Below are 144,179 nucleotides of genomic sequence, written 5' to 3'. Positions count from 1 at the left end.
TGTTTATATTTTGACAAACTTGAAACTGATCATAGCAATCCTAGGTCTTAATTAATACCTTGTTTCACTATATGGTTTTATAAGGTTTTCTGAGATTGGAATTCTACGATTCCAAATGTCTGAGTTTTTGGATTTAAAGTATGAAACTTTCGGGCTCTACACAAGCTAAGACCATAAGAGCTCATTTTTTTTAATATACTTGTGGGTGGTGATTCTAGGTTATGAATTTGGGAGATTCTGAATTCTTGAATTCTGAAATTTTCAAAATTCCCGATAGATAACGGCTCATATTTTCAGTTACTGAAAATTATAGCAGACACTGATCGGTCCAGGGACCGATCAGGATGATGCCTGATCGGTCTCCACGACCGGATCAGGAGATTTGACGATACCTGATCGGTCTCCACGACCGATCAGGACATTCCTGACCACGGTTCACTGATCGATCCAGGGATCGATCAGGAGACAGATCGACCCTATTGATCCACATCTGATCGGTCCAGGGACCGATCAGGAAGATCCCTGATCGGTCCCCACGACCGATCAGGACGATCGCTGACCGATCAGGACGTTCCCTGATCGGTCAGGATTTCTCTGTTCGGACAGCCGTCCGATCAGATCACACTGTGCACTATCCCCTCATTAAATCCTCCCGACCTCCTCTCTTCCCGATCTTCTTCCTTCTCAAAACCCTAGCCGACCGACTCATAACCTAGCCGACGCCCCTCTTTTCCTCCCGTCTTCTCGACCCATCATCTTCTAAAAGCCGAAGGTCACAATGGCACCCAGGTAACTCTTCTTCCTCCCGAGATTTGTTCATTCTTAGCATTTTAGCTTCTTTTCACATTTTCTCTATGTGTGTTGTCTCGGTTCTCTCTGTGTGGCTCCCGTGGACTCCCATTTGCCCCGACCGTGTCCACATCTTTATCTATTTAGGAAGAAAGCAGCCGGTGAGGGTTCTTCTAAGTCCCCAGCTGAGAAAACCAAGTCTCCTGCTCCCTCTCGACCCCAACCAGCTAGTTCCAGTAGATTCCCAAACCGCCAGTTTGAGCAAGCATTTCAACAGAGGACATTCAAGCTGCTTCCATGTCGATCTGTGGATCGAAAGTGGATGGATGAATTTTGTCCCTCTGTCTTTGAAACCCTAGCCTATTATAAACTTGATTCGGTAGTCTACCTAGAAAGGGACATCAATCTTGACCTAATATCTGAATTCTATAACAACCTTCATCAAAACCATGATGGTGTTTATAACACTCGAGTCGCTAAAAGAAGTATCGATTTCTCCATCAGAGAATTCTTTGGGTATCTAGGTTGCCGTATGTGTTCAGGTAATCCTTTTCCCTTGTATCCTGATTTACCAGAGTCACTACCTCCTCCACTTGATGTATCACCTGACGATATTTATGAGTACTTCTTCAGGCAGCCTAGACCGGATGGACTAGATGAGCTAGATGTTGACTTCCCTACTTTTGTAGCCTTGAGATTATCTCCTCAAGACTACATTCTTTTTAAGATTATCACGAACTGCCTTCTACCTATCACATCTAAACCATTATCTGAGATCCGATCATATCATTGCCTTATGCTTTATGGTTTGCGTCGGCGTCTCGATTTTGAAATCATGTCGAGCATCTACTCCTCGATCATATCATATTCTAAGCCTAGCGGCTCCACTATTTATATGCCTTATGGGCATATAATTACTGATTGGCTTGAGACCCTTCAGGTTGATGTCTCTAAGGGTAGAATAGTCAAAATGGTCAGGCAAGATTGCCGACTTGGGAAACGGGCATTTTCTAAGTCTGGCATCATAGGGCAAAATGGGGATGTTCGGTGGAAGGATGGGCGAGCACTGGGTGAGTTACCACGGGGACCTCCACGACAGGCTGCTCCTGTTGCTGCTCCTCCTGTTGCTGACGATGGAGAGGCCGATCCAGATCTGCGCTGGCAGATCGCCGAGCTGGAGAGCTGCTTTGATCAGCACGATGAGATGATATCTGCTGAGCTGGATGGCCTGTGTATTCGGATAGACCAGCGCTACGATGACCTGCGCGGGCAGATTGACCAGCGCTTCGATGATATGCGCAGTCATCAGGTGGTGACACAGCAGTTGCTACTCGGATGGATGGCACGCTACCCGCCTCCGCAGTCTTACCCAGGCTATCCTTCCTCCAGCGTGCCGCCTCAGGATTTCACCCCTCCTGCCGATGATGGTGATGTTCCTCAGTGTGAGGATGTTGATTGATACAGTTTGTTTGTTGACTGTCTGTATTTTGGATGTTATTTGTTAGTCTTTATGACTGACCTGGATGTTTGCACTTCTGATGCTACTCCTGTATTTATGCTACTCAGTTTTATATTTGCTTGCTCTTTATTATGCTTCATTTTCTATCGGTTATTAATATGTTGTTCACTTGCATGTCTTGTTTGTCTTTTATTTCCTTATTACTGTCTTAGAATACACTTAGAGGGAATTCTAAGTGCTTTAAGAACCAGACAGTAAGGGTTAAGGGGGAGTTCTTTAAGTTATCTTACCTTATTCGCACCTTTTCGGTGTTTGACAAAGGGGGAGAAGATAACTAAGTTTAGATGAATGCAAATTTGATTTTAGAAATTTGATTTTAGAAGATCCTCACATAGTGTTGTATCCGTCTTAGGGGGAGGATCTTGATTCCCCTAAAATTATGAAAATTTGAACAATTCTGATCTAAACTTAAATCGTGTTGTCAAACAACAAAAAGGGGGAGATTGTTGATACAGTCTGACCTGGCTGTTGTTTTGATGTTGACACTGATTTAAGTTTGTATCAGATATTGATTAAACTCAGAATGACTACTGATCGAGGTTGATCAGTTGGGAGGGAAAGTCCTGATGAGTAAAGCCAGGCAAGGGAAATCCAGATGGGTCAAGACATCTGGTGAAAAGTCCAAGCAGGGAGCTTGGCACGGGAAAAGTCCAAGTATGGTGACTTGGCACGGAATGGTCAGAGAGGGCTCGGTAGCTCGTTCTCTGGACCGGACGAAGTCGGAGAGGGCTCGGTAGCTCGTTCTCCGGATTAGGTCAGAGAGAGCTCGGTAGCTCGTTCTCTGGACCGGACGAAGTCGGAGAGGGCTCAGTAGCTCGTTCTCCGGATTAAGTCAGATAGAGACTTAAGTGGACATTCCATGGCACATTGGATCGGTCGATAGACCGATCCAGTGACACATGAATCAGTGGATCGGTCGGCAGATCTGATCCCATGGATCGGTCCGATGACCGATCGGATGACACTCAATGGCACATTGAGTGAAATCGGTCTGCGGATCGATCGAGAACACTCGAGCACATCGAGTAATCGATCGGCCGTGAGACCGATCGGAGAAGACTGCAGAAGAAAGAAGAGGTGGATCGGTGCGTGGACCGATCCACTCAATCGATCGATGCGGATCGATCGAGAACACTCGCAGCACAGCGGGTGCAATCGTCGTGAGACCGATCGGAGAAGAGCTCGCAGAAGAAAGAAGAGGTGGATCGGTGCGTGGACCGATCCACACTCAATCTGATCGGTCACTACGATCGATCGAGATAACCTCGATCGCATCGTGTTGCCGATCGGTCCAGCATGATCGGTCCGTGACCGATCCACACACTCGATTTGTTATTTGTATCGATTCCTTCACCGCTTTTGATATATCTCATTCATTTATGTGATGTAATCCTCTGTGTTTGTTAGCTTTTGAGTTTGCAGGTTTAGAGGTATCATTCCAAGCCTAATTTCAAATTAAGTTCATAAGAGGAATCGACAAATGGTCTTCTCTTTGGTTTCAGCAAGATGGTGCATTTCGGGCATCAACGGACATCTTCGTGATCCGTTGCGATCCGCTTGACTCACGGGATTGGTTCGAGCTCAAGACGCCAAGGTTGATTGTGATATCATTGGTGTGAGTTCGGGGAACCAGTGAGGAGGAGAGCGCTGATTTGCGCAATTTGGACCAGATCTGTGACAGAGATCAGGTTTTGAGAAGCAAAAAAGCAAGAGGAGAACAAGAACAACAACAAGAAAGCTTGAAAGAAAAGTCTGTTGTGCGAAGTTCTTGAGCTCTCGGGTGAACTGCGATCTCTGTTTCTGCTACTGATCCTCGCGTGGTTGTAAGCATTTCTATTCTCCTTTGCCACCGAGCTTCTGTAAGTCTCGTGCTTTAACTTAGATCTTTCTTGAGACGTTGTGGGGAGGTTACTCCACCGAGAAGGAGGATTTGTAGCCGGAAGTTATCCGGGGTGCGATCTACCGAAGATCAAGGAGTCGTCCACCTTACGGACACGCCGAGGAGTAGGGGCAAGTTATCCCCGAACCTCGTAAATCCTAGTGTTAGTGTGCTTGTGTTTTTCCTTTCTTTAGTTGTCTAATTCCGCTGTGCTAACAATTATCTGTGTAGAAGTTTTGGTTTAAGTTTTTCAAGGGGCTATTCACCCCCCCTCTAGCCATCTAAGATCCCAACAATAAAGACTACTAAGATGAACGAGAGGATTATTCATGCAAGTATGTAAAGACATGTATATCTACGAAGACAAAAAATAATGAGAAATAACAAGACTCCCCTTTCACATTGAATAAATGGCCTTGGTACTATTCATTTCTTGCATCACCATCCCATTTGCTCCTTCATGAAATATCTTTAGCCGATGTCCATTCACTTTGAATTTTCAATCAGTAGACTCCTCCTTTATTTCCAAGACTCCATCGGGGAAAATGTCAGTTACCCTAAAGGGTCCTTCCCAACGAGATTTCAATGTGCCTTTCATCAATTTAAGCCGGAACTTATACAAAAGCACTTTGTCACCAATTTTGAACTCCTTCCCTATAATGTGCTTGTCATGAAAATTCTTGGTCTTTTCTTTGTAGATCCGTGAGTTCTCAAATGCCTCTAGTCTAATCTCTTCAAGTTCTTGGAGTTGTAATTTCCTCTCTTCTCCAGCTGTGCTAGCATCAAAATTACAAGCTTTTACCGCCCAAAATGCTCTATGTTCAATCTCCACTGGAAGATGACAAGTTTTACCATACACCATCCTATATGGAGACATCCCTATAGGAGTTTTGAAAGATGTCATGTAAGTCCAAAGTGCATCATCTAATCTTTTACTCCAATCTTTCCTGTCAGGCCTCACTGTTTTCTCTAAAATTGACTTCACTTCTCTATTTGATACCTCGGCTTGTCCATTTGTTTGGGAATAATAGGGAGTAGAAATTCTATGTGAAACCCTATATCTGCTCAACATAGCCTTCATATGTCTGTTACAAAAATGTGACCCTTGATCACTGATTATTGCCTTGGGCACACCAAACCTGCAGAAATTATATGACCTGACAAAACAAACAACAATTGAAGAGTCATCAGTCCTAGTGGGAATGACCTCCACTCATTTGGAAACATAATCAACTGCCAACAAAATATATGAAAATCCAAAAGAGACAGAAAATGGACCCATGAAATCAATACCCTATACATCAAAGACCTCACAAAATAGCATGAAATGTTGATACATTTCATTCCTAGGTCCTATGTTCCCAGTTCGTTGACACCTGTCACATGATCTACAAAAGACATAAGCATCACGGAAAAGGGTAGACCAATATAAACCACACTCCAAAACTTTCCTAACAGTCCTCTGTGGTCCAAAATGCCCCCACTCTCAAATGAATGACAAAATGCAAGTACAGACTGAAACTCTACATCGGGTATGCATCTCCTAATGATCTAATCACTACAAAATTTCCACAAATAAGGATCATCCCACACATAATATTTTGAGTCACTTTTCAATTTATTCTTTTTAATTTTTAAAAATTGTGCAAGAAAAACATGTCCTACCAAAAAATTTACCAGATCTGCATACCATGGTAACTCACCATGCATCCGAAAGAGCTGCTCATCTCTAAAGTCATCATCAATAGTCGTATGGTCCATGTCTCCTTCAATTCTGCTCAAGTGATCTGCAACCAAGTTCTCCTTCTCACTCCTATCTCGTATCTCCAAATCAAACTCCTGGAAGAGAAGCATCCATCTAATCAATCTGGGCTTGACATTTGGCTTCTTGAGGAGAAACTTCAAAGCTGCATGATCAGAAAATACAACCACGTGAGAACAAAGTAAATATGATCTAAATTTATCTAAAGCAAAAATAATAGCAAGAAGCTCCTTTTCTGTCGTGGTGTAATTTGCTTGAGCCGAATCCAAGGTCTTCGATGCATAACAGATCACATGCGGTGCTCCCTCTACTCTCTGTGCAAGTACTGCCTCTATAGCAAAATTTGAAGCATCACACATCAGCTCAAATGGTAAAGTCCAATCTAGTGGCAGAATAATAGGTGCAGAAACCAAAGTCTTCTTCAATCTCTAAAAGGCTTCCTTACACCTCTGATCAAAATGAAACTCCACATCTTTCTGAAGCAACTGAGACAATGGAAGAGCAATCTGACTGAAGTCCCTAATAAATCTCCTGTAAAATCCTGCATGACCAAGAAAGGCTCGAACATCCCGCATGCATGCGGGGTAAGATAAAGAAGATATAGCACTAACTTTAGCAGGATCTACCTCAATACCTCTCCTAGAGACTATATGCCCTAAAACAATACCATGCTCAATCATAAAATGACATTTTTCAAAATTAAGTACCAAGTCAATTTCAATGCATCTATCTAAAACCCTAGACAAATTTTCTAGACATGTATCAAATGATGAACCATATACAGAAAAATCATCCATGAATATTTCCATGCAATGCTATAATAAATCACCAAAAATACTTACCATGCATCATTGAAAGGTTCCTGGAGCGTTGCATAGTCCAAATGGCATCCGTCTATACGCAAACGTACAGAAGGGACAAGTGAAGGTGGTCTTCTCCTGATCCTCTGGGTCGATGTAAATCTGAAAATATCCAGTGTAGCCATCAAGGAAGCAATAATGTGACTTCCCCGCCAGCCTCTCCAACATCTGATCAATAAAAGGCAGGGGGTAGTGGTCCTTTCTACTTGCTTGGTTCAGCTTCCTATAGTCCACACAAACTCTCCAAGAATTCTTCACTCTGGTGGGCACTAACTCATTCTCTTCATTAGCCACAACTGTTACCCTTGATTTTGGAACCACATGGATGAGACTTACCCACTTACTGTCATAAATAAGGTAAATGATACCTGCCTGTAGAAGTCTAGTCACCTCTTTCTTTACTACATCAAGGATAGTGGGTTAAGTCTCCTCTGGGGCTGTCTCACTGGTTCCACATCCTCCTCCAAGTAAATCCTGTGCATGCAAATAGAAGGACTGATATCAGGAATATCTGCTAAAGTCCATCCAATGGTCTTCCTGTGCTGCCTCAGAATCTCTAATAATCTACTTTCTTGTTCTGGTTCTAGATTCTATGCTATGATGATAGGCAACTGTTGATTCTTTCCTAAATAAGCATACTTCAAATGTGGAGGCAACGACTTCAACTCATCCTGTATCTGATCAGTAAAAGGCGATCTTAGGGGTAGTGCTTCTCCTAAGCAATCCCCTACGCATACTTCTTCTTCTCTGAGCGATCCTAGGGATAGAACTTCTCCTAAGCAATCCCCTACGCATACTTCTTCTCTTTCACTCGGAAATACTCCACAAGACACATCATTCATTACCAAGTCTAAAACATCCTCCAAAGCTGTAGACGGTACATAATCTTTTTCAACTTCTGCCAAATCTAAATCTGAATCAAATTCTGAGAAGAATTCCATACTATCCAGTTCCTCTGAGATATCCAAACTAAGAATATAATGATCCTCTCTAGGATGCTTCATAGCATCAAAAATACTGAATTTGACCACTGTGTCTCCTATCTCCATAGAAAGTGTGCCCTTATGAACATCAATCTTTATCCTTGCAGTCTTCAAAAATGGTCGTTCTAGAATGAGTGGAGATCTATTGGCCAGATAGTCTCCCTCCATGTCAAGGATATAAAAATCTGTAGGAAAGATAAGTTCTCTCACCTTCACCAATACATCTTCAATAACTCCAGCTGGGTGAGTCTGACTGCGGTCAGCTAACTGAATGACTACTCCTGTAGGTTGTAATGGTCCAATCCCTAATGTCTGAAAAACTGATTTTGGCATCACATTAATTGAAGCTCCCAAATCCAGCATGGCATCCTTAAAAAGACTACTCCCAATCTGGAAAGGAACTGTAAACACTCCAGGATCTTCGCATTTTTGAGGAACCGTTTGAAGAAGTGCAGACACATTCTTGCCCATGTTAATCAGCTCATTCCCCTTCAACTTCTTCTTGTGCACACAAAGATCCTTCAAAAATTTTGCATATTTTGGAATTTGCTTGATCATTGTGAGTAAAGGAACAGTTACCTCCACCTTGCTAAATAGGTTCACAAGCTCTTGAAATTCCTTAGCTTTTTCCTCTTCTGCATCCCTCCTTGGTTGAGTTTTTCGTTGAGGAAAAGGCAATGGGATACATGACTCGGCATCTTTCTGAACTGAACTTTGATTTCCTAAATTTCCAAATTTGCTGGAATCTAGAATTGCCAAAATTTGGGCAAGTTCGAATTGGTTGTCACAAATGAACTCCAAATTAATTAATCTTGAAAACTCTCAACTACTCTAGATTGTTGCAGTATAAAGCCAAGGTCGAGTCTCTCAAGGAAACTAGTAGATGAATATTCGTTTAAGACTTAGGATTATTTTTGGAGTTTTCTTAATAGGAATGGGTGTTACAGTATTTATTTATTTTTATACTAGATTTGCTGAATTAGATTACACACTAGTAAATAAAAGCTCAATTAGAGAAAGAACAGAGTAACTATTGAATTTTTCAACACTCAAAAGTGAAACGATTCAAGTAAATCTAAGCAAGCAAGATCAAATCTACCGAAATTATTGAATAGAAACTAACTGAAATTACTGAAATTAAAGAACAATAACGAAATCTGCAACAATTAAAAGATCAGAACCGAATTACACTAAACGAAACTACTACAATTGTTGCATCAAGATCAAGGGTTGTAAACTAATTACATTAAAAGAAGCTTGCTGAATTACTGCATCAAAAACAAGGGTTGTGCTGAAATTACTGGAAAGAAACTAAACTATGTGCTAAAATCTACAATTAATGAATTCTAACTCTATCCGAAAATCAGTAATGAAATGCAAAATTAAAGCTAAACCAATTCCAATCACAACCAATTCTTGAATCACAACTCTTGTCGTCACACAAGAGTTCTCATTTGAAACCTCAAATTTGAAACCCAGTAAGGCAGAAAAGGAACGCAGCCGATCTGAGTTCAGATCTGAAACTCACTGATCTTGACCAAAGAAACCTCCCTGGCAAAGCACAAGTTCAGATCTAAGCTGAATCGTTGAAACCTGGATCTACGATTCAAATATGTGCTCAGCAATTGCTTGCTGATGGGGCGCTGATGGCGACTAGATTAAAGTCGAGAACTACCAGAGAGACTTCTCTAATGCTTCCCGATGATGGCTAATGATCTCCTGCTATCAACATCATTCAAACAGAGGTGGAAATGAAGATCTGAATCCTAGCAAAGCTCGTCGTCGAGACCTCTCCGGCGAACCTCCAGCATCAGGAAATTAAGTCAGCAGCTTCCTTACTCTTCCTCCATGGATCTGGAATTCAAGATGAGATCATTCACTGGAATCGGGGGCATACGCGCACAGAAATCGTCGTTGGCACGATGAATAGTAGGCGCAACCACTGTTCAACCGCGATTTTTTTGGGTTTTATTGCCGTGGTTTGAACCGGGATTTGCATTTGGTTTAGGTTTGGTTTAAGGGAAAAATTAGGGATTTGATGAGAAGGTTTGACATGGGTTAGCTCAAGAGGAAAGCTCCATTTGATGGATCGGGCCCAATCCAAATTCTTGTAGTCCAATGAATCCATTCCTTACAAAATAAATAAAATACCATTGTTAGATAGGATTCCACAAGAAATATATAGAAAATGCAACAAAGCTCTAAATAATTCTCAACTCATAAGATAAAATAAGAATTCATCATATGAGGAGATGCAAAATACTCAATTCAAGAGCCAAATTTATGCACAAAAAATACTAAGTATCAATGGCCTATCGGCAGAGAATAAAGTAGATCTACATTCGAAGGGTGATCCCAAGGTCATTCCAGGTCGATGACTTTGTGTGGAAGAAGGTGAAGCCGGTCGGTAACGTCACCAAGCTGGAAGCTCCGTCGGCCGGACCCTTCAAGATCGTGGAAAAGTTTCGCTCGAGCGCCTATTACTTGGAGGATGAAGACAGGCGACGACTAGAACGTCCATGGAACGCGAACTACCTCCAACCATATCGAGCCGGATGAGAGGTACATCAATGTAATCAATGTATTTTAAATATCTCTACACCCTGTGAATGCAGGACTGAAATCAAAAGATTCCTAAAATTCATGCCGAATGGCAAGTCTTCATCAAATCGTCGAGCGTCGACGTTAAACCCAGGTCTCCATTGACGGTCGAGCGGCGACCTTAAACCCGAGTCTTCATCAAATCGTCTAGCGGCAACGTTAAACCCAGGTCTCCATTGACGGTCAAGCGACGACCTTAAACCCGAGTCTTCATCAAATCGTCGAGCGGCGACGTTAAACCTAGGTCTCCATCGACGGTCGAGCATCGACCTTAACCCGAGTCTTTATCAAATTGTCGAGCAGCGACGTTAAACTCAGGTCTCCACCGACGGTCGAACGACGACCTTAAACTCGAGTCTTCATCAAATCGTCGAGCGACGATGTTAAACCCAGGTCTCCACCGATGGTCGAGCGGCGACCTTAAACCCGAGTCTCCATCAAATCGTTGAGTGACGACGTTAAACCCAGGACTCCACCGACGGTCGAGCGGCGACCTTAAACCCGAGTCTCAGGTCCCCATCGACGGTCGAGCGGCGACCTTAAACCCGAATCTTCATCAAATCGTCGAGCGACAATGTTAAACCCAGGTCTCCACCTACGGTCGAGTGACAATCCTAAGCCCAAGAGGTGAACAACCTAATTTGCCCTTAAGGGTCGAATGATGAACCGGGTTGCACATGTATTACTGGTCGTTCGTGGCCCATAGCCAAATCGTTTCATTGGAAGAGAAATGGGACCGGGCAAATAGACAATCATCGTCGATCAGGAAGGTCACAAGCCGACTAAAGAAAAGGAGTGGCATGAATAGGAAAATTTTGCCAAACGGGTAAAGTTTCATTGCACAAAAGGATAGCCACGTCGAATGGCGGGCATACATGCATACTTCAAAATAATTTTTTACAGAGCCCTCCTCACTCAAGATAGTCAAAAACCTCATCGGGCATCAAGTCGTTTAGCTGCTATTGGTTAATGACGCCATCCATCACAACCTCGGGGAGATGCCTGCTCGCCTTCAACTGGTTGAACGTCCCAGTGACAGCTAGTTCGAAAGATCGAACGACACGATGGGCAACTTTGTCCGTGAATTTTTCTGAGCGGAGATACTCCTGCTTCATTATCTCGAAGCGGCTCGGCTCTTCCTCCTGGTACTTCTTTAAGGCAGCGCGGGAGGCGTCTAAAGCTTCTTCAAGGGATTTCAGTTGCCCCTAAGAGAAGTCACCTCAGCCGAGTGGCTGTCTCGTTCGGTGACCATGCAGTCCTCGAGATTCTTGAGCTTCTGGGCCAGATTTTGAGCCTCTTGATTGTTCAACTCCAGGTCAGCTATGACTCGGTTCTTCCTTGTTGAGGCCAGCTCGATCTTTTGGTCGTAGGACTTCACCTGTGTCTCGAGCCGGATCAACATAATTGCCCGATCGACGGATGTTTTTCGCTCAGCCTCCAGAAGTTTATTGGTTTTGGTTAGGTCAGCTTACAGTTCGGTAATTGAGGGCCCTTGGGATGAGGATGCTCCACCAGAAATCTTGAGCTCATCCTCCACAAGCGCCAGGCGCCGACACATCACCACGCTCTCCACCCAGTACTGCCGCCGAACTGAAGAATGTTAATGTCGAACGGAGGTAAAACCATGAGTTAATCATTGCATACATACCCCGGTGGACATCTGCAGGTGGTTGTTGGCGAGCAGCCCTGGCTGCAGCATTATTACGGCACGTGCTCTGGCCTCCTCCCAAACCGTGGCGAGTGGCCCGCGGATGAGTATCTGATGTTCTGGAGTTTGCAGTTGATCACCGGCCGCTAGACACTCCTCCATTGGGAGGTGGAGAATGGCCGTCACAGATCGGCGACCACTCGGGGCTGATTAAGCCGACGCCGCGGGACCAGAGGACTGACCGGCTGAAGCCGGGAGGATGCCGGATCGTAGAATCTTCCAACGAGGAGGCAGGGACGCGATCGGCTCTACCGCAATAGGCTCGGGTAGTAGATCGGAAAGTGATGGAGTCCGTTCGGAGGAAATGGCTTCTATTGCTTCACGGACGTCCGCGGTACATGAGGTGCCCCCCTCCCTGGGACCAGCACCGCTGAAGTGGCAAAATGGGACGGTGTGGCTGTTCGGTGTCGCTTACGCTTATTGAGCGAAAGGCTATCACCCTCAAAATCCGAGCCTTCGGTCCGAGCGGTGGGCGGCATGGCAGGAGGTAGGTCACTCGCCCCTTCTAGGCAGGTTGTCCGATCGACAGCGCCTTCATCTATAGTTGGCGCGCCCTCGCTCTCAAGTGTGCCTTCGTGCGAGCCGACCGGCATCAGGCCGAGGCTCGCCATTTCCTTCGTAGTGACTGCCTCGATCTCGGTGCCCAAGCTTCATCATACTGGCAGCTCATGCCCTCATCATGATGTCAACTGTAAAAGAAAAATAGAAATCAGTTAAACAAAAAGGAAAAGAGCTGAGGAATTCCATACCTAAGCTGCTCGGGAGCCTCGTGCGGATCAGATTGAGCCCAAAGATATACAAAAAGCCCTCCAACAGCAGCTTGTAGATTTCATATTTTTGGTCGGCTAGCATGTTCGCGGTGTGAAGATAATCTGGTCGATTCTTGTATCTTTTCAGATCTGGCTGAGGAGGCAGTATGACCTGTCATTTGGTCCGGAAGCTTGGTCGCTCGAGAAGTCTCATATAGAAGAAATACTCCTTCCAATGTTTATTTGAAGTGGGCATCTTATCAAAAAATACCAGACTAATCTGAGACTGAAAGAGATAGGTTCCCAGCTCGGATTGCTTGGGATAGTAGAAGTAATGAAAGACTTGAGGAGTTAAGGGGATGTCGTGCAGTCGACACTGCATAAAAGGCGAAAGGAGTTAGAGACGAGCTGTGGGAGGGGGACACGGAAGTAATTGCAAACTTCGAGTATAAACGGGTGGATGGGAAACTGGAGGTCGGCCACAAACTGGTCTCTGAATAGACAGAATTATTTCGTGGTCGGAAGGAATGTCAAAGGTGCTTATGAGGTTCGCAGCACCACCTGCATCGAATCTGGTCTCCATTGTGGTATACCAGAGTCCGAGAGTAGGATCTGCCGACGGTGAATTGGCCATTGCCGAAAAATAGAGAAGGACAGAGAGATCGAGGAAAAAAGAGTTGGGATGGAAAAACACAACAGACGCCGGATTGAGGCGTGGGACAAGAAGGGCAAGACTACGAAAGACCAATGACGGGAGTTCGAGGAGGCTTACAGAACAGAGGAGTCACCGCGGGAGAGGATGGGGAGTCGCCGGAGCGCTGGTCACAGGGTCGTCGGCAGCTCTTGAGGAAGAAGAAGACGCAAGGTGAAAAAAGGAGGCGGTGCCGCGACTTTATAAAGATAGGACTTGGTCGACCGGAGCCGTCGGATCTAGGTCTCGACGATCGAAGCACAAATCCGGCAGTTGAATTCAAACCGTCAAGCATCACATCAGCAGTTGTCACCTCGGACGTGCGACGATTGTGACGGCGACACGTGGCACGCTCCCATAGGGCGACATTTAAGGGTGTCATTATCAGGCGTGAGCGCGTGCTTGGCTTTAATGAGGTGATTTACATGAATTCCGAGGAGATTCGGATGACGCCAGCTTTGACTACTCTCGGCCCAGGGGCGCGGATGAAGAATTCTCCAAGTACGAACATGTGGGGAGCCGATCGACCTTAAGAGTCAGCCCTCGGGTCAGTCGACATTCAGAGCTAATTAATATTACGGCCGATCGGCTTGTCGATCCCCAGACCGAACTGTCTAGTCAATCAGACTTGCGGCCTCTTTCGACTAGACTTGAGGGGAAGACACATGATCCGGTAGTAAGGTGGGGGCCTCGCCCCACAGGGGGTCATGGCCACATGGAAGGTCAAAGTCAAGGCAGTAAATGCTCTCATACCATCGTCCACTCGGGGGGCAAATCACTTGCCTGATCGGAAGACTTGACCTGATAGTATCATAGCTCGGCCACCGAACCGAGCTTCAGACGTTCAGAAAACCTATGTATCAGTAGAGCATAGGCCAAGCGGACAACCCGCTCGGCGTGAACAGTGGATGTGGGCCGAGTGGATACACCGCTCGACCGAAGGGCAAAATGGCAAGTAGCCTGCAGAAGGCTGGCCGAGCGGCCATCTCGCTAGGCCTAGTAACCGGCAAAACAAGGATTGACCGCTATCCTCTTAGGGACTCGTGCCACCAACAGACAGCATGGTGGACGACATGGTTAGGCAGAGAATCGTACGATAGAAGCTTCCACTGTCTTGTCAGGATATACTCGGGTTATTGAGGTATGGTGTCAGAGACACTTATTTGACACGTCTTATCAGGGAAATCTTTGAGATACGTGTACACCTCAAGAAGCGTGCACACACGTTCCCGGGAGCCCTATATAAGGGACCCCAAGCTTCGACGGAGGTATGTTCGATTCTACTGGAGCTACTGTTATTCTGCCACTTTTGTTTCCCTTCGCTTCCTTATTGCTTCCGCCGGAGATCTAACTTAAGCGTCGGAGGGCCAACGCCGGGGAACCCCTCCCTGGCTCGGCACTGACGTTTTGTGATTGTAGGTCTCAGTCGTTCGAAGTCTACACCTAGTCAGCGTGAGTGCCACACCCCCAGCGTCCACCCCCTCGACTCTCAGACATGATCAAAAACTTTATTGAAAACTTACAAATATAATCATGGTTAATTAAGTCAAATGAAATTTTAGGATCTAAAGTTGTGCTAAGAGAAAAAGTTCTACTGATGACTCATTGAATCGAGTATTTAACTCCGTTAAGATAAAATCTATAGTCGCATTAAAAATATCAAATTGGTAATGATGCTTAATTGTAGCTTGTTGACGGTAATGATTGATCTTATATAGGCAATCAAGGTTATACACATCAATTTCATTTCTCAAATAAAAAATTTTCACTTCATGAAAAAAAATCTTCTTATTTGCAATCTCTAATTCTTTAAGGATAATTTTGATAGTAGAGATAGTAGATATACATTTAATAACAATCAAAATGTCTTCAGATTTTCAACATAGAATATATGTTGTCCTCATAATTTTATTCATTAAGTGCAAAATTAAATGAACACAAATTCAAAACTTGACATGTTTCTATAAATCCCTCTAACTTCAACCTTATCTCTTTCATTAGAAGAATGATCACTAAGAACTTCAAAATTTTTACAAATTGCAGTGTATATACCTAACAAACTTTTTTATTGAATCATAATTAGAAACCCTAAACTCCAACAAGTAGCTCTTATTTATTGTAAATTACCAATCTGATTTGCTCTACTTCCAGAATCACATTCTCCAATTACCAACATATATTCAATTTCATTTCTCTATGCAGTATGTAATTCAACAATGCACTTATATAAAAAGTGACAATATTGTATAAATGAGAAAAAAAATCTTAAATAACATTTTTGGCTGAGAACCTAATGCCAATTATAATTGATGGGCAAAACAATGTACATAATATGCATAGGGATAATCTTTGAGTGTCCCCGGGGTATGGTGCCGCGGTAGGACATCCAGGTTGTCACTCAGGCACCCGCGATTCGATCCCCAGCTACGGCATATTTGCAGAAATTTTCCTCGAAATGGGGAGCACAATCAAAGGATGTTGGGCGTCTGGGTTGGCTACCGCGTGCGCTTCCCGATTTATCCTGGTGGCTAGTGGGAAACTTCCGTGGGGCCGGGCCAATCACCCCTAGAGATAGTTAATGAGGCTAACTGGATTATCATAGGGATAATCTTTGAGAAATAATGTCTGAAGTTTATTCCATGTGCCACATATATTACTAATATCATCATATCCTTGGGCTCTTATTTTCTTAACTCGGAGGTCGAGATTAATAAGAATATTTTATATCTTTTTTTTCAAATTTAATGAGGTAATGTCACTAGCACTTTTAATGGTAAAAAAAATTCTGTTAAAATCTCATAATTGCTCACAAACCTCAAGATAATAGTTATTTGGCTCCCGTTTAGATATATCTTGTGCTTCATCAATAAGAATACATAAGCATTGACCTCTAACTTCTTCACAAACTATCAATTGTATTCTATTGGTCATAATATGTAAAATATCTTTTTAAATTTCTAGAGCAATATATTAAAATTTTTTTAGAGCATTCTCAAGTACAACTTCATCAATTTCTGTACTCATTTTTGTAAAAGTCTTTGCCAATTTAAGAAAATTCCCATGATTAGATGAAGATAGAAATTCATTGTTACCTTTAAAAGCATAACCTTAAAATGTTAGTCAGTAAACAGTACAATTGAGGATCTCAAATGCAAATGATTTTTCTTCTTTTCCTCTTTAGATTGGGCATGCATCACATTATGAATACATTATGAGGGCCTCATCAAATTTTCAGTCCTTCTCTCATATATAGTATAAGGCGAAGAAGCTGCAGAATCAATATGAGTAAGAAATGCACATGTTTCCAATTGTTGAGATATTAGATGAATTAACATCATTCAGAAAAAGAAAAAAATAAAAACAAAATACCTTATTTGTTGAAGGTGAATATTACAACCAATGAAATTTCTAAAACTATTTTTTTCTGAAATCGACGATTTTGACTTCCAAATTTTGTACCTGGATACTCAAATATATTTGGTTGATAAATCCTTATCTTTAGATATGAACATCTTATTATTGGTGCAATTTTCCTAGGTCAAAGTTGACCAGGTTAACTAAGTTTGAATTGACTCGAGGTTAAGTCGTAATGTGCGAGTTTCGATGTTTGACGATATATAAAGATTATTTTGATAATGTATAGAGATTGTAAGAGTAATCGTTCATTTGGGGAGATTGATTAAAGTTGATCAACTTAATGTGAAGAAGAGTCAAGTAGATCAAGATTGATCGGATACTTGATTGGGAAGTCCAATGGGAAGGTTGACAGAAGATGAAAATCCAAGTGGATTAATCTTGACCGGACACTTGGTGGGAAAGTTCTAGTGAGTAAAGCCAGGTAGAAGGAAAATCTTGGTGAGTGAAGCCAGGTGAAAGACTTAGTAAGTGAAGATAGGCAGATGGAAAATCCTAGTGAATGAAGTCAGGTAAAAGCCTTAGTGAGTGAAACTAGGCAGATGAAATTTCTGGTGAGTGAAACCAGGTGAAAGCCTAGTGAGTGAGGCTAGGAAGTAAGAAAGTCCTGGTGAGTGAAGCCAGACACGTGGAAATCCAGGTAGGTCTAGGAGGATTGGACATTTGCCACGGAGAGAAAAGTCCAAATGGGTCAAAGGATTGACCGGAACTTAGTGAAGAAATCCCAACAGGTCAAGATTGACTAGATGTTGGGTTTGAGAGCCCTAAACTTGAGTTAGGCAAGTTAGGGTTGGTCAAGTTGATCATGAGATCAATTGAGCCAGAGCCCAATCGATCAACCGATCAATTGAGAGAGTGCTGCGAGAAAAAGGGGCTCAATCGATCAGGTGATCTATTGAGAGACATTCTCGCGAGCACAGAAAGCTTCCCAATCGATCAGCTGATCGATTGGGCACCGTCAATCGATCAACTGATCGATTGGGGTTGGATTTCTCACAAGGTTGTGAGGAAGCCTGAATCGATCGGTCAATCGATTCCGAGTATTTCAGTGAAGAGCATAGAGGCTCTCTGAATCGATCGGTCGATCGATTCAAGCCTCCCCAATCGATCAACCGATCGATTGGGATATGACTGTTGCGTAGGTAGTGAGCTTTGGACGGCTAGGATTGTGTTGATCTGACGTGATAATCAATTGGGAGTATACCCACTCAATTGGGAGCCCTAGGAGCACAGAGTATAAAGTCGTTGGCGAGCTTTCTTCTCCGCAAACTTCTCCCGATACTCTTCACCGAGCTCACATCTCTTCATGTCAGTTCCTGGAGGCTCTTGGGGACATGTGCTGCACTTTCAGGGTTCAAGAGGTAATCTACATCAATAAGATCAAGCAAGAAGAAGGTTTTATTTGTATCCTTGTGCATTTTCTTTTTGCGCGTGTTGTATCTTGTTGTAAGAGTCTTGTACGAGATTTTTTCCACCTCCGATTGTATCCAAGAAGGATTTTTTTTTCTTAGTGGAGAGTGCTCGTGTGTGTATATCATTGGATTAGTCACATCTTCTTGAGGTGGATACCAAGTAAATCTACTTGTTAGCATTGAAGAGCTTGACTTCAAGTTTATTCTGCTACACATCATCATATACGAAGCAAGCGAATGAGCACGATGAGCTTTTCACCCCTCTCTAGCTCTGGAGTGACCGAACACTTATCTCATCTCATACATTAATATGCTATTCGCATATCTATTTTCTTTTTCTTGGATCTTGTCAATATAAATAGAGGATGACCAATGATTATTGCTAAGAAAGGAAATTGAAGGGATTTAGACACTTATAATTGGATGACTTTTACTAAATTGATGTTGCATTGTAGAGACTATAGGATTGAAGTGCTTTCACTAGTTTGATGATTTCTCTTCTTAAAGAAAGAGGATATCAATACCTTTCTGTTCTTTACAGTATATAGATGTTCTATTTTGAAATAATTCAAATTATATTCCTAAACAAGTAAAAAAATAACAATCAAATAAATATATAATAGTCAATTAATTTGGGTCAACTACACAGATGAAAGGAAAAAAGAATAAAAGACTTACTTTTTTTTTTTGACGATCTCGATTAGCTCCAACAACAAGAAAAGGCAACACAATGGCTGCTCTTGTTGGAGAGAGGAAGAAGACTTAGGTTGCTATCCGTAAGTTAGAAAACAATAAAAAGGAAGGGAAAAAAGAGGGTTGCTACTCTTGAGAGGCGGAAGAAGAAAAGAGAGTTGCTATTGGAAAAGAAGGAAAAAAAAACAACTAAACTACGGTTGGGAAGAAAAAACAAAGAGAAGGAAGGAGAACAAGAAGAAGTCAACATGTGGTGACCTGCTTGTGAGGTGATGGGAGCGAGGCTGTGTACGTGGAAGAGTGGTTCATGCGTTTTCCATTTTTAATTTTTGAAAAACGAGTGTTTCTGAATGATATGGGTTAGGTTTTGTGGGTCTTCAGAGGAGGAAAGAAAAAGAAGAAAGAGTCAAAGGAGGAAGGCCAAGGACGGCCGAAACATGTCTGCCGAACGAAGGTAAGCTAATATCGGTCGATACATGCCTGCCGAACGAAGGTAGGCCAATATCGGTCGATACATGCTTGCCGAGTGAAAGTAGGCCAATATCGATCGATACATGCTTGCCGAACGAAGGTAGGCCAATATTGATCGATACATGATTGCCGAACGAAGGTAGGCCAATATCGATCGATACATGCTTGTCGTATGAAGGTAAGTCAATAACGACCGATGCACACTCCAAAAGCAAAGATAGACCAATATCGATCGATACATGCCTGTCGAGCAAAGGTAGGCCAATATCGGTCGATACATGCCTGCCGAACGAAGGTAGGCCAATATCGGTCGATAAATGATTGCCGAACGAAGGTAGGTCAATATCGATCGATACACGCTTGCCGTATGAAGGTAAGTCAATAACGACCGCTACATACTCCGAGGCAAAGATAGGCCAATATCGGTCGATACATGCCTGCCGAACGAAGATAGGTCAATATCGGTCGATACATGCTTGTCGTATGAAGGTAAGCCAATAACGACCGTTACATATTCCGAAGCAAAGATAGACCAATATCGGTCAAGAGGGTTCTTTCGAGCAAAGAACCCGCATAGCTCCTTCAATGAATACCTTAGAAACATGTTGAACAAAATGTTTTTTTTTAAACATAACAGGGATACAAATAGAAGTCACATGAAGAAGAATCATACATGAATATACCGAATAAAATAATTCATGATAGAGAATATATATTCTGGCGGGAAATATGCTTTTAGCTTGTCTTGCAGGCACTAAACGACAAAGAAGGTACATCTGGGGTACAAAAAAGATTCCTTAAAAATCATCTTCCCCAAGTACGCAGCTGATGTCATAACGAACTCTAACAAACTGGGGTCCACTTCATGACTACGGAGGTTATATGAAGTGGTATAAAAGGGGGAATCCTCTCCGTTGGCGAGGCAAGTTGAGATCCCTAATTTTCTAGCTACTGGTCATCTTCTTTCTTCTTCCTTCCTCGACATCAAGGGAGATCACTAACTTGAGCGTCGGAGGGCCTAGCCAGGGATTCCCACCCCGGTCTTAGGTCATTGACGATAGTGTTGGTTGGTCTCTTGTGCGCAGGGAGCTTCAGGAGCTTGAAAGTTCGGTTTTCTCCTATTTGTACGGGGATTTCTTCCTACTTAGCAGATTTCCTCCGGTGATTCTGGTTTTCTTCCGACCCGCTTTGGGTTTCTCGGGTCGAGGTTTCACCGGCCTTATTCCTCGTCATTGCAGTGGGTTTCCTTCTTCCGGATCTCCTTTACGGTCAGCTTCTCAGACAGGATCACTAAAGAATAGTGTTTGGTTTATATTTTCTATGTATATTTTCTAAAAAAATTAGATAGTATTTACTGGAAAAATAGAAAATATCTAAAAGTCATTTTCTATTTTCTAGAAAATATGCGTTTTTTAGAAAATAAAAATGGAAAATACACAAACCAAATGCATCATAAGTTTTCTCAAAAATTTCCTAACTCGTTTTAAATTGATTGAACCAATTTAACCTAATTAAACTTAATTCGATCATATCTTGGCCAAATCAAGTCCAAATCAGTCTCAGTTTAGACTAGCATACTATTTATCTTCGCATCTACTCGATGGATTTTGTTCTACCCCCATTCGATTTTAATCCATCTCCTTCATTTTGAGTCAGCTTGTTTATTTATTTATTTTATTAAAAAATTCAATATTTAACTAAAACTTATATAGATAATGATAAAAAAGGATTGAGCTATAACCTAGCCTTTACGTGCATCCATCTCTGACAGCTATGATCTTGCAGTTGCTATGATATAATGTTAACCAGTATTGACTATAAATAAATTATCTACATTGTAACAACTATGATTCATAACTGCTTATGTTGTCTAATATTAACTAGAGATGAAGTATTCATATTGTAGCAACTATGAACTGTAGTTGTTACAACATAATGTTATTAGTATTGACTAAAGTTGAAGTGTCCATATTATAGCAACTATGATCCCGCAACTATTACAACAACACCTAATAAGGGTATTTTTGGAAATAAAAAAGCACTAAAGCAAGATGAGAAGTTTTTTTATAATAGATAAAAAAGATGCACCCTTTTGGTAATTCTAATAAAAGGTGTGCTCTTTTAATTGTTGACCATATTTGTTTGTGTAATATATAATTGGAGTTTAACAAATATTAAATTTAAATAATCACCTATATACAGACCCATCTATAAGCATCCTATCCTATGAGCACCTACCTAGTGTTTTTTTTTTTTTTTAAATTTTCACTTCCTTTAACTTAAATATTATAGCTTAAACCCTAAGTCTTTAAAAAATGACATTAGGTGCTCATGGATAAGTGTGTAGGATAACATTTCACACATATATATGTTGTGTACAAGGTAACATTTCACACACACACACATATAGGGATTTGATATATCACACCATGACGCTGCACACCTCGCGAATACCTAAATTATTTTTTTTATTTTGAATTTTTTTGTACTTAATACTATAATCCAACCTCCAAACTCTAAAAACAAAATCTGATTCACATAATCGGGAGAGCTAAAAAAAATAAAAAATAATAAAAATATATATAAAGATATGTTGGGCGCGCCTAACACCGACGCCTAGCGTGTGTATATATATATATATAGGCGACATCCTACATGGGCATCTGACGCGGCTTTGAGCGAAATTTTTTAATCTCTCTCATTTGCATGTAAAAACTTTTCTCTCTTTCCTATTAAATTAAAATAAAATTATCTCTCAATTGATAAACCAACTACTGCTATGGTGTTATTTTTTAAAAACTAGCACTACCTTGGTGCGGTCTTTAACCATGGTGTTGGTCTTTAGGTGATATTGGTCTTTAAAGATGCACACCAAGGTGGTGCTAGTTTTTAAAAAATAGCACCACAGCGGTGGTACTGGTTTTTAAAAATCGACACCACAACTTAAATACATCAGCCACTGCTGTGGTGTTTCTTTTTAAAATCAACATCACAGTGCCTGTTGCATGCAATCAAAAGAGAGAGAATTTTATTTTAATTTAAGAGGAAAGAGAAAAAAGTTATATGTAGATGAGAGAGATTATAAAATTTCACTCAAAGCAGAGTCAGGTGCCCACATAGAATGTTGCCCACGGTAGTTTATATAAAAGTGTGCAGGATATCATTTTTGTATATATATACACTTTTGTTTTGTTGCAGACATTGTGCTGCAGTCTTTGTCCACAACAGCATTCATAGCTCTTTTTTTTTTCTTGATGATATTTTAAGCTCCCGATTATATCAATGAGACTTTATTTTTAGGGTTTAGAGGTTAAGTTATAGTGTTAAGTAAAAAAAAAATTTAACTGATTTTTTTTAGGTTAATACGAGGTGTACGACATAAGGTATGTAAGGTAACATTGCTCTATACACCCTCTGCACACTTCAAAAAAAATTCATAAAAAAAGGCTATGCACATTATCGCGGACAAAGTCCATAGTACAATGTCCGCAGCACAACAAGTGTGTGTGTATATATATAGGGTTTTGCTATCTTAAAGACCTTATGTCGTACACCTCGTGAACACCAAAAAAAATTTCGATTTAAAATTTTTTGTATACTTAATAAGATAACCCAACTCCTAAACCTTAAAGATAATATCTATCTATCTATCTATCTCTCTCGCTCTATATATATATATATTTATATATATAACATAAAAAAGTTGTTCCATGACGGGCAAATAATTTAACACTTATAATGTGAAATCTTATTAACTGATCAATGTAACAAAACAATTAAATCCAACAAAACAATCAAGTCCAAAGGCTTATAAAAGGAAAGCACTGATTAGGGGTACAAATAAATTGAGTCAGTTTATGAATTTTTTGAGCCGGTTAGAAAGATATTCTGTTCATATTTCAAATTATCGAATTTAAGTCAAACTCGAATACGTTTGATAATTTTTATAGCCAAATTCAAATTCATAATATTTTATTCAAATGTTCACGAAATACTCGTAAGCGGAACTTAAATCAAATTCTAATATTTGACATAATTTTAACTTAAATATATTCAAATTAAAGTTTAAATAACTGAAACTGAATTCGAATTAACTTCAAACCATAAATTTTAAATTTTGAATTTCCATTTGTTTGTATCCTGTCAATGGTGAAATCTAGTTCTCTGATTGATAAAAACACATTAGAACAATTCAGTGAAGGTGATGAAGGCTTATAAAAAGGGAGCAATTGGAATGTTTTGAAGCCAATACTTCAACTATATTTTTGTAATATTTAGAGCTCAATTCTAATACTTCTCTCCCTCATTATACGCTTAATCGTACAACTTGAGAAAGCTGGTAAGTTTTCTTTAGTTTAAAAAAAAATAAGAAAGAAAACATTAAAAAAACTACATAGTGGTAATCAATTGAAGGATCTTAGGCCTAGAAGTGTGTAAAATAACAATGCTCTAAAGATGTTGATTAAGATTTACCCGGGTTGCGTATTTTGGTAATAATTTAAAAATAGAAGGATAAAGTAATAACAATCCATAAATTGTAGAGATGAGATTCTTTGTCCTGAAAATATCATGTCCCGCGCCGATCAGACGAACTAAATCACATCTTAAAGATATAGTACAACTTGAAAATATCATAGCCGTCCGTGATGATATTAGTTTGCAGTGTCATTAGTGTCATTTTGACCCATAACAATCTGCTATTTTTTCTCAAATTATACGACGTGCATTTTACTCGCCTCCGACCTCGGAGAAGAAATCACGGCGCGACAATGTCGACTCGATGCAGCATCCGCGCCATTTGGATCGTCAACTCCCAGGACGCCATCGTCTTTTCCAGGTAAATCGGCGTTCCTTCCGATTTCACCTTTTCCTCGCCACTCAATCTTAGGGTTTTCTTATTGATCTTTGTGACTTGAGTATTCCTACTTACTTCAAAATCGTCTTCCTTCTTTCTTTTTTTTCACCATTTTGAAGGAGATTCCCGACGGTGGAGAAGAAATGGCGTTCGGCTTGTGCTAGAGAGGCTGATAGTTTGCAGAATAATGGATACAACTTGCAGCATATGCTTCCGTCAGATCTTGAATTTGCTTCCGCCTTTTCAGATAGGAAGAGGAGGTAAAATCTTTGGCGATTAACTTTTTCTTTAATTGTATACGAATACTAAAATTCGTTGATGCTCATCAAATAATTTTAGTCGTCCATCTATGTGCAATTCGGGAGACATTTGGTCATTTCAATATCATTCCATTCATCATGATAATTCCAAAATTTTGTTTGCTTTCATCCTAGATTGTTCTTTTCTTTTTAGATCTGCAGTAGTTAATGATATATGTGAGTCTATAGACTATTTGAGTGGATTTTCTTGCTCAGGGAAGGTTCTGCTCAAGGTTTTGGCATCCGACTGCCACAGTCAACTCGAGGATCTGATTCTTGGGTTGATGATCCAATCACTCGTCACATAATATCACTTTCTATCACTGGAAAAGATGGCGAGACTGAGTCTTTGGCGTGGCCATTAATTCTGCATGTAAAGGGAGGGTACTATATTATCATTTTACCTCTGGTTTTGCCTCAACAACTTAAATTATATGAGAAATTGCATGGAAGAGCTGATTGTGGAAGTTCGGGATTGGAGGAGAACAACCTTTCTGCCCTTCTATTCAATCTTCCATGTATTACAGGGTAATGTAAGTTTTATGGTAAATAATAATTTCTTCTTTCCATGTTCAAAACTTCTGTCTATTGCAATACTTGAATTGGTGATGTTTTTTCTTTCACATGTAGTACTTCTTAATCGATATGGTAGAATTGGGATCTTATCTTTCATACCACTGTGATGAGAGATTGTTTTTGTCATTTAATATTTAATACTATTATATTCAGAACATCTCAAACCTCAGATGAACAATCATTTGTGCCGGGGAAATTAGCTTGTGTTGATGTAAAGTTGCTCCATTGTAGGAGTGATTTTAAACAAGTTTTAGATACATAGTGTAGCAGAGAGAAGTATTGTTAAATGGCGAAATATGAATCTGCTATGAAAGATGTTCTTGAGGTAGATAGGTGTTATTTGAACCAAATATGATTTTGTAATTTGGTAAATTGTTAAAAGGTTATCCTACATCAGAAATTAGATGGGTTAAAGATGGATCAGCTTAAAATTGATAAATTCAATTCCATGAAATTCATTTGGTAGATCCCCTTTCAGTGTTCATTCTTTTCTTCCAACATGCTTGGAAATTAGTTAAATTTCATTGGATCCCATCAATTGGAATGAATGTTTGGCATGCTCACAAATTCTTGTTTTTGCAGGGCAGTTATGGTTGCACACACTATAGGGGACATAATTACTGGCGACTCTTTAGATACTGAAGTCATTAGTTCATCTTCCTCCGTAGGAGGTTTGTTGGACTCAATTACAGGTAGTATAGGCATATCAGGGATTTCAGCTAGGGCAAAACCTATTGCAGCACCTGCTACTGCTTCAAGTACTTTAGGTGCTTCTGCTGTTAGTGTAGCAACAGATGGCTCCAGAAACACTTCCAGACCAATAGACAAAGATGCACTGTACACTTTTATCAGTAGTTCGATACCCTTTGGTTGGTACTTTTAGTTATGGTATTTCTCATCTCAAAATTTTCTGTATCATAATTCCCTAGTTTGAAAATTTGGATGGTTTTCATGACAAAAATATATGTTTTCCTGTGGTCACATATGATGTCAGGTACACCTCTTGACCTAAACTTCTCAAATGTTTCTGCAATCAAAACCCAAGGTTTTTCTTCTTCCGAACTACCACCTATAGAACTCAAGCAACCTGCCTGGAAGCCATATTTATACAAAGGAAAACAGCGAATATTGTTCACAATTCATGAGACTATAAATGCAGCAATGTATGATCGTGAAGAAATATCAGATTCTATTTCAATTTCAGGGCAAGTAAACTGCAGAGCAGACTTAGAAGGACTGCCTGATGTCTCATTGCCTCTAAGTGGACTGAAGAATGCTAGGGTTGAAATATTATCATTTCACCATTGTGTTCAGGCATCAGGGCATGGAGATGATAAGCAATCTATAATGTTTTCTCCACCAGTTGGGAATTTTGCTTTGATGTATTATCAGGGTTTATGTGTTTCTGATCCACCAGTGAAAGGTTTCTATCAGTTATCAATGGTTTCAGAAGATGAAGGTGCATTTTTGTTCAAGTTGCGTTTGATGGAGGGCTACAGAGCTCCCTTCTCTATGGAGTTTTGTACTGTTCTCATGCCTTTTCCTCATAGGAGGGTAGCATCATTTGATGGAAACCCTTCTACTGGAACAGTTTCAATGACTGAGCATTTCATGGAATGGAAAATTGTTACAACTGGGCGTGGTATAACTGGTAGAAGCATTGAGGTGACATTTTCTGGAACGATCAAATTTCATCCAAGGACAACGCAAAGAGGCTTTTCGCTTCCTAGGTTTTCTAGGGATATAATTGAGGAAGATAGTGACATTGAGGAAGACGCCTACAACAATGCTCTAAATATGGAGGAAAATTTAATGGAAAAAATGAGTAAGGAACTTGAGTCAGTTGATCTGGAAGAACCTTTTTGTTGGGAAGCATACAATTATGCAAAAGTGAGTCTTCACTTTCCAAATGCATATGTTGATTATATTATCTTTTGTTTGTTTGGTTTTTCTTTTTATGTGATGACACTTGGACAGTTAAAATATTGCTCAATATACTTGCACTAATGTCTTATTGCATGGCATCAAAATTTATAATTGTTAAAGATATATGAATTACATGCCCTTTTGCTCTAAGAGTTTTCACCATTTAATTTTGATATTACTTAGCTTTTGAAATGAATTTTTATGTTGGGGTTGTCTGGTGCATATCTTAATGCAAAGCAAGGTTTAAATCTTGATTAGTGTTAGAGTTTTATACTTTGATTTTCAGAACCATATCAATGTTTCGATATATAATGCCGGTGAACAATTAAAAGAGAGCCGTATTGATCAATGGATGATAAGTACTCTAGTTCCCTTATATAAGAACAAGAGAGCCGTACAAAATTGTATAAACTATAGAGGTATTAAACTAATGAGTCATATCATGAAATTTTCGAAAAAAGTAATAGAAAAAAGACTAAGGAAAAAGACCACAATGACTGAAAATCAATTTGGGTTAATGCTTGGAAGGTCGACAATAGAAGCTATACATCTTAGATAATTCATTGAAAAATATTGGGAGCAAAAACAAGATTTACACGTGATATTTATTGAGTTAGAAAAAGTTATAATAAGAGTCTAAGAGAAACTATATGGAAAGAATTTTAGAAAAGAGAGATGTTAGCGTAACATATATTGAACTAATTAAGGATATGTACGAGAATGCAACAACTAGAGCAAAGACTTTAAGAGAAGTAACTGAGGTATTTCCAATAAAGATAGGGTTACATCAAGGATCAACTCTAAGTCCTTATTTTTTTACACTAATTATGGACGAACTCACACATTCAAGACACAATACCGTGGTGCATGTTATTTGCAGATGATATTGTTTTGGTAGATGAAACACGTGAAGGAGCAAATGATAAATTAGAATCTTTGCGGGAAACACTAGAAGGAAAAAGTTTTAGACTTAGTAGAATAACGATAGAATATATGGAATGTAAGTTTAGCAATATTGGACATAATGAGACAATTTTAAGATAGGAGATAACGAGTGACCTGGAACTGAGAGTTTTAGATATTTTGGATCATTTTTGTAAAATGATGGAGGGATTGAGAGAGATGTCTTACATAAAATATAAGAAGGATGGTTGAAATGGAGAATGTCGGCTGTTTTATGTGATAGTAAAGTATCTCTAAAACTTAAAGGAAAATTTTATAAAATCGCAGTTAGACCTGCTATGTTATATGAAGCTGAATGTTGCGCTATGACTCGAGCACATGAGCAAAAGATGAGAGTTGTAGAAATGAGGATGTTAAGGTGGATATGTGGGCATACGAGAATGAACAGAATAAGAAATAAGAGCATTAGAAAGAAAGTCGGAGTTGCATCTATTGAGGGAAAACTCTGAGAGACACGTTTAAGATGGTACGGGACTTAGGCGACCGATAAATGTTTTAGTTAGGCGATGTGAAACTATGACAAATATGCATATCAAACGAGGAAGAAGAAGATATGGTTAGCAACAATAAAACACGATAAAATTTATTTAAGTATAGATGATGATATAGTAGGAGATAGAGCTCAATGGCGTAAAAGGATCCATATAGCCTACCCCATCTAGTGGGATAAGGTTTGGTTGTTGTTGTTGTATTGCATGAACAAACATTGAAAAATAATAATAAACATCACTTTTACTTAACACACTTTGTAGCATATCTAAGGATGTTGAATGTTAGAATGACAATATACTCATCAACATGAGTACTACAATTACAGTGGATACGTAGTTTTGAGTTTTAGTAATTTATTAGAATGATACGTTTTAATCATGTTGCCTAGTACAGTATGATATCTCAAATCATGATGCAAAGTTCTTTGTTAGTTCTTGCTCTTCGCTTCAACCTTCTCTTCGCCACTAAAGGGATGGAATCTGGAGTATCTTGTTTGGTTCGATTATCAGAAAAATAGTTTTTTATCCTTTGAATTAGCTGCAACACCACATCCATATGGATGCAACACCAATCCTTTCATTAAACCTTACGAGTGATCATAGACATAATATTCACATTTGTCTCACTTAGATGCGGACACAACAAATCCACAGTGATGTTTTTGTTGTATAGTTTTAGGGTTCTTAAAATGAAGTTTGGATTCACAACTAGCCCATGATTTCCAGACAGTCAGGGCTTATATTATGCAATTGGGTCTAGGCATTATGCCATTTACAGTAGCGAACTTGGCACTTGATCAGTTCTTTGGAAGTTGGTTATAGTTATTCCTACTTATTGATCATCTATTAATCTTTATCATTTTAATCGAAAGTCTCAAAACCTATCACATAGTTGCTTTGTAGGAATAGTTTTTATTTCTTCATGATTTTTTTGGGAATAATTATTCCAGTGTTTAGTTGCAAAATGAACATGGAATACCAATTCTCCCTCTCAATCATTCTTAGCTATTCCTTGTGTCTAAACTTAGAAATATTGCTAACAGATTATATTTGTTATTCCAACCAAAAGACTAGGTGATAGAGAGAGAGAGAGCTTAAGGGCAAGTTTCTTATAGCAAAAGAGCTTCTTTAGATTCCCCATGTGCTATTTTTGTTTTTTTTTCATTTGGTGAGTAGTAGGGCTGAAGCAACTGGGATGATATTTCCCCAGTTTCACCTCATTTTGCTTCTGCCCAAATCAGGTGGAAAGGTTACTATGGAGGTGTTTCTGCCTATTTGAATTCCGATGTTTTTTAATAAAATTAAATATTCAAACACTTCTATAATGTTCTTCATTATTCAATTTAGGTCTCCGAGGCTATGGTGTCACGATAGGACATCCAGGTTGTCACCCAGGCACCCACGATTCGATCCCCAACTATGGCGTATTTGCAGGAATTTTTCCTCCAAATGGGACGCGCAACCAAAGATGCTGGGCTTCGGACTGCCCGCTGCGCGCGATTCCCGATTTACCCTGGTGGTCGATGGGAAAATTCCGTGGGGCCGAGCTGGTTACCCTAGGACTAATCAATGAGGCTAACTAAATTTATCATTTTTTTCATTATTCAATTTAGGAAATTTGAACCTTTTCTCTTTTTCTTACCTCCAAGGAATCACAAATTAGGAAAATCTTTCCTTTCATTTCCTCCTACCTCTTTTTCCTTAGCTCATTCTGTTTACTAGTCTTTTCCCCCATAAAATTCTAACCTACGATTTCTAAATGTGGATCGATTTTCAGTATGTCAACATCTAAAATTTTAAACTATGAAGCGGTGTTATGCAGCCATCAACCAACCATTATCTCAAAAAGCTTATCCCTCTTGACTTCTTTTTGGATCACCTACTACAATAAATGGTTGCCCATCACGCAATTGCTTCAATCAACTTGATTTGGGCATGTTGGCACTCAAACAAAATGTAATCAATATTTGATTTTGACCATTTCTTAGCATGGTTACAGCTATGAATTCTCATCCATATAAACATAATTTTCAGGTATCATTTAAGATTCTCGGAGGCACACTGTCTGAAATGTCAATAGATTCAAAATCTGTAAGTGTTTTTTTAAATTAGTTCATCTAGCATTAAATCTTGAATTTCCAAGGACTTCCATGTATGTTGTTTTGTTATCGGAATTATTTATTTGGAAAATGCTATATGTCTTGAATAGAATTTATGGGTAGCACCATAATAGTGGTCTCACATTTGTTTTTGTAGGGTCTTCAAAATTTTCAGGGTATATTTATTCACAAACATGCTCCTAGCATTTACAGTTAGGTCTCTACTAACGCTTTCACATTAGTGATAATACTATGTAACCAAATTGTTTACAGATACTTGATCCTAGTACCTAAAGACTTAGTTAGCAATTTTCTAATTGATCATTATAGCTGATCAATGACATGGCAATTTCATTGGATTGCGTCTCTCTGATAAAGTGACAATTAATTTTCCTGTGTTTTCTTCCTCTCATGAAACATTGGGTAAAAAGATATGCATGCCAACTAGTACAACTTCATTGGCTTTGTAGGAGCGTATCCCAACTAAGTTATTAATTTTTTAACCTAGAGGCTCTCACATATAGGTAGGCTTATCGTCATATACTCCACCTCTATATTTGATCTGACTAAAAATCTAGTTGTTCTTGCTCTTCCTAGAATTTAATTACTCCCGTAAATGGATTTGGTAGTTCAATGTGGATCTCCTACCTTTGTGAATCTGCCTAGTCAACATTAGTGACTTAAAATTTGAACATTAGTGTATCAATTGGTTTAGCTCAGTGTACCATTTTTCTTGTTCATATCAAATTGCATGCTTTCACTGGAAGATAGAAATATCTCTCCATGAGTGGCCACTTTTGTGCCATGGAAATATCTCAGATCATCTAGACCTATGGTGTCAAAGTGCTAATGAAGATAGACTTTCAGCCTTTTGAACCCTGAGAAATTTATCATCAGCTATGATAATATCATCCACACAGATAATGATAAGAATGCACTTCTCAGCTAGATTGATAAAATGAAATACTCAATAGACACTTCTGATCATCTTAAAGTGTAGGAGAGCAGAATTAAATGTTTGAAACCATCGCTCTTTGGAGCTACTTTAGATCATATAAGGACTTCAAATTACATGCTAGATCACTTGCCACTAATATTTACATTTAGTTTCCTCACATGGTCAAACTTAATCATTCCCTAAATTTACTAACTTGGAAAAAATGTCTTTGCTTTAGCAGAATTAATCATTTTCTTAACCAAGTGTCTATTTTCACCTGAATGGTTTAGTTCCATGCAATCTAATTTGAAAATGAATCTCCAATTATTGTCAAGTCTATATTTTCTTTTTTCTGGATTTGATTTTAGTTGTTAAAATTTAGAACAGTTTAATGTGCAAAACTTTGCTGAAGAAATCTAAAGTTATAAGATCCAAAACTTGTGAAAATGATTTACAAAAAAATATGACTCAACACAAACATAAACAAAACTTTGGTTTTTTACTGAACCACGTAGTAATTTTCCGAAATTACTAAATCGCGTAGGATAGTTCCAAAATTATCAAATTACGTACTCATTTTCTGTTTTACTCTTATCAGTCGATTGATTTTTTGGATTAGTCGAATCGATTTTGTTCAGTGCCGAAATGTCAAAATTTTGAGCAAATCAGTTGACTGATTTTTTAAATCAACTAATTTACTTAAAATCGTTGCTTTCAATATATTGAGTTAAATTGAAGTTTGAGGGTGTGGATATAATCAAGAGAGGTAGATGAACACATAGGAACTAGTTTCATGTCAATTTGAGGTTGTTTGATCCATCAGCCGGTTTTGCCCAAAAGCAGCTGATGGACTAAACGACCTCAGATTCAGATTGACATGAAACTAGTTCATATGTGTTCGTCTAGCTCTCCTGATTATATCCATACCCTCAAACATCAATTCGACTCAATATATTTAGAGCAACAATTTTTTGAACACGAATATGTTTAAAAAAGTCAATTTGTGTTCAAAAAATTGTTGCTCTTAATATATTGAGTCGAATTGATGTTTAAGGGCATGAATATAATCAGGAGAACTAGTCAAACACATAGGATCTAGTTTCATGTCAATCCGAGGTCGTTTGGTCCATTAGCCGGATTTTTTTAACACGAATTGAATTTTTCAAACATATTCGTGTTCAAAAAATTATTGTTTTCAATATATTGAATCAAATTAACATTTGAAGGCATGGATATAATCATGAGAGGTAGACGAATACATAAAAATTAGTTTTATATCATTTTGAGGTCATTTGGTCTATTAGCCGATTTTAGACAAAATCGGCTGATATTTCAACCATCAAATTGACGTTTGAGGGCATGGGGAGAGATAGCCGAACACATAGGAATTAGTTTCATGTCAATATGAAGTCGTTTGATCCATTAACCAATTTTATCTAGAATTGACTTTGATTAAAAAAAAAAGAAAGCATATATGATTGATTTAAAAAATCAATTGAATGATTTGCTCAAAATTTCAACGTTTCGGTACAGAGTGAAATTAATTCGACTGATTCAAAAAATCAGTCGACTGATAAGGGTAGTACGGGATTTGGTAATTTCAAAAACTTACCTACGTGGTTCGATAAAAATACTTCTATAATTCAACCATCTTGACTTGAGAAGTTTTATCCAAGACAGCTTGGCTCCACTTATATTTTTTTCACTTTCCAAATTTTATTCGTGTTGGATTTGTCTTTTTTTTTTATAATCTAGACTATTCAACCTGATTGAACATTAATTTGAAGTACAAAGTGTATGCCATCAAGATACCTGACTCAATTTTGATTAAAGTTTTTAATCTTGAAAATCTTAATTTCTGCCCATTCAACTCGGGAAAACCAAAAACATATCCCCTGTATTATATTATTATATTAAAATACAAGTAATTCAAGAAAGGAACAAAGAAAAAATGGGTTCAACCATAGCCCACTCTGAAATATTACAACCTAGACAATCTTTCCCATTCTCCTTTTTTTTTTTTTGGTTTTCTTTTTTGTACATGGCCTCAAATCGTTCAGGAAATGTTTGAATATGATAACCAACACATTACTTGGTTATCTTCTAAGCATAAGGAAATGAATATTCAGTTGTAATGTTTTCATTTTTGAACACTTGCCCTTGGTAAAAGTAATTTCTATTATACAAATGGGCCTAGGAAAGCAACCAATAGTAATTTAGATGCTGAATAAAGTTTGAAAAAGCTGTGGGAAGTAACCTGTGAAGATCTAAAGAATGCTTTCCCATACTTTTTATCTGTGTACAATTCAGTAACTAAAGTGTTTGCTTTCTTCTGGAAAATCACGTCTTGGTTGTTTTTCCTTTTCTTTTCACGCATTACTTTATGTTGTTAGTTCAGTGTCTCTGTAATTTGATTGATTTATGGCATGCTTGGCTGGCTGCCAAGTAATGATGCATTAAAAGCAAATGAATTTTCATGTACAATTATGTTTGTTTATATATGTTAAAGGCATAGTTGATGACTATGCATGCGTGTCCTTACTGCTTGAACATAATCCACTAAAATTTGCTGGATTTATGCTACTCTTGACTTATATTAATGTAAGTTCACATAAGAACAAACCAAGGAATGTTACATTATGATGTTCATAGATTGAAAATTTGTATGAGATTTTACTAGTTCAGATGCATTAAATTGGGATGCTTGATAGTGACTTAAAAAACTTCGCTAATATTTTGAAATTGGCTGAAGGAGGATCAGTAATTGCTGAATGGGTTAGAAGCCTGGAGCAGACTTGAGTTTTTTGTTACTTAAAACATTTAGCTGATGTTTTTGAAATTGGTTGGAGGATTGGTAATTGCTAAATTGATTAGAAGCCTGGAGCAAACTCTAATCCATTCTAAGTTGTATATTGATCCCCAAGCAAATAAAAGAAATGATTTTTTTTTTTGTGGATTCGTCTTTACTCTATCTTGCAAAAATGTAGGGGCGTTTCAGGTGTGTTCACTTTTGTTACCTTCTCTGTTTGATTTTCATGGCACATTAGTATCACACTGCAATAGTTTTCTATTAGTTATTCTGCTCATATTCTTGTATTGATCTGTTGATCTTTTTGAGCTTAGATAGGGATGTTAGACATCAAATGTTTATATTTCTTTGTCTATGGAAAGAATAAGTCTGTTATTGTTGTGTGTATTTTTTCTTTATTAAATGGTTCAGGTAACTGGACGCAATGTTTGATGCAACACCAACATTTAATAATCTCATAGGGTGAATAAAATTCATAAAGAGAAATACTATTATGGAAAAATCGACGTTGGGGATCAAGGTCATTTTTAATGACTCCAAAATAAAATTTTAAATAAACTAAAATTATTAAAGGGAAAAAATAATCCTATACTGAAAAAGGATTTACCTAAAAGGGTTTCAAGCAAACTTGGAATAAATCTCCTATTCTTTGTACAAAATAATTACCAAATGGAAAATTATGTTAATTAACTAGTTCACCTAGACAGAAAGATCTATCAAAATATTTTTTTTAGAAAGCCTAAAATTTAATTTTTAGTTTGCGTTGATGAATATTTTTTGTCTGCATGCAATAATTTTTCAGAAATAGTGAATGCAATGGAACTTGTGTCATTCTGTGTGGTATATTTGTGAGATCTAACAGATATATATGTATGCCACCATCTGATGTGTTGGTTCATGAACATGCTAACATAAGTGCAAATATGAAGTCAACGTGTGCAAAAGCTCCATTATCACTGTGGCATAAGTTTATTGATTCCTCGTATGCATGCAGGTAAGCATTTATCCAGCTGTGAAAGCGCCAATTGAGCTCTCTATGCAGGTAGCTTCTGTTGTTTTTTTGTCTCTGGAATTTGATTTTTTTTATTTAGTTAAATATTGAATTCTTAAACTGGAAATAGTCATCAACATTACGTGGCAATGATTCTGAAAATGATTGTGCTTCAGCTCTTTTACCATATGTATTTAGTGGGTATAGAGCAGGCTTAGACATTGACAGCCACTGTAAACTATAGCAACAACCTTATGAACATGAATTTTTATTAGATTTCAATGGTGGGATAAAATCCATCGGGCTGACCTTAAATTATTGTACTTGCCATTTCTTTGTTTGTTAATGTTGGTACTTATTTTGAGGGTATACATGCCTCATATATGACCAATCTGTTCGTTCCCAACTTTCTGGGGGAAAAATGTAATGTTTCCTTGTAGATTCAATAGAGTAAGAAAAGCTTTCATAAATAACTTGACATACTTTTTATTTAGCATTTCTGTATCAATCTGTTGATGTTGTCAAACTGAAGACCTCGTTTTAGTTTTTAAGTTAGATTACAATCTCGCGGCTAATGATTCCATTTATGCGACAGCAGCTGCCTATCTCAATTGTTTCTTAAAATTGACGAGAGTATATCGTTATGACAGGCTTCCTCTGGAGACTACATACTGTGGAACACTTTAGGAAGATGTCCTTCAGCTATTTCACCCAAAGTTCAATGATGCTTCCCATAAAACTCGGATGTACATGAGTAAAACCCGTAGCAGTGTGCTATGGATATCATGTGCTATAGATTTGATGTATCAAATATTGCTTGATAGTTTCTTGCTTTGAAATACTTTTGAAGAGTTTTCATCCCAAAAGCTAGCATGATCTTTCTTGCATTGAAATACTTTGAAGTGTTAGTTTTCAGCCTCAGAGCATGAAATGAAGTTGTACAATAAGTGCTTTCCCCATTATTTATGATTTAATCTCACTTGAGCCGTTTAGAATCGCAGATCAAACTAAGACCAACACAAGTACTTAAAAAACAAAGGGAAAAAGGATTAAAGAAAATATTGAGACAATTTGAACAATATAAAGTAAATGACATGGTGGATGATTGGGTCCATGGACAATGGTGTAAGAGTATCTATATCCTATTTAAAAATTTTATCTTAAAATCTAGATAAGATAGATAAAATTTTTTTGTATCACTATATTATTTAGTTTTTAAATTTTATATTTATGGATAATATTTTTCAAAATCGATTTCATTCCATAAACATTATAGAGGAGAGTCTCTCCCCTAAATATTACAGAGAGAGTGAAAAAATAAATAAATTGATATATGGTATAGTGAAAAGTAGAAATTTAAATTTAATAAAGTAATTTTTTATATTAAATTATACATTTTGAATAAAGAAGTGGACAGAGCCGTTTCAAGATCCCGTGAGGCCTAGGTAAAAAAAGAATCTTTTAATATATTTTTGATTTTTTTTCTCATGTTTTTTTATTTGAATTTGGGATTGACAATGAAAGATTTAATTTCTTATTCAAAGTAAAATGTTAGTTTTATATAAAATTTAGTTTTCTCACTAATATTTAGATATTTTTTTATCATTAATAACACTGTTAAATTATTTAATTATTAATAACACCGTTAAATTATTTAATTTTTTAAAAAATATTAGTGAACGTAAATAAAATTTTATTAATTTTAAATTTGAAAAAAAATCTATTAAGCATTTTGTTGGTCTCGGTGAGGTCGATAAGCGGGGGTGAATTGTCTACAGAAATAAGATTACCCCTTTCTTGGATTTTGATTAGTAAACATAATTATTTAAATAAAAAATAAATTGAATAACTAAAATAAAGAAGAGGGGAGGAATTACTTGGTTACAACCTAAGTGGTTGTTAATCTAGGATTTTGAAAGTGCTACACTAGGAAAACTCTTTTGTTGAAGGCGAAGTAACCTCTTACAGACGTTGACAGCTTAAAAAGAGAGACTAGGAAGTAATTACAAGACTTGTAGTTTAATTCCTAACTCTAGGAATCTTTTTATAACCCCTGGAAAAACCTATTCGTTACTTGGAGGTGCCTCCAAGAGGATAAACTTTTATCCTCAACTCAATAGTCGCTGCTAACAATTATTCTCGACTAAAGGCGCTTTCAATGAGCCTTCACATTGCTCATATGAGGTGCCTCCCAAGCCATTGGAGGCGCCCTCCATGAAGCCGATAAGTCTTCCTTGCAAAGGCACGAGGATGCCTCCAAGTCTCTTAGAGGTACCTTCCATGAAGCAGATCAGCCTCCGAGTTGATCTTCTTTGTGTAGGTGATGCTTCAGTTAATCGGAGTTGAGCTCACTGAACCCTGTTAGGGCCGTTTTGGTGCTAGGGGGGTGAATAGCTCGTCGCGCGTCTCGTTGCTTGCTTCTTGGTGATGAGGTGCAGCGGAATGAACAAAAAACAAACTTTCAACGCTAACACAAGGGATTTACTTAGTATCCACCTCAAGAAGAGGTGACTAATCCAAGGACCCACACGCGACACACACTCCACTAATCAAAACACTCCTTCTCGGTCGCAGCCGGAGGCGGAGAAGCCTCGTACAAACTCACACAACAATATACAACACCCGCAAGAAGAAAATACAAAAGATACAAATGAAAACTCTTTCTTCTTGCTTATTTGTTGTTTGTTGTTGCCTCTTGAACCTTGGAAGTGTAACTATACTTGTTTCTAAGAGCTTTCAAGAACTGGTTGTGAAAGTGTGGAGAAGCTCGCCGTTGAGATCACACTTTAGTCGCTGGAGAGAAAATACCCGAAGAAGACACTCGCCAACGACTATAACCTACGCAACGATCGGATCCCAATCGATTGAATGACTCTCAATTGATTGGGGAGGTTTTGAATCGATCACCTAATCGATTCAGAGCACCCTCTGTGCTCTTTGGAAAACGCCTGAATCGATTGCCCGATTGATTCAGCCTCTATCGCATGATTTCCAGCTTCCCAATCGATCGGCTGATCGATTGGAGGTTTCAATCGATTAACTGATCGATTCATAAGCTCACTGTTCGCTGATAAATTCTCCCAATCGATTGACCAATCGATTGGGGAAGTTTTGATCGATTACCCAATCGATCAAGATAATTTATACACAAAATCGTGTCAACCAATCGATTAGCTGATTGATTGAACCCCCCCCCCCCCCAATCGTTTGTTTAATCAATTGGCAAGCAAAAAAATGTGTAGAGCTTGAAATGAGCTTCGTTTCGCATCCGAGATCACCTCATTCCGATATCCGAGTCAAAAGTTATAACCTTCGGAAGTTTACTACGTCTGAACTTCCTAGTTCCATGTCAACTCCCTATTAGACTTACGACTACTAAGTATTTGGTCAACTTTTGACCCATCTGGACTTTCTCTTTGCTAACTTCTCGTTGGACTCCTGATCACCAAGTGCGGTCCTCCTTGACCCACTTAGATTTACCGTCTCGTGTTAAGTGTCTGGTCCTCCATGACCCACTTGGACTTCCTTCCACCAGATGTCTGGTCACCCTTGACCCATCTGGATTTTCTTGTGCCAAGTATCCAATCAATCCTTTGACCTACTTAAACTTCTAAATACCAGGTGTCCAGTCAACCTTGACCCATCTGGATTTCCACATGCATGACTTCACTTACCATGTCTTTCCATCTGCCTAGCTTCACTCACTAGGACACCCCATCTGCCTGGATTCACTCACTAGGACTTTCACCTATCTTCACTCACTAGGGTTTTCACATGGCTTCACTCACTGGGATTTTCCTACTGTCCGGATTCACTCACCGGGACTTTCACCTGCCTGACTTCACTCACCAGGACTTTCACCTAGCTTCACTCACTGGGATTTTCTGATTGCCTAGCTTCATTCACTAGGTCTTTCACCTGACTTCAATCACCAGGATTTCCCAACTACTTGGCTTCACTCACCAGGACTTTCAACTGCCTAACCTCCAGTTAGGATTTTCCCAGTCAAGTATCCGTTCAACCATTTGACCTACTTAACTCTTCTTCACATCTAACTAGTCAACTTTGACCAAAGGGGAATTGTATCAACAATTTTCCCAAACAGATGATTCACTACAAGAAAAAAGCTAATAGACAACGCTTTTAAAACGTTGTCTTTGTGCCTGAAAAAGCGTTGTTAAAGGCACTGTTGTTAAAAGTCTACTCAACGACAACGCTTTTAAAGCGTTGTCGTTTGTAGCAAAGACAACGCTTTTGCAACGCTTTAAAAGCGTTGTGTATTTTTTTGTAAAAACATCATTATTGCAACGCTTTAAAAGCGTTGTTGTTTTTGGCAAAGACAACACTTTTGCAACGCTTTAAAAGCGTTGTCTTTTTAAAAAAAAATTAAAAAAATCTATTTACAAAATCATTTTTTTATATTTATAAAACTATTAATTTTCTTTTACCATATCCAGATTCGAATTTGACATATAAAATAGCATTAATTAGCTCAGCTAATGATTTCAAATTCGTACCAAACAATAGAATTCAATTACAAAGTATTAGTATTTACAGGAGAATTCAACTATACACAAAGACTAAATATTTCTATTTCAAAGTAGTTAGTGACATTCAAATTTAAAACAACAAAAAAAGCACAAAATAGCTAGCCGGCCTCGAAGACAACGATCTGCATGCTTACTTCTACTAGATATATTGATCAAAATGGATTGACGGCTTGAGACTGGGACAAAATACCTACCACTGTGTATCTGTCACAGAAAACAATACGATCAGTATTATGCAAAAGAATTTTTTGGTGGTAATAGCTGAAACTAAATGCCACAATTCACACCATATAATAACTTTTAAGAGAAAAAGAATTAAGCATAAAATAACGGGGAATAGAGCAAACGAAAAATGCATGTGCTACTTTGTTTCCGCCATGGAAATATAACAAAAAGAATAGCATAATTGGATATGCTAGGGAAACCACTGTGAGACCTAAATACATAATTAGAGATGCAGTGCAAAAAGAACAGCATATATTTCATTTGAGTTCTTACACATGAACTAAAGTCGAAATCAGCATATGTTCTGATTTCTTTGGTTTGTAGAACTTGTAGCTTTATCAAACACAATTTGACTTGAAATTTTTCAATAGCAAATGTAGTTTTCCGGTGTACTAAACTATACATATAAAATATGGCTTTGATTCTAGAGTGCAAAGAAAGGATGGCCCTTCACTTATCATCTAAAACTCAAGCAGGTTGCTATATGTTTTGTTTCAATTGAGTCCTTAAACTTACAATATATACTAAACAAGTCCATCCCATTGGTACACTTAAAACACAAGAAATAGGTTACTGACTGAGCATCTAATCACATCACTTCAACACCAGATTATCAACAGAATATAACAACTATGTAAATTCAACCATGAAGCATGGAAAGGAAAAGATGTGTATTTAGAGTTGCAATACATCTCACTATCATTGAAATAGTTCTCCATCCATTCATCTGAGGATGGATCCAAGACTTCATTACTGAAAAGAAATCTATCATCTATCACAAATTCTTTGATTAGAATAGCTGGAAATCCACATCTACTGCTAGAAAAATTCTTTCCAAGGTAAGAAAATTAAAACCCGAACACGTGAGATTCGACTGTAAATTTTGTGTGCATATTTTTGCTGATGTCGAGTCCTCCTGAACCTAAAGTAAAAAAATCAAACGCACCAAGTGGATGCTTTAGCCTAATTTGAATAAAGTATTAAGATGAATCTAATTTATCTATATGAAGAAACAGTCTTGGAACAAACTACTTCAGAGGACAAATGCTCATTGACGGCTGTGGCACCATCATCATCAGAAAAAAATTTAGAACACGATGCCTTTTCACTCTTGATGCCTCGTTTGCTTCCTCCACACCCTTCTCGACCTCATCTGCTACCATTTATCTCACTTGAGATTTAGAAGGACTTGAAACAGTCAGAAGAGAAGGCAAAGTTGACAAACACACCTCCAAAATCCAATTCGTCTAAGTCGAAATCACCAAATCCTCGAAGTGGAGTTTGATTTCCCATCGTATCATCCCATAGAGGTAAAGTTGTGAATTTGAGAAATAGGTACTAAAACGTAAATTCCCTTGGAAAAAAGAAGAAGAAGAATTAGTTGTAGAAAACAAACCAAATTGGGAATATGTTGGCGGGCAACATTCTTCTTCTTGTTGCCATTGCCACATATCGCTCCTACAAATTCCACAGGACATTAGTACGGAGTTTCAAAAATTATTTTAACTGAGCACTCAAAATCTCAAGTTCCGGCAGATCATCAAACAACAAGCTGCTTCAGTCAAAAATGGTAATGCAAGATCTGACTAGGATAATTAGTATGTATTCTATGTAGTTATTTATAGATTCATAATGTTGAGATACAGACTCAGTCACAGTTTTGTCACCCAAAACTAACTCCTGCAATGATGCAATGATAATCATCCAATGACAAATTATATATGCATGTCAACAATTTGCAAGGGAAAGTAGGAAACTCACTTGTTCGTAGTGTGGATTTTTGATCTAATCTAACCTAGAGCATGGAAAGTAAAAACACATCAAGTAAACATCTAGTGAAACAAAAACTAGAGCATGTAACAAAACCTAAACTAATTGCATTCAAATAAAGAACAAACATCATAGAAACATAAATCACTAAACTAACAAGCATTACATGGAATTAAACTAAAGAGATATTTCACCGAACACCTACTATGCATGAAACAAATAAAGCAAGATGAGTGCAATTCAAACATAGGGAATTAAGTTCAATACAAGCATTCAAACAAAACTCTGCCGGTGGCTGCACACTTTGACACGACGATGATGAACGACTCTTCACTTGAAGAAACTCTCTCTAAATGAAGTTGGCAAGCTGTGGAAATGCACTGTAAAGGAAATTTATGATCACTATACTGATTCTGAAGATTACCAAATATCTAATATCTTTTGTTAACAAAAGAAATAAGGTTGAAATTCAGAAATTCAGATTACCAAATAAAGATCAAATATTTACCCAAGGACATGTGAAAGCTACAACAAAGCATTCTTAACGGCAGGAATTGGAGTTCAAAGAAATACTTGTGAGACATTCACAAACTCAAAGTTAATTCTATCAATTTGAAAGGATAAGAGAGAGAGAAAAAAGGGTACACATATCACAACCGATAAGATACATATGAATAACATAGAGAAGAGAATGACATGAAGTTCAGAGTCCAGAGCCTCCACATAGTATGCTACTGGCAATATATAGTACCAAAAGCAAACAAAAATATCAGCAATGACAGGCGAGTAGCTCGGGAATAGCAACAAAAACGAAACTTCGCCGCGCTGATCTATCAGAAAAACAATTCTGAGAGAAATTCAAATAGTCTAAAGATAAGGCAAAAAAAAAGAGAAAAAATAAAATCTTTTTTAAAGGGAAACAAAATTTTGGGGCACTGGTAGCGGGCGAGAACATCGAAGGAAGTTTGGGGAAAGGAACAGGAGTCGAATATGGTATCAATTAAGACCTCAGCGACATGATCCGAAGTGAGAGCATACGAAATATGAAATCCACGAGATATCTTCACTTACACTTCCGACTTCTGCGACGACAGCCATGAGATCCAGTTAATACCGGTGTCAGCGACGTCTCTCTCCAAGGCGGCGGCCTCATCGGTCGGGGCAGAAGAAAGAGGCCGGGAGAAGGAGGGGCTTCGTCGCCGATAGAGCAGGAACGGGAAGCGCACAGTGGAAGTAAAAGATACGGCGGTGGACATACCTCGTTGTCGTCCTCTTCCTCCCAGTTCTCTTCAGAGAGGGGTTTACTGGAGAGGAGTTGGAAGGAGAGGCGTGAGAGGAGGAGTTGGATGTAGAAGACGTGAGATGATGAGTTGGGAGAAGGGTTCGGGAGGTATTCTAGCGGAGGATAGGTGGGCGAGTGAAACCTAGGGGTTTTTCTACTTCTTGCTTGATCTATCCTTGCTTGATCTAACGATTCATATTATTCTAGATTTAGATGAGAACTTGATGTAAAATATCGGAAAAATGACAAATATTAATAAGGGAAATTTTCGGAATTTTTGGAAATTTTTCGGGAATTTTTCGGAGCTCGTATGGACGAGTTAACGGGAACAAGAACGGGGTCCGGAAAAGCCTGTTTAGGCTACCCGATTTAAGCGAGGAAAAGATTATATTTATATATCATTTTCTTTTTATTTTTTTTATTTTCTTTTCCTTTGCTTTTGTCGCCGAACCCGAGTTTTCCCCCCCGACGCCGATTTCCCTCTCAGCCGACTCCTCCGAGCCCTAACCGCCGGCCACTCGGCGGTTTCCTCTTCCTCCTCCTCTTCTTCCTCATTCCCTGCCCCTCACGACGACAGCGTTCTCAGCCCTAGCACCGTCGCCCGACCGCCTGCCCTAGCCACCCGGCGCCGACCACAGAAGCCGACGCCGACCTCAATCGCTGGTGCCCTAGCCCCTGCCCCGACTCCAGTGACGCTGATTCTCCTCTCCTCTGCCGACAGCCGCCCTCACGGAGTGATCCCGACGCCGCCGTCTCCGAGCAGCAGTGTCGCTGGCGACTCCTCCGAGGAGTGCCCTAGGTGCCGACGCCGCACCTCTCTTCCTCTTCTCCTTTCGGCATCTGAGCCCTAGCAGCGGCCGACTCTCTGTGCCAGCACCCGAGCCCTAGTGCTGTCGCTGTGCTATAGCGAGCCCGACGCCACTCCTTGCCACTGCCGCTGCACACTTTGCCCCAGTGCCGAACCGACCCTTTCTTCTGCCCTAGCCGAGCCTCACATTGGCGTGAGTTGCTGCCCTGGATTCTACCGAGCTTTGGCATTAGGGTAAGCTGTTGGTTTAGAACTGTGGAGGTAAGGTTAGGGTTTAATTCATAGAGGTCGATGTATTGACTACAAATTTTGGTGTTTGATGTGTAGATCAGTGGCTCACTCTAGTTACGACCACGGTTCCAGAAACAGGTGTTCCATCGACAAATTAGCGACGAAGAATACGAATTTGGGTGAGCGTGGATTGAGGTAATGCGTTGTTGCGCGTATAATTGATTTAGGTCTTGATGCGGATAAGTTAATTGATTATCAGTTAAGGTTGATCAATAATTAGGGTTTTCCTAATTGAGTGAGTAGTTTGATTTAGTTATTTAATATATGTTGAGTAACTAAATTATATGTGTTAAATTAGGTAGGTTGATGATTATGACTCAGGGTTTTGCCCTAAATTGTGTTGAGAATTTTATTTAGCAATTCATTTGAATTTTAGCTAAATAAAATATCTGTGTATTGGTATTTCAGGACTTTGACGCGAGACGAGTATCTCGGAGTCAGGATTTGGACCATTTTATCGGAGGCGGGTACTTTTGACTTATTGTCTTTGATATGCTTAGTAATTAAATTAACAAGATGCATTAATTGTGTTTCTTACTTGTTTCGGTTAATCACTGCCCAATACATGCTACCTGTTGATTGATTGTTTGTTTACATCTTGTATGGATATGTACCTGATTCCACATGCTCATGGGTAGTGATATAACCATATTTTACCATGTCAGGACCTAGGTTTGATACCTTATATGATCAGATACCTTGATATGATTCATTCGCTTTGGTGCACATTATGATATGTCCAGAGATTGGTTTAGTATATTACCATGTTTAGTGACATGCACCATTCGCATGATTGCATGCTGAGTGATTGATTGCTCCTTTATTGTCGAGCACTTTGCCAGTTTCATCACTGTTCGGTGCTCCGTTGTGACGCTCATGGGTAGCGGGACACAGCGTGGTAGCACGTCAGTTTGACTCTTCCGGTGCTCCGTTGATCCGCTCATGGGTAGTGTGACGCAGCGTGTAGCACGTTAGAGATTCCTCTCCGTCATAGTGTACCGGGAGATGAGAGCATTGCGCTCCCCCATTTATGATTTGGGGTAGAAGTATACTCCGACAGCATCCCGTCCACTCGATCACTCATCAGGAGTAGTGTTGCAGAGTGCACGGTTGTCACAGCCCTACCCACTCGGTCCCACTGTTGTTGTGAGTCGGCTGACTGGCGTCAGGGGTGACCATGACATTGGCATCATATGCATGATGCATTTATTGTTTGTGTTTGTGTTTGTTGCACTTATATGCTGCACATTGCTTGGATACCTTGATTGACATGCATACAGGTCTTCTATACCTTTCGGACTGTTTGTCCTTTTACCGGGTCCTGGTTAGTACAGATTCTCTCCTGTCTTCTTCGGTTTGTAGTTACCTTTATCTTTATCAGGAGACTATACGCATGATTAGTGCTAGGTGTTATTTCTTTACTTTGCATATCAACTGTACCTGCTGAGTGTTGGACTCACCCCGCCTCCATTGTTGATATTTTCAGGTTGATGCTGTCAGGAGAGAGTTCCAGTTGCTGGTCCCTGCAGACCTCGAGGATGTGATTGGTTTTTCGTTTGGTTTCCTTTTCTGTTCTAGACTATTTGAACTTGTTATGTTCTGGATTTATTTAATTATGGACATGGTATAGATTTTATTATATCGATGGATTTGGATTTGGTTTTTTATTCTACTACATGCCTGCCTGGACGGCAGAAGAGGTGAGTTCGTCGGATTTGAGCTTTACGAGTGTAGTGGAGTAGGGTGGATTTCGAGTCAGAGTATTACTATGTTGTTTAATTATCTTAACTGCGTGGTTGTGACAGCCAGAGGCTGAATAGATTATATATAACTGCGTGGTGATGTTTTATTTTGTTGTTATTATTCCAGCCGCCTGTGGCTGAGGTATTTGTGAGATGTAGAAAAGTTTTCAGATTGTCCACCGTACAGGGGAGATGCTGCCGAAATTTTCTCGGACAGGGACTCCTCTGGGGCGTGACACTTGACAATAGGCAACACTTTTTATAAATCGTTGTACACTAAAAAAAAGACTAATAGACAACACTTTTAATGAAGCGTTGTCTTTAACCCATAAAAATCACTAATAGACAACGGTTTTTAGAAAAGCGTTGTCTATTAATAAGAAAATAATGAAATAGACAACGCTTTTGACTAAAAGCGTTGTTAAAAAAAAATAGACAACGCTTTTTAAAAAAAGCGTTGTCGTTTAAGTGTTGTAGAATCCCAATTTTCTTGTAGTGATTGCATCTGCAATCTCCATGTATTGTCAAATATCGAAATCCAAACATCAAGCCTCAAGTTGAGCCAACTCAAGCTTAGTCAACTAGGTCAACCTTGACCTAGGGATATTGCACCAACAACTCCGACCTTCTCCTCGAGTAGACTTCCTCCCGACTTTTTGTCTCTCAAATGTCGCACACGTCCTTCTCGTCCACCGGTGTACTCTTCCGCAGCTTCTCGTCTTTCAAATGTACTGAGCTCGTTGACTTGCTTCCTGCACCATCTTTCTCGTCCGTTGCGTCTTCGACTCGATTTCTTGTGCTAACATGACTTAGCTTAGCTTAGTTGATCACATCAAAACTACCACAAGATACTTATAATCTTTCCCTTTTTGATGTGCATCAACCCGAATTAAAGTTAGAGTTAAAACAAAAATCAATATAATAAATAAGTGAAGAAATTTCAATGACACTAATTATTTTTATAGGAATAAATTTTCAATTATTTTGCATCTCTCTCTTAAAGTATGTCCATTTCTCTCCCTTTGATCATATAAAAAAAAATAAGGAAAGGTAAAATAAATAGTTAGAAATTTTTGAAAATTTTTATAGGGGTAAATAACAAGAATACTAGTAGGCTGATATTTTTCAGAAATAATTTTTAAAAATATTCTATTTTTACTAATTAATCTTATTTTTTGATAAAAATAATTTAAATTTTACTTTTTGATTTCGAAAAATCTTAAAATTTTTTATCAAATTTAAAAAGAATAAGCTAGATTAGTAGAAAAATTTTCAAAAAAGATATTATTTAATCTAATAGAAATGATTTATTTCAGTAGAATGACTTAATTTTTGAAAATAAATTTTTAAACATATATTTTCAACTCTAAAAATTCTATTTATTTTTCTGAATATGTTTTCTTAAATTTTAATATTTAAAATTAATTTTTTAGAAAATAATTCATAAAAAATTTATTATTTATCAAAAAATTATGAATAAAATTTTTGTCAACAGAAACATTAGTGCTCTATTAGTCTAGGAATTTTGAACAAAAATTTCAAAGAGAAGATTAAAAAATTTTCCAAGTCAAACAATTTCTATCCTAATAAAAAATTGGGAATTCAATCTAGAAAGGATTTCTAAACCCAATATAGATTCATACCTACTAGATTTACTAGAAATTTTGGTGGTACATAATTCCTAGGAATTTTCTTTATTTGTCCCTCATTATTTCTAATGTAATAGTTAATTCTACCATAGTTTCTAAACCTTGATTTTTGAAAAATATTTAAACATGCATAGTTATTTTCCAGTTTCTTCATTTGTACTTTTAGTTTTTCATTTTCTATTTTTAACTTATCATACATTATAAAGGATATGAATTTGCTAAGTTTAATTTTAGCTTAGCATTTTCATTTTCTAATTTTAGCATGTTTTTGGAAAGTATTTTAATAAATTTAAAAGATTATTTAGGAAGTAAGACTCGTACCTCACTTACCTCATTGTCTGATGCTTCGTCTTTATTACTGCTTTCTTTTACAGATCCTCCCCCAACCCTTCGTCGATGCTCATTTTTTGAGGAACTTTCGTCGTTCCTCTAGTGGTCTAGCATTAGGGCTAATCCAGCGTACTCTTCTAACTCTGATTTTGATGACAACAATTCATCCCATGTTACCTTGAGGTTCTTGTACTTCAATTTTGTTGGTCTTTTTCCATTATCTTTCTCCTTCTTCTTTAATTTAGGGTAGCCGTTCTTGATATGCCCTTCTTCTTGGTAGCTGTCCTTTTGCTTCGAAGGTGTTTTTTTTCCTGCAACTTATTAAATTTATGAGCTTTAAAAAATTTATTAAAATTTCTTACATTAAGGTTGCCTCGTCTTTGTTGATTGATGCTTTGGAGTTTGGATCGTCCGTTCTTGCTTTCAGGGAAATTGTTTGAGTTGGCTTCTTCTTTAATTCAAAATATCTAGATTCGTGAAGTTCTAAAGTCGAAAATAAACTTTCTAATGAACTTACCTCTACATCCTTAGAAATGTAGTAAGAGTCAACTATGGGCATCCATTCTTATGTTCTAGGGAAAGCAGTCAAAGCGTACTTTAGTGAATCTCAATTTGTTATATTTTTTTTTCTAGATTTGTGAGTCCGGTGATTACCTCCTTCAGTTTGGTATGAAGTTATGCTATTGACTCTCCTTTTAGCCAGAGGTTCGTCAATTGGTCCCGGAGCAGGTGCCGTCTCGCGAGCTTTGCTTCGGATGTTCCTTCGTATAGCTCCAGGAACTTACCCAAAGTTCCTTTGTTGATTCGTATGTGTTGATCCTGGTGACTTCTTGAAGTGGCAACATACTTAGTAGATGGAATTCGGTTCGTCCATTTGTCATAAAGTCCTTTTGCTCCTGTGTCCAAATATACTCTTCTTTTTCTTTGCCTTTTTGATCTTTTGGAACTACAAAATCGTATTTAATTATTAATAAAATCTTAAAGTTAGTTTAAAAAAATACCCATTTACTTTTTCCATAGGGTGAACTCCCCCTTAAATTTCGACAAGTAGATACTTGGTACGACCATCGTTTGTTTGCTTCGTTTGATGGTTAGTTCTTCTGAAACGTTCTTGCTCTGATGTCACTTGTTGATCCTGGTGTGGTTGGCAAGAGGAGGCGAATTGCATGTAGAAATAAGATTATCCCTTGCTTATTCTTTGGACTTTGATTAGTAAGCACAATTCATTTAAACAAAAAATAAACTGGACAACTAAAATAAAGAAGAAAAAGAATTACTTGGTTACAACCTAGGTGATTAAAAGCTTTGAAAGTGTTCCACTAGAAAAACTCCTTTGTTAAAGATGGAGTGACCTATTACAGACGTTGACAGCTCACAAGAGAGACTAGGAAGTAATTACAAGACTTGTAGTTTAGTTGTTGTTTAATTCCTAGCTCTAGGGGTCTTTTTATAGCCCCTGAAAAAATCTATCCATTGCTTGAAGGTGCCTCCAAGAGGATCCAGGGTGCTTCCAAGAGGACAAACTTTTATCCTCAACTCAACAGTCGCTGCTAATGGATGAGCTCGGTTGAAGGCACCTTCAATAAGCTCGAAGGTGCCTTCAAGCCTTCAATAGATTCAACAGTCATTCGAGGCGCCTCCTAAACCATTGGAGGCACCCTCCAGAAGCATATTAGCCTTTCTTGTGAAGGCGCAAGGGCCCCTCCAAGCCTCTTGGAGGCGCCTTCCATGAAATAGATCAACCTCTGAGCTGATATTTTTCGCGTAGGTGATGCTCCGATTAACTAGAGTTGAACTCACTCGAATTCAACTTTGACCATCTCCTTGAGCAGACTTCCTCCTGGCTTTTCATCTCTCGAACGTCGAGTACGTCTCATCCACCGATATACTCTTCTATAACTTCTCGTCCCTCGAATGTACTGAGCCCATCGACTCGCTTCGTGCACCATTCTTCTCGTCCATTACGTCTTCAGCTCAAATTCTTGTGCTCCTAATTCTGCACACTTAGACATAAGACATCAAACATAAACATGACCTAATTTAACTTGGTTGAACATATCAAAACTATCACGCATTTTACTTTGCGTTGTACGGATAAAAAATCTCTGATTCATGTTATTATCGAGGAAGAGAAAGAAAGAACGAGAAAGAAATATTATCGGCGAGGGAGGAGAAGGATGTTTTCTTAGAGTATCACCGGTGAGAGAGCATAAATATACAGAATTGCTGATGAGAAAAGAAAAGGGGACGAAATACTAATAAAAGAAAGACTAGGATTTTTGAGAGATATTGAGAAGGAAATAGTTTATGAGGTTTTATAATGTATATAATTAAATAGATAAAATCTGGGCTAATTGTAATTATGAGAAAATAATATTAAATAGAATAAAATATTGGCTAATCGCAATTTCGAGTAAATCAGGATAAATATAAGTATAAATAGGAAGTTAATTAATTGATAAGATGTAATTAATAAGTTAGAATGATATTTATTAACGTGTATGCTCTAATTAATTAATATTAATAACCCCAATTAACTTTTGCTAATGTCTTTATTTAATTATTTAATCAATGGACTTTAATAAAATTGGCCTCGACATAGATCTTAAAAGCTTATGTCTCGAGCTGGACCCGGAAGTGGAAGTGGGTGTGGATGTTTTAAGTGGTAGGGTACTCACATATTTAGGTGACGTTTGGTTAAATGATGAGAATGATTATGTGTATGAGTTTGATAGTAAAATGAAATAGGAATGAGAATGAAATGAAATCCAACTAGTTATATGAGTTTGATTTATTCCCATCCAAATACTATCTTTTATTATCATTTCATTCTCTCTTTCTTAAATCCATCAACCAAATACTCCCTCAGACAACGAGTATTTAATTTTTACACTGGGTCACTCGTACTATTAGGTCGTTTGTTATATTCTTTGATTTATGATGGTTCAAACGAGTTAGATATCTAGATGAATATTAGGTTAAATTTGCTTGAAACTTGTTAGGGCCTAACCGTCCCCTTCTCCGACTCATCGGAGTAAAAGTCACTTGTTAGGGCCTAACCGTTCCCTTCTCGGACTAATCGGAATAAAAGTCGGATGCGTGGATTATAAAATGTCAAAATTGTGAAACCCTAAAACCTAATTTATTAAAATGTCATGTTTTAAAACAAATTCTTTATAATCTTTTAATCCGACGGCGGTAGACTCGTGCAAGACTCTAATTCTGCAGTTCGACTAGCAATTTTGCCACTTTGTCTCGTCAAACAGCGTCACTCTTTGCTGCGAGATCGAGATGAAGGCCGTGGTGATCAAGAACCCCGGCGGCCCCGAGGTTCTTCAGGTTCAGGAGGTGGAAGACCCGGCGGTTGGTGACAACGAGGTCCTCATCCAGGCGGAAGCCTCCGCCCTCAACCGCGCCGATACAATCCAGAGGAAGGGCTTGTACCCGCCGCCCAAGGGCGCAAGCCCTTACCCAGGCCTCGAATGCTCTGGTAAGATCATCGCAGTAGGAAAATCCGTTACGCGCTGGAAGGTTGGTGATCAGGTATGTTGACCCTCCCTGTTGGATTGCTGGCTCTGTTGGTCTTCATTTGTTTGATTGAATTTTCTTTCAAGAATTCATTTAATAAGCTAGGTCAGTAGTCAATTTTCAGTTTCTGGCTAAGTTTGCGTTTCTGGCTAAGCTTGCGTTTCTGGCGTAACAAGCCCTGTGCTATTTGTCTCCTGTAGATCTCTACCTTGATTTTGAATCATAATTTGGGTGCTTTCGGTGTCTATAGCCATTACATTGTCTTATTCTCAGTTTTGGGATTAAAATTTTAATATAATGTGTTTAATCATTCTTTATTTTTTTTTTAAAGTTTTGGAATCAAAATTTGGTTCTGCATTAATTGTGGATGACATATGACTAGTTCGTTCCGTCCTCTGCAGGTATGTGCCCTTCTAAGTGGAGGAGGATATGCAGAGAAGGTAGTGGTACCGGATGGGCAGCTACTTCCCATCCCAGAAGGAGTGTCTGTGCGAGATGCTGCTAGTTTTCCGGAAGTTGCATGCACTGTTTGGTCAACTGTATTCATGATGAGCCGATTGTCATCAGGGGAGACCTTATTAGTAAATCTCTCTCAATTCTTTGTTGTATTGTTTTACATATGTAGCCTTTTGTGTGCCCTTGAAGGTTCAATACGAAATATGAAATCTTAGTTGTTTGTTGTTTGCTTTAAGCTGATTGGAAGAAATGCATTTGATTGACAGATGGTTAGATCATTATTTAGGAAATAGGTAATATGTTGGCATATGTTGCTATGTAGGATTCTCGATATTTGGTGTAGTTTAGATGTTATGTCTTATGGTGCTATCCTCAGTTGCTGATTAGATTAGTGAGAAATATATTGAGAAGAGAAGAATACTGACTTCTACTAACAAGAATGTCTTGAGAATTAAACAATTGAAAATTTAAGGGCACTAATGCACTAAGTATTGTCTTTAACTTTGGCCAAATCAGCTAATACTAGTTTGTAATTGGTGGATTTTCTCTAATGCATCCTTCTAGGACCAGACTTAAGTATGTTCGTTTTTGGCATCCAATCAAATTTCTGGTTTGGCCTACTTAAATTTGGGGTCTTAAGGTTCAACTCAAGTGTAATTCTATTTGTCCCAAAATAAAATCACCTTGATTTGACCCAAAATCAAACTCAGCTGAGATTTTTTTTTTCCAAATGTAATGAGTTAGATAATATAAAAGTTTTTTTAGTTTTACAAAGATTAGTAGATTTGTGTGGCCTTTGTTTGGAACTACACTCAAAGACTTAATGATAGTTGATACCTATGAACTATGAAAAGATACTAAATCTGTGTTCTTGTCTGGTTGTTATTCATTTTTGTCTTTGTAAAAGATACTATGAAAAGAACTGCAAACTCTCATGAACTAGGATAAACATATAAGCTTACACTGATAGTTTATCTTTCTATTTCACTATTACTCATCATATGTAATTGAACTTCCAGATTCATGGCGGATCTAGTGGAATTGGTACATTTGCTATTCAGATTGCTAAACACCTTGGAATTAGAGTATTTGCCACGGCAGGTACGCTAGTGTACAGAAAAAATTTACCTTGAATGAAGAAAATCATATTGTAGCATGAAATGCTGACACATACACACATATGGCAGCCATGAAGAAACATCCTGGCATGTATGTATTAATCGCCTTTGACAATACATACGTGGCACAAAAATCTTTATAGTATTTCATGTAATTATTAATCAGTTTTGATAAGTTAGATAATGAAATAAAGATGAAGCACAATTATGATCAATTAAGCCACTTGGGGACTTGTTAAGAGCAATAATGGGTGATTTCGTAGAAATATCAAGGAATAAGCTTTGATCCTAGTGATGGGGTTACTGGATTTAGTCTAGAGGTTTGTCTATTTTCTGAAATTTAAGAAAATATTTCATTTCCTTCATATGGATTATAGGTACTGAAGAAAAATTGGCTGCTTGCAAAAATCTTGGTGCTGATGTTTGCATCAATTACAAATCAGAAGATTTTGTTGCAAGGGTGATGGAAGAAACTGGAGGAAACGGTATGCCATTGATACTACACAAAGCTTGCGTTGCAATGCAGCTATCAAAACCCAGTAAAATCTGTTATGCAGGTGTAGACGTTATATTGGATAATGTTGGTGGTCCGTACTTGCAGAAAAATCTTGAGAGCTTGGCCATTGATGGTAGACTTTTTATCATTGGTTTCATGGGAGGAGCAGTGACACAAGTAAATCTGTCTTGTCTATTGGCAAAGCGCCTTACCATTCAAGGTATCCTCTGCCATTTTGAGTTCATTCTCTTATTCTACTTGACTCTTAGAAAGTTTTGAAACTCGCAAACATATAACTTGTCTATGCGGACTCGAATGAGTATTTTACACTACACAAATGTAGACCTAAGTGTCTAACACAACTATTTTGAATAACTGTACACGTGATCAATGGAGTTGCTGAGTGTCCACTCGGAATGTCCGTATCCAAGATAGAGGGAACATGCAAATATTCCAAGTATTAGAGGAATTTGCCCCTAGTTGCCCTTGTTGTCAGTAAATTTTCACAAAAGCGTATAGAAAGTATATCTACAGCGAAGGAATAATTTGTTAAATTTGTTCAACCTTCTAATGCCATTCATAGATCCCCAATCTTGTTGGAAGTTAATATGTTGGCCAGTTGCAAGTCTTCAGTGTTCATATATGTAATAGGTCTATGTTTGACTAGTGATATTTTCTGTTGGAGGCGATCCAAGTAGTAGCCTCAACTATTTTGTGCTATTTTTTTTGTCTTCTATGTTCTTAAAATCATTTGTATCTTCTTCAACCAGATGGTTCCTTTGCCAGACAACGTCATCTTTTCAGGAACCTCATAATCTTACTGCTTTATTTTTGCTAAATGTTACTAACTTATGGGAAACATTGGCTATGTGCTTAGTTATCTGACATGTGGACTGTTCTTGCTGATTTTTTTTTTTTTTGGTTTGTTTTAACAGCTGCTGGTCTACGAAATAGAAGCCTCGAAAATAAAGCCAAGATAGTCGCTGAGGTTGAGAAGCACGTCTGGCCAGCCATTGCAGCAGGCAAGGTGAAGCCTATTGTATACGAGACCTTTCCACTGTCTGAAGCTGCTGATGCTCACAGGATGATGGAGAGCAGTGCTCATATTGGCAAGATACTTCTAATTCCATGATCATAACTCATAAGAGGATTCAGCATGAAGTCTGCTAGAGCATATCAACACATCATGTAGATCTGTTGAAGCTGTCATGTCATATATAATGAAACAGATTATAGACTTGTGGAATACACTAATGTCATGATTGAATGATGTTTGTCAACTGAATTCAAAATAATAAAAAGTGGATGTGAAAATTACTTGGTGGATCTATGTGAAAAATTTAGGCAGGTTCTTAGAATGAATTGTATTATTATAATCAACATAAACTTTATAAAATAATATAAATTTTATATTTTAATTTTAAAAAAATAAAATTCATAGAAATTCTAATCTTTATGACTTGTTTTCTTTTTCACTCTTAATTATTCTGTTTAACAGAAATATTTAGGCAGCGAATTGTAGTTCTCCACACTTGTTTACTAATGTACTTATTCTTCTATTGTGTACCCTAAATTTTCCATTGTTGTATTTTTTTTCCTAGTTTAGGGAAATTTAGATTCTCTTGCATTTGTGAAATGTTTTACATATGAAATTCTAATCGATATCTGCATAGGGAATATAAGTGAACAACTGCAAGTACAAGTCTGCTGATCATAATTGTCACACGTTTATGCTTCTTCACGATATCCAGGGCTTTTGTTTTGAAAAATCCTTGGCCAGGATATTTAAGTCTATTCTTTATTTGCTACTTCAATTTCCTGTCTTTGGTTCTATATATATTGAAGTCACATTGTTGGTTGGATCACTACTAGTACTTTGATAAATAATGAAACTAGGTACAACTGTCTGCAGATGAAACTCTGTTCTGTTGATGTAGTCAAACTGAAGACCTCGTTTTAGTTGTTAAGTTAGAGAGATTACAATCTCGCAGTTAATGATTCCATTTTATGTGACAACAGCTGCCTATCCTGCCCTAGGATTGATGAAGTTGATACCTGCACGAATGATTGTTCTAATATGTTCGAGGGTCAATTTTTAATTGATATAATATATTTTGCTGGGTGTCTAACCTATCCATATAAAGGCTGCTGTGCTAGGACAGCTTCAACTTTTCTCCAACAGCTGCCTATCTCAATTTATTCTTAAAATTGATGAGAGTATATTATTGGACAGGCTTCCTCTGGGGACTACGTATTGTGGAACACTTTAGGAAATGTCCTTCAGCTATTTCACCCAAAGTTCCATGATGCTTCCCATAAAATTCAGATGTACATGAGTCAAACCCTATAGCGCAGTGTGCTATGGATATCATGTGCTATAGATTTGACGTATCAAGTATTGCTTAATAATTTCTTGCTTTGAAATACTTTTGAAGAATTTTCATCCCAAAAGCTAGCTTCATCTTTCTTGCATCGAAATACTTTGAAGTGTTAGTTTTCAGCCTCAAAGAGCATTAAATGAAGTTGTACAATAAGTTCTTTCTCGAGTCTTTTATGATCTTATTCGGAAACTGAGTTAGAGGAATCGTCAGATGAGATGGATAAAATATTGACCGAATTATGATGTCCTGGAAGGGGATATGCTGAGATGACTTTTATGTTGACCAAGTCATCAGAAGTTCTCTGGTCAACGCTACCTGCAGCCAGCGATCGGGTTGCCCGGTCCCTGGTATCTCGAGGCTCGAGGTAGATCCAACGAGTATATAAGTACAAATCAAGACGCATAATAATGACATGAATGTAGAGTGAGTACAGAGAACATACCCTAGCCCAGGGGGGCGCCCTTGGATGGGATGCTGCTCGAGTGGTTGTGACCCGGAAGAGCAGATGACTCCAAGTCAGATGAAGAGCTGGATCTGACGGCGCCTAACCGAGCACGACCTGAATCCAGCTGGAAGACGATACACAGATTGGGCTATGACATCGGCACGCATGTCGGGATATGACATCACCACGCAAACCGAGATAGGACACTAGCACACAAATCAAGATAGGATATCGGCACACAGGCCGGGATGTGACAACGACACGTGGGAAGGAATAGGATCTCGGCACGCAGACCGGACTATAACAACAACCCGAAGGCTAGACACAAAGCACACAATTCGAAATACAACCGCAGCTTGCAGGCCGAGACACAATGATGATGACACACAGATCGAGATTCAACCACAGCTTGAAGGCCAAAACATAGTAGTGATGTGCACTATGGTTGTAGCTTGGGATACGACACACAACTGGATCGGCACGGGGGTCAGCATACAACAACGACATAATCGGAACCGAGGCGAAGTCGGCACATGGACTATTGACACATGGACTGCCGACATGTGGTGGCTGTCGGCCAGGAAGGCTGCGGCAAGTGGAGGTGGCCGACGAAGGGGTTGTTGTGCGTGGAGATTGCCGGTGAAGGGGGGAGGAAGAGATGGCAACGGGAAGCGACATGAGGGGAAGCGGCTCCCGGGAGGCGTTGGTGGTCAGAGTGAAGAAGGGAGGAGGTGGCGACCGGAGTGCTTGTCGGTTGGAGGAGAGGGAGAGCAGGGGACGGGAGTGGCCGATATCAGCGAGGAGAGGAGCGTGGAAGGGAGAGGGAGGTTGTGGCTGGCGCCGCGAGGCGAAAGAGGAAGAGGAAGGCTGTGGCCAGCGTCACGAGGCGAAAGAGGAAGAGGAAGATTGTGGTCAGCGTCGCAAGGAGAAAGAGGAAGAGAAAGGTTGTGGCCGGCGTCGCAAGGAGGAGAAGGATAAGGAAGGTTGTGGCTGGCGTCACAAGGAGGAGAAGGAAGAGGAAGGAGGTGGTCGTCGCCGATAGTCGTCGCTCGAGGGTGGCGGCCAGAGAGGAAGCTGCCCCCCTCCCATTCCTCTTGGCGGCAGAGAAAAAACCAAGCCCCCCTGTTGTGCGTACAGTGCTCCCCTCAAAAGCCCTAGTTAGCAATTGACCATAATGCCTCCCCCCTCTTCTTAATTTCTTCTCTGCCCTTAACTTATATCCACATCAGAAGTCTCTCCCTCAAGTCTAGTCGAAGGAGGCGCATGTCTGACTGACTAGACCCAGTCAAATGAAAAACAGAATCGCTACTGAATGCAGAGTCATATCGAGGGCCTATCATATAACGTCGAATGAGCAGCTGTGGCGATGCCGAGCTGAACAGGGGATCGAAAGCCGAGCAGGAGACCGAGCGATAGAAAACCACGACCGAGAAAAATGCTGACCAAGCGATAATAAATCACGACCGGGCAATAGAATAATGGCGGTTGGGCAATAGGGAGAAACCTGAGCTGGTGGAACGACGACAAGTGAGGGGTTCCAAGGGCACGATCAAAAAAATGCCGACCGAGCGACGATAAATCACGACAGGACAATCGAATAATGTCGACCTAACAATCGAAAAATGTTGACCTGGCAATCGAAAGATGCTGACTTGGCAATCGAAAAATGCTAACCTGGATCAAAAAATACTGAGCGAGTCGAAAGATGATGGGCAAGCGGTATCAAACGCGCGGTCGAGAAAATTTTAACCGAGCGACAGTAAGTCGCAACCGGGCGATCGAATGATGCCGACCTGACAATTGAAAAATACTAACCTGCAATCGAAAAATGCTAAGCGGGTCGAAAGACAATGGGCGAGCGGTGTCGAGCGCGTGACCGAGAAAATATCGATCGAGAAACAGAGATAATGTCGTTCGAACGAAATGAGAACGGGCGAGCGATGTCGGGTGCATGATCGAGAAAATACCGACCAAGCGACAATAAATCGCGACCGGGCCATAGAGAGAATGAGGGACCAACAAAGCCATGAGCGCGACTGATAAAAATGCCTACCGAGTGACAGTAAATCGTGACCAGACAATAGAGAGAATGATGGACGTGCAAAGCCATAAGCGCGACCGAGAAAAATGTCGATCGATAAAAAGCGAACAACCGAGCAGATAGCCAAGAGATACTGATCGATCGACTAATAGAAGGCCAATCGGGTGATTGAAAGAATGCCAAGTGGGCGCGAAGACTGTGCGCTAGATAGACACGGAACCTGAGACTAAATGAGAATGGGAGCAGAGTCCGTGGATCAAGCATGAACGGGAGCAAAGGCTTTGTGAGCCGAGTCGGGCATGGATCCCAAGAGACTGAAAGCGATCGAGAGCAAAGCCTGTGGACCGGGCGTGAACGTGATTAGAGCCTGTGGATGGAGCACGAACGGGCAAGAGTAGTGAGTGTCAGGCATAGCGGTGATTGAGATGTGAATGGTGGGTGTCGGGCAAAGCGACGAGTAAGTCGCGAACGATGAGTGTCGGGCAGAGCGGCGAGTAAGCAGTGAGTGTCGACTGAGCAATAGTGGTGAGCAAAAACGCGAATGGTAAGAGCCAGGTAGAGGGCGAGTGAAGCAAGTGTGATGAGTGTCGGGCAGAGCGGCGAGTGAGGCAAGCCCCTGACTAGGGAGTAACTCGACCGACTAGTAGTTGAGTGTGAGAGCCTGACCGGGAGGCCATTGGTCGCGAGAGCATACTCTCTTATAACTCGCACCGGGGAGAGAGTCTGGAGGCGTGAGAGTATGCTCGCTTATAACTCACACTGGTGCGAGAGTCTGGAAGCGTGAGAGCATGCTCACTTATAACTCGCACTGAGGCGAGAGTCAGGAAGCGTGAGAGCATGCTCACTTATAACTCACGCTAGGGCGAGAGTCTGGAGGCATGAGAGCATGCTCACTTATAACTCGTGTTAGGGCGAGAGTTTGAAGGCGTGAAAGCATGCTGACTAGGGCGAGAATCTAGAGGCGTGAGAGCATGCTCACTTATAACTCGCACTGGGGCAAGAGTCTGGAGGCGTTAGAGCATGCTCATTTATAACTTACGCTGAGATGAGAGTTTGGAGGCGTGGCCGAGAAGTAATCTGGAGGCCTGACCAGGAAGAAATCCGGAGGCCTGACTAGGATTTGACCTGGAGACTTGACTAGGAATAGATCTGGAGGTCTGGCCAGGACTTGATCTGGAGGTTTAACCAAGACTTGACCTGGAGACCTGACCAGGAATTGATCTGTAGATCTGACCATGATTTGATCTGGAAGTCTGACCAGGAGTTGATCTGAAGGTCTGACCAGGATTTGATTTGGAGATCTGACCAGGAGTTGATCTGGAAGTCTGACCAGGAATTGATCTGGAGGTCTGACCAGGACTTGATTGGGAAGCTCGACCGAGAATTGGTCTGGAAACTCGACCGAGAGATCGTTAGCGATACTCTGATATGAGATCGGTGGTGATACTCCGATCTGAGGTCAGTGGCGACAGCTCAACTCCGAACGGGGGAGATAAGAGATCAGATAAGCTGGTCCGAGACTAGTGAAGACTGCTCGACCCCGAACGGGAGAGATAAGGGATCCGATAGGCTAGTCTGAGACCAGTGAAGACCGCTTGACCCCGAACGAGGGAGATTAAGCCCATAGAAGCAGAGCCCGTAGCAATATGAGGGAGGAGAGCCTTTATCATACTTGATCATGGAGTAGTGTCGACCGGCTGAGGATCTGACCCGATCTCTCGACTCCCAAATGTCCATGAAGTCGGGGAGAGATCTCTCGACTCCCAAATATCCATGAAGTCGGGGAGAGAAATAGTCTGAGCTCTGACCATCAAAGGGAGCGAAGCCCATAGCAATATAGGGGTGTAGAGCCCATGGCAATAGAAAGCAATAAAAAGAAGTAGAGCACCGTGGGTGAAGGGAGCAGAGCCTGTAGACGTAAGAAGATGCAAAACAGGTGGAGGATGCAGAGCGTATAGTAGTAATAGAGTGCAACGTTGCCTATAGCAGTAAGAGGATGCAGAGCCCCATGGTGAAGGGTGCAGAGCCTATAACACACCTGATCGGGGAGCTGGCCCCTGGTCCCTAATCGGAGAGTAAGTCTCGTAGTCTGTAATCAAAGAGCGAGACTCCTAGATCATGATCGGGAAGCTGTACTATGTCATTGATTGGGAAGCTGTGTCCCTAGTGTCTAATCGGGGAGCTAGGCCCCTAATGTATGATTGGGGAGTAAGGCCCCTAGTGTCCGATCAAAGATCGAAGACCCTAGTCTTTGATAAGGAACTAGGGTCTTATTCTCTTATCAGGGAGCTATAGCAGGTCCTATAACCGTAAAAAGGGAGCAGAGCCCGAAGCGTAGCTGATCGAGGAGTCGTGCCAACCGATTGAGGGTTGGTCTCGGTCCCTTGACTCTCGAATACCTGCGGAGTTAAGGAAAAAAATATAATGAAAAAACTAACCTGTTGGCCAGCTGAAGCTCCAACTCAATTCCTCGACTCCTGAATACCCGTGGAGTGAGGGTAGAAGATAATACGTTCGTCAGGATCCTCTAAGACTGTGATAATGGCAGAGAACCTCCCAACGTTGTCCATCTTCACGTTCCAAAATAGGTGGAGAAAATTCCCACAGACGACGCCAAATTGATCCTGTCTGGAAACTGAGTCAGAGGGACCGCGGGGGTGAGGTGGATGAAATGCTGACTGAATTGCGACGTCCCGGAGGGGGGTATGCTGAGATGACTTATATGTTGACCAAGTCGTCAGAAGTCCTCTGGTCAACGCTACCTGCAGCCAGCGACTGGGTTGCCCCGGTCCCTGGTACCCTGAGGCTCGAGTAGGGATGACAATGAGGTGAGGCGGGGGCGGGTTTGCTATTCCCATCCCCGCCCCATTCTCATTTTTTAGGGTTCGGGGATTCCCCGAACCCGAACTCACGGGGGTCAAATCCCCATCCCCGCCTCATTCCCAAATTTAATTTATATTATTATTATTATTATTTAATAATTATTATTAATGATAATATTAATATTAATATCAATATTAATAATATTATTATTAATAATATTTTCAAAAAATTTAATATTAATATTAACACTATTATTAATACTTTTTTTTTAAAAAAAATCATATTATTATTTATTAATATTAATAATAATAATATTCAGGGCAGGTTCGGGGATGGGGATAGTATTCCCATACCTGCCCCATCCCCGAAAAATCGGGGATCCCCATCCCCATTTCGGATTTTCCCCGCGGGGCCCCAAACCCGCGGGGAAAATTGTCATCCCTAGGCTCGAGGCAGATCCAACAAGTATATAAGTACAAATTAAGATGCATAATAATGACAAGAATATAGAGTGAGTACGGAGAAAATACCCTGGCCCAGGAGGGTGCCCTCGTATGGGACGCAACTCGTGTGGTCGTGACCCGGAAGACCAGATGACTCTGAGTCAGATAAAGAGCTGGATCTGACGGTGCCTAGCCGAGCACGACCTAGATCCGGCTGGAAGACGACACACAAATCGGGCTATGACATCGGCACGTAGGCGGGGATATGACATCGACACGTAGATCGAGACAAGGCACTAACACACAGATCAGGATAGGATATCGACACACATGCCGGGATGTGTCAACGGCACGTGGGAAGGAATAGGATATCAACATGCAGACCGAACTATAACAACAACTTGAAGGCCAGACTCAGAGCACACAGTCCGAAATACAATTGTGGCTCGCAAGCCGGGACACAATGACGATGACACATAGATCGAGATTCAACCACAGCTCGAAGGCCAAACACATAGTAGTGATGTGCACTGTGGTTGTAGCTCGGGATATGACACACAACTGGATCGGCACGGGGGTCGACATACAATAATGACACAGAATTAGAATCGAGGCGAAGTCGGCACATGGACTGTCGACGTATGGTGGCTGCCGGCCAAGAAGGCTACGACAAGTGGAGGCGGCTGGCGAAGGGGCTGTTGTGCGTGGAGACTGCCAGCGAAAGGGGGGGAGGAAGAGATGGCAGCGGGAAGTGACATGAGGGGAAGCGACTTCCGGGCGGCGTTGGCGGTCAGAGTGAAGAAGGGAGGAGGTGGCGACCGGAGTGCTTGTTGGCTGGAGGAGAGGGAGAGCAGAGGACGAGAGAGGTCGGCATCGCCGAGGAGAGGAGTGTGGAAGGGAGAGGGAGACTGTGGCCTGCGTCGCGAGGCGAACGAGGAAGAGGAAGGTTGTGGTCGACGTCGCGAGGAGAAAGAGGAAGAGGAAGGATGTGGCCGACGTCGCAAGGAGGAGAAGGAAGAGGAAGGAGGTGGTCGTCGTCGGCAATCATCGCTCGAGGGCGGCGTCTAGAGAGGAAGCTGCCCCCCTTCCATTCCTCTTGGCGACAAAGAAAAAACCAAGCCCCCCTGTTGTGCGTACAGTGCTTCCCTCAAAAGCCCTAGTTAGCAATTGACCACAATGGCCTCCCCCCTCCTCTTAATTTCTTCTCTGCCCTTAACCTATATCCACATCATTTTAGAATTACAATTGATGAGCACAATATACAAAATTTGAATTATCAGACTTATGCAAAATTATGAAACAAAGGTGGCGTTTAATTTAGGAGTTTAGTAATGAGGGAATGGATTAATTTCTAAACCTTATGTTTGGTTAATGGGAATGGAATAAAAATTTTAGAATGAAACATAAAAATTTGGGTTTTGATGAAACTCATCTTCTCCTTTGAATTTTGATGGGAATGAGAATGAAAATTAAGTTTTAATGAAAATACTCTTAACATATTTGTTCAATTTTTTTCAAATCACTTATTCTCTTCTTGTTCTCTCTCATCATTCTTTTTCTCTTCTCATTCTATCATTACATTTTCTTTCTTATCATACTTTCTCTCTCCTCAATTTCTCCTATCATATAGTCTTTCTTCTCATTTTTTCTCATCACACTTTTCTCTCCTATCATATTTTCTCTCTCCTTATCTCTCTCATCATGTTTTTTTCTCTTCCATCACGCTCTCTTTCATCAATTTTTCTTATCATATTTTCTCTCTCATCATATTTTTTTCTCCTTAATCTCTCCTATCACTCTCTATCATACATTCCCTCTCCTTAATCTCTCTCATTACTCTCTCTCCTCATTTTCTCTCATTATATTTTCTCTCTCTTCTATTGGTGCAATATCCCCTAGGTCAAGGTTGATCAGGTTGACTAAGCTTGAGTTGTCTCAAACTTGAGTCTTGATGTTTGGGTTTCGATATTTGATAATATATGGAGATTGTTGGTGATACTTGACTGGGAAAGTCCTAACTGGAGGTTATGCGATGGGAAGTCCTAGTGAGTGAAGACAAGTAGTTGGAAATCCTGGTAAGTGAAATCAGGTGAAAGACCTAGTGAGTGAAGCTAGGCAGTTGGGAAATCTTGGTGAGTGAAGCCAGGTGAAAGACCTAGTGAGTGAAGCTAGGCAGGTGAAAGTCCTGGTGAGTGAAGTCAAGCAGATGGAAAGTCCTAGTGAGTGAAGCTATGCAGATGACAAATCTTGGTGAGTGAAGCCAGGTGAAAGACTTGGTACGTGAAGCCAAACAGATGGAAAGTCATGGTGAGTGAAGCCAGACAGATGAAAAATCCTAGTGAGTGAAGTCAGGTGAAAGTTCTGGTGAGTGAAGCTAGACACGTGGAAATCCAGGTGAGTCAAAGTTGACCGGACACTTAGTGTTGCGAAGTTCAAGTAGGTTAAAGGAGTGATCGGATACTTAGCACAAGGAAATCCAGATGGGTCAGGGTGACTAGACATCTGGTGGAAGGAAGTCCAAGTGGGTCATGAAGGACCGGACACTTGGCATAAGATGGTAAGTCAAAGTGGGTCAAGGTTGACTGAACATTTGGCACAAGGAGAAAAGTCCAAGTGAGTTAAAGGATTGACCGAACACTTGGTGAAGAAGTTCCAGCAGGTCAAGGTTGATCGGATGTTAGGCACGAGGAGTCCCTGTTGGATCGTGAATTTCGATAGAGGGGGGGGGTGAATATCGATTTAAAAACTTTCGTCGAAAAGAGTTAAGCGCAGCGGAAAATATAAGCGAAAAGAAACAAGGCTAACACAAGTTCTTTTTACTTGGTTCGGAGCCTGTGTTGACTCCTACTCCAAGGCTCGCACTCATCGAGTGCTTTCGTTGGGCAATTCACTAGCAATTCAAATAATTGTTTTACAATTGAAAGTACAGTTGCTAATGAAAAATAAGGCAGTACCGATAAGAAAGAAATCAAAAGAAAAGAGCGCGTTGTCGGAGTTTCGCAGCGTCACAGGAGCACAAGTGAGCAGATCGTTTGTTCTGAGTTGTATTTGAAGCTCCACCCCTGACCCTTCTTTTATAGGATGCTCAGGGCGCCCGCAGCCCTTCGGGGCGCCTTCGTGTGACGTAGCCGACCCAACCCCGCGAGCTCCACGTGTCGACGCCGCGAACTGGATAAATTTTGCCTCCGGGCGCTCAGACCTGTTCTGGGCGTCTGGACCTGTTCCGGGTCCCCGGACCTGTTCCGGGCTCCCAGAGGACCACCTTTTTCTAGAAACTCCTTCTCCTGCAAGACAAGGTTAATCCGAGGCAATGTATATCCTGCAAAACAAAGTGTTAGCACAGTTTATAATTTGACAAAAAGAGTATTAATTAGATTCCGTCTCTCCGAGACCGGAATCTAGTCAAGATCTCGACTTAGAGTTCCGAAATGGTTCTAAGTCGGATCGGCGCCTAAGTTCCCTTCCCGGGAACGCATTCTCACAGTCACTCCCCTCCAGTGACTTACCTTTACTTACCTGCCAGACGTCCGGTCAGCCTTTCGACCCGTCTGGACTTCGTGCCAGCTATCCGGTCAGCCCGTCGACCAAGTTGGACTTCATGCCAAATATCCGGTCAGCCCTTCGACCCATTTGGACTTCGTGCCAGCTATCCGGTCGGCCCGTTGACCTAGCTGGACTTCGTGCCAAATGTCCGGTCAGCCTTTCGACCCATTTGAACTTTGTGCCAGCTATCCGATCGGCCCGTCGACCTAGCTGTGCTTCGTGCCAGACATCTGGTCAGCCCGTCGACCTGTCTGGACTTCGCCTACACACTCGGTCAGAGTGTTAGATCAACAACAAAACTAACTTAACCTAATTTGTCATTCATCAAAACCCGAGTTAGACCGTTAGTGCTAACCGCACCAACAATCTCCCCCTTTTTTATGGAATGACAACCTGGTTAAGTTAGTGTAAAACAAATGCAAATATAACAAACAGGGTTTTTAAGTTAGTTTTTAAATTTGACGTTTTGTTGCTCTAACTAGCCACCTATCCCTCCCCCTTTGGCATTCATCAAATAAGAGCATAGGTCAAGTAATTACAGAATACAGACAATGTAAAAACAAATTACAAGAAATAATGTCAAGTTAACTTGGGGGAGTTGTAATTTTAAGACATAGTCAATTTAGCTTTTATTTCTTAACTTTTGTGAAATAACTAAGTTTTGAAATATAGCTAATTTAGCAACATAACTTAGTATTAAGTTTGCCGATTAATTTTCAAAAGATAATTTTTGCAATATAAAAGCTAATTTTTCAAGTATAAGTTTAAAGTTAACCAAGTTTTAAAATTTCAAACTTTCAAAACATAGTTTATATGTTCCAAAATTTAATTTTTCAGAACTTGAAACTTTCAAATATAAGTTCTATAAAGATAATTTTACACAAGTAAAGTTTTCAAAAATCAGGTAAATCAATATTCAAAATTAAGTAAAATCTAATTTTCAAAGTTAAGTAAGTTTTTTTTAAAAAAAAAATTTTAAAACCGAGTGAAATCTATTTTTCAAACCTAAGTTTGTAACGTTCAATTTTCAAGACTAAGTTGTTAAATCAAATTTTCAAAATTAAGTTCTTATACATAAAAGACTTGATTTTAAAAAGCTAGTTTTCAAAAATAAGTGTATAAAAAAAACAAAAATAAGTCATATTTAAAGGCTAAGTTTTGAAACACAATAGCTAAGTTTTGTGAAAAATAGCTAATTTGGTAAAATAGCCGAGTTTTGAAAAATAGCTAATTTATAAAGATAACTTTGGAAAGTATAATTTTTCAAACTTAAGAGTTAATTTTTAAATAGCAGTTTTACAAAATTAACTTAATTTTCCAAAATCTAGTTTGTAGACTGGAACAGTAAAATCTAATTTTGAGAAATTTAATTTCTAAAATAATTTTTCAAAGATACATTAAAGAGGAATTTTCAAAATCACAGCTTGCAAACTTAAAACATCTTGAAATATTCAGTTTTTTTTTTACTTAAAGAATTTTATCTTTTAACCTTTAATTTTCATAAAAATGAATTTTCAATACTGAGTAACGGCTGTTTTCCAAAAACTAAGAAATTTTCAAAACAAAGTAGAGTTCAACTTTCAAATTAAATTTTCAAAAGCGAGTAAACTCTGATTTTCAAAACCAAGAAAAAGAATCCAATTTGTAAAATTGAGTTTGTAAAATCTAGTTTACATAACTTATTTTGTAAAATTTAATTTTCAAGTGCAATTTTTAAAACTAAGTTTTTTTTTTAAACAACTTAGTTTTTATAAAAGTTATTTTTCAAATTAGATTTGCATAAATAAGTCAGATTTGTTAAGTAACGTTAAAATATCTTTAAGGAAACATTTTTCAAAAATTAATTTCAAAATATTTTTAATAAAGGAAAAATAAATATGAAAACAATTAACCCTCCCCCTGAACGTGACATAAAATTTTGAAAACATTTGCTAAAAATATTCAAAGTAGGATTATTTTTTTTATTTTTTTTTAAATTGAGGTAGGATTTTCTAAAGAAAATTTAAAGAGAAATTTTAAAAAATCTAAGAAATAAAAAAAATTAGGGAAATAATTGTTTTTTAAGTAAATATAAAAAGACGTGAACCTCCCCTGGAATTTGATATTTTTTTTATTTATTTATTACTCTTCCTTAATTTATTTCCCCTCCTGAATTTGATACTCTCTCTGAATTTATTAGGATTAGCTAAGTTTAGAATTTGTATTAATTTATTAAAGTTATTAAACAATGTTAATGCTCAATTTGAATCAATCGTTAATAATGATAAATTATGATTTAATTATAGTGAAATTAAGATTTTGATTAACGTTAAAAGTAAGATTATTTGAGCTAAATTAAGATTAAGTATTAATTAACTGTTTAATGTAAGGTCAAATCTAATTTAGATTAGAGTTTACTTATTAAGTTTATAATCATAAGTTAATCAAATTTTAATTATTTGTTAATAATGTCATTAAGGTTTAGATTTAGTTTAATATACTTTAATGTAATTTAAATTTAAATTTTTTATTTTATTCTAACTTTAAGTTTACTTGAAATGTTTTTTAAATTAAAATAAATTTTTTTTTTAAAACTAATTTTTAAGAAAAATTTAATTTTTAAGTCAAATTTTTTTTTAAAGTTTTTAAAAGAATTTTTAAAATGATTTATTAAAATTTTTTAAAAGAATTTTTAAAATGATTATTTAAAAGTTTTTTTTAAAATTATTTTAAAAAGAATTTTTAAAATGATTTTTAAAAGTTTTTAAAAGGATTTTTAAAATTATTTTTTAAAAGTTTTTAAAATAAATTTTAAAATAATTTTTAAAATGATTTATTAAAAGTTGTTAAAATAATTTTTATAATGATTTTTTAAAAGTTAATTTTAAAATAAATTTTTAAATTTCAAGATTTAATTTTAATTTTAATTTTAATCTTAAATTTTAATTCAAAATTTAATTTTGATCCTTAGTTATCTCATCCGATCTAAAGTTTCAATCAGGGAATCCTATATTTTTGTGAGATAGATTTGATTTAATTATAGGGTTTGGTTTAACTTTGTGTTAGATTCTGATTTAGCTTTGGGCTCAACAAGTAGACATTGTTTGGATAAACTTCAGGGCTATGGTGAGTCTCCTGGACATCATTAGAGTAACCATGCTTTCGAGGTTTTCCAAATAGTTCTATCCTCTGAACTTAATACAAAACCTTGGTCTAACTAGTTAGGATCCGTACGGGGTAGCTTCGGTTAGTTCTACTTAGGCAAATGCACCAGGTCGAAGTCAAATCTTCCTAGACATGCATAGACTAAGCTTCTCTAACGTACTATCATCCAAAACTTCACCAGTACCGTAGGCCAAGTTAAACTTTTGTCCCTTTTTATTCTAGTCCTAATTACCCTACCGGGTAAATTATTTTTGGAGGTGTCAACTATTCTGGAGCCTCCCCTGAATTATTGACCTTTATTTTAAGATTTTTATATAATTATAGTTGGTTTTAGTTAAGTTTTAATGTTTAATTTGTAATTTAAATTGAAGTTTTTAATTTTGAATTAATTAAATTGGTCAAATTATTTTTTCTTTAAAAGAGTATATTTAATATTTAAATTTTCTTTCAATTTCAATTTTATTGGGTTAATTGAATTATCTTTCTTTATTAGCTTATTTTTAAAGTTTAAGTTTGTATTTATTTTTAAATTTGAATTAATTAAATTGTTTGAATTATATTTCTTTAAAGGTTTATCTTTTAGTTTTTTATTAATTATTTTTTTTTAATTTTCTAGATTATTTTTGTTTAATATGTTATCTTTAACATTTAATTTTAAGTTTGTTAAATTCTTTTGATTTTATCAAAGTGTTTGATTTTATCCTTATATTTTCTTTGCCTTTTAAATTGATATGATTAATTGAATTTATTAGATTAATTTCATCTTTAAAATTTAATTTTTTATTAATTAAATTATCTTGGTTTTGGATAGTATTTTCTAGATTGATTTTATCTTGATTATCAAATACTTTATCAAGTATTTATTGATTTTATCCATTTTCTCATTTTTAACTTTTAAATTCGAATTTATTTTAATGTTTGACTTATTTATGTCTAAATGCTCACTTAATTTTAAATTTTCTGAATTAATTAAATTATTTGAATTGATTTGGTCATTGTTCTGTTTGACCAAGTCAAGGTTGATGCCAAATTGATCAGAATCTTGATTGATTTGATCAGAGTCTAGATTATTTTGTGATTTTGAATTTAAATCATTTATATCTAGATTATCATGCACCATACTTGGAATAATTTCATACTTATTTGAATCATCATGCTGATTATTTAAACTACTATTAGCAGGGGTATTTTGGTAAATATTACTAACCTTGAGTGCAACCCCTAATTCAGTAGGCTTTTATGTTGGATCTGACTCAAGTTTGGATTTAATTTCAACTTGATCCTCTAACTCCAACGGCTCCTCGTGAATTTTGATTAACTGGGTCCAAAGCTCATATGCATCCTTGTACTTTCCTAATCTACATAAAATATTGTTAGGTAAAACTCTACAAATAAGTTTATTTACATTTTCGTTCAATTCTGATTCATGAGAAGGTTTTCTCAAAATTAGCACATTGTCGAAATCTAAGCTTCCTAAGAAACATTCCATTCTTCTCCTCTAGTAATTGAAATCTTCTTAATCGTATGGTAGTGGTTCATGGGGGTTCCATCCTTCTTGAAGAGACATTATTCTTACACACAGAGAAACAAACAAAAAAAATCCCAAGACTTGGTCTTGGATTAGCAGTGCTGGAAAAAATAGTATTTCACTATTTTCGAAAAAATAAAATATTATTAAAATATTAATAAAAAAATATTATTTCAAAATTTTGAAAATGTAATATTTTGTCAATATTAAACATTGGTGAAAGGATGACGATGTATTGTTCGAAAATAGTTTTGGAGGGAAAAAATGAAAGGCGTAAGGTTTTATTTTAAAGACGAACGATATCTAATTTTTCTTAAAAAAACACCCCCTTTGCCTGATTGGTAGTTGTACCAAATCAGAGCGGTACCTGCTCTGATACCACTTGTTGGATCATGAATTTCGATAGAGGGGGGGGGGGGGGGAATAACGATTTAAAAACTTTCGTCGAAAAGAGCTAAGCGCAGTGGAAAATATAAGCGAAAAGAAGCAAGGCTAACACAAGTTCTTTTTACTTGGTTCGGAGCCTGTGTCGACTCCTACTCCAAGGCTCACACTCGTCGAGTGCTTTCGTTGGACAATTCACTAGTAATTTGAATAATTGTTTTACAATTGAAAGTACAGTTGCTAATGAAAAATAAGGCAGTACCGATAAGGAAGAAATCAAAAGAAAAGAGTGTGTTGTCGGAGTTTCGCAGCGTCGTAGGAGCACAAGTGAGCAGATCGTTTGTTCTGAGTTGTATTTGAAGCTCCACCCCTGACCCTTCTTTTATAGGATGCTCGGGGCACCCACAGCCCTTCGGGGCGCCTTGGTGTGACGTAGCCGACCCAACCAGCGAGCTCCACGTGTCGACGCCGCGAACTGGATAAATTTTGCCTCCGGGCGCCCGGATCCCCTCCGGACACCCGGACCACCTTTCTCCAGAAACTCCTTCTCTTGCAAGACAAGGTTAGTCCGAGGCAATGTATATCCTGTAAAACAAAGTGTTATCACAGTTTATAATTTGACAAAAAGAGTATTAATTAGATTTCGTCTCTCCGAGACCGGAATCTAGTCAAGATCTCGACTTAGAGTTCCGAAATGGTTCTAAGTCGGATCGGCGCCTAAGTTCCCTTCCCGGGAACGCGTTCTCATAGTCACTCCCCTCCAGTGACTTACCTTTACTTACCTGCCAGACGTCCGGTCAGCCCTTCGACCCGTCTGGACTTCATGCCAGCTATCCGGTCAGCCCGTCGACCTAGCTGGACTTCGTGCCAAATGTCCGGTCAACCCTTCAACCCATTTAGACTTCGTGCCAACTATCTGGTCGGCCCGTCAACCTATCTGGGCTTCGTGCCAAATGTCTGGTCAGCCCTTCGACCCATTTGGACTTCGTGCCAACTATCCGGTCGGCCCGTCGACCTAGCTGGGCTTCGTGTTAGACATCCGGTCAGGCCGTCTACCTGTCTGGACTTCGCCTGCACACTCGATCAGAGTGTTAGATCAACAACAAAACTAACTTAACCTAATTTGTCATTCATTAAAACCCGAGTTAGACCGTTAGTGCTAACCGCACCAACAGTCCCAACAGGTCAAGGTTAATCGGATGTTAGGTTTGGGAGCGCTAGACTTGACTCGGGTGAGCTAGGGTTGGTCAATTTGATCAAGTGATCAAATTGGACCAAGCCCAATCGATCAGTTGATCGATTGGGCACAGTGCTACGATAAACAGTAGCCCAATAGAACAATCGTTCGATTGGGAAGCGATGCCGCGAGCACAGAACGGTCCCTAATCGATCAGCCGATTGATTGGGCACCGTCAATCGATTCGATTCCGTAGCTTTCGATCTTGTCTACCCAAGACCTATGTAGCCCTTTCCTCAAAAGTCAATTGCGATGAGAGTTGTAGAGTTTCAAAGTGCATCACGTGTGAGGGGTTCGACACGTATTTCTGGAGCATCGAGATGTGGAAGACATTGTGTACAGCTGCCAGGCTCGGAGTTAGAGCTACACGATAAGCCATTGTCTCTGCTCGGTCAAGGATCTTGAAAGGTCCTATGTACCTGGGTGCTAGCTTACCCTTTTTCCCAAATCTCATCACACCCTTCATAGGAGCTACCTTCACAAAAACATGGTCCCCGACTGCAAACTCTAAGTCCCTCCTCCTTAAATCTGCATAACTCTTTTGTCGACTATGGGCAGTCCTCATTCTATCTCTGATCCTCATCACTGTAGCTGCTGTCTGCTGAACAATCTCGGGACCCAACTCTGCCCTCTCACCTACCTCATCCCAGTGAATAGGAGATCTACACTTCCTTCCATAGAGCGCTTCATATGGTGTCATTCCGATGGAAGCCTGGAAACTATTATTATAGGTGAACTCTACTAGAGGTAACTTGGCTTCCCAACTCCCTTGAAAATCGATAGCACAAGCTCACAGCAGATCCTCTAGTATTTGATTCACTATCTCTGTCTGACCATCAGTCTGGGGATGAAAAGCGATGCTGAACTGTAGATTCGTCCCCAATGAAGCGTGAAGACTCCTCCAGAAAGCGGATGTAAAGCGGGTGTCCCGATCCGATACGATCGAAACTGGAATCCCATGCAATCGGACGATCTCTCGGATATATAACTCTGTATGCTGCGTCATGGTGAACGTAGTCTTAATTGGCAAAAAGTGTGATGACTTGGTAAGACGATACACAATCACCCAAATGGAATTAGAGCCTCTAACTGTCCTCGGCAATCCTACGATGAAATCCATTGAAATATTCTCCTATTTCCACTCGAGTATAGGGAGTGGTCTCAACAACCCAGTTGGTCTCTGATGCTCGGCCTTGACCTGCTGGCATGTCAAGCATTCGGACACAAAACGATTGATGTCACGCTTTATGCCCGACCACCAATACAACTGTTGTAGGTCCTTATACATCTTTGTGCTCCCTGGGTGGACGGAATAGGGTGATGTATGAGCCTCTGTCATGATCAGCTCTCTCAGTGCATCCGCTTTAGGGACCCAAAATCAGCCCTTGTACTTCACAATTCCATCGCTTACGGTGTATATTCCTCTGCCCTTCTCCTCATCTCTTAGTCTCCACTTTTGCAATTGCTCATCACTTGACTGACCACTACGGATGAGATCCAATAGCGTAGATTGTACAGTCAGTAAATTTAGTCTCGGTGCTCCACCTGCTGTATATACTTCTAACCCAAGACTTTGAATCTCCCGCTGCAGAGGCCCTGGAACCGACAAACATGCAATCACTGCAATCTTCCTACTCAGAGCGTCAGCCACTACATTAGCTTTCCCCGAATGGTAGCTGATCTCGCAGTCATAATCCTTCACCAGTTCCAACCAACTTCGTTGTCTCATGTTCAGCTCTTTTTGCGTGAAGAAGTATTTCAGACTCTTGTGGTCAATGAAGATCTTGCACTTCTCTTCATATAGGTAGTGCCTCCAAATCTTGAGTGCAAACACGACTGCTGCTAGCTCGAGATCATGAGTAGGATAGTTTTTCTCATGCACTTTCAGTTGTCTAGAGGCATAAGCGATAACCCTGTCATTCTGCATCAATACTACGCCCAAGCCTAGCTTAGAGGCGTCGGTGTATATCACATAGTTACCTTGCCCTGATGGCATAGCTAAGACAGGTGCTGATATGAGAGCTTGCTTCAAGGTATCGAAACTGTGCTGGCACTTCGGGCTCCATACATACGTGGCATTCTTCTTTGTCAGCGCGGTCAAGGGCACTGCAATAGAGGAAAACCCCTTGATGAACTTCCGATAGTAGCCCGCTAGTTCAAGAAAACTGCGAATCTCTGACGCATTCTTCGGCATTGCCCACTCTCTGACTGCCTCCATCTTGGATGGATCAACCTCCACTCCTTTGAAAGAAATAATGTGCCCAAGGAAGGTAACCCTCTCTAACCAAAACTCGCACTTGCTGAATTTCGCATAAAACTTATGCTCCCTTGGAATCCCTAGTACTATCCTCAAGTGTTGACCATGCTCCTCTCTGCTCCGAGAATAAATGAGTATATCATCGATGAAGACGATAACAAACTGATCAAGATACGGCTGAAATACTCGGTTCATGAGGTCCATGAAGATAGCCGGAGCATTGGTTAGCCCGAATGACATTACTAAGAACTCGTAATGGCCGTAGCGAGTCCTGAATGTTGTGTTATGCACATCTGATTCCTTTACCTTCAACTGATGGTAGCCAGAACGAAGATCCATCTTTGAGAATATCGAAGCTCCTTGCAATTGATCAAATATATCCTCCACTCTAGGCAATGGATATTTGTTCTTGATGGTCACCGAATTCAACCCTCGGTAGTTGATGCATAGCCTCATACTACCGTCCTTCTTCCTCACAAATAAGACAGGCGCGCCCCATGGAGAAACACTAGGGCATATGAACCCCTTGCCCAGCAACTCCTGAAGCTGCTCCTTCAGCTCCTTCATCTCGGTAGGAGCAAGACGATATGGTGCCTTAGAGATTGACACTGTACCTGGTAGCAACTCAATAGAAAACTCCACATCGCGATCTGGTGGGATCCCTATAATGTCATTAGGAAAGACGTCTGCATAATCCCCAACAACAACCTCCATATTAGAAATAGAAGGACCATCCTGCACTATAGTCGCTGTAATGCTGGCTAAGAAGGATGGACAACTGTTGTCAATGAGCTTCCTCGCCTGCAAAAATGATATAATTCGAGGCTTCCTCAAATTCTTCGCTGCCACGAAGGTGAAAGGTTCTCCACCAGGAGGACTCAGCTGGACTGTCCTGCACTGAAAGTCTATTATTGCCTGATTCATTGACAACCAGCCCATCTCCAGAATGATATAGAACTCTGGCATTGGGAATACTATCAAGTCGGCATGCATAGTATGACCTTGCAGCACCATTTCAAGATTCTAGACGATGCTAGTCGTACTGAACTCCATTCCAGAAGGAATCGTCACTAGTAGACTTTCTGTCAAACCCTCCTGAGCAATCCCCTACCGACGCACAAACTCATGCGAAATAAAAGAGTGGGTAGCCCCTGAATCAAATAGGGCTTCAGTGGCTACTCCCAAAACCAATACTCTGCCTGCACTCAAGTAATAGGCATACACATAAGACGATAGTTGCATAAAGCATGAAAGGAGCTAAGGTTCAAATGATAAGGCAACATAGATTACTATCTCAAATATTCGGAGGCCTAAAATAAAGCGCATATGGTTACCTGTAATCAAGGTAGTGTCTGGGTCAGCCTCCTCGGTCTTCATCACATAAACCCTCCCGGTAGCGGGCCCCCTCAGCTGTGGGCAATCGAAGGATAGGTGGCCGGGCTACTTACACTTGTAGCAGACTCCGGCTCCTATCAAATACTTCCCTGCATGCTGGCGTCCACAAGTCTGACAAGTAGGTTTCTCCCACTGCATCGCAGGCTTCAAAGCCTGCTGACCCTGCGACTTCCTTGAACTATACGATTTCACTTTTCCTTGCGGCCTCGAAGGTCCAGTAAACTGTCTCTTCACCTGTGACTGCGGTTGTGAATAAGATGGTCTCTTCCTCTGTGCTTCCGCTTGTAAGTCCCTCAGTGTCTGCTCTGACCTGAAGCCCTCTTCGGTGCTGTGGCATAATCTGCAGGATCCGACATCAACACATCCTTGCGAATAACGGGACTCAAGCCATCAAGAAAATGCTGTAGTTTCTCTACAGGGTTATCAACAATGAGGGGCGAAAAGTGGCAGCTCCTATCAAACTTCCTAACGTACTCCGCCACAGACATATCTCCCTGTTGGAGATTCCTAAACTCCCTCTTCAGTCGTGCCTGAACGTCTGGTGTAAAGTACTTGTCGTAGAAAATCTTTTTGAACTCCTCCCAGGTCAAAGTCTCCATATTCACAGTCCTTTTTGCCCCTTCCCACCAAAGGGCAGCATCCTCCCTCAACTGGAAGATAGCGCAACTAACTCTGGCTGCATCCTCCAGTCTCATGTAACGGAAAATCGTCTCCAAGGATCTGACCCATCCCTCAGCAACGAATGGATTAGTGGAGCCAGTGAACTCCGGGGGCCCCATCTTATGAAATTTCTCATATGGCATCTCAGTCCTCACCGCCTGAGAGGTGTCGCCATTTTGACGAAGTAAATGAGCCAGACCAGCTAACACCTGCTCACTGGCATTCAATGGCGGCGGTGTATTCTGGCGTCTAGGAGGCATCTAGGGATACATCACAACCCCTACTTAGTCATAGCATGCTCAGATAAAATAATTATATACATAACCTCATATCATTAACAAAGCATCATACAATAAGGAAATCAACAAAATCAACGTTATAAAATACTCAACATCAAGAACCATTTAATATAGCTCAACCATCAAACAGAGATATAGATAGCAAAAACTCACAGACTTTGGGGCGTGACTTCTTGAGTTTTCTGCATCTAGCTGTAGGCACAACCCAAACCAGGACCTTGCTCTGATACCAAATGTAAACCCCTCTAGTTTTAAATAAATAAATAGCTTTTTATATACAAATAAATAACAGAAAATGAAAATAATCTATAAAATAATTTATTTATTTAGTTTATAGGTATCTGAACCCAATGCAGAACCAGTCAAACTCAAACTAATACGATAATCATAAAGAAGTAAAAGAAAAAATATCTTTTTTATTTTAACGTCCCTCAACACTCCAAAAGAAAATCATGCGGAAAACATAGGGGTCACTGGGTCGAGTGGCTTGCTTCCATACAGTCCGCTCAAGAATCCTGCCCCTCCGCCTCTGGTTCATGCTCTCCTACACCAAACAACCACAGTGAGTCTTAAGACTCAACAAGTATAAAATTCGTAAATAACAACTACCACATATACAAACCCATGCAATTTAAACTAAGTGAACTCAAGTAAATATTTATGAACTAAAAAAAAAAGATGAATGAACTTTCTCAACTAAATTTCTTAAGAACTCATCTTTCAGATTTCTATTTCTGTTTTTTTTCTTACCACTCAACCTCATGTCGCTTGATCAAGCTCTGTCAAACCATGGTACCAGGCTGATATGGCATCCCATTACTTTTCTGGAATCTATACCTGTCAAGTGTAGGGCACCCCAGTGTTTGTCCGAAGTCCACTACGCCTCAATTTGATATGGCTAAACGAGATGACTCTTGGCCCCATATCCGTCAAAGAACACTACATTCAAGTCACCCTATAAAAAAATTATTTTTTCCTCGCCTCAAATCTCAAAACCCTTTGTTTTTTTTTTCAAACTAAAGTTTTGAAATAACTATTGAAACATCATAAGTCATGCTTGACAATCGAAATAATCATTCCATGTAAATTGCTGTCGCTAGGAACCCAAAAACTCCTCTTGCTCAATTATGCCTTGACAATATGCAGTTTGAGTGATTTTACCGTAAAATTCATAACTTATTCATTTCTAAGCCAAATCGCTCCCCGTTTGAACTCACACGACCCTAACTCGAAGGACTATCATTTGGACTTGATCCTAACCGTGAAGACCCAAGAAAATGGCATGTACTACTCAAACCAACTTACTGGTCGTGCACAGGCAGCAAACCGGCGCACACTCACCAAGTAAATTCATAACTGATTCATTTCTAAGCCAAATCGACCTCCATTTGAACCCACACGATCCTAACTCGAAGGACTATCACCTTGACTTGATCCTAACCGTGCAGACCCAAGAGACAGCATGTACGACTCAAACTAACTTACTGGTCGTGCACAGGCAGCAAACCAGCGCACACTCACCAAATAAATTCATAACTAATTCATTTCTAAGCCAAATCGACCTCCGTTTGAACCCACACACTCCTAACTCGAAGGACTATCACCTCGACCTGATCCCAATCCGTGCAGACCCAAGAAAACAGCATGTACGACTCAAGCCAACTTACTGGTCGTGCACAGGACACTCACCAAATAAATTCATAAGTAATTCATTTCTAAGTCAAATCGACCTTCGTTTGAACTCACACGCTCCTAACTCGAAGGACTATCATCTCGACTTGATCCTAACCATGCAGACCCAAGAAAACAACATGTACGACTCAACCCAACTTACTGATCGTGCACAGGCAGCAAACCAGCAATCCAGCATATTTTTGGGGACCCTAGGCAGCCTTGACATGAAAGGAATATCATGAAATATCAACTTTAACATTTTAGTATGTCTAAAATGAAAGAAAAATGTGTAAATCATAACATACAATAACTATGGACGAATGGTGCATAAAGAAAACTTTGTACTTGCCTTCACTTGGATATCTTACAACCACGACGTCACGAGGCGGCAAAGGAGGCTGGGGAACACATGAGCACCCCTGGATCTCTCAATTCCAAGCTTGAAAATTGACGGGGAAAACTTAGGGGGGCGATGACCAAGGGTTCTAGGTTTTGTATCCGAGGAGGCTAGATTATTTTAAGCTTTATATAATATGTAAACAATTATTACACGATACTTATAAAATTATTGGTCAAAAGTCTAGCCATTAACCCCCTTTAATTTTTTTTTCGAAATTAAGGATTTTTTGAAGAGTAAAACTGGTTTCGTAAGAGGAAAAAAAAGGATAATCAAATAAAAATAAAAATAAAAATAAAATAAAATAAAACGTGTGCACAAAAGTTGTTATTTTATTAATAAAGGTGCTATCCAATCTTTTTATATATATATATATATATATATATATATATATATATATATATATATATATATATATATATATATATATATATATATATATATATATAAAAGGCACGAAATATACCTAAGGCACGAAAAGTAAGCTCAAGAACCCATTCTATAAAAATAGTCTTTACCTCCGTGTTCCCGTCCTCTCCTTTGGGCCTCGTAAAATCTAAAATTCTAAAAGAATTCGTCATTAAATAATTTAATTAAATCAAACAATATGATAATGGAATAAAATTCATAATACTACTACTAACAATAATACTAGAGCATGTGATTTAGTAGTGAAAATTTTCGGACGCTACGAATTTTTTCTCTTATTCTTCTCTAAGGGTAAAAAAAAATTTAGGTTCATTCCGATAAAAATTATTCAACTAACCAAATATTATTTTTAAAAGTGATACCCATACTCATTCCCATTCCACAATACTATGATTCTCATTTTAATTTCGATTCCTAGGAAAGAACCAAACGACACCAAAATCTTGTTATGGTTTTGAATTGTGGATTTGTTATTTCATAATTTTTTAGTCGTTTCATGAGAAGGATCAAGTATACAGTTGAAAAAAAGCTGTGATAAATATAAAATTTAAAATATTTTCTAAAAATGTAAATTAACATAGTGTAAGTACCCCGTTATAGTTTTAATGTGGTTAACTAAGTTAAGTTAGATCCTGTGTATTTGATCCTTGTGTTTAAGTGTGTAGGAGCTTAGAAACATAAGAAGTCGAGTGGAAGACGTGACTAGCGAGAATTATGACAATGAAAAAGAAGTCGATGGGCTTGGTACATCCGAATGACAAGATGTTGCGGAAAAGTATATCGATGGGTGAGAAGGACGTGTGTAGCGTCCGAGGGACGAGAAGCCGAGGAGGAAGTCTACTAGAGGAGAAGGTCGGAGTTGGGTTCAGGTGAGCTCAACTCCGGAGAGTTGGAGCATCACCCACATAAGAAGAGATCAACTTATGGGAGTTGATATGCCTTCTGTCTTATGGAAGGCGCCTTCGATGACTTGAAAGACGCCTTCTAGCCCATGGAAGGCGCATTCCCTATCCATTACCCGAGGATAAATTTTTATCCTCATAAGATAGAATTTATCCGATGGAAGGCGCCTTGGACCACCTTGAAGACGCCTTTAAACTGCAGATAATATTTTCCAAGGCCTATAAAAAGAGTCCTGAACCTAGAAAATATTCAACAACTCTTATATTAATTTCTTAATTTATTTTTGAGTATCCAATGAATGTAAAAAGCTTCTCAACTTTTAAAGAAAAAGATTTTTTTTTAGTACTTTTCATTTGTTAATAACCTCGTATGTGGTAATCAAGTAACTTTTTATCTCTTTTATTTTATTAATTCTTCAACTATTTTAATTTAATTATATTATTAATCTGAGTTAAAAAATAAAAAAAATATTTTTATTTGACAAGTAATTCACCCTATTCTTATCAGTCGGTCCAGCTGGTCCAGTATCAGATAAAACAAAAGCTAACTCATTAAGCATTTAAATAGGTTAAATCTAAAATTATATAAAAGGTCCTTCATCCCACGGGCTAAAATTTAATGTATATGTGCCTTAATTTAACAAAATATATATCTAAATATTTTAGATAATTCCAACGGGGGTGGAGGCGCAGTTGGCTAGCGCGTAGGTCTCATAGCTTGATGAGTCATCCTGAGGTCGAGAGTTCGAGCCTCTCTCACCCCATACATTCCCTTGGCGAGGAGGATTACTGCACTTCAGTGATGTCAGGTTTCATCACAACCATCTGATTAAGATGACAAAAGTGCTTCTGAGCCAAGTTTTTTTTTACCCATTTTTATTGACATATGTTTATCACTCGGCCGCTCCTTACTTCTTGGTTTAGACAATTATAACCTAATTTACTAAAATGCTATTTTTTTTAAAAAAAAACAAAATCTTTGTTAATCTTTTCATAGAAATAAGTGGTCGTCATCGGTGGGTCAGGACTCTCCTTCTGCATTTCTACTGCACTTCTGCCATTTTGTCTTGTCAAGCAGCGTCGCTTTTGGCTGCGAGATCGAGATGAAGGCCGTGGTGATCACGAACCCTGGCGGCCCCCAGGTTCTTCAGGTGCAGGAGGTGGACGATCCGGCGGTTGGTGACAACGAGGTCCTCATCCAGGTGGAAGCCTCCGCCCTCAACCGCTCCGATACAGTCCAGAGGGAGGGCTTTTACCCGCTGCCCAAAGGTGCAAGCCCTTACCCAGGCCTCGAATGCTCTGGTAAGATCATCGCAGTAGGCAAGTCCGTTACGCGCTGGAAGGTTGGTGATCAAGTATGTTGACCGTCCCTGGTGGATTGTTGGCTCTGTTGGTCTTCATTTATTTGATTGAATTTTCTTGCAAGAATTCGTTTAATAAGCTAGGTCAGTAGTCAATTTTCATTTTTCAGTTTCTGGCTAAGTTTGGGTTTCTGGCGTAACAAGCCTTTTGTTATTTGTCTCCTTTTGATCTACCTTGATTTTGAATCATAATTTCGGTGCTTTCGGTGTCTATCGTCATTACTTGTCTTATTCTCAATTTTGGGATCAAAATTTTGATATAATCGATTTAATCAAACATTTTTTTTTAAAAAAAAAATTGGGAACAAACGACACCAAAATCTTGTTAAGGTTTTGAATTATGGATTTGTTATTTCATAATTTTTTAGTCATTTCATGAGAAGGATAAGTATACAGCTGAAAAAAGCTGTGATAAATATAAAATTTAAAATATTTTCTAAAAGAGTAAATTAACATAGTATAAGTATTTCGTGATAATTTTGATATGGTTAACTAAGTTAAGTTAGATCCTGTATATTTGATTTTTGTGTTTAAATGTGTAAAAGCTTAGAAACACAGGAAGTCGAGCAAAAGACGTAGTAGCTATCGAGAAAGATGGTACAAAAAAAAGGAGCCGACGGTTTGGTGCATCTAAGTGACGAGATGCTACGGAAAAGTACATCGATGGATGAGAAAGACGTGCGCGGCGTCCGAGAGACGAGAAGTCGAGAAGGAAGTCTACTCGAGGAGAAGGTTGGAGTTGGGTTCGAATGAGTTCAACTCCGAATAACTAGAGCATCACCCACACAAGAAGAGATCAATTTATGGAAGCTGATATGCCTTCTGTCTTATGGAAGGCGCCTTCGATGGCTTGACTCGGAAGGCGCCTTTGATGACTTGAAAGACGTCTTCAATGAACAGCGCAAAAACGCCTTCTAACCCATGAAAAACGCATTCCCTAGCCATTGTTTGTGGATAAAGTTTTATCCTTGGAAGATAGAATTTATCTGAAAGAAGACACTTAGACTACCTTAAGGCACCTTCAAACTACGGATAATATTTTCCAGACCTATTAAAAGACCAGAGCCGGCCCTGGGTCAGGGCTACCAGGGCCCCTGCCCAAGGCCCAAAATTTTAAGGGGCCCAATATATATATATATATATATATATATATATATAATAAGTTTTTTTTTATTGGCCCTTTTCTCTTCCTCACCGAAACAAGACCCATCGCCGAAACCCTCCCTCGCCGCACCTTCCCTCGTCGTCGAAACCCTTCCTTGCAGACTTGCCGTCGCCGCACCCTCCCTCGTCGCCGCCGCACCTTCTCTCCCTCGCCGCCGCCGCCGCACCTTCCCTCCCTTGTCGCCGAAACAACGAAATCCTCCCTGGCCAAGGGACAGATTTGCCTCTCTCAGAGGCACCCTCCATCGGTGAGACGAGCAGTCTCTAGGTCTCTCTTCTATTGTTGTTTTCCCCACTGTGCCGGTGCCGTAGGTTTTGTTTTCCTTCTCAAAGGTGTAAGGTGTGTTTTATTCATTCAAATTTCTTTATAATGCATTGGACAGAAAAATGAGACCCCCTGCGCTCCCTTCGGTTACTTCTCCCCTCCCTGCCTCTATATCGTTGTTTGCACTTTGAGGAGCGGCTCACCCCTCATTGATTGATGCTAGCTTTGTGCTCATTTGCCTGTTCCGCTGTTCCATATTCTTTGTCGCCTTCTGTAGTTCTTGAACTAGTTTCAAACTTTGCCCTCCCTCGCCTAGTGCCTTTCATTTTCTTATTAATCATGTTTTATTTCGGTATAAACTGGAAATTTATGCTCCATTCATTTTTAGATCTTAATCAGCCTAATCACGTTTTATTTCTGCAAAAATTGATCATTTTCTTATTAGACTGATAACTTGGGTTATGTGAGGATGGGTATTATTTGTTTCTTGATGTTTGAGTGTTGTCTCGTAGCCATCATATTCATGTTTAGCTTTATCTTTGCAAAATGCTCCAAAAGTGCTAATTGATAAAAGATATTATGGAGTGATAGGCAAGTCTAGAACATGCTTATATTGGAGTAAAATTTCATAAATTTCTAAATAGGAGCAGTGTTCATATTCATAAATTGGAGTAATATTTCTAAACATGCTTATATTGGTGTGAGGTAGTGGGTAGTTTCATTATAAAAAAAATGTCAATTTTCTAAACATGACAATTTAACTATATTCTCTACATTCACTTTCATTTTTTCTTTTGATTTAGTGAAGAGGAAGCGAAGAAGAAGGTTTACAATGTTTATGTGAGTGATTCTTTAGATTTGGATGTGAAATTGACAAAGGAGACATCTAATAAGCTAGAAGGTTTGTGTTAATTATGAGGAACTAATATTTTCTTTACTTTTTGTCTTTATTTAAAGAGAAAAAATAGTGTTGTTCTATTTCTATGATGTTTAAGTTTTTATAAATTGAAATTTGTTTTATTTTCTGTACTGAGTAACCAAGTAGGTCATTTTTTATGGAAAATTTTTGATTGCCACATGCCTTAGTCCATTTTAAATTTTAAAAATTTATAGCATTTTTAATTTTTGTTATTGCTTGGATTTCTATATATAAAATTTAATTCATTTATATCGAATTTTCACTTATTTAGGATAAAAAGATTTAATTCTTAACTACTCTATTGAATATATTGTTTAAGATACTCAAATTCAAAGTGAATATATTTGTGATAGGTTTTTTTGGTGTTTTCTTTGTTCTTCTAGATTCCTATGCTGATGTTGAAAATAAAAATTATGGAGGTAAATTAATTAGGCTACACTTCTTTATTATTTTTCAATTTGGTATCAGAATTTTATGTTAAATTACTATACTTATCTTTTTGCATTCTTGAATTAAAAATTTCTCTATTGTCAGTATTTTTTTTTTGTTAAGAATTCTAAGTGAAAGATAAAAAATCTTTGTACAACTAAAAAGTTTCCTTATTCTATTTTTAGAAATAAGATTTTATAGATTACAATAATTATTATTTAAGTTGATGAAAGGATAAAATTAGGGCATAATTAATAATTTCGCCCAAGACATTTCAATAATCAGGACCGGCTCTGTAAAAGATCCATAGACCTAGAAAATATTCAACAACTCTTGTATTAATTTACTAGTGTATTTCTGAGCGTCCAACGAAATGTAAAAAATTTCTTCACCTTTAAAGAAGATTTTTTAATATTTTTTATTTGTTAATAACCGTTTAAGTTGTAACCAAGTAATTTTCTATCTCTTTTATTTTATTAGTTATTCAATATTTTAATTTAATTATATTACTAATTTGAAAAATTAAGAAAATATATTTTTATTTGACAGGTAATTTACTCTATTCCTATCAGTCGGCCCAGTTGCTCTATCACTAACTCATTAAACATTTAAATAAGTTAAATCTAAAATTATATAAAAGGTCTTATATACTACGGGTTAAAATTTAATGTATATGTGCCTTAATTTAACAAAATATATATTTAAATATTTTAGATAATTTCAACGGGGGTGGTGGCGCAGTTGGCTAGCGCATAGCTTGATGAGTCATCTTGAGGTCGAGAGTTCGAGCCACTCTCACCCCATGCATGCCCTTGGTGATGAGGATTACTGCACTTCAGTGATGTTTAGGGTTCATCACAACCATCTGATTAAGATGACAAAAGTGCTTCTGAGCCAATTTTTTTAATTGGCCATTTTTATTGACATATGTTGTATTACTGACCAACTCTTTAATTGTTGATTTAGACTATCATTCCATCGGGGGTGGTGGCGCAGTTGGCTAGCGCGTAGGTCTCATAGCTTTGATGAGTCATCCTGAGGTCGAGAGTTCGAGCCTCTCTCACCCCATACATTCCCTTGGTGATGAGGATTACTGCACTTCAGTGATGTCAGGGTTCATCACAACCGTCTGATTGAGATGACAAAAAGTGCTTCTGAGCCAAGGTTTTTTTACGCATTTTTTTTGACATATGTTGGGTCACTCGGCCGCTCTTTACTTCTTGATTTAGACAATTATAACCTAATTTACTAAAATGTTTTTTTTAAACAAAATCTTTGGTAATCTTTTCATACAAATAATGGCCGTCCTCGGTGGGTCCAGGACTCTACTTCTGCAGTTCTACTGAACTTCTGCCATTTTGGCTTGTCAAACAGCGTCACTCTTGGCTGCGAGATCGAGATGAAGGCCGTGGTGATCACGAACCCTGGCGGCCCCGAGGTTCTTCAGCTGCAGGAGGTGGAAGATCCGGCGGTTGGTGACAACGAGGTCCTCATCCAGGTGGAAGCCTCCGCCCTCAACCGCTCCGATACAGTCCAGAGGGAGGGCTTTTACCCGCTGCCCAAAGGCGCAAGCCCTTACCCAGGCCTCGAATGCTCTGGTAAGATCATCGCAGTTGGCAAGTCCGTTACGCGCTGGAAGGTTGGTGATCAGGTATGTTGACCCTCCCTGGTGGATTGCTGGCTCTGTTGGTCTTCATTTATTTGATTGAATTTTCTTGCAAGAATTCGTTTAATATGCTAGGTCAGTAGTCAATTTTCAGTTTCTGGCTAAGTTTGGGTTTCTGGCGTAACAAGCCCTTTGTTATTTGTCTCCTTGAGATCTACCTTGATTTTGAATCATAATTTCGGTGCTTTCTGTGTCTATTGTCATTACATTGTCTTATTCGCAGTTTCGGGATCAAAATTTTGATATAATCTGTTTAATCATACATTTTTTTTTAAAAAAAAATTTTGGGATCAAAATTTGGTTCTGCATTAATTGTGAATAACATATGACCTAGTTCGCTCCATCCTGCAGGTATGTGCCCTCCTAAGTGGAGGAGGATATGCGGAGAAGGTAGCAGTACCTGCTGGGCAGCTACTTCCCATCCCAGAAGGAGTGTCAGTGAGAGATGCAGCTAGTTTTCCGGAAGTTGCATGCACTGTTTGGTCAACTGTATTCATGATGAGCCGATTGTCATCAGGGGAGACCTTATTAGTAAATCTCTCTCAATTCTTTGTTGTATTGTTTTATATATGTAGCTTTAGGTGTGTCCTTGAAGGTTCAATACGAAGTATGAAATCTTAGTTGTTTGTTGTTTCTCTAAGCTGATTGGAAGAAATGCATTTGATTGACGGATAGTTAGATCATTATTTAGGAAATAGGTAATATGTTGGCATATGTTGCTATGTAGGATTCTCGATATTTGGTGTAGTTTAGATGTTATCTCTTATGGTGCTATCCTCAGTTGCTGATTAGATTAGTGAGATATATGTTGAGAAGAGAAGAATACTGACTTCTACTAACAAGAATGTCTTGAGAATTAAACAATTGAAAATTTAAGCTAATGCACTAGGTATTGTCTTTAACTTTGGCCAAATCAGCTAATACTAGTTTGTACTAGGTGGATTTTCTCTAATGCATCCTTCTGGGACCAGACTTAAGTATGCTCCTTTTTGGCATCCAATCAAATTTCTTGTTTCTCCTACTTAAATTTGGGGTCTTAAGGTTCAACTCAGGTTTAATTCTATTTGCCCCAAAATAAAATCACCTTGTTTTGACCCAAAATCAAATTCAGCTGAGATTTTTTTTTTTCCAAATGTAATGAGTTAGATAATATAAAAAAAAATTTAGTTTGAAAAAGATTAGTAGATTTGCATGGCCTTTGTTTGGAACTACATTCAAAGACTTAATGGTAGTTGATACCTATGAACTATGAAAACCTACTAAATCTGTGTTCTTGTCGGGTTGTTATTCATTTTTCTCCTCATATTGCAGAAGAGTTAATTGAATATTTCAAATATTTGAAATTTCAAAATCAAATCACTTTGTTTGCTTGAGTAGCAACTGCATGGAGAAATTTTTAAAAAATAAGTGACATTATAGTTGTCAAACATGCATAGAGGCAGGTGATCAGTTTATTTTGTTATCTTTAAAGCACATTTGTAAGCGAAAACCAAATCCAAAATATCAAAGGAATCATTGTCTCGATGAACTTGCTTTATAAATTGTATACAAACTTCTCCATCAACATTTGATTATAAGACCTCATGAACTATCTGTTAGAAGTTGGAATTGTTATACCTTGATTTTTTTAGCAATGAGAACAAATTTTAGCCATAGGCTTTCCCTCTAATATTGTAATCATTTCAATCTCTTGTGACCATGACAGAATTTTTGTTAGCTTCATTTGACTACTAGAAGTTGAGTGCTCTTCTTTGTGATAAAGTTCCTCATAATCCTGGAAACGAACTGTAGACTCTCATGAACTAGGATAAACAGATAAGGTTACACTGATAGTTTATCTTTGTATTTCACTATTACTCATCATATGCAATTGAACTTCCAGATTCATGGTGGATCTAGTGGAATTGGTACCTTTGCTATTCAGATTGCTAAACACCTTGGAATTAGAGTATTTGTCACGGCAGGTATGATAGTGTACAGAGAAAATTTACCTTGTATGAAGGAAATCATATTGTAGCATGAACGTATGGCAACCATGAAGAAACATCGTGGCATGTATGTATTGACCACCTTTGACAATACTTACTTGGAACAATTTTTTTTTATAGTATTTCACCTAATTATTAATCAGTTTTGATAAGTAAGAAAATAAAATAAAGATGAAGCATAATGGGTTATCTCGTAGAAATATCAAGGAATAAGCTTTGATTCTATTCATGGGGTTGCTGGATTTAGTCTAGAGGTTTGTCTATTTACTGAATTTTAAGAAAATATTCCATGTCCTTCATATGGATTCTAGGTACTGAAGAAAAATTGGCTGCTTGCAAAAATCTTGGCGCTGATGTTTACATCAATTACAAATCAGAAGATTTTGTTGCAAGGGTGATGGAAGAAACTGGAGGAAAGGGTATGCCATTGATACTACACAAAGCTGCGTTGCAATGCAGCTATCTAAAAACCAGTAAAAATCTGTTATGCAGGTGTAGACGTTATATTGGATAATGTTGGTGGTCCGTACTTGCAGAAAAATCTTGAGAGCTTGGCCATTGATGGTAGACTTTTTATCATTGGTTTCATGGGAGGAGCAGTGACACAAGTAAATCTGTCTTGTCTGTTGGCAAAGCGCCTTACCATTCAATGTATCCTCTCTGCCATTTCGTGTCCATTCTCTTATTCTACTTGATTCTTAGAAAGTTTTGAAACTCGTGCACATATAACTTGTCTGTGTGGACTCAAATGAGTATTTTACACTACACCACTACACTGTGCAAAAGGCGGGTCCCGCCGCCCAGCGGCCCCCTAGGCCTGGCCCCACAGGGATCCTAGGAGGAGGTAAATCACACTACACCACTACACGAATGTAGATCTAAGTGTCTAACACAACTACTTTGAACAACTGCACACGTGATCAATTGAGTCGCTGAGTGTCCACTCAGAATGTCCGGATCCAAGATAGAGGGAACAGACAAATAGTCCAAGTACTAGAGGAATTTGCCCCTAGTTACCCTTGTTGTCAGTAAATTTTCTGAAAAGCATATAGAAAGTATATCTACAGCTAATGGCGGACTTGCTCAGGAATAATTTGTTAAATTTTGCTCAACCTTCGAATGTCATTCATAGATCCCCAATCCTGCTAGGAGTTAACATGTTGGTAGCAGATCAGATGCAAGTCTTCACTGTTCATATTTGTAATAGGTCTATGCTTGACTAGTGATATTTTCTGGCGGAGGATCCAAGTAGCAACCTCAACTATTTTGTAATATATATATATATATTTTTGTCTTCTATGTTCTTAAAATCATTCGTTCTAATTCAAACATATGGTTGCTTTACTAACTTATGGGAGAGGCTATGTTCTTAGTTGTCTGACGTGGATGGTTCTTGCTGATTTTTTTGTTTGAACAGCTGCTGGTCTGCGAAATAGAAGCAGTGAAAATAAAGCCCAGATAGTCGCGGAGGTGGAGAAGCACGTCTGGCCAGCCATTGCCGCGGGCAAGGTGAAACCTATTGTATGCGAGACCTTTCCTCTGTCTGAAGCTGCTGATGCTCACAGGATGATGGAGAGCAGTGCTCAAATTGGCAAGATACTTCTCATTCCATGATCATAACTCATAAGAGGATTCAGCCCGAAGCCTGGTGGAGCATATCTATACATCATGTAGATCTGTTGAAGCTGTCGTCAAGTGATGTATATAATGAAACGGAATTATAGACTTGTTGAATACACTAATATCATGATTGAATGATGCTTGCCAACTGAATTCAAAATAATAGAGTGGATGTGAAGAAATTACTTGCGGATCTATGTGAAAAATTTAGATAGGTTCTTAGAATGAATTGTACTATTAGAATCAACATAAACTATATATATTAATATAAAATTTGTTAGAATGGAGATTAGTGGATTAGTGGTCAAATGGATGATTTAACCACGTCTAGGTGCGTAAATTTTGGAACACGTATGCTAATCAATTAGTATTTAATAGTAAGAATAAACAAATCAAATTGAATATCACGGTGTCGGAAAGGAAACTAGGGTTTCCTAGGCAAGGCTCGGCCTTTTGTCTTAGGTTTTTATTCGTGACGATATCAGAACGTCTCCGGCGATCCGGCTTCCTGCGCGATTTCTTCTCCTTGTCAGTCGATTGTACTTTTCTTCGTGCCATCTCTTTTCTGCGGTGTCGCGATGTTCGGGAGGAAGCTTTACAAGACGAAGCTCTGCCTACTGTTCCAGAGGGGTCGGTGCCCTCGACAGAGCTGCAACTTTGCCCATGGCGAGGCGGAGCTCCGTCGCTTCGGCGGATCTTTCAGTGGTAATCGCTTGCTTGTCTACTCGTACGGTTTCCTGCCTTCTTGACGATTGATTAAAGTTGGTGGAGAGGTAGCTTCTTTGGTTATTGTGTCTGTCGACACCTAAAACATGCAATAAAATTAATTAATTAAATTGTTTTGATTATTGGAGGTTGATCCTCCTTAATTGATCATCTCATCCCTTTCTTTTATCAATTTTTTGTTTCATATTTTTTAAGAGAAAAAACTCCGCCCACAACTAGTCATGATTGGCCCCAAACTTGGATAAAAGAGGAGAGTTACGTTAAGTTGTCAGTCATCATTAAAATTATAACAAATATTCAATGAATATATCTATTAAACTATTGTGTTAATACTAAGTTATTCCCTAGAAGGAACGTGTTACAGGGTTCGACTGTAACGTCATGGCAAGGACTGCTACATCTCCATAACTCAGGTGTGGTGCCATAGATGCAAGAGTTTGCATTGTAGGGTTTGACTGTAACGTATTGGCAAGGACCGTCATATCTGCATGAGAACTTGGATGTAGTGTTAGGCACACCATAGGTTGGATAAGAACAAATATGATAGTAAAACTAATAGTCTAAAATTTGAAACATGGAATCAATGGAGGTAGTATATATGATGATTAGGAGAATAATTAGTATTTTGTGTGTACAAGAAACAAAATGGGTAGGCGAGAAGGTAAAGATGATAGAGAACTCAGGTTTTAAGTTATGATACATAGGAAAGAGTACAGTAAGAAATGGAGTGGGTATTATTGTATATAGTTCGTTAAATGATGAAGTTGTAGGAGTAGTTAGAGAGAAGAATCAAATTATAACCTTTAAGATAATAGTGACAAAAGAAACTATGAACATAATTAACGTATATGCATCGCAAGTAGAATTAGATGAAACTACCAAATCAAAGTTTCGAGACGACTTAGATAAAATATTATAAAATATTCTGCCAAATAAAATAATTTTAATAGGAGGTGATCTAAATGAACATGCCAGAGTGAAACATGAGAAATATGAGAGAGTACACGAGGGTTATGTGTTTGGAACGAGAAATGAAGAAGAAAAAATTATATTAGATTTTACGATAGCATATGACCTTATATTAGCTAATCCATTTTTTTAAGAAAAAGAGAAGAACAGTTAGTCACGTTCAAAAGTGAGAATAATAAATTGCAAATTGATTTTCTTATGGTTAGGAAGAAGAATTGAAAGATTTGTAAAAATTGCAAGGTCATTCTTGGAGAAAGCTTAATTACCCAACATAGGTTAGTAGTGTTAAATATATGCCTCAAACATAATATTAATAGAAAGAAAATATATACGATTCCTAAAATTAAGTGGTGTAAATTAAAGGATGGGAAATAAAATATTTTCAAGGAGAAGGTAGAAATATAAGTAGTAGGTGAAATATATGGTGACTCCAATATGACATGTGATAAGATGGTATCAAAGTTGAAAATAGTAGCTAAGAGTATACTCGGTGAGTTAAAGGGACATGCACTACCAAATAAGGAATCTTGGTGGTGGAATGAGAACCAACAAAAGAAAGTGAAGAAAAAACAAACAACTTATAAGAAATTATATATTTGTAAAAACAAGGAAAATTTTAAAAAATATACAATAGCCAAGAAAGAAGATAGGAAAGTAGTGAATAAAGCAAAAAATGAAACTTTTAACGATTATATAAAAAATTGGATACAAAGGTAGGGTAAAGAGACATTTATAAACTAGCTAATGTGAGAGAAAGTAAGACAAAAATTTTTATTTAAATAAAATGTATTAAAGATGAATGTAATAGAGCACTAGTAAACGATGGAGAAATAAAAGAGTTGTGGAAGAAGTATTTTTATCAACTTTTTAATGAAGGTTTAGGGACCTAACTTAGGTAATTTAAGTAGATCAAATGAGTATAAAAATTTAAATTTTTATCATAGAATTTAAACTTCAGAAGTAGAACAAGTTTTAAATGGGATGCACGAAAAGTCGACTAGATGATCTTCCGATAGAGGTATGGAAGTGCCTAGGGAAACAAGGTATTAAATGACTTACAAAATTATTGAATATAATATTGAAAATGAAAAAAATGTCTGATCAATGTAGGGTAAGTACTCTAGTTCTCTTATATAAGAATAAAGGAGACCTATAAAATTACACAAACTATAGGGGTATTAAACTAATGAAACATACTATGGAACTTTAGGAAAAAAGTAATAGAAAAAAGATTAATGATGGAGAGTGACCGAAAATTAATTTGGGTTCATACTTGGAAGGTTGACAATAAAAGCTATACATTTTCTTAGACAACTAATTGAAAAATATCGGGAGCAAAAACAAGATCTGCACATGGTATTCATTGACTTATAGAGTCCCAAGATAAATTATATGGAGAATTCTAGAAAAGAGAGATGTTAGCGTAACATATATTGAACTAATTAAGGATATGTACGAGGATGGAACGACCAGAGTAAAGACTTTATGTGTAATAACTGAAGTATTTCTAATAAAGATAGGGTTATATCAAGAATCAGTTTTAAGTCCCTATCTTTTTATACTAATTATAGACGAACTCGCTACATGTATTCAAGACACAGTACCGTGATGCATGTTGTTTGCAGTTAATATTATTTTGGAAGATGAAACACTGAAGTAATAAATGCTAAACTAGAATCTTAGCCAAAAACACTAAAATGGAAATATTTTAGGCTTAGTAGAATAAAGACAAAATATATGGAATTTAACTTTAGCAATATTAGACGTAATGAGGCAATTGTTAAGATAGGAGATGATGAGTTGTCCGGAATCGAGAACTTTAAATATTTAGGATCATTTTTGCAAAATGATGGAGGGATTGAGAGAGATGTCTTACATAAAATACAAGCAGGATGGTTGAAATGAAGGAGAGCGTCGGGTGTTTCATGTGACCGTAAAGTATCTCTAAAACTTAAAGGGTTCTACACAACCGTAGTTAAACTTGCTATGTTATATGAAGCTAAATGTTGGGCTATGATTCAAGCACATGAGAAGAAAATGAGAGTTGTAGAGATGAGGATATTAAGGTGGATGTGTAGACATACGAGGATGGACAAAATAAGAAATGAAAGCATTAGATAGAAAATCGAAGTTGTATCAATTGAGGGAAAACTTCGAGAGACACGTTTAAGATGGTATAGGGTTAGACGATGTGAAACTATGATAAACACATATATCAAACGAGAAGAGGAAGATCAAAAAAGACTTGGTTAGCAACAATAAAATAAAATAAAATAAAATAAAATTTATTTAAGTATAGATGATGATATAGTAGGAGATAGAGTTCAATGGCGTAAAAGGATTCATATAGCTGACTTCATCTAGTGGGATAAAGCTTGATTCTTGTTTGTTATTTCTTAAGAGAAAGAATATAAAGTCCTATCAACTTGGTATCAGAATTAGGTTTCTCACCACTGACATATCTTTACATTATAATCCCTCTACCATCATCATCGCTATCTTGCTTAGCACAATCTTATCATCCTCCTACGATACCAGGTATATGCATTGATAGTATCAGAGTTATTTACAACTCAAGTCTATATCTATTTTATTTTAAAAAGCTTCCTTTACAATTTTATTATTTTTTATTTCTATTAGAAGAATAAAAAATATATGGGCAACTCTGTGCACGAAGCTCCTGCTATGTGGGGTCTCGGGGAAGGATCCATTGTACGTAGCCTTACCATGTTTTTTGCAAGAGCTGTTTTCAGGATTCGAACTCGTGACCTTTTGGTCACAAAGCAACAACTTTACCGTTGCGCCAAGGCTCCCCTTCCAACCTAAAAAAATATGTTGGTCAATTCTAACACATGATAGGAAGATTTCATATGGTAACAAATTGAAGATTCTCTAAGATGGAAGATGAATTCGCCAACTGGAGAAGTAGAGATCCTACTGAATTCGACTAGATGCATTTCGAGATTTTTTCTCCTACATTTCATGCTAGATGGTGAAACTCTCCATTGATATCAATTATTCGTGTCATGTCATGGATCTGCATCATACAAGGAGTTTGTAGATGGTCTTCTCACCCATTTCATCCCTCAAGATTATGAGCGTGTAGATGAAAAACTATCCAAAATTCTATAAATTAAAGTGATAGCGAAGTACCATAATCACTTTCTTCAACTTAATTAAACTCATGGTCGGCCATAGTGAAAAATGTTGAACATTTCTACTGAAGAAACAAAAGAGGTTAAGATTTGTCATCCTTGCATTGTAAAAGCTGTTATCCTCTGCAGTGTGCAAGAAAAAAAAGATGTTTGAAAATGAATGGAGAACTAGCAAAGTTGAAAATTCTTAATCCATAAAAGCTATATTAAACTCGTGGTTGGAAAAAATACTAATGGAAGGAGAGCAAAAGAATGAAGAATAAAATAACTGTACAGACAATCCACATAAGGATCTAAACCGTGATAATAGTAGAATAATTCATCTATCACAATCATTGTAACATCTACGTTTGAAGCCACTTATCATAAACCATCCGATTTCAATCCACTTAACATCTACCTCTTTGGCTTACTCTCTTGGCCCATGGTCTTTCTTCTAGGTTTTTTCCTTGAGATTATTTTAGATATTTTTCTAAAATCTTCTCATCATCGAAATATCTACATATTTTAGTGCCTTCTAGAGCTGTAATGTACACTATTGAATTAATTTGATCCCAATCGTTTATTTGGGAGAGGATGTCTATAAATGCTTCCTTTCCTTTACTTGAAAATTATCCTTAAGAATAGTAAACACTCTTTGTTTACTAATCTTTCTAGTCCTCTCAATATCTTTTATTTTATCTTGTGTGGGTCTCTAGCGAGTTAAGCTCACTTAGCAATTTTGCAGATATAAGTTGTCTACATGTCTTGTGGGTGAATGGTGCTAAAATTAAGCCCATGATAGGATCATAGTTGGTATCATAGCTAAGTTCTCATCTAAGTAGTGTGCTTAAGAGCAATTATGTCATATGTTAAGGTCTTAGAAAATCAATCTCGTGTACTAGAAGAGCGGTGCACATAGGGTAGGCGTGGCAAGGCTAAGACAACTGAGGTAGATCCTATTGAAGCATGGATTGCTACCTTGGAGCAAGCTATCTTTAACGTGCAATCCACCATAGAGGTGATTAATGTTGATAGCTTGTAGGAAGATATATCTGAGGTAAAGTTCATTTTGGGGATCTCACTAACTTTCTAGACGGGGTAGAGATAGAGTGTGGTGAGTTAGGTGTTTCCACTAAGAAAGTCAATCCTTGATTGCAAGAATGCTACCATGTGGAGCTGTAATGCATCACTCGGGAGTTTGGTAGACTTAGGGCATTCGTTAAGGAATAGTTGCGGGATTTATGGGCAGAAGTAGAAGCATATACACATGAGGATGGTCATGAGCACACATATGGGACTAGCTCGAGGTGTGCAAGTGTCAACAACCTTAGCTCTATTCCAACTCTAACAATAGCCCCCTTCAAGGGTGCCCGCGATGCCAAGGAGGTTGATAGTTTCTTATATAACCTTGAGATGGTTTTTGATTTCAAGGGCATATAGGATGATGCTTTGAGGATCAATAGTGCATCTATCTACTTGTAAGATTTTGTGTAGATGCAGTGGTGTTATTGAGCCAAGATGAACTAAGCTTTGTGTCATTTAAGTTTGCTTTATAAGGTATCTAAGCCAAACCAAGCCAAGCCTAAAATGGACCAAATTGTTGAAATGGTTGTTTAAGCTTGCTTTCTTGTTTTTTTTTTGAGCTTAGGCTTGGGCTGGGCTTGGTTCGTTAGTTGTTATCAAACTCTTAATTTGAGTTTGATTCATTGTTTGAAACTTTTTCTTTTTTAAACTTGTTTAATTAGTTAGATAGCTTAATATTACAAGCTTGTTTGTTTGTTTGAGAGTTTCTTTGTTTATTTATAAGTTTGATAAGAGATTTGTTGATGAATATGGTTCATAAGCTCTCTACAAGTTTACATTTCTAAAGCAATGGATAAACTGAGTGCATCAATAGGCTATTTAAGCTTTACTTAAGGCACTATGTGAGTGCTCATTAGCGAGATTGGGCAAAGTTGCTAGATGTAGCCCAATTCTCCTATAACTTACAATAGAGCGAGGCTACAAGTAAAAACCCATTTGAAACCATGATTCGACAACAACCTATGACACCTAATGCCCAACAACCCATATGCTAGCCAAGGAGTGGCATGAGCGAGCTGCTGATATTTCGATGATTTATGTGGACAAAACTGCTAAGAAAATGAAGAAATAGGTAGATATAAAGGGGTGACATGTAGAGTTTGAGGAAGGTGATATAGTTGTGAAAAACACACGCTTGGTTGGGCCTAGGCGTAGCCAGGTGCGCCATTTGCGCCTAGGCAACCTAGGTGCAGTCTTTGAATGAAGTGCGCGCCTTTTGAGAGGATAAGACGTGCTTAAGGAGTGATTTTCCTCGTCTTATTGAAGTTTTATTATTTTTTTTAAAGCTCAACCCATACCTTTAATTATCCTTTAAGTTAATCGGGTTGCATTAACTTTTGCATGCGACATATTTTTCATGCGTGATTCTTCCTCTCCACTAGAAAATAAACATCAGCCTCCCTTAGTCCCCTGCAAACTTATTTCACTATTTTCTATCTGCGTGACTCTTCCTCTCCCCTAAAAAATTACCATCAACTTCCTCTCTCCTAAATAATAATGTAAATATAAAATTTACTAACATTCAAATTCACAAACTATTTCACTGTGGTGTCAATTTTCAAAAATCAACACCACTGTGGCATTTGAAATCAACACCACTTTGATGATGTATTTTGAAAATCAGCAAGAAAATCAGTGAAATAGTTTGTGAATTTGAATGTTAGTGAATTTTATATTTACATTATTGTGTAATAATTTGTGGAATATTTGAATTTTATTAGTGAAATATTTTGACAGAAATTTCCTATGTATGTTTCAATTGTAAAAATTTATACTCAAAGCGCCTTACTTTGAGCCTAGCGCCACCTATGTTCTTTTTGGGCGCTTCCAACCTTAAATAACTATGTGATACTTGTGAAAACTCTTATCCAAGCAATTTAAGTCCTTACAGGAAGTGCACAAGTGGCTAGTAAGAAGATATGAAAGTCCCTTCTCTTTCATCAAATGTGTGGTAAGTTATCTTACCATGTCCAACTTCCGCCAAAGCTCAAGATATTATCTCTTCCATGTGAGCATTCTCAAGCCTTACCATGAAGACAAGGATGACCTAAGTAGAAACGAGTCCAATTGTGCATTAACCTTCATTGTCAATTCCTTCAATAAAGATGAGTACATTTTTGTGGACAAGATCATCCAAAGGAGAGGAGTTCTTAACTATTTTGAATACGTGTTTGAGTGGAAGAATCTACTAGATACTAAGGTGAGTTGTGAACAAGAGGATGCATTGTGACAAGTCATTGAGCATATTAAGTGGCTATATAGGGAAGAGAACATATCAAGGATGTCGTGAGCTTAGGTGGGGAAGAGTGTCACAACCCCAATTTCAAGTCCAAGAGGGCTTCTTGGTCCTCCCCTTTGACCCACACTCTTGGCCGGTTATCTTTCTTTTAAATTCTTATTTGAGATCATTCTAGACATTTGTTAGGAGCCTTCTAGGCTCATAATACACCATTAAATTAATTTTATCTCAACTGTCTATTTGGAAGGAAAATGGTTATAAATATCTTTCTTCCCCTCTATCTTCAAAAATATCCTCAAGAATAGTAAGCAATCTTCAGTTACTAATCTCTCAAGCCTCTCAATTTCTCTTGGTTTATTTTGTGTGCGTCTCTAGCAAGTTAGATTTAGCAATTTCGTGAAGATAATTGTGGGTATAAGTTTTATAAGTGTCGCACATAGGTGACTGGTGCTAAAATTAACTCTGTGACATACTACATTAAAGGCTTTTTGTGATCTTCAATCATCTATAACAATCTCTACTTCGATCATTTAAGAGAACCAAAGAATAATACCTTCTCCAAGGCGATATCCCCTTCAACCAGCGCATCAAATCCACATAGGTTTGGCAACAACCACAAATTGCTAGAGATCATTTAAAATAAGGGATGGTTTAGAATATTATTATGTTATAACTCAATGAAGATGGGAAGCAAGGCAAAGTGAAGGAAGACTCAATGCAAAAACACTCTTACAAAAGAAAGTATTAGCATTCTTATAACTTCTCAACGAAGACTCGACACAACACACCACTTCATCAAAAGAATTTTAGGTATATTCACTCGGACATAAGAAAGAACTATAACTTGTCTATCATAACCTTATCAAAAGGAAATCTCGACTGGTCAGCGATAAGAAGATATTTTATGCAAGTCATCTAAAAAAAAAAGGAAAAAAGATCATCCTTGATGACAAGGGAATTTTGAAAGATGGTGGAATGATATGATCCCAAATAGACATATTCAAATCACCCCTTCAAAATATTATCATTTAGGTTAGTAATTTAGAGTAGTAGGTTAATATATCTATTATTATTAGAAATTATTATGTACCCTTCTTAGGCAAGCAATAAAATTAAAATTAATTAATCAAATTATTTTGTTTATTGGAGAATGGTCGCCTTGAAGTCATCATATCGCCTTTTGCTTTCGTTCCTATGAGATAGGATGCAGGTTCCTTTCACAAACTCTATCACCGATTACACTTTTTTTAAGTGTTTGTCATGTTTACACACTTCAAAAGGAGATTCTTCAGCTCTGCCCATTTGGAGTTTATTTTTAGGCGTTATGCTCTATACTCTAATATTATAAATGATAATTTAGTATCCAGTCTTTGAGGAATAATGGAGTTTCAAAACACTGAATTTCACTAATTTCTCATAATGGTTGACCATCTGTTGTGCTATTATGCATTCTTATGTTCTTATGGAAGATTAGTCTTTTCATGATTTCTTGAGTGGTTATGAGACCATCCAAATATTTTATAGAGTTTGATACTGGTTAAAAATAATTTTTAGTTGCTTTGTTCTGAATTCTGTCTTGGTAGGACATGTGAGTTTGAAGAGAAATAATTTCTGGCCATGAGAGAAATGAATGTCTAAGAGTTTGAATGTCAATTCTAGTGTTTTAAGAATGGAGCCAGATTCCACCTGTCATGTCATTTGACTGATTTGTTCTTGGTTTATACTTTTGATACCTACTTAAATTTGCCTATCGACATAAAAAGAATCTAGCAAATGAATTTAGTGGGATTAGAAACTCAACCCTTTGAGTTACCGGTTAGAAATTTTAATCTTTATGACTTTTTTTTCACTCTTAATTATTCTGTTTAACAGAACTTATTGAGACATAGAATTGTAGTTCTCCACACTTCTTTACTAATATATTTATTCTTCTATTGTATACACGAATTTTTGCATTGTTCAATGGTATTTTCTTTTTTCTAGTTTAGAGAAATTTAGATTCTCTTGCATTTGTTAAATGTTTTTTTCTCAAACATTTTACATATGCAATTCTAATCGATATATGCATAGGGAATATAAGTGCACAGCCGCAAGTACAAGTCTGCTGATCATAAATGTCACACGTTTATGCTGCTTCACAATATCCAGTGCTTTTGTTTTGAGAAATCCTTTGCTAGGATATTTAAGTTTATTCTTTATTTGCTACTTCAATTTTCTGCCTTTGGTTCTATATATATTGAAGTCACATTTGTTGGATCACTACTAGTACTTGGAGAATAATGAAACTTGGTACAACTGTCTGCAGATGAAACTCTGTTCTTGTTTTTTTATTTTCCAAAATATTTTCAGGTGAAATTATTAGAGAATGTTTCTTCCATATGTCTGGCCTCTTTTGATAATATAAAGGTTGAGATTATCAACTATCAGACAGCTTTTTGGTATCTCCAGAAATTGGCTCATGTCCTGTTCTTAGCCTCACAGGTGGATGGTAGTTTTGATTGTTCTGGTATTAATAATGACCAAATGAAGGAAAAGGATTATAAATACTAGGGTTGTTGTGTACTTATTGATATATGCTGGTTCTAGACTCTACTTTATTGACAGGTTCAGCAAGTAATATATGAAACATTCGGTTGATTTCATGCTCTCTGGATTGAGTTTCATGTTTTGGGTCTTTGTTTCACGGGCCTTTCTAAACAATTATAGAAGGGATTTGCCTCAAGATTATGTTGGGAGATTCTTAGCCAGATCAGCACAATTACCTGATTGAAGGCGCTTTATTTCTTATGCCAATGGTTCATCAGTGGAAATTCTCTCAGTATCTGTTGCTTATGTTTTCTTTTGCTCCAGAAGAGGTCTATTACAAGTTTTCCATCAACTATTTATTGTATAGTCAAAGGATTCTCTCAGTGATCTAAGTTCCTTGCATGGATATTGATTTATTATCTTAATGATCTACTTTGTTTATTCCGTGTTCCCTTGGAATTGTTGAGAAGCCGGTATTAGTCATTATTGAATTTATCATGTTTCTCATGCTGATGGTAAGCTTGATAAGATTATTTGGGTCCTCCAATCCTGGACAATCTTAGTATCAAAAAGGAATTGCACTTCTCTTTCTTGAAATTTTCTTGCCTCATTTGCAGGTCGACGTGATTTTCGAAGTGCAGACTTAAGAGATAAACTTGATAGAAGGTATTCACCTCATAGAAGGGTCTCTCCTAGCAGAGTTGCAAGGGTTCAACATCCTTTTCGCTATCGAAAGCCAATCTCCCATGACAGAGGTTAGCATTATCCTGAGTTTCTTTGTATTTCTAGTTTCTTCTTGAAAAACCTATTCCGTCACTTTGTGCTACTAATCTACATGCGTGTAAAACTGCCTGATAGCTTTCTGTTCTTGGTTTGCTAGTTATAAGGTTGTTTTTATGTGCCACTCTGATGATTTTATGATTCTACTTGTAGGCTCTAGTCTTTCAAGGTCACCCATTAGGAGAAGGTAAGGCTCCTTTAAAAATATTTACATAGTGCTAAACCTTTTTTATTAACTTTGAAACTTTACTTTTAATTCTTGTGTCTCCTATAATTTTATGAGGAAACTAATTTGCAGCATAACAAGGTGTTCATGCTTTAATACTCCATAGATTCTATTACTCAAGTCATGAAGACATATATTGTGTACAAACATTGTTGATTTGATAGATTAATGCAATAAAGATGGACCCATTTAAAAATAATCTTAATTTTGTATTGTTTCTCATAAATATCCAAAGTTTAAAATATCAAACCGTATTGGAGATTGAGTCTATGACCAGATTATATTATATTGTGCCGCTAAGGCTTCAGTATTTATTTAATTTAATTTAATTATTAATGATAACATGAATTAATTTTACTCATACATATATGCTATTCCTTTTATGTAATTAAATTTGTGAACTAAATTTCTTTAGTTGGAGAAAGATGTTGGATATGTAATTTTTATCATCTTTAATTGCTCATTGTGATACATTTTAAATTTTGGACGATCAATTAAGTTGAACCGCTTACTAGGTATGGACTTATAGGATTGGGATCTAGTGAGGGCTAATTAAGCTTTGGGAGACTTCATTAGATAGGTGCAAAGATTTTGATCATGTGACTCCAAACCAAGATTGATTTGGACTTATAACAACTAAATTATATAGCTAAACCAAGTTCATACTTCGGATGATCTATTCTAGTTGTGTTGATTAAATCAATGAAAAATGTTGATTTTTAGAGTGGATATATATTTTTCTTCTTTTGCTATGCCTCATACTTGTGCCACTCCACTTTATCTTTTCTTACCTTGTGTGATCATGACACTACTCCACTCTCAAATTTGGCCGCTGGATCTTTGCTGCCTCTGAACCTCCCTTCCATGCTGGCTCCCCTTTTGTGTGCAATTCCTCTCTCTCACCTAATTTCTCTCACGGGGCCTCTCTTTCACCCACCTAATTTCTCTCGGTGGGACTGTGATCTCCCCTCTTGCATGCAATTCCCCTCTGTCCCACTCAGTCTCTGTTGCATGAAAGCCTCTGTCCACTACCAGATCTTTCATGCTGAAGCCGATCTCTCCCATCTAAAGCATCTCACGGAAATTGTTGTCGCCTTGCACTGCACCCTAGTCTGAAACACTTCGTGCTGCATTAGCGTCATCATGAAAGTTTAAGTGACATGTTTTGAGGTTGTGGGAATGAAACCAGAGTATCTCAGGCCCATAAAAGAGACCGCCTTCCATTGTGTTTGTCTTTTATTTAAGAAACAATACACTTTGCTATTTGACGATTTTCTCTTCTTCATAGTGCTAATCATATCTGAGACACAAATTTATTCTTGAACTATGTCAAGTCCCATGCAATTGCCAGCTGAGGCACATGGTTCTTACTAGTGCAACATTGATAAACCCATTTAGATTTATTTTTTAATGATCTAATTAGCATTGATTAATATACTTATATATCATGTCAAGTGTTCATTATATGATGGTGGCAATCAAATTCACAGTGACAGAAGGCATAGAAAGAAGCAGCGTACAGATGGAGGAAGTGATCAGTCTGAAAGCTTTAAAGCTTCTGATGATTCAGAAGTGAGGAAAAAGAGTGGCAAGGATCCATCCTATAATGAGAAAGATGATCTTGAAGAGCAGGTTTAATTTGTTGTTAAGCTTTACTTTTAGGATATTGCTACTTTTTTTCCTCATTGACCTTCATGCAGTTTAAGCAACTTCAGTTGGATATTGAGATGCTTGATGATCACAAATACCAACTTGAGGTAAATTTTAGGTTTATCTTTGAATTTACCATGTTGTTTGTTCTTTTATATGAGCCGTCTCACGAGTTGATGGATATATCACTTTTTTCTTTTTATGCTTTAGTTGTTACTTTGCTATTAGCTCTTTGCTATGTGCATCATCAGCCATATTAATTGCACTGTGGTGATATTTTATTTTGTAGCTACTGCCACTTGATTATATATGCTGAATTCACTTTGTATTGTTCCTATTTGTATAGCTCGTGTTTTTTTCTTAGGAATTTTATAGTTGAAATCTTTTGGGTTGTAGTTCTGGTGTTTCTATTACTTCTGTTTCAATGGAAGTAGCTAATGTCTATTTTTCTTTATTTATAAACTATATATATAATTATGACTAGGATGGTTAACCATCAATGTTTCATTGTTGCTAAAAGGTTGTCATTTTTGCTCAAGTTTGTGCTTTGTAATTCATTTTTCATATGCATTAAAATTCATTGAGATTAGTGCAGAATTGAGTAGAGAAGATACAAGAAAGAAAAGAGGAAAGAGTGAAAAGAAGAGAAAGGAAAGAGGGGGAGGAGAATGAGAAGTAAGAAAACATGGGTTTCAAGAAGGATAATTCAACAATAGATAATAAAAGCATATGCTAGAATTCAAGAACACTTTAGAATACTGGAAACCTTGACAAGTCTTTACACAAATAACTACCTACTGACAAACATACTTTCTATAACTAAAGAAACTCCTTTGAGTCCATTAAACAAGGCCATTAATTTATAAGAACAAAACTTGATAAATAAAACATTCAGTTCATTTCCCTTCATTTCATATTCATTAAAAGGAAACTCATTCATTTTTCACTTTTTAGGAAAGGTAAATATCATCCATTTTTTAGGATTTTTCAATGGATACATTTGTTTTTGCTAACCAATAAACCAACCAAAAACCAAATCATGCCCACCCTTAGTCCTTGGTTAGGTTGGGTTATGTTTGGGACTTTGGGTTATTGAAGATCAATATGATCTTAAAGAACAATTGGTTCAGTTATATTTTTTGGTTTAAATTTCATAGCGAATCAAAATTGTTGAATTGGTTTAGCTTGCTTAGATCCAAGAAATTTCTAAAGGTTAATGGGAAATTATTCAACTCCTAATACCCTTGGTAGTCTCTATTTATTTCATATATATAATATTGTATTGCTACTTTGTATTCTATTATTTAGGATCGGGTCCTCAACATTTACAATTTTCTTTTGAACACTTTCCTTCTAGTTGGTTCATAGAAATTGCGGAAACTTAGCACGTTATAAATATATTTGATTTTAGGATCGCCTGAGATTTAGTTTTCCACAATTAGTGGAGATGACAAATGATGTAACAGTTTCATTGGACTACTGAGAAAATGGCAATTAGCCTTTGTTTCGGGTTTAGTATTTGAACTGAATTAGAAATTATGTGCATGGCAGTATGAGTTTACTAGACAATTTCATTGGCTTTATGGGTAATTTAGTCATTAGTTTGATCTAAATGATCTCACATGTGGATAGACTGGATGCCTGATAACTTAATACTTTGTTCCAACACTTGACTTGCTATGATGACCTTCTTCTTACTCTTTAGGAAATTATTTACTCCACAGAATAACTCAATTCTTTGATGTGGATTGCTATGGGGAATCTATCCTATCAAGATAAGTATATTTGACAATTTGAACATATCCTTAATTCAAGTCCTTAGGTCATTCATCATAGAATTCCCATGGTTGCCATCTAATAATTTTTTTACATGGGGTCTCATAAAAAGTGACCATTTTCATTCACTTGAATTTGGTGTTTCATCTGAGTGAGCTCACATACAGATAAGGACATACTCTTATACTATACTGTCTCTACACTTGGCTTGGTTCTTTAGGAAATTAGATTACCTCTTGGATGAACCCTAATAGTTGGATATATATGTGTGTATGTGTGTGTGTATAATATATGTGTGTACATGTATATGTATGTATCTATCTATCTATACACACGTATAATAATGTATCAATTGATTTATGCAATTCAAAACAAGTAGTTCATTTTAGAAGGGGCACCCAAAGCTTGCAACGCATCACACTCAAATAGTGGGTATCATATAACAGCGGTGTTGTGGTTCATCTTCGCTGTCCATAATGATAGTGGGCCCACCAAATTCCATTATGGTAAATGAGCACCATGTGCATTGTGGTCTTCCTCCACGATAGAAAGGGATTCCCTATAACATCAGAGTCCAAGATGAAGTGTGTATTATAGTAGTTTCTTCAAAAGTAAGTATGATAGTAGTTTCTTCAAAGGTAACAAATATGAACACATCTGAACCCTTAATGTCAAGATTTGCCTTTCCCACTATCTTTCTACTATGAGCTTTCTAGTTTGTTTCTCATAATATCCTTCAATAATCCAATTTATCTCTACTCTTTCCATATGCAAATTTCCTACCTCGCCATTTATGTATTTATGAAGGTGATCGACTCTTGTTCTTGACTTTCTCCACAGGGCTTGTTGGATGAGAAAATAAATGAAACACACAACCTTTCTACTCTAATAGAGGATCTTGAATCACAACTTCATAAAGAACAAGATGATTGCAAAAGGTTGTAAATATTCCTAATCCTGGTGTTTAATCATATTTTATTTTCATTTTGTAATTTTGAAGTATATATATCTTTATTTATGCCCCCCTTTTTTTTAACGAGATGCAGGATCTCTTCGAAAATAAAAAGGTTCATCAAAGCTCATGGGCGTTACATAAAAGCACAAGAGGAGCTAAAACGGCAAGTATAATTTTTAGAACAATAAAATTCCCTTCACTTCTACCTGTTTTCATTTGAAAGATGTGTTTCATTGGGATATATGATATTATGTCTTCAAACTGTATTCCTAGATTTTTTAGCGTTCAACTGCCAGATTATAGCCCTTCAGTGATTAGAGGGTCTAGCACTTGGCTGGTTGCTTTGCTTTATATATTCTTTGAATCTGACACCTAAAACTTGAGTATTGGAATGTGATGCTGAAACTTTTATCTACTTGCAGGTCACAGACTCGTCTGCAAAAGATTGGAGATCAACTTTTTTCAGACACCATAAAACTGAATGCTTATGAAGATGATCCAAGTGTTAATATTATTAGTGATGGGGAGCCTAATGTTAATGGTAAAATAAGTGCAGCGAACAATTGTCTTTTAAATAATGTTTTATTTGTCATGAAGAGACCATTTAAATATCCAGCTAACTAGCAAAGAAGTAGAACATGGTAATTTGATGATAGATTATGGCGTAAGAAGTTTTGAACTGCCTAAATTGTTCTGCCCATTGTAAATTTTATTTGTTGTTTGTTTTTGGTTAATTTAGATATCTTGTCTTCCTCACCTTCATGGAAGTAATTTTGAGCAATCTAAAGTTCTATTAACATCCTGCTGCTGTGTGGGGCGACCCCAGTACCCTATTGAATGTTAAATTTTGGCACTGACAGTATCATCACAATGAATTTGTTTGCATTGTTCCGTTCCATACTTACTGGGGTTGTGTTGTTCACAGTTAATAACTAATTTGTGTTGGGTGTATTAGGTGAAAAACTTGATTTGTCACTTGAAGCTGCTGCACTGGTACTAATACTATTCTGTGCCTAGGCTGTATCCATTCACAATTGCGATTTTGAACCATACTTTTTACAATATGTAGTTGTTCCTAATTGATTAACTCTCATTTGAGCGTTTCTATATTGAGATTTAATTTTACAGTCTAGAACAAATTATGTTGTGCTGCGTGTTTATTCTAGACTGCAGTATGCAACCTCCAGATAAAGTTCTATACTCCATTCAATACACACCATATTTCTATTCTCATGGTGTTATCATTTTCTTGTTGCAGGTAATTCAAGGAAGCGGGAGATGACTTTCAGACCTGAGAAATTACAAAGGTCTGAAGGACCTGCACCCCTGCCAGAAACTACCATAAAAAAAATTGAGATGATGAAAGCAATCCAAAAAAGAAACAAGTCATCAGTAGAAGATTACAATCACAAACATGGAAGAAATGCTTCTAGCATTCTATATTTGGACAAGGTCAGATGGAGCTGTTCATGGGTCCTTTTTACTTGCATTTAAACTGTTTATTTGGCCTGGCACAATGACATCAATATATGAATTTAATTTCCTAACATATAAATGGTTAAGTTTGACAATATGACTAGGAGTAAAAAATTTAGGGTGCGTTTTCCATTTTCATTTTTTGAAAAATGCACGTTTCTGAAAAATGGTGTTTGGTTTGCATTTTCTGTATGTTTTCTAAAAAATTAGATAGTATTTTCTAAAAAAATAGAAAATGTCTAAAAGTCATTTTTTATTTTCTAAAAAACGCGCGTTTTCCAGAAAATGAAAATGGAAAATGTGCAAACCAAACTTACCCTTATTATCTTAATTGTTTTGAACGTATATTTTCAGAGGTACAAGTGTAAACAAAATTGAAGGCTGTTTTTTTTCCTGTTCTCTGGGATTTTTTTTTAAATATTTTTTTTTAGTTTTCTAAATGTCCTTGCAAATTTATCTTTTATTCAATTAAGTATGCTAAGGCAACACTTATAACTAACAGGGTAAGGGTTCCGAAGTGCGTCATACCTTGCCTTTGACTGGTATGGCTGCTCATGCTGTAGATGAACTGTTAGAAGCCAATGAGTTTGATGAGAAATCTGAAGCTGCAGAAACTACTGCAATCAATGAGAGTGATGATGCAAAGCATTCAACCAAGACTACTCACACACCTCCACCACCGACGGATCAAAATGCATACAAGCAGGTGACGTCGCAATCTATCCTTGTAGGTTTAGACATTTGTAATGTTGGCTTTACATAACTCTCTCCTTTCACAATCTCAAATAATTGGGCAAATTTGGCTTGATGATGATTCTATTTCATTGGTTAAATCGATGGATGAAGTTTGTCACAAACTTCACCTTATAGGCCTTTATATGGTACACAATTTCATTTTTGAAAATTTCACGGGGAGCTCTCTTAAAATTTAATGATACCAGTGACCTGTGACCTGCAGAAAGGTTTCCTTTTTACATTTTACTTGGACATGAAATTTAATCCTCTTCCCTCTTGACATAATGCTGAGGCTTGATATACCTGGTAGGAAAGATAGGAAGGGAAAGGCAGGGAAATGTCACGGGACATGCATTTTTTTAGTGCCATTTGGTTTTTCCCTACTAGTTATCCATCCAAGTATCCAGTCTCAAGTCATATATCTTTAAACGTTCTAGTTCTGATACACATTATCCTCATCCAGTACGAGGGTGATGATGAGGAAGTCGATGTCGAAAAGGTGGATTCGGAAATGTTGGACATAGACATCAATAGTGAGCTGGATATCTAGCAGGTATGATATGCTCGGTTGGCGATGAAGCTGTATGCTGCCTTGCAACTCTGTCTCATTACCTTTTTTTTTTTTGAGCTTCTGAAGTAGTTTAGCAACTGAAGTAATATGTTATCCTCCGACTTGTGTAGTAGTGTTGAATGTTGTATTTTTTTGTTCCCTCCTGATATGTCATAATGTCCGATATTTATGAAATTATAACAGTAACTGTTTTGCATTTCAAGCAAGATTTAACAAAGCAGATGACTTCTTGATCTGAACTATTCTAGTCACGTCTTTTTAATACAAGCTTTAGTTCGTTTGGGGGACTTTAGTTGTCTAAGTTGTTAAATATTGTTCTAATAATCGATTACTGGGAATCATCCTCCAATTATACTCAAATTTGGTTGCCAATAATTAAAATTCGACCAAAGTGCATCTCCAAAATAAAATTATAGATAATTTATATCTGAAATTTGCGTTGTTCAGCATGACGGATTTTAACTTCCATGCCACCTGTAGAACTTGCTTGTTTGTCTAGGAATTGCTACGCTTAACTTTCATGATGGCTTAAGACAAGGATTTGAAAATTTTCTTGCCACTACTTAAACCATGTGAAGTATTTTACCATTTTTTTTCTTTCTTTTATCCTCTTGATGAAGTTGTTAGTTTTTAAAATCATTTTTCTTTTATCCTCTTTTACCGTATCCGTTACTTGTACTTCCTCATCACTGTTGAATGATGAGGATGATAATGATGAGGAGAAATAGGAGTGTAATTGAGATGAGTTGAGTTGAATTCTTTAATGTTTGAGTTTGTTTCATTTATAATCGAGTCGAACTCGAATTTTGTTTAACGGATATATTCATGGCTCATGAGTTTATTCGAGTTTTTATCGAACCTAAACGAACTTAATAAATATAAATTGTAAATTGAAATATTTATTAAAAATTCAATTATATATTTAGGGAAAATTATAATATTTTTATTAAAATTTATAATTTTATTCTAATAAATAAATTTAATATATTTGTCTATAAAATATATTTTATAAATAGAATGTAAAATCTATAAATTTAATATCAAAATTATTATTATTTTTATTTAAAAGTTGATTCATGAGCTTAACGAATATGTTCATGAGTTAACAAGTCGAATATTGTGAAACTTGAGCTTGGTTTATTTATCTTAACAAGTCTCATTAAACGAGCTCAAATCAGTTTTTATCGAATCAAGCTTCGAATAGCTCATGAGCGGCTTAGTTCATTTACACCCCTAAGGAGAAAAATGTGCTTTTCTTCCTCTTTTCTCCGTGTCACAATTGCTATTGTTATTCCTTTTGCTTTACTTTCCTTGATATTTTGGTTTGATTTTTTCGTGGAGTTTTATTTTTCAAAATAGCACATGATACGAAATGTTACGGTTAGACGTAGAAGTGACATGGAAGTCAAGGTCAAAGTGAGGTGGCAGTTTAAGTCAAAAGAAGGTGGCAGTCAACCGGTCTCCCTCAATAGGACTATTGCTTCTCGCCCAACACTAAGACTTTCAGTACGAGGACGACCGACCAAAGATTCGGTCGGACCCAAAGGACCAAGTGCTCCATTTAGGTGCTAAGACATCTATTATATATGTCCAATTGGCAAATAGTAGATCGAGTTTAAGGGATGACTGACCTAGCTTAAATTCGATAGGTCATAAGTTATGCCGGATGATCCCGTCCGGAAGTTGAGTCAGACGGAGGCCGGCTGTGCTGTCGTCGACGTTGACGGGGGTCGTTGAGACGCGTTGTAGGCGCTGTACTTCCTGCAAGGGATACCGCGGGAGGATGACAGAAGACGATGACAAGGACGACAAGGTGGGGGTCTCCTGCGCACACTCAGACAAGCACCCCGGGCGTTAGAGACCAAGAACCAGGGAAAAAGTTCCCGGATCAGGTCCTCCGATGCTCAAGTCAGGTATTTTTTCCTCAGAAGTACAGTGAAATGAAAGGACGAAAAGTAAAGGCCGAATGTGAAAAGATGAGTGAGCGTACCTACGTAAGGGAAAAAACCTCCCTTTTTATATGGCAGTGGGTACTTCTGGAATCTGACGAGTGTCAGGGAATGTCGGGTGTCAGGATTTGCTTGGCGGTGAATGACACGTGACATCTTTCTATAGGCCGAAGGAGGGATCGGGGGGCAATGAGCCCTAGACCGTTAGCATAGTCCCTGACATGTGGTGATTATTCTCTGACAAGTTGTTACGATTCCCTGGCTTGATTGTCGTATAGCGCGTGGCCACCCAGGTCCGCCAACCCTGGATTAGGTCCCCGTACCTGCAAACCTTGACCTGTGAGCACATACCTGCATTCCCTAGTTTGTGTTTGTCACCCCGTAAATCCAGATCTGCATGTTCAGCCCTGCATTTTCCATTCGGTCAATCCTGGTAAATCCAGACCTGCGCTTACCTCCCTGCCAATCGAGGCCCTTGTTAGAGTGTATGCTAAAAGCCTAGTTTTTTGTAAACATTTATTTTAGAAATAAAGAATCACATTGGTCAAATGTCTACATTTAAGTGCAGTTGTTCAATTAATTTATATTGTAGATAACATGGTGTGTGGTGTCACACACAGAAGATCATGTTATCAGTTCCTTATAAATTATAAACAGTAGTTCATGACTAAGATGGTTAGGAATAAATCATTGTTATAGTCATAGTGTAATTTGGTATTAGTTTATCTTGACTATAAAATTACACTAATACACTCTGAGTGTATTGAGCTGGAACATTTAAGGTAAGTTCTTTTTATACTGACTTGATAAAAGAACAAGACCTTAGTTGTTATGGAAGTGTGTGCTCTTAATTCTAATATAATAACAAGCACATATATTTAGTATTTATTTCTTTGACTTATCAAAGGGTGAGATTTAGCTCGATAAATCAATAGGCCCGATAAGTTGGGAAATAATATTACTTATAGTGTGTGTTGTTGATTATAGAAGAAAACTGTGTCCTAGTAATCTAGGTTGATAATATCCCCAAGAGGAGCTCATAAAGATTGTCATGTTAAACCCTGCAGGCGGACTTAGTCCGACATGACGATAAGGTTGAATGATACTACTCTTGGACTGAGATATTAATTAAAATGAGTTATCAGTAACTCAATTAATTAGTGGACATCCGACATCTTAAACACAGAGAGATTAACACACTCATAATAAGGAGCCCAAAAATATAATTTGGGATTGGTGCGGTAGTTCAATAATAATTCTTTAGTGGAATGAATTATTATTGATGAAATTAAGTTGATTGTTCGGGGCGAACACGGGAAGCTTAATTTCATCGGGAGACCAAAACTAATTCCTCCTCTTGGTCCCTATCATAGCCTCTTGTATATAGAAAATTATACCCACCTTCTTACCCACTCTTTGGTGGCCGACTAAGCTAGCTTGGAGCCCAAGCTAGGGCAGGCCAAGACCCAAAGATTGAGCCAAGTTTGGGGCCGGCCAATGCTTAGAGCCCAAGCATGGTATGGCCGGCCCTAAGCAAATTAAAATATTTTTGTTTTTAAATTTTTCTTATGTGGATTCCATGGTTTTAAAAGAGAGTTTAAAATTTAAATCATTCCTTTTATAGTTTTCTACAAAAGATTAAGAAAAGATTTGATATCTTTCCTTATTTGTAGATTGAGAGGAAGATTTTAATTTTGATAAAACTTTTCTTTTTTTTAACCATGTTCATGATTTAAAAAGAGAGTTTTAAAATTAAATATTTCCTTTTATAAGTTTCTACAAAAGATTAAAAAAAGATTTGATATCTTTCCTTATTTGTAGATTGAAAGGAGATTTTAATTTTAGAGAAAACTTTCCTTTTTGGAAATCAACCACATGTTTAAAAGAATGATTTTAATTTATAAAAATTTCCTTTTATAACCAACCACGAAGGAAAAAATTAATAGAGAAATTTTTATTAAAAATTTCTGGAAACAAATTAGGAAGTTTTTAATTCTTGTGATTAAAACTTTCCTTTTTGGAGATATAAGGTGGCCGGCCATGTTGAGATAAGAAAAGGAAATTGTTTTTAATTGATTGAGTTTTCCTTTCATTGGCAAAGAAAATAAGGAAGTTTTTATTTAAATTTTCCTTATTTGCCAAGACCAAAGAATATAAAAGAGGGGGTAGGGGTGCCTTCATGAGGTAACAACTCTATTCTATTCTCCTCCTCTCTTCCTTGGTGTGGCCGGCCCTTCTAGTTCTTCCTTCTCCTTTTTCTTTCTTCTCCTTGGCCGAACCTCTTCATCCTTTGGAGCTTGGAAGGTGGTCGGATCTTGCTTGGAGAAGAAGGAGGAAAATGAGACTTTGTTTCTAGCATCCCTTGGAGCTTGGTGGTGGTGGCCGAACCTCTACATCTCTTGGAGACTTGGTGATGGCCGAAACTAGCTTGGTGAAGAAGGAGCTTGGTGGTTCTCGTCTCGGAAGGTCGTTGCCTACACAACGTCCGAGATTAGAAGAGGAATACAGTAGAAGATCAAGAGGTCGTTTACTTGCAAAGGAATGTATAACTAGTAATTATTTTCTGCATCATACTAGTTTTTCTTTGTATGAATTCCAAACACAAGAGGCATATGATTCTAGATTTTCGAATTTGTGATTCGAGTTTGTATTTTTTTTTTTTTTTGTGTTTTTCGAATTTGTGATTCGATTGTTCTTTTTGGTTAAACTTAGAGTGTTATAAGGAAATTAAATATTAAATTTCTTTAAAAGGCTTTGTCTAGGAAGTGGTGGTTGCTCCTATATCCAAGAAGGCCTAGTGTCTTGCCATGTTTAACCTGGAAGTCAATTTTAGAAATTAATATTTAATTAAATTTATAACATAGGTGGATTTGGATCAATAATGTTAAGCATCATTTGTGATCCAAGTCTAAACCATTAAGAACAAATAAGTTAAATTTGGAATCAATAATGTTAAGTTCCGTTTGCGATTCTGAATTTAATTTCTAAAGAACACAATAGGTTGTTAGGAAAGGTTCGACATTAGTACAAAATTTTTATACAGTGGAACCGATACGATCTTCCTAGGACTAACCGACAATTGGTATCAGAGCTAGGGTTTGTCTCTGTGTGTTTGGTTTTCAATTTAGTTATGCACATGTCATACATAATTTAGGCAGGATAATAGTAGGATGTGCTAACTTTGTGGTTGTAGGCTCCAACTATTATAACTTATAGTTATTGTATATGATTGAACCCTTGGACATGTCAAGGGCATTTTATTGTGTGTGCATGATTGTATTTAACTAATACAACAGGAGTTGTATTAGCCCTAGGATTTTACTTTTTTGTTCGATCTAGACCTCATGTACATTCCCTTGTGGAATATAGGATCGATATATGTAAAATTTTATTTCTGTCGCGAATCGTATCCTTGCGAGGTGTGGTGCTATTGGAGGACCAGAGGCGCAGCGGAAAAGGAAACTCGATGGACCGGACGGCATGAACCCTAGGGTTGGCAGCACGCGAAGGACAGTGATGGAAGAAGCCATAATAGTTGAAAAATTAATTTCCATATTTATTGCTTTTATTTATTGTGATGTGTGTGTGCATGTGATGTATGCTTGCTAGGTTAAAATTCCTCACCTTAAATAACTAAGTGGGAGAGAGATTAGTAGATAGATTCCACGGTCTCCATTACTGGTTTATAAGTGATGTGACAAACTTGCGTGGTGGCTCTGAGTGCCTCCCTCCCCATTGGATGAGTTTGTTTGCGGATCACTAGATCAAACTTCCATTTTGGATGATTATAGGAAATTAATTAGGAGCGTGTGATCTTCCCCATCGGAAGGGGCACAATCTTATTTAATGGACTTAGTATCAAGTAATGGTATACACTTAGGCGCATTTAATAATATCCTCCTCATCGGAGTCACTGCTATTATTTGTGTGACCCAAGGAAAACCAACTATTAATTTGTCATAAAGATAGGTTGACAAGATAATAAAATTAAAGCCCCCTCTTACACATGTTTGATTTTATATACGTCCACTCTATCGTGGCATACAAATTTCACGGTGTTTGAGGTAATTTTATTTGTCATAAAGAAAGATTAATAAGATAATTAATGAGTAAAACCCTCCTCTTACAAATGTTCAAATTTGTATACGTCCACACTATCGTGGCATACAATATTCACGGTGTTTGAGGTGTTGGTGAATTTAAATGATATTGTTTGAGCAATCAATATTATTTTAAATTCTAAAGTCCTGACTAAATATTTTGTGATTCTTAGGTTTTCAATCCTCTTAGAAAGACAACAGACTTAGTGAGCCTAATTATAATGATTGGAAATAAAACTTGGACTTTAAGGTGGACTGTCCTCTCAGAAATGAGAACAATAAAAGTGTATTTAATTCATTAGTTGTTGAAACATGTTTAGTGGTGTTATCTACCGGTACCTGGTGTGTAGATACGAGAGCCACTGTGCAATTCATTGCAAGGGTTCCAAGAAACCTGACAACTATATGAAAGGGAAAATACCGTCTACATGGGCACTGCTGCAAATATAGCAGTTGTTGCAGTGGGAGATGTTTATCCTTTAATAGGAATAAAACATGGATTTTTAGAAATTGTCTTTATGTACTAAGTTTAGAAAGATTTTGATTTCGATTTCTAAACTATTAAAGAATAGATATTCTGTCTATTTTGGTAACAAAGTTATTATCAAGAAAATAGGAAAGTTATTTGTTCTGGTATGTTGGTTGACAATTTAAAATCCAATAACTCTCACGATGCAATAAATGGAAATCTTCTAACTCTACGAGAAAATAACTTTCGGAAATGAATCAATCATATCTTTGACATCTAAGGGTAGGTCATATTATCTTGAGTAGGATTCAAAGGATAATAGCCAATGAATTTTTGGGTTCATTGGTGGTGGAAAACATTCCAACCTGCGAGTCTTACTTAGGAAAATGACCAAGAGAGCTTTTAAAATCTATAAGGCTCCCTGCTTGATAATTTAGAAAAGGGCGAGATGGACTTAGGTAAAATTCAGATTATTCAATTAACTTATTTAATTTAAATCAATTCATCTTAATCAAATTAATTAATTCAATTAAGTCAACCTAATTAATTTCAAAATATTTTTAATTTTAAAATGTTAATTATTTTTAAAATCATAATTAAATTATTTTTAAATTATAATTTTAAATTATTTTTATTTATGACAAAGGGGGAGAGAAAAGTCACAATTATGCAAAAATTAAGCAAATTAATGCTCATGTTTAAATTTCTTTATTTATTGCTTGTTATATTTTTACTTAACTTTGAACCGTGTTGCCATAATAAAAAAGGGAGAGATTGTTGGTGTGGGAAACATCTGACGATCGAACCTGTGTTTTGATTATGGCAAATGGTTCAAAGTTAAGTTATTTTGTTATCTAAAATGCTTGAATGAGTTTGCAGGAAAGTCCTAAGTGTACTTAGGCAAAAGTCCTAGCTACGGTTAGGCAGATGAAAAACCCTAGGGGGTGGTAACCCTAAGTCCTAGGGGGTGGTAACCCTAGGTGAAGAAAAGTCCTAGCTGCGATTATGCAAAGGGAAAACTCTAGGGGGCGGTAATCCTAGGTCTTAGGGGGTGGTAACCTTAGGCGGAAAGTCTTAGTGGGTCGAGAGCTTCGGGCAAAAACCTAGGGGGTGGTAACCCTAGGTTGAAATCCTGGTGTTGCGAACCGGGTGGAAGTCTGGACGGGTTGTGGAGCGGACTTCCAGCATGAAGACTAGAAGCTTTGAGCGCTGAGCAAAAGTCCAGTTAGTCTGGAGGATCAACTGGCAACAGGTAAATTCTCCTGAGTGGAGTAGGTGAAGACGCGTTCCCTGATGAGAGAACAATAGACGTCGGTTCGATCTAGGATTTCTGGTAGAAAATCCGAAGTCAGAACCGGATAGTCTGGTGATTGTCAGATATTCATATTTATGTTATTATTATGTGTTAACTTTGTGTTGCAGGGTATGTTTGATCTTTTGGGACTAACATATCTTGCAGGGACAAAATAACGTGATTTACCTCGGATGAACAGTACCCGAGGTGCCCTCCATGGAGCTTGGAGGCACCTCGCGTGCAAGAGCTGGGGAGTGCGCGCAACAGAGCTGGAGGTGCCCTCATGAAGTGCTGAGGCGCCTCGGACGGTCTTGGAGCCGCCTTCAAGGGCATCAGAGGCGCCCTCAGGTGGATAGGCTGCGAAGGAGTCAAAGCTCATCTACGCTGCGAATCCGCCAGTAATGGAGGCGCCCTCAAGAGGCTTGAAGGCGCCCTCAATGACCTTTATATGGCAGTCTCGACCAGCAGCAAAGGATAACATAGTTTTGACAATCCTTCTTCAACGCACTGCTAACGAGACGATCTGGCTGAGCTACAACAAGACCTCAACAACCCGAAGCCGCGAAGTTTCTATTCCTTGTTGTCGGTATAGCTTTTTCAATACAGTTTTGTAATAATCTCTTGTAACCTTTTACGCGATTATAGTTGTTGCCCAAAGTAAACGCTCAATGAGCGTGGGCCTTGGAGTAGGAGTCGCCACAGGCTCCGAACCAAATAAATCCCTGTGTTTGCTGGTGTACTTTTGTGCATTGTTTCTTTATTATTCCGTTGCGTTATTCGATAAGTTTTAAACCGAAAAGTGAAAGCCACGAGCGCTATTCACCTTCTCCCCTCTAGCGCGTCTTGATCCAACACAATCATCTCGAATCCACATCTCCAAAGAGATGCTTTACTTAAGATGTCAAAGTATAAGCCTCCATGACCAAGGTGACTTGAATACCTCAAGTTGAAGGAAACTTACACTTGAGCTACAGTAAGTACTTCACAGATATATCCATATATGTAGAGAATCATATAAAGTCTTACAGTAGATCAATCAAATGAACTAGCTATCATAATTAGCATCCACGTTTAACTCTCAATATTCTAATGTCTTAAGCTAGTGAGTAATAGCTGTTTGATTAGATCAAGTATAACTCGTGCTAGTCTTACAGAATTGATGATGTCCGAATATATCAATTCATTGACTAAGGAATGTTTCAATACTTCCATAATTATATATGTAGAGACACTCACTAGTTGTAATTCAATCACAAGTTCTCTCATACTATGAATCGTATTATGAACATTCATTAAGTGAGTTTAAGACCATTCAAATACACAAGCAGTGTACACTCAACTAGTGAATATTTATTTATCAAAATAAATAATACAAACCATAAGGCAATTGCTTTAAGACATCTCTCAAACATAACATCAACTACTTGGCTTCATTTACCAGGACTTCCCCTTGCCTAATCTCTAATTAGAACTAGTTACTCAGTAGACTTCTCACCTGCCTAAATTACAGTTAGGAGTTACCCTTGTCTAACCTCCAGTTAGGACTAGTCATTTAGTAGACTTCTCACATATCATCTAGTCATGACTGGACTTCATCAAGTCCTGTTTCGATCCACCCTTGGTCAAACTGACTAGACTTAGGTACATTATCAAATATCAAAACCCTGAATATTGATTGTACCAACAAAAATTGGATGGGAAATGCAAGAATTCATAGCTCGGATGACTCAAATGCAGCATCATTTTGACTCTCAAGAGACTCAGGACCCTCAGGGCCATACTGATCAATAGATTCCCAGAGGTGTGTTGATCATTTATTTTTCTTTTTTTATTTATTATTTATGAAACATGCAAAATATATCTATTGATTTTCATATTAGATGCATCGCTAAGTGTATTATATCTTTTCAGGAATATTACAGATCTATTCTATACATCACCATCAACAGATATCCAAACTAGTATTCAGGTATGAAATAGTTTTGATATTATTAAATTTAATATGTTAGTCATAATTCTAATGATGTATACTAGTTTATTCCTTGTTTTATTAATAACCCATCATATTATATTTTTGGCAGAATCGAATATTACTAGTTAGTTTTGGATTGGATTATCTTCGCTAGGAGGTATTATATTTCACATTATTAGATTCAAATGTATTATACTTTATTTGAGATATCTGGATATTTATTTTTATTTTATTATTGGATTAATTTGATACTTGTTTAGCTTGAGTTTAATACTTTTCATTTTGTAAATGTATCATTTTGTTGAATTTCAGTTTTGTGAATCTTATAATGCGTGTGTTTGTGAATGTCAATATTATGTTTGTGAATGTGTAATGCATGTGTTTATGAATGTGTTATGTTTGTTTTTTTTGAAAATATGTTTGAAAATCATGATTTCGAGATATATATATATATATATAAATATGTTTGTTACCGTGCATATCCGTTTGGTTTATATTCTTAGGTGACCTTCACAAGTCTGGACATCCAGGAGTAACTCTCTGAGTGCCCGAAGTATGCCCGGGAGTGACTCTGGGTGCCTGGGATGACTTTGGACGCCCGGACCTATGAGAGTTGCCCAGGAGTATCCACTGAACGGGTATGCAGGGTATATATATATATATATATATATATATATATATATATATATATATATATATGATGGTTGGAAAATTTGATAATTAGCGCCGGAATATTAAAATTCCGTCGCTAATTTACGACAAAATTTAATGTTATGTCGCTATCTTTTCATATGAAATTTAAAAAGTTATGATAATTAACGACAGATATTTAAAATTTTATTTTTCATTAGCGACGAAATATTAAAATCTATAGCTATTATTTGTATATGAAATTTAAAAATGTTACGATAAATAGAGATAATCATTTATTTATTCGTCTCTAATTAGTGATGCTTTTTAATTATTCTGTCGCAAATCTTGGCTATGTTATAATGACATTGCTAATGAATTTAGCTACAAAATTAAATTAATCATCGCTAATTAGAGACGAATTTTAATATTCGTCTCTATAGGATTAATAAATTGACATCTCTAATGTAATGACGGATTATTTAATTTCGTCACTAAAATTAGAGACGGATTATTTAATCCCGTCGCTAAATATAGAGACGGAATTTAATTTCGTCTCTAAGTACTGACAGATTATTTAATTCCGTCGCTAATTGATGTCAACGACGGTAATAATCAATCGTTAATCAGTTGTTATATTCAATTAGTCATTGATTAGCGATGGATAATTTTGTTGCTAAAGTTTATTTTTTTTAGTGATGTAGGGTACATTAAAGCTAGTCATCCATATTAATTAAGTTTCCGAGTTCTTTATTTCCCAAAGTTTGACCATGCAACACTAGAATAATGAGCTCAAATTAGATTCCCATGGTGAGTCAAAATTACAAATTAATATCATTCAATACAATTCCGGTCATATGACCTACCGCTCCTTAATAACAATGAAAGCCCTCAATCACTTACATTTGGAACAAATTTAAGACATAAGGCTTTCCCAATAAATTCTAAGGTCTTCACCAACTAAAGAGTCTGAAATGGAATGGATGAGACAGCAATATTCTTTAATTAATCTTGGGACAAAATTTTATTAATGGAATGGATAGAAAACTAAGAGACCTCAAACTACCATTCATTGTTCAATATTGGAACTAAGAAGGGAAGTATATGTGCTACCTAACGTTAACCAATCATCTCTCTCTTTGTTTTCTCTCTCTCTAGCCTCATTGCATTAGATTACTGAGATATTTACTGAATTTCAGTGTGGTTACGATCTGGATCCATGAATGATTCTACAGAACAACATAGGGCAGTTCAAATTTCCGTAGCGTGGGATCCCCAAAAAGAATTTCTTATATGCAATTTTATCCTATTTTACATGAGACTAATTTTGTGATTCAAATTCAGATCACATGTTAGTAATTTTATCGATGCGTCAAGATTTATTCGGTAGAGCAACAACCAGAGCGAAATGGGAAACCAGAATGCTCAACACGGGAAAAAAGTGCCACAATCAGTTTTCCAATGCGAAACAGTTTCACTGATCCACCAGAGAAGAGAATTAAACTAAAAGACTTGTTTAGAATCTGAATATATAGCTAGGTCAAAATCATTTTTCAAGCTAGAAAAATTGAATGAACTTCTCAAGTATCTGTAAGTAACCTAGAAAAAAGTAATATACAGTCTCTTCAAATTATTCTCCAAGAGGCATGTGTATCTGTAGAACACTTGACAGGCAGGCCTCAAGTAGTCACTTTAATTTCTTTTACTGACTTGGGGCCAGATTCTAATCTACCTGACTTCCAAGATATTCACGCATTTCCCTTTCCAAAGAAACTTATGCATCAAGCAAGACAAAATTTCTCAAAGCTGATCGTGCACCACACGTAACCCTAACAATTACAATTCATATGGTAAAAGATGATTAGTTCACTCCAGCACCCCCGTTAATTCATCCCTAGGTTAACACGGAGAAGATAAATCATTGATGACTACTAACCATTAGTGCAAGTGGCAAGACATGAGGGAGGACATACTCGGATACGCCGAGCTTCAATCCTAAGACTTTATATGATAACACTCCATGCCTCAACCACAGCACCGCCCCAAAGGGACTAACAATTTACAATTCATGCACTATGTAATAGGAAGACTATGAACAATTCTGACCAAGGATCAATCCATTATGATCTTTTAAATTTTAAAGATTTAGTCCTATTATGTAGTACAGATGGTCGACGCATGATATTTTTAGTGTAATAGTCAGAGGTCGATTCCCAGGAACTAACGACCTATCGTCACCCCACAATGCACCTAACACTTGTGTATCTACATTTACCTCCCTCCATACCCGTAGGGCTAACACTAAGAGAGCTGCTAAGGTAGCAAATCTATATTTTTAAATTTTTTTTATAAAGATTTACATTTGTTACGAAGAATCCGTAACTGTTATCCAAAAAGTACTATTTAGGTTCTTTTCGGAGCCTCCGAATATATTCTTTACTATTTTTAATAATTTTTATTTTTATAGTATTTATGAATTTTTTTCCAGTAGAATTTCTTTCCTTCCTTTCTTTACAAGATAAAAATTTAGGTTTATCTATTAGGATTTCTTTTCTTTTTTAATTTTTAGGGTCTAAAGTCTACATAAATAATTTTAGGTGGTGTTTGGTTTTGGGCTTTGAGAATGTGGTAATACATTTATTTCCAAATTTTGTGTTTGGTTGAGGGGAATGAAATTAAAACTTTGAAATGAAATCCAAAAATTTGGGTATTGATGAAACTCGTCTCCTCCCTTGAGTTTTAATAGAATGAGAATGAGAATTAAGTTTGGGATAAAAATTCGATCCCTTAATATATTTGTCCGATTTTTTTTTTCATTTCACTTTCTCTCTTCTTATTCTTTCTCATCATACCTTCTCTCTCAATATCCCCCATCATACACTCTCTCTCCTTATTTTATCTTTCATCATATTTTTTCTCTCATCATGCTTTCTCTTCTATCACACTCCTTCCTCATTTTTTTCTTATTACACATTCTCTCTCATCATACTTTCTCTTTCTCAATTCCTCTCATTACACTTTATCTCTCTTCATTCTCTTCCATCACACTTTCTCTCTCGTCATGCTTTTTCTCTCCCATCACACTTTCTTTTCTCATAACACATCCTCTCATCACACTTTCTCTCTAATCATTCTCTATCATTATATTTTTCTCTCACTTTCAACTTTCTCTCATATCTAATTTTTTCTTTTATTTTTCTCTAAGTATAAAAAAAAATAGTTTATTCTAATAAAAATATTCAACTGACCAAACATTATTTTTAAGAGTGATATTCATGCTCATACCCATTCTCATTTCACAATATTATGATTCTCATTCCCATTTTGATTCCTAAGAAAGAACAAAACGTTAGTTGTTTGATAATTCATCCTCTATTAACCAAATTTTAATAATTTTTTTTGACAAATGATGAGTTTCTCTTTATTTATTTTGAATTATCTTCGTGTCTTCTCCTCAATTTCTCATTCTCGATAGCTCGCATAATTACTATACTTACTAAAAAAAAATGATAATTAACTAGACTGACTAACGTCGAGTCTGAGTAATTGATCTAGCCCTACAAAAATTTTCACTGACCACTAAAATAAAATAAAGAAGCCGCTTATGACGAGTGGCTAAAAACCCCGAACCATGAGTATCATAGAGATACTTATATTGAATTTCTTCACCACTGCACTATAGTCCCGGCACCATAACTTACCCCCAAAATCTTATATATAGAGCTTAATTAAGGTGACATACACACAACAATTGATTAATTGCAATGGGTAGCCTTTCTCAATTATTTCTTCATCCCACTGCCAATAGCAACTACTCCTTTGCATGCGCCTTCGCAGCCCAAAGTCCTTTAATTAGACGACGACGACTTCAACGTTCAGTACTGATTGCATGCGAATCAAGCGATGAGCATGAGCTCACGCTCGACCGCCGCGACGTGCTCGTCGGCCTCTGCGGAGCTGCTGCTGCCGCCTCCGGCGGCCTTGGGATCGACAGCAATCCAGCCGCCCTCGCCAGACCGATCCAGGTGCCGGACTTCTCGAAGTGCGGCCCTGCCGTTCTTCCCCCCGGCGCCACTCCCGTCGACTGCTGTTCTTCCTACTCCAAGGCCATTAAAGACTTCAAGCTCCCGCGGCGGTCGTCGCCCCTCCGCGTCCGCCCGGCCGCCCACCTTGTCGATGCTGATTACCTGGCTAGGTACACCAAGGCCGTCGAGCTGATGAAGGCGTTGCCGGCGGACGACCCTCGCAACTTCACTCAGCAGGCCAACGTCCACTGCGCCTACTGCGACGGAGCCTACGACCAGATTGGATTCCCCGACCTGGAGATCCAAGTCCATAATTCGTGGCTCTTCTTCCCCTGGCACCGCTTCTACCTCCACTTCCACGAGAGGATCCTCGGAAAACTCATCGGCGACGATACCTTCGCCCTTCCCTTCTGGAATTGGGATGCCCCCGGCGGCATGAGGATGCCCTCCATCTACACCGACCCGTCGTCGCCGCTCTACGTCAGTTTCCGCGGCGCCCGGCATCAGCCGCCCGCCCTCGTCGACCTCGACTTCAACGGCACCGAGCCGGATTTCTCCTACGCGCGGCAAGTCGACCACAACCTCAAGATCATGTACCGCCAAGTGATCTCCGGCGGCAAGACGCCGTTTCTGTTCCTGGGTTCGGCTTACCGCGCCGGCGACGAGCCCAACCCCGGCGCCGGCTCTCTGGAGAACACCCCGCACAATACGGTTCACACCTGGACCGGCGACTCGACTCAGCCGAACAGAGAGGACATGGGAAACTTCTACTCGGCGGCGCGCGACCCCATCTTCTTCGCACACCACGCCAACGTCGACCGCATGTGGTACTTGTGGAAGAAGGTAGGCGGACGGCGCCTCGACTTCGACGACAACGACTGGCTCGACGCCACCTTCCTCTTCTACGACGAGAACGCCGAGTTGGTCCGCGTCACGATCAAGGACAGCCTTGAACCTGAGTGGCTGCGCTACTCGTACCAGGACGTGGAAATCCCATGGCTGAGAACACCGCCGACGCCGGCGAAGAAAGCGTCAGCTTCGCCGAGAAATCTGGAGAGATCCAGCAGTACTGCTACCGCGGAGGCGGGGCGGTTCCCGGTGGTGCTGAAAGCGCCGGTGAGCTTCTCGGTGAGGAGGCCGAAGGTATCGAGGAGTGGGAAGGAGAAGGAGGAGGAGGAGGAGGTGCTAATCGTGGAGGGCATCGAGTACGAACGCGACAACTTCATCAAGTTCGACGTGCTCGTGAACGCGACGGAGGGGGTGAGCCCCGGCGAGAGCGAGTTCGCCGGCAGCTTCGTGAACGTGCCGCACAAGCATAAGCACAGCAAGAAGGAGAAGAAAGTGAGGACTAGGCTTCGCGTGGGGATCACTGACCTGCTGGAAGACATCGGCGCGGAGGAGGACGAGAGCGTGCTGGTGACGATCGTGCCGAGGGCGGGAAAGGGGAAGGTTTCGGTGGGTGGCATCGCCATTGACTTCTCAAAGTGAATGGAAGCGACGACGACAGTCAAGAGTCACAATAAATAAGGACGATTCATCGGCTACGGATCTAATCAAATATGCTGATAAAATTGTTGGATTTCTTAGGATTAGTACAAAATCTAATAATTAGCGAGTTATAGACAATTCACGTTAAAAAACAAGTAGATGTTGAAAATATTAGTGACGTAAATTTATTTTCGTCTTTAAATATAGCCTAAAATTATATTTTAAAAATATACACGGCGTTAGATGATTAAAAAGAATGAGAAAAATGAGATGAATATAATGTAAAATTGAAAAGATGAGGTGAAACGTAAAGCGAAAATTTTATATAGATTAGGTCATAGTCTTTGTAAGTATATATATTGCAATTATTAGATACACTAAAATATTTTGAAATAAAGATCAAATTTTTGTTCCAAAGTACATATATATATAAGACCAAATCTATATATGTTCTTAAAATTGTAAAAAAAAAAAAAAAATCAAAAGTAATCTCATTTTTTAATTTTAAAATATTTGTGTCTATCTAACAATTTTGACTAAAAGTATTAGATTAACCAAAACATTTTAAAATCTAAAAATAAGATCATATATCCCTAGAAGTGTAAGGAATTCAAATTTGGTCTTATCCTTTTTCATTTCAAAATATTTTGATTCGTTTAGTAATTTTTGTTGAAGAAAACAATGCTTTTGTGTGCTCAAATTCGACTATACTATTTTGATGTGTTTCACAATGGGATGATGTATGTATTAAGTGTGCAAGGACTTAATATTGTTTCATGGCCGAGCTTAATTGTTAACTTGGAGTGGTTGAGTTGATTTTTTTTACTTGATGGCTGGATTAGTGATCTGGAATAATTAGATGACATGAAACGAGCTTGAGGATCTTGATATTTAAATGGCTTGACGACCTAAAACGACATGGATTCTAGGGCATTGAGTATGGAGTTGCAAACTCAATGGCAAGTGTTAGTCAGACTACGTAGAGTTAGCTTGAGTTTAGTGCATTCAATGACTTGGTGACCTAGATTGAGGATATTGAAGACTTGGAGCATGAGAGATTTTGATTGCAAATGTAATCTTTGAATTTGTCTTTAGCATTAGACAAAATCATTAAAGATGACGTGTGATGATTAGGTAAAAGTAAGTTGCCTAATGATTTGGTGTGACACCTTAAACCAAGGGACTGCGGACTGCTTGGCCTAAGTTGTTCTTTGCTAACTTAGCTTGGTGACTTTATATAAATCTTTATATATTTTTTAAAGTAATTCATATATCTAATCGATTAATTTTGAAGATGATACTCCATAAAATTTTTTATCAATCACTAAGATTAATCAGAAAGTATAAAGACCTATTCAAATGATCATCAAATTTAAGTTCACTTATCATTGGAGGAAAAAATCTCTTGCAATGTACCGATTTGAATCATAATCCCTTAATTATTTATTGAAAGGCTTAATGATTGCACCATTACCCCGAGCTATATATATCTTTTATAAGTCTAAGGGGGTACTTGGTCCCTAGAGGGGAATGGGAATGGGAATGTGAAAGAGTATGATAGAAGTCAAGAATGGGAATGGAAAGGTTTCCATACCCCCCAAAATGGTATGTAATGGCTCATTCCCATGTTTGGAGGAATGAACCCATGGGACCCACCATTAATTACCCAAACCAAACACCAATATTTCATTCCTTTCCCATTCCTCATTTCCCATACCATCCAATCAAGCACCCCTAAGATTTAAGCTAAGTGAAGGAGAGATCGTGGGTTTAATCACCTAATCGTTAAAGTCAACTACAACATGTCAATCAACTACAGAGTTGATTGAATATAAGGGTTAGGCGAACAAATAATTATATTTGAGTAATAATTGATCGGATAAGATATGATTCTAAGCAATTGGAGACTTGTGTAGAGTTATAAATAAATTCATGAAGGATGCGGTGATAAGAAAGGGTTCATCTTGGGAAAGGTATTTATCATAATGGAGATTAAAGTTAAAGGCGGTCAACATTTTCTATCATAGGCCAAGCGGGCAAGTGGTTCGCCCAACTGATATATAAAAGACTCAATCTGACATCATCACTAGCTCGCCCACTAACTGAGCTAAGACGCTCAAGACAAGAATGAACGACTATCCCTCTCAGCCTTACATCAATGACCAGATAAGCAGAGTAGAGTTATGACCGAGCGAACCACATGCGGACAATGCTACTACAGCCGAGCGACTATCCTGTTCGGTCTAGACACGTGCAACAACCAGATAGTGGAAGTATCGATCGAGCGGCTATCCCGCTCGGCTAAGTAGTAGATTCATTAGCCAGACAACAGATACTTCAGCCAAGCGACCACCCCGCTCAGCCCCACAACGAAGGACACTGGGACAGGGAACTCTCAGCCGAGCGCCCATCCCGTTCGGCTGAGCAACAGACACCAAGGGATATCCTTCAACATGCCGCCGATGGGCGGCATAGTCAGACAGAAGATCTTACGGTGGAAGCTTCCACTGTCATTTCAGAGATATGTTCGGCTCGTTAAAGTACTATGTTAGGGACACTTTACTGACATGACTATTCACGGAAGGTTTGGGACAGCGTGCCCGCTTTAAGAAGCGTGCACACACGTTACAGGAGCCCTATATAAAGGGAGGCTAGGCATTGGCGGAGGTATATTTTTCTCGCGATCTCTATAGTTGCGCTATAGTTTTCTTTGCTCCTTGCCTCGCCGGAAACTTACTTGAACGTTGGAGGGTCATCGCCGGGATCCCTTTCCTGGCTCGGCACTGACGTTGTTTGTGTTGCAGGCAAGCGCGGAGTCCTTCGGAGGTCAGCAGGAGCACCACGTCCCCAGCATCCACTTTCTCAGCTTTCGGACAGAATCAACGAATAAGTTTAATATTTGACTTGGTAAGAGCTTATTAAATGAACAAGCATGAATACCTTATTTAACTAAATGAATAAACTTGAATACATATGTGTTCAGCTTATTATCGTTTGTGAACAATGTTTGTGAACAATGTTTGTGAACAACGTTTGTGAACAATGTTTGTGAACAATATTTATAAAAAATATTTGTGAACAATGTTTGTAAATAATATTTATAAACGATGTTTATTAATAAAACTTTTATCAACTTACTAAATAAATAAAGAAACTTTCAAATGAAAAAAATAAATTTATATTATCAAGCTTAATAATTAATAAAATAAATTTAAAATATAAAAATTTTAAATAATAAAAAAACTTGATTGAAATTTCAATAACATTTAAACGAATCATATTCAAGTCAAGCTCAAGTTCTTAAAAAAGAAATTAAGCCAACAATCATTTTAACAGTTTAATTTATTTTAGACTTAACTCGATTATCTTATCAACCAAGTTTAAATACTATAAAACTTAGTTCGGCTTGACTTGTTACTTGTTACAACCCTAGGCTTGGTAATCAACTAATGATGAAATCCCATGAACTAGCAATATAGCTATTAGTTTTCAACTATACATTAAGTGAATTTGAGGACTTTTATGTTGACTAGATGTGAACAAAAGGGAGTCGTAGGGAAACATATTATATTATCTGTAAGTGAGATTTGAAAAAAGAAAAGAAAAAAGAATGCACAAAAATTCTATTCTTAAGTGATAAGTGCTCAAAGGTCTCTAAGAGCATGAAACCTTCAACTTAAATTCTTCTTGAATTTTATATTTCATTGTATTTGATAGTGGAGAGTTTATTATACATAACCCAAGGTGAGTGCAAGAGCTTTCCTCCTTTGCCTTTGTAAAGGGATGGTATTAGTGAATTTGAAGCGGGGATGAACCTAAGTATTGTAGTGTTGTTTGTTACTCGAAAAATTCAATGGCTCCACTGTACAAAAATTTTGTACGTGATCTGAACCTTTCTTAGCTACCATGTGTTCTTTTAAGTTAAACTTGTATCTCCTGCGGAACTTAACACGTTTGATTCCAAATTTAACTTATATGTTCTTTTAGGTTTAGATTTGGATCTCCTGCGAAACTTAACACGTTTGATCCAAATCACCTAGGTTAATATTCAATTAAATATTGGATTCCAAAATTGGCTTCCAGTACTGCATGGCGAGGCACTTGGCCTTCTTGGATATGGGAGCAACCACCACCTACTAGACAAAGCCTTTTAAGGAAAGTTAATATTTAATTTCCTTATATAACTCTAGGTTAACCAAAAGGGGCAATCAATTCACAAGGAAAAAAGAAAAAGAACACAACATCGAAATTAAATTCGAAAAACAAGAATCGGATGCCTCTTGTATTTGGTATTTATACAAAGAAAAATTAACTAGTATGATGCGGAAATTAAATACTAGTTATACCTCTTCCTTGTATGCTAAAAACCTCGAGATCTTCTGCCGTATCCCTCGCCTCCTCTTAGACGTCGTGTGGGCGACGATCCTTCAAGACGAACATCACCCGGAAAGCTTCTCCTCCTTCTCTAGAATTCGGCTACCACCACCACAAAGGAGCAAAAGAGAACAAAGGGAAGAGAGGGAGAGGGGCCGGCCACTTGATGATCTCCAACAACACAATATCAATTGTTATGTTTTTCAAGGTCTCCCCTTCCCCCCTTTTTATATTAGTTTCTCAACGAAAAATTATGGAAAGAGTTTTATAAAAAATTAGACTCATTCCTATTTCCTTTTAATTTTTTTCTTTTTCTTTCCTTTTAATTAATCAATCCTAGATTGATTTATTAATTAAACAACTATTTGTTGATGTTTAATTATTTGACCGGCCCCTTGCTTGGGCACCAAGCAAGGTGGCCGGCCACTTATTAAAAGGGAAAGAAAGAAAATTTTTTTATAAAATTTAAAAGAAGAAAACTTCTAATAAAATTTTATAAACTCTCTTTTTTTTAATGTGGATATTAAAAGGAAAGTTTTAAAATTTAAAACCAAGTTTTAAAATTTAAAACATCTCTAATAATATTTCTTTTTAAAAGAAAGTTTTATAAATTTTACAACTCTCTTATAAAACCTTGTGGCCTAATTTAAATTAGGAAAATTTTATAAATTTTTAAAATCTCTCTTTTTACAAATTGTAAATATCTGAGGAAATTTAAAAATTCAAAAATAACCTTCCTAATTTAAATATTGCGGTCAGCCCCCTTACCCAAGGCAAGGGCCGGCCACTTCTAGAGAATATGTGGTCGGTCATTGCTTGGTCACCAAACAATGAACCGGCCCCTTCTTGGACACCAAGATAGGTTTTTCTTTGGATGGACTTGAGGCTTTATTGAGGCTACAACAGGGACCTAGAGGAGAAATTAGTTTTGGCCTTCCGATGAGCTTGAGTATCCCATGCTCGCCCCGAACACACAACTCAAGTTCATCGATAATAACTCATTCCACTAGAGAGTTATTATCGCACTACCGCACCAATCTTAAATTACATTATGAGCTCCTTCTTATCATGAGTGTATTAGTCTCCCTGTGTTTAAGATTACGAATGTCCACTAATTAAGTGAGTTACTGACAACTCATTTAATTAATATCTAGCTCCAAGAGTAGTACCACCCAACTTTATTGTCATGTTAGACTAGGTCCACCTGCAGGGTTTAACATGACAATCCTTATGAACTCCTCTTGGGGACATTCTCAACCTAAATAACTAGGACACAGATTCCTTCTATAATCAACAACACATACTATAAGTAATATCATTTCCCAACTTATCGGGCATATTAATTTATCGAGCTAAACCTCACCCTTTGATAAATCAAAGAAATAAATATTAAATATACATGCTTGTTATTATATTATGATTAAGAGCACATACTTCCATAATAACTAAGGTATAGTTATTTTACTAAGTCAGTACAAAAAGAACTTACTTAAATGATCCTACTCAATACACTTAAAGTGTAGCAGTGTAATTTATTAGTCAAGATAAACTAATACTTAATTACACTACGTCTATTCTGATGGTTTGTTCCTTTCCATCTTAGTCGTGAGCAACTGTTTAGAATTTATAGAGAACCGACAACATGATCTTCTAAGTGTGACTCCACACTCCATGTTATCTACTATATAAATTAATTGAACAATTATATTTAACAAATAAATATAAACATTTGACCAATGTGATTCTTTATTTCAAAATAAATGTGTACAAAAGATAAACTTTTAAGTATACACTCCAACAATCTCCCACTTATACTAAAAGTCTAAGCTGCCATATCTATTGCCATACATCTGATTCCCATCCCCTCCACATGTCGATCAAAAGCTTTCGCCGGAAGGGTCTTATTGAAAGGATCTACCAGGTTATCTGCTGATGCTATCTTGGCGACAACAACTTCTCCTCGCTTGACGATGTCTCGTATCAGGTGGTACTTGCGCTCTATATGTTTACTTGCCTTATGGGCTCGTGGTTCCTTCGAGTTTGCAACTGCTCCACTATTATCACAATAAATTGTGACGATCTTGGGCAAACCAGGAATCACATCTAAGTCCATTAGAAAGTTCCTGAGCCATACAGCTTCTTTGGCTGCCTCAGAGGCTGCCACATACTCAGCTTCCATGGTTGAGTCTGAGACGCATTTCTGCTTAACACTCCTCCATGCAATGACTCCACCTCCTAAAGTAAACACATAGCCTGATGTAGACTTACTGTTGTCCCTATCTGATTGGAAGTCCGAATCCGTGTAACCCACAGGGAGTAAATCGTCTGCTTGGTAAACTAGCATATACTCTCTAGTTCTTCTCAGATGCTTTAATATATGCTTTACTACAGTCCAATGTCCTTGCCCAGGGTTACTTTGATATCTGCTAACCATGCCCACGGCAAAACAGATATCAGGTCTCGTACACAACATTGCATACATAAGGGTTCCTACAGCCGAAGCATAAGGAACTACCTTCATGTCCTCAATCTCCTTTGATGTTTTTGGAGACATCTCTTTAGATAAGGCTACTCCATGCCTAAAAGGTAAGAAACCTTTCTTGAAGTTTTGCATGCTAAAACGAGCAATGATTGTATCTATATATAAAGCTTGGGATAGACACAACATTCTTTTCTTGCGATCCCTTATAACTTTGATCTCAAGGATGTGTGGACATTCTCCTAAGTCCTTCATATCAAATTGTTTGGACAACCATACCCTTACGTCTGATAATACCTTGACATTGTTGCCAATTAACAAAATATCATCTACGTATAGTACAAGAAATACCACCATGTTTCCGTTACACTTCTTGTATACACAAGACTCATCCGGACACTGAATAAATCCATATGACTGGATTACTTCATTAAATCGGATGTTCCAAGATCTTGAAGTTTGCTTCAGTCCATAAATGGACCGATTAAGCTTGCACACTAGATGCTCTTTGCCCTTTTCAATGAACCCTTCTGGTTGCTTCATATGGATGTTTTCTTCAAGACTTCCATTAAGGAAAGCTGTCTTGACAACCATTTGCCAAATCTCATAATCCATATGAGCGTCAATGGATAAGAGTATCCGGATAGATTTAAGCATAGCTACCGGCGAAAAGGTCTCCTCATAATCGATTTCCTCTTTCTGAATGTACCCCTTCGCAACAAGCCTTGATTTGAAGGTTTCTACCTTCCCATCTGTCCCTCTTTTTCTTTTATAGATCCACTTGCATCCAATGGCTTTTACACCATCAGGTGGTTCTACAAGCTCCCAGACTTTATTAGAATACATATATTCTATTTCGGAATTCATTGCCTTTTGCCAAGATACTGCATCTATATCTTGGAGTGCTTCATCATATGTCCGGGGATCTGGTTCATGTTTGCCTGGGATCAAGTCCGAAGACTTACCCAAAAACATGAATCTCTCGGGCTGCCTTACAACCCTCCCACTACGACGAGGCACCGTCTGTGGTTGTGTATCATGTGTGACACGTGTTGCAGTCTCTTGTGGTACTTCATCTTGTACTGTTGGTACTAAAGTAGACGTGTCCTCTCTAAGTTCTTCTAGAACAATTTTACTACTGGGCTTGTGATCCATTATATAGTCTTTTTCTAAAACTGGGCATTGGTGCTAACAATGACCTTCTGGTCTTTAGGACTATAAAATAAACCGCCTTTTGTTCCTCTGGGATACCCCACAAACATACGAACTTCTGTACGAGATTCTAACTTATCAGCATCTTGTTTCAGCACATGTGCTGGACTACCCCAAATCCGAATATGTCTTAGACTGGGCTTCCGCCCATTCCATAATTCTGTGGGAGTAGAAGATACTGATTTAGAAGGTACTAAGTTCAGAATGTGCGCTGCTGTTTCCAGAGCGTATCCCCAAAACGAATTTGGTAATTCTGAATAACTCATCATCAATCTAACCATCTCCATAAGAGTCCTATTCCTTCGTTCTGCCACACCATTCTGTTGGGGTGTACCAGGTGCGGATAATTGGGATTGAATCCTGGCCTCTAATAAGTAATTCCTAAACTCTCCTAAGAGGTATTCGCCACCACGATCAGACCGTAGTGTCTTGATACTTTTACCTAGATGTTTCTCCACATCAGCCTTGTACTCTTTGAACTTATCAAAACACTCAGACTTGCAGCGCATTAGGTAAATGTATCCATATCTTGAATAATCGTCTATAAAAGAGACAAAATATTCAAAGCCACCTCTAGCCTGGATAGACATAGGACCACACAAATCAGAATGAACTAATTCTAACGCTTCTTTGGCTCTATATCCCTTGGCCTTAAAAGGTCTCTTGGTCATCTTACCTTCCAAGCAGGATTCACACGTTGGAAAGTTTTCCAACTCTAATGGACCCAAGAGTCCATCGGCTACAAGCCTTTGAATCCTACTTAAGTTAATATGACCAAGCCTTAGATGTCAAAGATGTGTTTGGTTCATTTCCGAAGGTTCTTTTCTCTTATTAGAGTTAGAAGATGTGTTATTAATTTTCATATTTTGCTTTGTGGGAGAAATTGGATTTAAAGTATATAAATTGCCAACCGATGCACCAGAACAGATAATCACTTTATTTCTCTTTATAACCACATTGTTACTAAAGGAAATTGAATATCCATCCAAATACAGTTTAGAAACTGAAATTAAATTCTTTCTAAAACTGGGTACATAAAGACAATTCCTTAAAACCAATTTCCTATTCCTATCAAATGATAAGTAGACGTCTCCCACTGCAACAGTCGCCACCTTAGTAGCATTGCCCATGTAGACAGTTGTCTCTCTATCAAATAGTCGCCGGGTTTCCTGGAACCCCTGCAAAGAATTGCAGACATGATCAGTGGCTCCCGTATCTACACACTAGGTGTTGGTAGATAACACCGCTAAACATATTTCAACTACTAGAGTATGAGATATACCTTTATTGTTCTGTTTCCTACGAGGACAGACCGTCTTCCAATGTCCAGTCTACTCACAAATAAAGCACTTGCCCTTCGGCTTCTTTATTCCAGCTTTTTGTCCTACACATTGAGGTTTATTCACCTTCTTTGCTGAGTCATTTTGTTTCTTCTTCTTCTTGCCTTTCGGCTTAGAAGTAGAACCATTTTCAGCATAGTGAATTTGAGAATGTTGACGAAACAACCCTTCGGCTGCCTGAAGTTCTGTCAGAAGTTCCGCCAATGAATACATCCTTTTATTCATATTATAGTTCAGGCAAAAATGCTCAAAACTTCTGGGCAGCGTTTGGAGGATGATATCGACCTGGGTTTCCCCATCAATTTTCCCTCCAAGAACTTGTATTTCGTTTAAGTAAGCCATCATCTTGAGAATATGATCCCTCACGGGAGTCCCCTCAGTCATGGTGGTTGTCATCAGTTTTCTCATTACCTCTTGCCTAGCAGCCCGATTCTGATGTCCGAAGAGTTCCTTGAGATTGTTCATTATATCATAGGCTATTGGTAAGTCCTAATGCTAATGTTGCAATACATTTGACATCGAAGCCAAGATGTAACACCGCGCCATCTCATCAGCTTTTACCCATTTACTATGATGCTAAATCTCCTCTGGGGTAGAATCATTGCTAGGTGTTTCTGGGCATTCCTCTGACAGTACAAACTTATAGCCCTTAGCAGTTAAAACAATGTCCAGGTTTCTTTTCCAATCTATATAGTTGGAACCAGTAAGTCTGTTTTCTTTTAGAATAATGGCCAGTGGGTTGAAAGTCATCCTAAGAATCACAAAATAAATTTTGGTCAGAACTCTAAATTTAGAATAATATTGATTTCTCAAACAATGCTATTTTAAATTAACCAACACCTTAAAACACCGTGAATTTTGTATGCCACGATAGTGTGGACGTATACAAATTCAACAATTGTAAAAGGAGGGTATATCCCATTAATTTTATTATCTTGTCAACTTAACTTTTTGACAAATAAAATTAATAGTTGGTTTCCTTCGGTCATACAAATAATAGCAGTGACTTCGATAGGGAGGATACTATTAGACATGCCTAAGTGTATACCATTACTTGACACTAAGTCCATTAATAAGATTGTGCCCCTTCCGATGGGGAAGATCACACGCTCTTAATTAATTTCCTATAGTCATCTGAAATGGAAGTTTGGTCTAGTGATCCGTAAACAAACTCATCCGATATGGAGGAAGGCAATCAGAACCAACGTGCAAGTTTGTTTGCATCACTTACAAACCAGTAATGGAGACCGTGGAATTCACTAAAATAAATTCATCTCCCACTTAGTTATTTAAAGTGAGGAATTTTGATGATGCTAGCCTACTAAACATGTACACTAACATTCACACACAGCACAATACAAAAGCAATAAATAGAAAAACTAATTTTCAACTATTATGGCTTTTATCTATTGTTGTCCTCCGTGTGTCGTCATCCCTAGCTGCTGCCATCTTTGGCCACCGCCACCAGGTCTAGTTATCGCATCCATCTTGCTTCTTGTTCCGCTGCGCCACTCTGATCCTCAAAAGGTTCCACACCTTGCAAGATTCGATCCGCGACATAAATAGAATTTTACATTTTTCGATCATATATTCCTCGAAGGAATGTACATGTAAACTAGATCGAACGTAAAATAAAATTTATATCCATCGATCCTATATTTCATAAAAGGAATGTACATGTATCTAGATCAAAAAATAAAATCCTAATAAAACTAAATACAGCTCCTGCTGTATTTTATAATACAATCATGCACACATAATAAATGCCTTTGACATGTCCAAGGGTCCAATCACACACATAATAACTATAAGCCATAATAGTTGGATCCTGCATCCACAAAGTTAGCACATCCTACTATTAACCTGCCTAAATTATGTATGACATGTGCATAATTAAACTAATATCAAATACACAGAGGCAAAACCCTAACTCTGATACCAATTGTTGGTTGCTACTTGGAAAACCCAATGGCTCCACTGTACAAAAATTTTGTACGTGATCTGAACCTTTCCTAGCTACCATGTGTTCTTTTAAGTTAAACTTGTATCTCCTGCGGAACTTAACACGTTTGATTCCAAGTTTAACTTATATGTTCTTTTAGGTTTAGATTTGGATCTCCTGCGAAACTTAACACGTTTGATCCAAATCACCTAGGTTAATATTCAATTAAATATTAGCTTCCAAAATTGGCTTCCAGTACTGCATGGCGAGGCACTTGGCCTTCTTGGATATGGGAGCAACCACCACCTACTAGACAAAGCCTTTTAAGGAAAGTTAATATTTAATTTCCTTATATAACTCTAGGTTAACCAAAAGGGACAATCAATTCACAAGGAAAAAAGAAAAAGAACACAACATCGAAATTAAATTCGAAAAACAAGAATCGGATGCCTCTTATATTTGGTATTTATACAAAGAAAAATTAACTAGTATGATGCGGAAATTAAATACTAGTTATACCTCTTCCTTGTATGCTAAAAACCTCGAGATCTTCTGTCGCATCCCTCGCCTCCTCTTAGACGTCGTGTGGGCGACGATCCTCCAAGACGAACACCACCCGGAAAGCTTCTCCTCCTTCTCTAGAATTCGGCCACCACCACCACAAAGGAGCAAAAGAGAGCAAAGGGAAGAGAGGGAGAGGGGTCGGCCACTTGATGATCTCCAACAACACAATATCAATTGTTATGTTTTTCAAGGCCTCCCCTTCCCCCCTTTTTATATTAGTTTCCCAACGGAAAATTATGGAAAGAGTTTTATAAAAAAATTAGACTCATTCCTATTTCCTTTTAATTTTTTCTTTTTCTTTTCTTTTAATTAATCAATCCTAGATTGATTTATTAATTAAACAACTATTTGTTGATGTTTAATTATTTGACCGGCCCCTTGCTTGGGCACCAAGCAAGGTGGCAGCCACTTATTAAAAGGGAAAGAAAGAAAATTTTTTTTATAAAATTTAAAAGAAGAAAACTTCTAATAAAATTTTACAAACTCTTTTTTTTTAATGTGGATATTAAAAGGAAAATTTTAAAATTTAAGACCAAGTTTTAAAATTTAAAACATCTCTAATGATATTTCTTTTCAAAAGAAAGTTTTATAAATTTTACAACTCTCTTATAAAACCTTGTGACCTAATTAAATTAGGAAAATTTTATAAATTTTTAAAATCTCTCTTTTTACAAATTGTAAATATCTGAGGAAATTTATAAATTCAAAAACAACCTTCCTAATTTAAATATTGCGGTCGGCCCCCTTGCCCAAGGCAAGGGCCGACCACTTCTAGAGAATATGTGGCCGGCCATTGCTTGGTCACCAAGCAATGAACCGACCCCTTCTTGGACACCAAGATAGGCTTTTCTTTGGATGGACTTGAGGCTTTATTGAGGCTACAACAGGGACCTAGAGGAGAAATTGGTTTTGGCCTTCCGATGAGCTTGAGTATCCCATGCTCGCCCCGAACACACAACTCAAGTTCATCGATAATAACTCATTCCACTAGAGAGTTATTACCGCACTACCACACCAATCTCAAATTACATTATGGACTCCTTCTTATCATGAGTGTGTTAGTCTCCCTGTATTTAAGATTACGAATGTCCACTAATTAAGTGAGTTAATGACAACTCATTTAATTAATATCTAGATCCAAGAGTAGTACCACCCAACTTTATTGTCATGTTGGACTAGGTCCACCTGCAGGGTTTAACATGGCAATCCTTATGAGCTCCTCTTGGGGACATTCTCAACCTAGATAACTAGGACACAGATTCCTTCTATAATCAACAACACATACTATAAGTAATATCATTTCCCAACTTATCGGGCATATTGATTTATCGAGCTAAACCTCACCCTTTGATAAGTCAAAGAAATAAATATTAAATATACATGCCTGTTATTATATTATGATTAAGAGCACACACTTCCATAATAACTAAGGTTTAGTTCTTTTATTAAGTCAGTACAAAAAGAACTTACCTAAATGATCCTACTCAATACACTTAAAGTGTGTCAGTGTAATTTATTAGTCAAGATAAAATAATACTTAATTACACTATGTCTATTCTGATGGTTTGTTCCTTTCCATCTTAGTCGTGAGCAACTGTTTATAATTTATAGAGAACCGACAACATGATCTTCTAAGTGTGACTCCACACTCCATGTTATCTACTATATAAATTAATTGAACAATTACATTTAACAAATAAATGTAAACATTTGACCAATGTGATTCTTTATTTCAAAATAAATGTGTACAAAAGCTAAACTTTTAAGTATACACTCCAACATGTAGGTCATGGATTAGAAGGTCCGTGAACCATGCTATAAATTGGTATATCCAGGTCCCCTTGTGTCTTCCTTTGAATCATTGAAGATGTTTGTTGTGACCCATGTGGATTGGCATAAGTTGGTATATGCATAAGTAGTTGCTCTAATAAATTTTAGGATTAATTCCTTGCAGGTATAAAATACCTCATTTGGTGTCTGACCTCCCCATATAAAATGCTATTGCATTAGGATAAATGCCCTATATAATTTATCCTCTTTCAGAGAGTGTGGAACTATCTTGAGGGTCCGTTAATATATGATGACTTCACATTTTCCTCCAATTTATGATCTCGTTGTGAATCAAAGGTAAGAACAAATCATTTGGCCAACCAATAAAATTAAGGTTTACCAGGATGAGATGATACAACCTAAATCTTTGCATACTCAAACGTTTCTTCTGAGTTTCCTCAAGAAAATTGTAGGACTTCATGGTGTGTCGTGCGAGATCAAGTCAACATCTCAAATTTCAAAACTATTCAAGATATTCTTCCACCATGCAACCTTAAAAAGATCGAAGGACATTTTATAGATGTTCCACAGATGTTTTCATGCATTGGAAGGTTCATTTCCAATTTATTGAGAAAAATACGACCTTTCTCCAAATTGAAGGAGAAAGATGCACCTTTCAAATGGGACAAAAGTTGCCAAAAAGGTTTTTGAAAGTGTAAAGGCTGATGACCTTAATCATTACCTTAATCATCATAGCGCAAATGACCTTTGATGCCTCCCTGGCATCACTCATCACCTAGAAGAATACATATTTTATATATAATATCAATATTTTAAGAGATACATCATGACTTCTCAAGAATATATATATGACTATCATATCATTAGGAATACATGAGTAACCAATTTTTAAACATGTCATCCCATGATTGTGTCAGCAAAATGTTTCTAGATTCATACTAACCATCATCATGGCATGCTTATTGAAACAATTAATCCTTATGGGCTTTGCAATAAGCTTGTTGTGTGATTAATTTCACACCAATATCATTTAAAATTGTATTTCTTATATATTAGGGATAGTCTAACTCTTGTGATGTTAATGACAACACGTAATATGCCATGTATCATCTATCAATAAAGAATAGATACTGATATTCTTACAAAGTATCAAAGTCATTAATGACATGTGATATGCTTTGGAATCTCTGTCCGGGACCTCAACCACACTGGAAGAGAGCCGTATGAGAAGTCAATCCACTTGGGCCAACTAAAAGTCAATTCGCCTGGTCCAATCGACTGAGAGTGCACCTGACCAGACACACCTGAGCATCCACGTGCACAGGTATATACAGAGGTAAAATGACTCGGCAGCCCATCACTTTAGGAATTTTCTCATTTGGAAACATTATGATAAAAGATGAATACATTCATTCTAATATTCTCATCAATTCATCTTAGGATCAACACAAAAGAAGTAAATCATGGACGACTACTAACCTTTGAAATAGTGACTAACACATAAAGGATGTATTTAACTCGACTTTGCCGAAATTCGAACTCTAGATCTTATTATGACAACATCTCATGCGCTAACTGTTAGTTAGAGCCCTAGAGTCAATCATATAATGATTGTTGTATGGAGTTGATGTATCATATTCCTATATATTAATAAAGACATTTCTTTATGGTTATTATACTTACTTGTATTGGTGTCAAATAACTAAGTATAATAGCGTCCTTGAGTAGAAGGTTCTTATCTATATCAATCGATTGGTTGAATTGATAGTGAGATGATATAGAGAACACTACTCTTAATCATTTCTAGTCAAGTATTAACATTCAGGGACAATGTTAATGCGATGAGACTAGCATGTAGGTCAACTCGATGACTTAATCTCACAAGTCATGGATATAGAGATATCAAGTTGACACATGGGTATGCATTGAAGAATGTATACTGAATGACCCGCCATAAGAAAGTATCATGGATCGTTATATGAGTGTCATATACTTTCTCATGTGACTATTAGTATGACTATCAGTCCTTGGATCTGAAGTCACAATGGTTCCCTACATAAGGAGTTGTGTACTTTGACTTCGTCAAACGTCACCCATAACTGGGTGGACTATAAAATCGATTACTGGGTATGTAACAAATTATGCGGAGGGATGTGAGTGATGTAGATGAGATCTATCCCTCCTATATGGCGGGAGTGCCATCATGATTCTTGATAGAGTGAGACCACTAAGTTCATGGTCATGTCCAAATTAGTCAATATGAGATATTGAGCTCATTTGTTTAGAGTGAGTCTACTTGGAGTTCAAGACATAGATTGATTAGAGGATGACACGGTCTATGCCTCAATTGATCAATCTAGATGTCAAGGATAGAAGGACATTGTCACATACTGTGAGAGTCACAATTAGTAGTCACAAAGGTGATGTTGGATCTCAACATTCTTGTAACTTGGGTAGTAATGATGTGTTGCTAGATACCGCTCATTACTTATGCTTCTAAATGGGTTTAACAACATTGCCAACGTTACAAGAACCTATAGGGTCACACACAAAGGGCAATTAGATGGAGATTAGGTTCATATGATGAACCAAGAGGATTAGGTTCATATGATGAACCAAACTGGATTAAGAGTAATCTAAATTAGATTAATTGAGTAAGACTCGAATGAGTTAGACTTGAGTTAGACTAAAGTGAAGCTTAATGATGATATTCATTGAATTTTGAATTCAATGATAAATGGTGAATTCATTGAATTATGAATTCAATTTGAATATTAGATTCAAATTTCGATTCAAATTATGAAGAGAAGAAGAGTTTCAAAATGACCATTTAATGAAGAATGAATATTCATTAAATACTCATTAAGACTCATTAATGAGACTCATTAATGGAGTTAATGAGCATTAAGTATTTTCATTAAATGAAAATACTTAAGCAATTTTTACTCTTATTTTTCATTATAAACGGATCATCATTATTCTTCCTCTCTTCTAGCTCTCTCTCCCTCTCCTCCATTGTCGAACCACCCAAGAGTGCTAGCACACTCTAAGTGGTTCTTCTCCACCTATTGTCCGTGTGGATACATATAGAGGAGTGTACGCTTGACACTCTCGAAATCCAGCATCTTTTTAGACGAGCGGGATAAGCGAAGGGCTTCGCAATAAGGGTAACGCTTCTTATTCATGTAGATCTAAGGTAGATCTAGGTTAGAAACATGTACATGATTTATTTTTATATCTTCGCACGAATCCGTGGCAAGACTTCGAGGTTTCCGCAACGCAAAAAGCGATTTTTGCGCTCGAAAGTCCCAACACTAACCACTATACTCATCCGAGAGGACTTCTCATTTGGAAACATGCATCATCAGAAACGCTACACAAGATGCTAATCATGCACTTGCTTTATGAACATTCTCATTTTGGGACATCCCTAAAATAAACACATAGGATTCGAACTGTGTAAGCATTCTCATTCAGGAACATTTCAAAAACGAACGTATAGAACTTAAATCGTGCACTCACTTTGAGAATATTTTCATTTAGGAACATCCCAAAAAGAATACATGAGATTTTAATCATGTGATAAAAAGGTGAAATCACTCGCCCCCAGCGCTCCCGCCGCACCCGACCCCATGACCATCACGAGGAAGTTAAATCATGACATCCGAGAGGGCAAGTTGTGGTGGGATGAGTTGCACAGGCCCCAAGGACACAGGGTTTTAATCATGCACTTACTTTAGGAATATCTCTGTTTAAAAAAATCATCAGAAAGATCACATAAGCCTTCAACCTAGCTTATCTTATGAACATTCCCGACCAAGAACATCCCTTCAATAAGTACACTATAAAGCATCAACAATTGGGAAGTTCCTCAACATGCCATGCTCGGGCCATGGGAATATCCTGATCAGGAATATCCCTACCGAGTTGGACCCTTTTGATCTATAAATCTGACCATTTCTAATACTTGCTGGGGTTGCCAACAACTGGGTTCTCTCGGGATGGTCTAATGGCTAGCACATGAGGTGTTATCATCATGAGCTCTGGGATTCAAATCTCAGCAAAGCCGAGATAAATGTCTCTCTTATGTGCTAGTCACTATTCCAAAGGCTAGTAGCCGTCCGTGATTTGCCTCCTCCGTGTTGGCCCTGGAACGGGTTGGCAGGGGCGCTGAGGGCGAGCGTATTCGCCTTTTGCCATCATGGGGTTGCCAACAACTGCCACAACCAAGATCAAACGAAGCAAATGTGACTCATGGTGACTTTCGCGTAATGCCAGGTGTACAACGTCGACACCACGCTCCCCTGCTAGACCAGCAGGCAAATTCAACTCCACTCCTACCCATGCTTTTGATAGCTGTAGATGGACGTGGCAACCCACGTGAATATCGAGTGATGCGGTAATGATGAGGGGTCCCACCCTGCGAAGGATAGTGGCCACGATGGAGATCAAAGTCAAGGCGGTCAATGCACAGATAGCATCGACTGGTCGGGCGAGCATACCCTGACCAGGGGCAGAAGATCCCGGTCTGATCCCGCCTTCGACACGGGGAGGTCAAATTGTTAGAGTGTATACTAAAAGCCTAACTTTTTGTAAACATTTATTTTGAAATAAAAGAATCACATTGGTCGAATGTCTACATTTATGCTAAGTATAGTTGTTCAATTAATTTATAGTGTAGGTAACATAGTGTGTGGTGTCACATACAGAAGATCATGTTATCAGTTCTTTATAAATTATAAACAGATGCTCACGACTAAGATGGATAGGAACAAACCATTGGAATAGTCGTAGTGTAATTTAGTATTAGTTTATCTTGACTATAAAATTACACTAGTACACTCTGAGTGTATTGAGCAGGACCATTTAAGGTAGTTTCTTTTTGTACTGACTGCATAAAAGAACAAGACCTTTGTTATTATGGAAGTGTGTGCTCTTAATCCTGATATAATAACAAGCACATATATTTAGTATTTATTTCTTTAATTTATCAAAGGGTGTGATTTAGCTCGATAAATCAATAGGCCCGATAAGTTAGGAAATAATATTACTTATAGTGTGTGTTGTTGATTATAGAAGGAAACTGTGTCCTAGGAATCTAGGTTGATGATGTCCTCAAGAGGAGCTCATAAGGATTGTCATGTAAACCCTGTAGGTGGACTTAGTCCGACATGACAATAAGGTTGAGTGATACTTCTCTTAATAAGGTTCAGTGATACTTCTCTTGGAGCTAGATATTAATTAAGTGAGTTGTCAGTAACTCATTTAATTAGTAGATATTCTATATCTTAAAGACAGGGAGATTAACACACTCATGATAAGAAGGAACCCAAAATATAATTTGGGATTGATGCGGTAGTTCAATAATAGCTCTTTAGTGGTATGAGTTATTATTGATGAACTTGAGTTGGGTGTTCGGGGCGAACACGGGAAGCTCAAGTTTATCGGGAGACCATAACCAATTCCTCCTCTCGGTCCCTATTGTAGCCTCTTATATATAACCTTATATCCACCCAAAGCCTAGCCTCTTAGCCCATGCTAGGGGTCAACCCCTATCCTTGCTTGGAGCCCAAGCAAGGGGTCGGCCAAGCCAAGCTTGGTGCTTGAGCTAGGGCCGGCCAAGCCTTGCTTGGTGCCCAAGCAAGGGGTCGACCAAGTGTGAAAAGGGAAGAGGGATTTTATTAAAAATAAAATTTTGATAAAATCTTTCCTTTTATGTTTTCATCCACATGGTTTTAAAAGAGAGTTTTAAATTTTAAAATCTTTCCTTTTATATATTTTCTACAAAGGATTAAAAGAGAGATTATATATCTTTCCTTATTTGTAGTTATCTATAATGTGAAAGAAAGATTTTAATTTTTTAACAAAACTTTCCTTTTTGTAACCATGATATAAAAGGAGTTTTATTTTTATCTCTTATCTTTTATAGATATCCATAAAAGGATTTAAAAGAGAGAGATTTTAATTTATAAAACGTTACTTTTATAGTCAACCACAAAAGGGATTTATAAAAGAGAGTTTTTATTTTTTGTTTAAAATCTTTCCTTGTTTGGTTTTACAAGAGGTGGCCGGCCAATATAGAGTAATTAAAGGAAGTTTTATTTTTGTTATAAAACTTTCCTTTTTTGGATTCACCAAGGAATATAAAAGAGGGGGAGATGGTGCATTCATGAGACACACAACATATTCTATTGTTCCTCTCCTCCATCCTTGGTGGTCGACCCTACCTCTTCTCTTTCTCTTCTTCATTGTGGCTAGCGACATCTTCCTTTGTGGAGCACTTAGTGGTCAGTAGCTTGGAGGTGAAGAAGTAGAGGAAGGAGACATTGTTTTCTAGCATCCCTTGGAGCATTGTGGTGGTGGCCGAAACTTGGAAGCAAGGAAGGCTTTGGTGGTTTTCTTCTTGGTAGATCACCTTCCACACGACGTCCAAGAAAATAAGAGGAATACAATAGAAGATCAAGAGGTTGTTGCTTACAAAAAAAGGTATAACTAGTAGTATTATTCCGCATCATACTAATTTTCTTTGTATGATTTTTGAATACCAAACACAAGAGGCTTACGATTCTAAGTTTCGAATTTACG

General features: G+C 37.9%; 5 protein-coding genes, 1 long non-coding RNA gene and 5 other non-coding genes across 12 annotated transcripts; 10 read left to right on the top strand and 1 right to left on the bottom strand.

The window, feature by feature from the left end:
- Positions 1 to 24,218: 24,218 nt before the first annotated feature.
- On the top strand, positions 24,219 to 36,347 carry LOC122055933 (AP-5 complex subunit mu-like). Its single transcript, XM_042617627.1, has 8 exons — positions 24,219 to 24,368; positions 24,506 to 24,646; positions 24,902 to 25,213; positions 25,844 to 26,130; positions 26,256 to 27,151; positions 30,676 to 30,732; positions 35,481 to 35,528; positions 36,128 to 36,347. Exons 1-8 carry the CDS (start codon positions 24,301 to 24,303, stop codon positions 36,200 to 36,202), a joined length of 1,884 nt encoding a protein of 627 aa, XP_042473561.1. The 5' UTR covers positions 24,219 to 24,300; the 3' UTR covers positions 36,203 to 36,347.
- Positions 36,348 to 51,330: 14,983 nt separating this feature from the next.
- On the top strand, positions 51,331 to 55,039 carry LOC122055932 (quinone oxidoreductase PIG3-like). Its single transcript, XM_042617626.1, has 6 exons — positions 51,331 to 51,667; positions 52,054 to 52,233; positions 53,128 to 53,209; positions 53,604 to 53,711; positions 53,784 to 53,942; positions 54,658 to 55,039. Exons 1-6 carry the CDS (start codon positions 51,416 to 51,418, stop codon positions 54,852 to 54,854), a joined length of 978 nt encoding a protein of 325 aa, XP_042473560.1. The 5' UTR covers positions 51,331 to 51,415; the 3' UTR covers positions 54,855 to 55,039.
- A 21,620-nt stretch (positions 55,040 to 76,659) lies between these two features.
- On the bottom strand, positions 76,660 to 77,789 carry LOC121968083. The gene is made up of 2 exons (XR_006107925.1): positions 77,053 to 77,789; positions 76,660 to 76,846 (listed from the first exon to the last, which is right to left on the bottom strand). It is a non-coding gene; the product is annotated as an uncharacterized LOC121968083 (long non-coding RNA).
- Positions 77,790 to 80,382: 2,593 nt separating this feature from the next.
- TRNAM-CAU lies at positions 80,383 to 80,468 on the top strand. Its single transcript is given in 2 exon segments — positions 80,383 to 80,420; positions 80,433 to 80,468. It is a non-coding gene; the product is annotated as a tRNA-Met (tRNA).
- Positions 80,469 to 80,478: 10 nt separating this feature from the next.
- Positions 80,479 to 80,561, top strand: LOC121968979. Its single transcript, XR_006108480.1, has one exon. It is a non-coding gene; the product is annotated as a small nucleolar RNA snoR114 (small nucleolar RNA).
- A 198-nt stretch (positions 80,562 to 80,759) lies between these two features.
- Positions 80,760 to 89,279, top strand: LOC122055931 (quinone oxidoreductase PIG3-like). 2 transcript variants are annotated; one of them, XM_042617625.1, is made up of 6 exons: positions 80,760 to 81,059; positions 85,860 to 86,039; positions 87,391 to 87,472; positions 87,808 to 87,915; positions 87,989 to 88,147; positions 88,914 to 89,279. In XM_042617625.1, exons 1-6 carry the CDS (start codon positions 80,808 to 80,810, stop codon positions 89,108 to 89,110), a joined length of 978 nt encoding a protein of 325 aa, XP_042473559.1. In that variant the 5' UTR covers positions 80,760 to 80,807; the 3' UTR covers positions 89,111 to 89,279. The 2 variants fall into 2 exon arrangements, with proteins under 2 accessions (XP_042473559.1, XP_042473558.1); XM_042617624.1 differs by lacking the exon at positions 80,760 to 81,059 and adding an exon at positions 85,171 to 85,493.
- LOC121968977 lies at positions 84,656 to 84,739 on the top strand. The gene has a single exon (XR_006108478.1). It is a non-coding gene; the product is annotated as a small nucleolar RNA snoR114 (small nucleolar RNA).
- TRNAM-CAU lies at positions 84,824 to 84,910 on the top strand. Its single transcript is given in 2 exon segments — positions 84,824 to 84,861; positions 84,875 to 84,910. It is a non-coding gene; the product is annotated as a tRNA-Met (tRNA).
- Positions 84,921 to 85,004, top strand: LOC121968973. Its single transcript, XR_006108474.1, has one exon. It is a non-coding gene; the product is annotated as a small nucleolar RNA snoR114 (small nucleolar RNA).
- A 218-nt stretch (positions 89,280 to 89,497) lies between the features above and the next one.
- Positions 89,498 to 108,185, top strand: LOC122055930 (zinc finger CCCH domain-containing protein 13-like). Its single transcript, XM_042617623.1, has 11 exons — positions 89,498 to 89,821; positions 100,414 to 100,551; positions 100,730 to 100,763; positions 102,293 to 102,434; positions 102,503 to 102,559; positions 105,069 to 105,166; positions 105,275 to 105,346; positions 105,606 to 105,724; positions 106,442 to 106,635; positions 107,162 to 107,365; positions 107,858 to 108,185. Exons 1-11 carry the CDS (start codon positions 89,695 to 89,697, stop codon positions 107,942 to 107,944), a joined length of 1,272 nt encoding a protein of 423 aa, XP_042473557.1. The 5' UTR covers positions 89,498 to 89,694; the 3' UTR covers positions 107,945 to 108,185.
- Positions 108,186 to 122,143: 13,958 nt separating this feature from the next.
- Positions 122,144 to 123,974, top strand: LOC122054690 (polyphenol oxidase, chloroplastic-like). Its single transcript, XM_042616129.1, has one exon. The coding sequence runs from the start codon at positions 122,144 to 122,146 to the stop codon at positions 123,890 to 123,892; it is 1,749 nt and encodes a 582-aa protein (XP_042472063.1). The 3' UTR covers positions 123,893 to 123,974.
- The last annotated feature ends 20,205 nt before the right edge of the window (positions 123,975 to 144,179 follow it).

This window comes from Zingiber officinale, chromosome 3B, assembly GCF_018446385.1.
Source record: "Zingiber officinale cultivar Zhangliang chromosome 3B, Zo_v1.1, whole genome shotgun sequence".
Taxonomy (NCBI): Eukaryota; Viridiplantae; Streptophyta; class Magnoliopsida; order Zingiberales; family Zingiberaceae; genus Zingiber; species Zingiber officinale.
Note: the sequence above shows the minus strand (reverse complement) of the source record. Positions and strands in the feature narration are given on the sequence as shown.

What these genes read in the sequence shown, in the direction of transcription:
- LOC122055933 (XM_042617627.1), top strand. Translation starts at nt 24,301, where the DNA reads ATGTCGACTCGATGCAGCATCCGCGCCATTTGGATCGTCAACTCCCAG. An exon ending in CAGTAGTTCGATACCCTTTG is followed by an intron (nt 26,131 to 26,255) that starts GTTGGTACTTTT and finishes ATATGATGTCAG; the next exon opens with GTACACCTCTTGACCTAAAC. An exon ending in CAATTGAGCTCTCTATGCAG is followed by an intron (nt 35,529 to 36,127) that starts GTAGCTTCTGTT and finishes TCGTTATGACAG; the next exon opens with GCTTCCTCTGGAGACTACAT.
- LOC122055932 (XM_042617626.1), top strand. Translation starts at nt 51,416, where the DNA reads ATGAAGGCCGTGGTGATCAAGAACCCCGGCGGCCCCGAGGTTCTTCAG. An exon ending in CATCAGGGGAGACCTTATTA is followed by an intron (nt 52,234 to 53,127) that starts GTAAATCTCTCT and finishes TTGAACTTCCAG; the next exon opens with ATTCATGGCGGATCTAGTGG. An exon ending in TAGAGTATTTGCCACGGCAG is followed by an intron (nt 53,210 to 53,603) that starts GTACGCTAGTGT and finishes TATGGATTATAG; the next exon opens with GTACTGAAGAAAAATTGGCT.
- LOC122055931 (XM_042617625.1), top strand. Translation starts at nt 80,808, where the DNA reads ATGAAGGCCGTGGTGATCACGAACCCTGGCGGCCCCCAGGTTCTTCAG. An exon ending in GGAAGAAACTGGAGGAAAGG is followed by an intron (nt 87,916 to 87,988) that starts GTATGCCATTGA and finishes TCTGTTATGCAG; the next exon opens with GTGTAGACGTTATATTGGAT. An exon ending in AAAGCGCCTTACCATTCAAT is followed by an intron (nt 88,148 to 88,913) that starts GTATCCTCTCTG and finishes TTGTTTGAACAG; the next exon opens with CTGCTGGTCTGCGAAATAGA.
- LOC122055930 (XM_042617623.1), top strand. Translation starts at nt 89,695, where the DNA reads ATGTTCGGGAGGAAGCTTTACAAGACGAAGCTCTGCCTACTGTTCCAG. An exon ending in AGGTCACCCATTAGGAGAAG is followed by an intron (nt 100,764 to 102,292) that starts GTAAGGCTCCTT and finishes TCAAATTCACAG; the next exon opens with TGACAGAAGGCATAGAAAGA. An exon ending in GCACAAGAGGAGCTAAAACG is followed by an intron (nt 105,347 to 105,605) that starts GCAAGTATAATT and finishes ATCTACTTGCAG; the next exon opens with GTCACAGACTCGTCTGCAAA.
- LOC122054690 (XM_042616129.1), top strand. Translation starts at nt 122,144, where the DNA reads ATGGGTAGCCTTTCTCAATTATTTCTTCATCCCACTGCCAATAGCAAC.